General features: G+C 41.2%; 2 protein-coding genes across 4 annotated transcripts in view; both read right to left on the bottom strand.

Annotated features, from left to right (window-relative positions):
• The window catches only part of camkk1a (calcium/calmodulin-dependent protein kinase kinase 1, alpha a), a 75164-nt gene extending 38970 nt beyond the window's left edge, over positions 1-36194 (bottom strand). For all 3 annotated transcript variants that reach the window (XM_028596128.1, XM_028596130.1, XM_028596129.1), the window contains exons 1-2: positions 35859-36194; positions 4402-4834 (exon numbers count right to left, since the gene is read on the bottom strand). In XM_028596128.1, the coding sequence (XP_028451929.1) occupies positions 4402-4834; positions 35859-35890 (465 nt within the window). In that variant the 5' untranslated portion in view covers positions 35891-36194. The remainder of the gene's footprint in view (positions 1-4401; positions 4835-35858) is intronic.
• Positions 36195-44397: 8203 nt separating this feature from the next.
• atp2a3 (ATPase sarcoplasmic/endoplasmic reticulum Ca2+ transporting 3) lies at positions 44398-99754 on the bottom strand. The gene is made up of 21 exons (XM_028595012.1): positions 99343-99754; positions 84840-84857; positions 84351-84433; positions 79250-79354; positions 78588-78726; positions 71808-71888; positions 71464-71549; positions 70693-71157; positions 62861-62949; positions 61630-61732; positions 60739-60870; positions 58306-58422; positions 57967-58185; positions 55947-56282; positions 53528-53748; positions 51552-51754; positions 49756-49841; positions 49056-49189; positions 47437-47554; positions 45236-45353; positions 44398-44873 (listed from the first exon to the last, which is right to left on the bottom strand). The coding sequence occupies exons 1-21, from the start codon at positions 99458-99460 to the stop codon at positions 44830-44832; spliced, it is 3015 nt and encodes a 1004-aa protein (XP_028450813.1). The 5' UTR covers positions 99461-99754; the 3' UTR covers positions 44398-44829.
• Positions 99755-144179: the final 44425 nt, after the last annotated feature.

Raw genomic sequence — 144179 nt, 5'->3', positions numbered from 1 at the left:
ATGACCGGGGCCATGTATTGCGAGATTTTGGGGAACAACCTCCTTCCCTCAGTTAGAGCATTGAAGATGGGTCGAGGCTGGGTCTTCCAACATGACAATGAGCCGAAGCACACAGCCAGGATAACCAAGGAGTGGCTCTGTAAGAATCATATCAAGGTTCTGGCGTGGCCTAGCCAGTCTCCAGACCTAAACCCAATAGAGAATCTTTGGAGGGAGCTCAAACTCCGTGTTTCTCAGCGACAGCTCAGAAACCTGACTGATCTAGAGAAGATCTGTGTGGAGGAGTGGGCCAAAATCCCTCCTGCAGTGTGTGCAAACCTGGTGAAAAACTACAGGAAACGTTTGACCTCTGTACTTGCAAAAAAAGGCTACTGTACCAAATATTAACATTGATTTTCTCAGGTGTTCAAATACTTATTTGCAGCTGTATCATACAAATAAATAGTTAAAAAATCATATATTGTGATTTCTGGATCTTTTTTTTAGATTATGTCTCTCACAGTGGACATACACCTACGATGACAATTTCAGACCCCTCCATGATTTCTAAGTGGGAGAACTTGCAAAATAGCAGGGTGTTTAAATACTCATTTTCCTCACTGTATATATATATATATATATATATATATATATATATATATATATATATATATATATATATATTACTCAGCATTAATGATAAGCAATCAACTGTAGATCAACTGTCTCCATAGTTACAGTTTTAAAGTTATAGTTCAACATGTTGGCAAATATGCGTATGCCCCTTCTTGCTAAGAGTAAGAGGATCGATAACTTTCTCAGGTCTATACGACTAAATATGAAGCCACAGCCAGCAGCTTGTTAACTTAGCTTAGCACAAAAGCTAGCCTGGTTCTGTCCAAAGTCCACCTACCAGCATCTCTAAATCTCACTAAACACATTATATTGTGTTTATCACATACAAAAACCCAAAAGTAAAATGATACTTTGCAGTTTTACAGGAGGTTACAGGAGTCCAAACTATGTGCGGGACTATTTCCTGGCCGGGCTCAGTGACTTCCACGAGTCTCCAATGGTTGCCTTGCAACCTCACGGTAAGGTTGTTAATTAGTGAGCTTTAGAGGTGCTGGTTGGTGGATTTTGTATTACCTTTTGAACAGAGGAAGGCTAGCTTGTTCCTTGTTTCCAGTTTTAAACTAAGCTAAGCTATAAGCTAAGCTAAATGTCTCCTGGCTCTACCATAACATTTAGGAAAGCAAACTTCCCAAATTTCAAACAATTCCGTTAGGTGCTACGTTACCTCTAAGTGCTGAGTAACAAAAAATATTTTAGAGAATCTAAAAAGCTAATATCACGCCCGCCGATAGGGGGGGACAAACGGGTCTGTTGTCCCGGGCCCACAGTAGGGGGGGCCCAGAACTGGGCCCTCATTAAATTATGGAATAATTAAAAATCTTTTTTTAAATAGGCCTATTTGTGGAAAAAAATATGTAGCATAATATTTGAATTACATAAAAGCTTTTTATTTGTTTTCTTCCTAATTGTCCTGGAAATGGTGGTCAAGAACCCCACCCCCAACATAAAAATGGTTTGGCCACTGATCAAAATTTGATGTTGTCACTTGATTTGAAGTTCAGTACGCTCAAAATGTTCGGTCAGCACAAGTCCGGAGCTCGGAAAAGGAAAGAAAAGAGAAGAAGAAAATAGAGGCTTTAGAGATTTTCTAAACAAATATTTTAAAAAAAGGTGGTGACGGTGAAGCCTGAACTGTCAACGTAGAGCAAGGTAAGAAACCGCGCAGCCAACGTTTACGAGCCTTGTAACGTAACTTAACAGGCCAGCTCTAATGTTAACGTCCATTAGCTCGTATAAAAGCCTGACACAACACGTTAACTTTGACAGAAACAGTTGAGTTTGGTAGCTCCGTCAGTAAGGATGAGACAGAGAGAGATCCAGATGCAGTCAGGTGACAATGAGAGTGATGCGGGAGGGGCCCGCTGCCCCGCAACGGAGGGACAGAGTCAGGCTACCCGTGAGAGAGAAGAGAGAGAGAGATAGAGAGTGATGCGGGAGGGGCTCGCTGCCCTGTCGGATAGTCTGAGCAGGATGGATCAGAGACTGATTACACACTTAATTTCAGTGAGAGATGTGAGGAGAGGAAGAGCAGGGGAAAAGGAGAGATCTGGCCGCGAGGGGGGGGGGGGCCATCTAAGATCTCGTCCCGGGCCCAGGCAAAACTGGCCTGGCTAATATGATATAATGTAAATCATCACTTACGCAATCATCAGTTACATTAGGACACAAGAAGTGTCAAGTACCTTTAATTGTAGTTGTTAAAATGTATGCTTGATAATACACTGCTAAAATGTATCCACATTAAATGTGTCAAACTTAATTTATATATTTATAAGGACAATGCAAATGAATCAACATCTCTGTAAATGTGCCAGTGTTGGCCAGCTGGTACATTTTTTTTAATGCAGCCCTTTGGCGAGATGTTTGGAAATCAATGAGGTTAGGCTTAACACTGCCTCCAGTGCACCTACACTTTTAATATGGTGTCTATCCCTGGGGGTTGGGGGTGTCAGCTAACTCTTGCCTCCCTGAAACCCTGGAACGAAGGCAATAAAGCAGATTGTCTCTTTAACACCTCTGAAACTCAATCTCCTTATTTACTCAAGGTGCAGTAAAAAAATATCGTAAATGCAACAGGCATGTGAGGCTCCCAGTATAACAGCCAGCGAGAGGTGACCGTGGAACATGTAACCACCTGAACAGCCAAAATCTAAAACTAGTGTGTAAAACACAATAGGAAAGGTATTAGCTGTCACCAAAGTTGTATCAAATGTCTTATCATTTATACAGACAGACATGCGCACACACAGGAAAACAAGCAGAAATGTTCCAAAGGAAATCATTAAATGCTCCCGCCCACCCCCTTACTACTTTAATGGTGTATCCAGCAGCACAATGCCAGCCAGAATGCATTAAATGTCTGATGAGTCAAAAGTGCTCGTCAAAGCTAAAGTCGGAAACAAAATGCTGTCACATGTAAGTGCAACCAACATCTTCTCACAGTGCAGAGCATGTACTGTAGTATTATATAGGCAGGACACCAGTGACAGAAGCAAAGATTATAATGCATTATAAGCTAATACACAGAGGCATGTTTCCACGATGGGTGCTTATGAGAGACTAGTGTGCACACCTTCTCACGCGTCCCTCTTCCAGTCATGATGTCCACTGGCCTTCTGCTCCTCTTTCTTTGGTGATAATTTAATATTGAGCTATACGGCGCTCCTATTTAGTTATGATGTATAACGGCTCTCATCAGCTCAATGGAGCCGTTTGTTCTCAGTTTGTGTTACACTTCCTGCTATCATACCACATGTCACACCCAACTGCAGAGAATCAGCATATGTGCAAATCAGAGGACATCATATGTTGGATCATTAAAGAGGGTATAGGTGTTTTGATATAGGTGGACGATTGAAGCTTTTTGATTGTTATTGGATTTGTCTGCACTCCCCTTCCCAGGTGTGGCCATTATTTGCCTTGATAGCTATTTATCACAAATGTAATGTTGCTTCTGCAAACAGCTTAACAGCGACAGCCCACTTTTTGAACGACTCTGGTTCCGGAAGGGATTTTCCCCATTCAATTGCTCCATCAACGTTTCGGAAAATGCTTTTGTTTGAGTTTTAAGTCTGGACTCAAGCCAACCAGCTATGAGGTAAATTGTGACCATAAAACATTTGATTCGGCGCAAAAGAACATTTTGAAAAAGGGCAAAAAATGCAAAGGAACAAGACTGTGTATAAAAAACCATCACACTGTAGACTTCAATGGTAGCAGGTCACTACCCGTTCACAGGTGTGATAAACATTTCCATGGCAACCATTCAGAGACGTCGCTGTTACGCCTAAGATTGTTATTGTAGTACTTCTCATGACATATTGAATAAGAGTGTTTTTCTCAAAACAAGGTTGATTTTGGTGCCCGGATAGCTCAGTTGTTAGAGTGGGGGCCCATTTATAGAGGTTTACTCCTCGACGCAGCGGGCCCGGGTTCGACTCCGACCTTTGGCCATTTGCTGCATGTCATTCTCTCTCTCTCTCTCTCTCTCTCTCTCTCTCTCTCTCTCTCTCATGTCTTCTGCTGTCCTATTGAAATAAAGGTTGAAAAATGCCCCAAAAAATAATCTTAAAAAGATTTGGCTTTACAGGGGCATAAACCATTTCTCAATCACTATCTCGTAGCTCGTAATAAGACTACCTCGCATGGTGTAGACATCATGGCTGATAATCAAAACCCTTACGGAGTAAATTAATGGGATATTTACTTTCCGGAACCACACTGTTGCGCTCTAGAACTATAATTTAATGATTATTAATTCATAAAAAATGTAAATCACTTCCTCACCTGATCATCTGAGATGGACACACGCTTAGACTCCACGGTGGGCCTGCGAGCCACACGAGGGGATGTGTGCGTATATCCTCCCCCAGAGCCTGACAGGTAAGTGCCTCGCTCCTGCAGCGACAACTTCCTCCCAGTCAGGTGAGGCCGCAGCGCACGAGTCTTCTTGGCCTGAGCCGCGTCCTGCTGAGCCCCGCCATTCCTCACGCCGTTGGACGCAGAGCCGCTGGAGTCCTCCGTTGTCAAGGCAGTCATTTTGTCTGCGAGACTGCTGGTCCGTTTGTCAGAGTCGGGGTCCAGCATCTCACGGCCAGGGTCACTGCTCATAGCCATGGTGGGCGGGGAGGCAGGAGCAGGTTGCAGGGAGAGTACTGGGGAGCGCCCACCAGCATCAACGGGAGCTGGGCCAGCCTCCGGTCGCAGCGTTCCACCACAGCTGGAAGAGAAAGGAGGAGAGGCTGTGAGCGGAGTCAGCTGCAGTAGGAAGAGTTGATCTACACTCTATCCACATTTGGATCAAGAGAAAAAAACAGTTCTCTACGTACCATGTACTGTAGTGCCATCATCAAGTCAAAAACTTCTATTCGTCAATACCTGTAAAACCAACGACATCCCCATCAACCTCGGCTGTACTTGTGCTAATAAGCAAATGTTAGCATGCTAACACACTGATTTAAGGAAAACCTAATACCTGCTGAACATCAGCGTGTAAGCATTTGCACAACTTAACACAAAATACAGCTAAGACTGCTGGGAATGTCATTAAATGTGCAGGTATGTGGTCATAACTCAAAGTAATCAATCAATTAAAACCTGATGATAGTGCTTTATGAAACGTTAAAGGGATCACCAAAGTTTTTACAATTCATCCTAAAAGGGGAACATGATTACTACTACCACCAGTAGTTATAGGGACATATATTAACACACAAAAGCCACTGGATATAAACAATGACATGAAAACCAAGAGAAAAAATGGTTCTCTTTATTTTGAATGCTTGTTAAATAAACTGGACTGGATTGGCAGGTGGCTCTAACTAAATGCTAATTACTGCATGCTAACATGGTCACAATGACAATGTTAATATGCTAATGTTTAACAGGTGTAGTGTTTAACATGTTCGCCATCTTAGTTTAGCGTGCTAACTAGGGCTGTCAAATGATTATTTATTTTTTGTAATCGCGATTAATCGCATGTTTTATCACATGATTAACATTCTATTATTTTGCATTTCAGAACTGTTTTTAAGTACATATTAACAATGGAAAGCAATTCTTACCAGTGTATCTTGATTGGGAATCAAATGAATGCAAAGAAAGTTACTTTATGAACTTGATTTTAAGATTTGTATTTGTTTATTTTTTATTTACTGTAAACAAAAGAAAAATGTGTGAATCTGTCATAATTGCACAATTCCTCCGAGTATCTAACTAAAAAACTAAAAATCCCTATCCTTACCAGAGTCAATATAGTGTGCAGTAACTTCTAAATCATTTGGATTACTCACTGACATCCAGTGATCACCAGTTAATGAGACAGCGTTTGCACTTTGCAGCAGTTCCAGCTGCTTTCTCCGTGTCGTACAGGCTGCGTATGCGTGCGTGAAACTGCTGTCCTCCTCGATGGCAATGTATAAGATGGGTCAGAACATGCCAACCGTAGGACTTCTTTAAAGACCCAAGTCTTCTACAATGCTGACAGGTCTGCAGTTAGTTGCCACCCATTTCGCAAGAGCAGTAGTAATTTTTGGGGATTTGGTTTCATCAACAGGTCGGCAAGTAGCACTCTCCAAAATAGTGCTTTGCCTGAGCCCGCTAGCATCAACATGAGTCACGTTAACTGAACTACGCTTAGCTCGTAGGTGGTAGCTCAAGCTTGACGTGCGTCGGTGATATTTTAATTTAGCATTTCGACTTGTCTACGAGCCTTCCGGGAGTTTTGGAAAATAAAAAGCACCATTCAGAATCGTGTTGCGGCTGCATTTTTCCATCATGCCTGCAGCAGCAGGATGTGTTTCGAGGAAGTATGGCAGCTTGATGATAAGTAAAGGTGCGGATAGGGTCAAAATAGTAGCCCATTAGGCATGACGCAAAGCAGAGAGAAGTGTGAAATAAATTAATAAATGGCGGCATGCGCTTAAAGCGATTAAAAAAAATTAACGCGTTATGCTCGGCCCTTAATCGCATCGCGATTAACGCGTTAATGCTGACAGCCCTAGTGTTAACATTTACTCATTAGCACTAACACAAGGCAAACAACAGGACAAATTGAGACCCGTTTTTAGCGCTAAATGACTAGGTCAGAGGATCTCCAAAGTTATTACAATTCAGTCATTGGGGAACATAAATGTCTGTACTAGTAATGGGCGATGTAATGTCAACGACACAAAATTGGGATTTTAATTATATTGCATGTTGACACAATCTACCTGCGAAATTTAGAGCCACGACCTGCAACAGGCTGCAACGCATCATTGTCATTTTGAGTAAACATGTCTGAAAGCGAAAAGGAGGAGCTCGTGAAAAAGAATGGTGCAACATCCATTATTTGGACCCTACAACCGACCTGTGGTCGAGCCGTACCATGGAGCCTTTCATCAGCCTGACCATTCACTATATAAAACGGACCATTGGAATCTTGGCAGCCGGTGATTGCAGACACACGCAGACACACGCAGACACACGCAGACACACGCAGACACACACACACACACACACACACACACACACACACACACACACACACACACACACACACACACACACACACACACACACACACACGTGTCTGTTTTGCACTTTTTACTGTCTGTGGCATGGCACTACTGTAAAGAAACTTTTATACTATACATTTAAGAACCAAGGACTTAAACTAAGTGTAGTGCCTTTTAGAATGGTTTGCACTAAAGGAAAGTCTCTGGAACTAGTGTACTTAAATTTTATTTATCTGCAACATTATGTTGTATAATTACAGTTTTGCACAATAAGTGTTCTCAAAACTACATACTATGTTTCTTTCTCTTTAAAAAAAAATACATTTAGCAGTTAGTCTTTTCTTAGGGTCTATGTAACCTGTTCTGAAATGGTTCTATTATAATTTATATATCGTGATATATATCGTTATCACAAGAGGCTGCAATGTATATCGCAATATAGATTTTAGGCCATATCGCCCATCCCTAGTCTGTACCAAATTTCAATACTTACAATACAAGCACAATGTCCTCCAGCTGGTGGAGCCAGAGGGAAAAGCAAAGGGATCACCAAAGTCATAAGGGTACATCGTCTGGAAAACATGACAGTCTTTACAAAATGTCATGGCAATCCATCTAATAGTTGTTAACATTTTTCAGTCTGAAAGTGGAGGCACTGCCATCCCAAGAGCTACACCACTAGAAAAATTTTGCTCGTTTATTTGGTATAACATAATAGATAGCATAATGGATATATTTATTGTACACCTGCTCTCATGATTTAGCTTAAACGTTGTCTTTGTGTGGTGTTAGTTACGTGAGTTCATTTTTCTCAATAGCATTTGCCTTATCGTGTTCTTGGTCATCCTATCCACATTACAATCAGTTTCTTTTCGCAGAATTGTCTCGAGTCTAAAAGCTGCTTGTCAGCCACAAAAAATTATCACTTTAGAATATCGTATGTGTGGTCAAATATATTGCAAAATCTGATATTGTCCATATTATCAGCCCAAATGTATGTGGGAAATTACACTTCCATTACATGTAAATTATAACCTTTGCATTCTATCACGGATGTTTGGTTGGCCACATCTTGCAGCAAAGATCACCTGTGAGACAGACTTTTAATCAACCAGTCTGATAAAAGAGAAAATGCCATCTCTCTTTGTGTGGGTGGTCTGGTGGCTCAAGTTACTTACAGTAGACATGCGTTCATAAATTGAAATAAATGTCCCCCTGATACGACCCAACCCAAATGCTGCAAAGCTAATTATGCTTTATGCCTTTGCTCATGGCACCCTGTATGCCCATGACATGCTCGTGGGTGGACTAACACACACACACAGAAATGCACACATGAAAACCACAGAAGGTATTGTGTGCATACAGTATGCGTCCATATAACCAGACATTTAGGCAGACTTTGTTTATTGTGCTTTTTCATCTTTCATATTTAATCAAAATCAAGTCAGCAGCACATTACCTCAGACAGGGAATATCAAAGCTCTTTAGTACATCTGGTTTAGGTTTTGGGTGGAAGAACACAGACATACAAAGTGAGCCTATTCCCAGCCATCCAAGGAAAAGGACCAGCACTCAAAACAGTATTCATCTATGTAACAGCGGGAATCAAGAGGAAAAGTGTGTTTTTTTTTCTGCCAAATTCAAAGTCAGTTCTGCTCTGTGGGTATTAGACAAGAAATGGTCAGTAAATGGGCCATGTTATGCTATTCCTGAAGTCTGTCAGGAAGGTAGAGCTTCAAATTAAAAAATAACAGTGTTCCATTTTGTCCAGGTGGGTCAAACTCATTTATTCATTCATTCATTTGCACAGCCACAGCTCCAACCAACTGCAGTGTATCACATTTACTGCCATACTAGCATGGCTCCAGGGATGGCACATACCAGTTTGGTCCAGACTGAAATATCTTAACAACTATTGGATGGACTGTGATTACATTTTTTTACAGACATTCAGGTCTCCCAGAGGATGAAACCTAATTATTTGGGTGAACCGCTGACTTGTCTTTTAGCGCCACCACAAGGTCCACATTTGTGGTTTTAAGTGAAATCTCTCAACAACTAATGGATGGATTGCAGTGAATTTTATGACCTCTCCAAACCTCTCAGCTACTGTAGTGCCATCATCAAGTCAACACTTCTATCTGTCCAGTACTTTGGTAATTACCTGTAAAACCAACGACATCCCCATCAACCTCGGCTGTACTTTGTGTTCTGTGCCAATTAGCAAATGTCAGCATGCTAACACGCTGAAGGAAAAACATAATACCTGCTGAACATCAGCGTGTAAGCATTTGCACAACTTAACACAAAATACAGCTAAGACTGTTGGGAATTTCATTAAATGTGCAGGTATTTGGTCATAAATCAAAGTATTGAATAAATTAAAACCTGATGATAGCGCTATATGAAATGTAGTCTCGCATTGCCAGACCTTTCTCCACAGCGCTGTGGAGGAGGGTGCGGCTAGTCCACACAGCATTCCTGGATAGGAGAAAAACGTGCTCTGGTTTATTGGCATTCCTTTAAACCAATCACAATTGTCTTGGGCGGCGCAAAGAGCCGGACGCAGGTTCGGTGCCTCTGAAAAATAGCCTCGGGAAGGAACTTGTTTTGGTGAAACGTGTTCATAGGCAGACAAGCTCTGGAATTAAAATGGCTGTCGAGTATGTGTTGAGTATTTTACTAAAAAAAAAAGATAAATATAATTTGATTATCAGTTGTAGCTTCTAGGGACACCGGGCGGTACCTCCGGTGGCACCGGAGCAATCCCCTAAATGAGATGTTGTCAATATAGACGAAATAAAACGTTAAGGGATCACCTAAGTTATTACAATTCATCCTGAGGGGAACATGACTACTGCTGTACTACTAGTAGTAGTTGTAATAGTGGTAGTAATATTTTGGATACAGGGTTGTAGTGGGCTGGCACATATATTAACAAACAAAAGTCATCAGATATAAACTATGACATGAAGAACGCTGCACAAAAACTGAACTTCATCAGAGAGTAGGGGGATCTGCAGGCATTAAAAAAGGAGCACAGACATGTCACCTGTAATATAGTCTCGCTTTGTCAGACCTTCCTCCACAGCGCTGCGGAGGACGGTCTGGCTAGTCCACACAGCATTCTGGGATGGGAGAAAAACGTGCTCTGGTTTATTGGCATTTCTTTAAACCAATCACAATCGTCATGGGCGGCGCTAAGCTCCGCACGGAGCTGCTGCAAAACAGCATTGGGAAGGAACTTGTTTTGGTGGAACATGGGTACATTCAAAAGTGGTTTTAGTCGTGCAACAGAAAACTCAGACTGGACAGATAGACGAAAAGACATGCATCCGGCGGAATTTCCTGTGGCACCGGAGCAATCCCGGAAGTGGAACGTCTTGGATATAGACTACCTGTAATATAAATACTAAAAATAAAGATAGTAATTAAATGGTAGGTGACATTTATTACAGTTTGATTACAAAAATATATCAATGAGCTGCATCTGTGTCAGGGCACACACACACACACAGACACACTTTACATTATTCAATCTATGTAAAGTGTGAGTGCAGGAATAAAAAACCTTTTAACTGTCAGCAGCGAGAGGGATTGCACTGTTGGACTCCTGACTCATTTGAGCAAAAGCATAATTCCTATCACAACTAGTGATTATCGACCATTCAGCCCGCTGCAGGTGTGAGCAATATCGTGGTAGGCTCCAGAGGCTGGTGGGAGGCGGAGGAGCAGCAGTGGTCTGTTTTGTAATTTCAGACTTTTATAAACTATTGTTTTTGTTTTTAGAAGCAGTTTCATTATGAAGGAAAACTTTTATTTTTAAATGTCACTGCATGCATCCATCCATTTTGTCAAATGAGTAAGACAAAATCAAACACTTTTACCCTATGTTACACAGCTGAGAAACATTGTGACTGAAACACTGTTAGAATAGGGTTAAACTGTTAAATGTCTTTTTATAATAGCTGCAAAATATTATTTGAAGTTGTTACACATTTTGGTGAATTTTCAGTCTTGTTATATTTTATAACTGCATATATTATTGGAGCTAAGGAGGCGGTGTAATGGAGATTTTATTCCAGCCCTGATATCCACCACCACTAAATTCACACACATCATATCATTTTTCACATTTAGGCAGAGTACCATCTTCAAGCAATGCTCCAATACTCTACTCATTCAGTCAATCTTTATAGTTATATTATTTAGTCATCTTAATTTTTGCAATTATCGGGAACTGAATAAATCAAAGCGCTTGATGTCTTATCTGCATGATAAAACTGCGTTTACAGAGGAACACAGCCAGTTTTACAGACAAAAGTTTAACACAGTAAGCAACTTCCTAACTGCAATTCCAATTTTATCATGTATACACATTGTGTGGGCGATTTTATGTAGGACACGCATAAAGAAGATAAGAAGGCCATCCGCTCAGTGAACCCTAGTTATCCTTTGGCCAGTGGCAGTGAGGCGGGCCGGGGGGGGAATAAAAAGAGCACCAGCTACATGCGGTAGGGCCAGTTTTTTAGCCTATGGAGCATGACAATGCATCACGTTTTCTCCAATACAAGGGCAAACTGGGGGTAACAATGTGGGAGTGCAATGCTAAATTTGAGTACTCAACCAAAGTCAGTGAAGTCACACCTAATGTTTGGGCGTGGTGACAGACTAAAGAGACTATTACAAAAGGAAAACTTTTTTGGATTTGTAAGCTGAATGCCGCTGTATATCCTGGCCTCTCGGAAGATTTGTCACCTTTTTATGGAATTAATCCTATTATTGTACGCTGACGATACAGTAATTTATGCATCAGCTAGGACACCAAATGAAGCAGCAGAGACCCTGACCCTGAAGGAAATGGAGGGTATATCCCAGTGGCTTAAAGACAACCATCTGACCCTCAACGTCAAAAAGACTGTATCTATGTGCTTTTCTATAAGAGGGAAAGCCAAGTGTACTAACAAAATAGACCAAGAGGCCATAGAGGAAGTTGAGGAATTTAAATATTTAGGTACTAATCTGGATTCCAAACTCAAATTCAATAAACACATTAACAAACTCTATAAGACTGTCCAGACGAATCTGAACTGTTTCAGAATGATGAAGGAATCACAAACCTGTCAAGTCAGCTTTACTGTTTTTTCATGCCATGATACTCTCTCACTTATCCTACTGTGTTACTGTATTGGGCCAAGCCTCACAGACAACAATCAAACCCATTATATTATTATTCAAACAGGCACTGAAAATAATGGATCAGAAACCAACAATGTGGCACCACTGATTGTACAGAAATACAAGCTTTTAAATTTTGATAGCTTTATTAAGTTCTCTTTTCTTAAACTGACTTAAAATTTGCAAATAATGTAGATCCCGCCGTACTCTGTCCTTTTGTGACAAAAACAAATACAAGGAGAGTGGCCACAAGGGGAGCAGTGGGTGGCAACTGCATAGCAGAGGGGGACGCAAAACCACTTTCGGCCAGTCATGTTTTTCAGTGATAGGGACCCATTTTTGGAATGATATACTAACTGAAATAAAAATACAAACCGAACTGAAAACATTTAATAGAAAAGGTGAAACACTGGCTGAAAGAAAACCAAACATGTAGCCACTGAGTCAGGTCCATAAATGCAGGAGCACACACACACACACACACACACACACACACACACACACACACACACACACACACACACACACACACACACACACACACACACACACACACACACACACACACACACACACACACACACACACACGAGCGGGTGCGAGCAGCTGGGTGCTTGGGGTATAGTGTTGTTACGTGATGTGCTGTTTTGTGATGTTTGTTATGTCAAAAAAAATAAAAAATGCATATAGTGCGCTGCTCATGTAATGTGGTCATGAATCTGTGACATGTTGACGTAATATATTAGCATACAATGTATCTGCTGCATGACAATTATATTTGGATTATCTTTTTAGAAAGGCCTGACCAAGGACTGGGGTTGCAAATTAGCCTATTGGCTAGAAACCTTTTATGCAACACATCTACACATATCGTTATGGCTTTTACTGTGATAATTATGTATGTAATAAGTGCGCTAGATGTCGCTGTGAAAATTCTCATGTGTGCCACTGAAGCTTCATTCACTCGTATGAATGAGGCCACTAGGGCTGCCCGTTAATGTACCTTAAATATCTAATCACGATTATTTTGACTGATCTTGCGATATGATTCACGATATTGGAAGGAATGATTGTTTTTGTATTATTCTCATTTTTAATCATAAAATATTAAAATAAAAAAAAAATTAAAATGATTATAGTGCGATTTCTTTTTTGCGAGGATCTGTACCACACAAAGATTTTTTTCTTTAGTCTGGAGGATAAGATGTGTAGGCCAGGAAGTCTCTGCTCGGTTTGACACATTGTTTGCCTTTGACAAATACTGCGTCCCCCCCTTGCAATTTGGATATTGCACTAGTCCATATTGCGATTTTGATAAAATTGCGATTAATTGTGCAGCCCTAGTAGCCACTATAATAAAGACTTTCATACCTTGATGAAGCCAACACTGACTGAGAAAAACAACTGAGCTACACAAAAGGAACAAGGTGAATGGCTCTGTATTCTGCTGTTAATGGAAGATTAATTAGGAAGATTGATGCTTTCTCTCAACAAAATGTGGTTTCAAATATCAATATTTCAAGCTCATATAATTGTGCAAAATATTCCTTTAATTAAGTAAACAAACTGAGGGGGTGGGGGGTGGAATGGATTGATTTAACCAGAGAGAACCACATCTGAATATGAAGTGTTTTCAATAGCTGCCATCTTTCAACTAGTAGATGGAGAAGCTTCAGCAGAGCCAATTACAGTAAGAGGAGAGAGGGCTGTAGAGGGTGAACAAATGATTCCATTAGAAAACCACTTTCACCCCTAACCTGGCTTTTTTTGTTGTGTGCAGACAGCAAACAGAGACATCCATGGCTAAAACCAATTATTTGCTGGCAAGAAACGCAGAGAAACGTGGAGCCTTAAGCGAGCGGCATACTCGCCCTTCCCGACCTATCGCCTGACAGTGTGACGTCATGGGAGCGCCGTAACCATTTATATTCGCGCATGGTGGTCGCGACACTAGTTGCAGTCTTCTCCTGAACAGAGGTGTTGCAACTGAGGAAAGGCTATAGCGACTTTGCCATTTCTACAGACTAGAAGAAGGAGAAAAAGGTAAACAAGGGCAGAACTGGCAGCAGCATTGACGTCAATGTCAACAGTTAAGCTAAGATGATATTGGAGTCAATGGATGAGGAAGAACAGCTGCTTTTGAGCCTGCTTGCAAAGAAACAAAGAAAAAGAAGGTGGAATGTTCGTCCTTTGAATAACGCCAGACATAAATATGGTGAGCTCAATATCCTCGTGAAACAAATGAGGATGATAAACGAAGAGAAGCACTTTGAATACTTCAGAATGTCTGCCCAACGATTCGATGACCTACTTCGTCGGATCAAGCCTTTCATTCACCATAAAAGAACTCATCTTAACCCAGTAAGTTTACAAGAGAGACTTGCAGTCACTCTAGTCCTGGCACCCGGTACCAATCAGAATGCAGTTTCTATTGGCGCACTTGCTCGCAAAGCTTGCCCTCGAACTCGTCCATGCTTCCCCTTTCCGCTTTGTCGGAACTTTAAATCCTGGCGCGCCAGCGAGATCTACGTCATTTTGACGTCACATTGACACGCGACAGGTCGGGAACGGCGACTGTAAAGAGGCCTTAACGCACCCAAAGAAAATCCTTCATCAACTTGTTGTTCATTTATATTGGTCCTGCGTATTTTGAGGTTTTTCTTGACTTCCTCTGGGGTCCTTGACAGAGTGCAAAGAGCAGGCCCAGCAGCTACAGCCAGTATTTAACTGTGAACTGAACGCCTCCTAGTTCAGCCAATAGAAGTGCCTAACCTTTCAGACCTGCTGTGATTTATGTTCTGAAAAATACAGTGTTTATCTGTGTGACTGCAGTGTGGAGACCTGTTGAGAGCAGAGGGCATGGCTGTGTGTAGAAAAGCATAGAAAAATGAAATGAAAAAAAAAATATGTATGATGCGACAACCCTGTGGTTTGGTTAGGCTAAGGGAAAATATCCTCCTTTGGCTTGAAATGACTGTTAGGGGACTCTTAGTTTCACATTGCCAGACTTTCCTCCACAGGGCGGCAAAGGAGGGTCTGGCTAATCCATACAGCATTCCGGGATGGGAGAAAAACGTGCTCTGGTTTATTGGCATTTCCTTAAACCAATCACAATCGTCTTGGACACATAAACGGTGCCTCTGCAAAATAGCCTCGGAAAGGAACTTGTTTTGGTCGAACATGTGTACGTTCAAAGGTTGTTTTATTCGAGAACTCAGATTGGACAGATAGTCTAGCTAGCTGTCTGGATTTACCCTGCAGAGATCTGAGGATCAGTTAACCATAGTCCTCAGAAATCCACCGGATTTTAGAACGCCAACACAAAGGAAGTGTGGTGTATGTAGTATTGATGGTGTAATGCTGTATGGAGAGGCAAAAGCCGAAGGCAAGGGACGTCTGGCAGAATTTCCAGCAGAAAAAAAAAAGTGTTCTCCTGTCTTAAAGGATTCTTTCTTGCATTCATTTTGCATCAAGAGCTGCAAGTGTTTGGATGTTCTACGAAATGCATGCGGAACAGAAAGACTGCTGACCTGCAAAGTGCATCGCTATTATACACAGACCTGGAAAACATACTGAAAGGTAATCTAACCGCACTGAGTAAATGTCAGCTGATCAAAACAGGTTACAGCACGTCTTATCTGAGCTTTGATCCCTCCTATGCTTTACAGAGAGGGCCAAATAATGAATGTTTACAGTCCTGCTCATGCTCAGGCAGTGTGCATACACCAGACTGTTGGATCTGTGTGTCTTGTGTGTACGCTTGGGACTCAGATGGGTGCCATTTGTATCTTGGTTCTGATCAAAAGATTGATTTCAGGGCCAGAAGGACCATTAGGGTAGACTTCAACACCAGGCTGCACTGCAGTGGCTGTACACAGCTTTATCGCCACTGTTCGCAGCATTAGAAAACATGCAGAGCTTATTAAAAGGACAAATGTCAGGAACAATTGTGTCTAATTAAAGGGCACTATTATCAAATTAACTTCATTTTCACTAGAAAATCGACTAAAGCACATTATAGCCCGATCAGTTTGACCAGTGTAGATTTTTAAGTGAGACCATCAGAACGGATGCTATCATGTCAAAAAAACCTGAGAACATATATTTGCTGGTCTTAATTTGTGACCATTTAAGTCAATTGCAAAATAACAAGGATTCAGTGATCTCCATCCAGTACTCACAGTCTTGGCCTGGGGGAAGTCAAGCGATAATAAAAATCCTAACTAATAAAATTATTTTTTTGGCAGAGAGCCTTTTGTTCATCTCCAATAAAGACAACACAATTTTACCGCAGGCTTTTACAGACTACAGACACCATTCTCACCAGCCTTTATTCCGTTTTAATTACAGGCCACAGTCAGCCCAAACCAATACATGGCTTTTTGATATCAAATCAGAGCTCTCTCACACTAAAGAGGTTTTTCCTTCCTGCTGCTCCACTCTCCCTGGACCCACAGGTAGATCAGGTCCTATCTCCTGTCGCCCTCCCCTGTCACATTTCATCTAACTCAAACAAAGCACAGGTCACATTAACTGCAGAGTGGGTGTGTGTGGGGGGGGGGGTGGAAATCCCAGCAGGAACTGGCTGTTCCTGCTGGATGATACAGAGAGCCTAGGGAACTGCTTGGACAGACCGGACTAGACAGACCGACAGACACATCTCACCAGCAGTCGCAGAGAGCAGACTACAGTCGCCAGGGCACAATAGACCTTTTTCACGGCAGACATGTTGACATGTCATAGTAGGAAAAGCACAGGTGTATTCAAAACCATTAATGCTGGCTGCATTCCACTCAGGAGAGGCCCTGGTATTGTGCATGCTGGCTCACTGATATAGCTTACTGGGACACTTAATGGAATTGAGCCATCGTTAAGGTTATCAATTTCAGCTGTGCTTTTCCTGCTATGACAAGTCAATATGTCTGCTGTGAAAAAGATCCATCGGTATCCCCTCTAATAAAAACCTAACGCTGTGTTTGAGCTATGTTACTGGTTGCACAGCGTTCGTGGTTTGACTGCTCATGATGGTTTTCCAAGATGGCGTCCGAATGTAAACACGAACGCTACAGTCTTTATAATCTATCTTTTTAATTAACGGTTTGTACACTTACAAAGTTGTCAATGCTTCGGTTTGCATGTAGGGACCCTCATTATGCTACCGTTTAAGTGTGGTGCTATTTTGAGCCTTGTTAGTGGTATAGAAATAGTGATTTACCAAGTGCCCTGAAAGCTAGCGTTAGCAGGTAACCACCGGTTTTACCGTGGCTTGTTAAAAGCTAGCTATCCACAGGACTATATATTGTAACTAATGAAGCAGTTTAATGAAGGGTATTAAGTGTATTTGGCAAAACGTGGATGCTTCACACACATCTTCAACCCGGCAGCACAAAAGAGCTACACAATCACCACAGTTTGAAGATTAGTGTCACCAATTCAGTCAGTACCCAACCAAATGTCTCCCCTTCATTATGACGTCACAGTGACATTGACCTTTGGGATATAAAATGTCATAATTACCGTAGGAATTCTTAAGTTACGACCCCAAAAATGTTTTGTGAGCTCACAGTGATCTTTTACCACCAAAATCAAAATCGGTTTTAATCCTCGAGTCCACGTGCACGTTTGTGCGAAATTTGAAGAGATTCCCTCCCCCAGGGGGTCCTGAGATATCACGTTCACAAAAATGGGACGGACGGATGGACAACCTGAAAACACAATGCTTTTGGCCACGCTGGCACAGAGGTATAAAAAAGTCAGTATGTACACAAGAACACAATGAGCATATGTGAAATCAACAACCACTGCTATGGTTTAAGTGCTAAATAAGCAAAGCAAATACAGCCCAGGTCCTGGCTCACACAAAGAGTCCACTCTTCATATTACTGATGATAAACAATTCCAACTGACAGCACAGGAAGTTCATGTCTGTCAGCAAAATGTAGCTTTAAATACACAAACAAACACCATAGCTGCAGTCCTTACCAGTAGAAACCCCTTTAATGTGTGTTCACCTATCACAGACTAATCCCTGGAACTCTTTAATTCAATCGTGAGGATTAACACGCCACTGTACGAGACACAACCTGTTAAATCCATTCTTGTATAACCAATCAATGCAATGTGATTGAGAGAACAGGCTCCCCAGGCTAGACACTGGACACAGGATCCATGAGGGGCGATCAATCTGACTGGACAGAAATACACTCTGGGACAATCCCAACCAAATCCAGGGCCACCCTCTCTGAGGTGGGCTGCCTCGGGCTATATTAAAACCCAGGATTACACAGGATATAGGAGTGCAAACTGGCAAGTTGGGTAAGCCAATTATTTTTCCTGTACTCACACATAGACAATGAGTCTGCAGCTTCCAGCATGGCTGACCTTTCTGGAATTCTAGAAATGTCGCATGACAAGGGTCCCTCTACCAAGACCGACCCGACCCTGATTGCCCCTCCCTCCAGACAACAGACATGAAAAGTGATCTGCAGATTTGTGGTGTAGAAGACTATTTTTTCAGGTGGGGAAAGAACAAATCTGAATCACAAATATTCTGATAAATATTGAAATCACAATTATTTAACACCATTACTCATTGACTTTTGGAAAGATGTCACACTTGTTGAACTTACAAAACAGTGAAACAGTTAAACATCAAAAGTGAAAACACCTTGCACTGTGAATTTTCTTTTTTTGCAAAAAAAACGTAATGTGCAAAATAATTGTTTTTCCTCGATAACATTGTCTTTGTGACCGTTAGGAGCCAAAATCGAAATCACGATCAAAATTTGATTAATTGCACAGCCCTAGCTCCTAGTTAATCTTCCATTTTAGAAAGCGTTAGTAGCACTGGGCTGTGTCCCGGATAGGGTTGGCAAGAAAGGCTGAAAGAGTTTCTCTAATACAGATAAAAAACACAGTGCAGCCCATCTTTAAATTCCCATTCAAAGCATACAATATCATGATGCTGGAAACCTGTGATGACGTGAACCTGCAGAGGATTAATCTCTTGCTGCTGAAAATGAGAAGCCTTTTATCTTTTCCATTGGGAGTGATACTGCGTGCCCTCTAAATCCCAGTGATCTCTATCACTTCTAGAAACCTGCTGCAGCTTACTCTCAGATACAGACTCAATAAATATACATACGTTATGAGAAAGGGCTAAACCTAATTCATATGCACACATGGTATAGGTTTTAATCTGCTTAAAAAAAGGAGATAAGATCCACATATGGATTAGTGTGTCCATTAGCTGACCAAGATTTAAGGGAGTACTCAGTAGTCAGATTTTCCGAGGTCCAAGTCGGAAACACGCTCCCTTGACCTCGGATATCCAAGCTCGGAACTCCACACACACACGACACGACAACAACGACAACCACAGAATACCTTGAGTTCAGAAATCCAACATGGCTGCCCCGTGCATCAACAGTTGTTAAAGCTTTAGTAACATGCAGTTATCAGCACTGCTGTCTTATTTGTGTCTCACTAAATCACATTTTAACAACATTTCCCGGTAAACTCAAAAGACGTACGTGTTTCCAGTATTTACAATCTTACATTTGTTGTTGGTTTTATACATTTGCATACCCACACACACTGTCAGGATGATCTACAGTGACACACTAATGTCATCATCACACAGCGCATACTGTACACAGGGGTTTTCCCCTCCGTGTGCCGTTATACGTGCGTGTGCGTGTGTGTGTGTGTGTGTGTGTGTTCTAACAGGTGTTACCCGACTGTGTGTGAAGCCGTGCAGGTGCAGATTATAGCAACACGATGTTCCCAGCCTCACACTAATAGGTTAGGCACATAATTACACTTGCTGTATTAAAATACACTTGCTTATGGCCATATATTTTAAGTTATCAAAGACTGTAGTCAATAGTAATCTGAATTATTTCCTCTTTGACTTAAGTTTGATTCTGAGGTTAGTCACAAGTAAACACCACTACTTTCTGTACAGGCTGAACTGTATTTCAGAGAATCATCACTACAAAAGAGGATGAACAGCACTTTACTCTGGCTTATCTGCCTCTCACAGCATTTAAAACATCAAAACAAAAAGTTACATTTTTTTAGCTCGTTATCTCTATGGAACAGGTTTCTAAATGTGCTTTGGGTGGTTTAATTCTTAAAACATAAAAATTCAGACTTGAGGCTTAGTTTGGGGAAAGGTCACAAACTGAATTCTATGGAGGCATTAGCAAGCTGCTGGGATCACAGATGGAGCAAATGTTTAGCCCAGCAGCCCGAGCATTATTTAAGGATAATTTGATTAAACATCCTCATCTACATTTCTTATGAGTTGTTGCGACACAGTTGTGGCACAATGTGAAGTTTACAAGTCAAAGACAAAGCTCTGATCATTACATCATCTTCTAGAGCTGCCACCATTAGCCGATTAATTCATCAGTTGGTCGTCAGAAGAAAAATAAAAATCTAGAATTTTTATACAAATTATTTGCACGTGGTACTGCATCGGCAACTTCATTACTTATTGATTTTTATCTCTTTTTTTCAAGCAAAAATGCCCCAGAAATGCTGTTTTCAGCCCCTCAAAGATGAAGATGTTCTGCTTTTCTCAGTTTCATATAATTGTAAACTAAATATCTTTGGGTTTTAGACCGTTGGTTCGACAGAACAAGACATTTGAAGGTATCTTCCTGGATGGATATTCTTCACCAATGTCTGACATTTTATAGACTAAATCGATTAATCGAGAAATAAAATCTGAAAATGATTCAATAATGAAATTCGTTAGTTGCAGGCATATGTAAGTAAAATCAGCTCTGATACAGATTGCAAAGGACCAGAGAGAACATAACTGTACAGCAGGTTGAGATGATTTTTTTTAAAGATTCACTTATTTTTGCTGGTTTTTTTCCCCCCCAGACAACAGGAAAGTTGTTTTGGGATTTTACTAGCTAGTTTTCATTCTGCAAACTTACACAGTAAAAATGACTTGTTTTTTTTTCGCACACAATACTCAATTTCTCCATTTTACAAGCTGGGATTTTACTTTAACTAATAGCAATAACTGCCTGATGTGAGCAGCTTTTTACCTAGCCCTCATCTCATGTGCCAGTTGCGTTTTAGAGGGACAGATTCTTCTTGAGAAATCCAACAATTTCAGGCCTCTGAGCAGTGAGCCTCTTTCTCCCTTCATCAATAATGCGAGCGGCAGCATTGAAGAATCTCCTATTCTCCACGCTGGTGCAAGCTACAAAGAGAAATTTAGACGCAGGAGCCAGGAGAGGGGAGACGAGGTTGGTCGATTCTCCAGAAGTGGATTGGATGTGAGGAACGGTTTGCTCACTAAAATAAGTTGCTTTCTCAAAAGAAGACCACTAGTGTCCTGGCCTAGGGTCAGATTCTGCTTCTCACTCCTCCAGGATTTCATCAAGAAGACTACCAGCTCTGCTCTTTCATGCAATACCTTCATCCACACAGAGGGATATTTCTAGGGGCCTGAGCAGAAAGGAGACCCGAGCAGAATTTGCCAAGCATAAAGACACAGAAGAGGGGAGTACTGTCAGCACAGATCTTGGTGGAGGTTTAAGCTTCTTCTCTTTAGCTGGCAGAAGTTGAAAATAGAATTAATACTTATGTATTCTTATATATATTGTTGTTTAATTAATGGTAATTTACAGTTTAGTTCTATTGCTTTAACAATTTTACAGTTTCTGTCTTCAGCACAAATGTGTAAACTAGTAGAAACTAGATAAGGATGCTACATTACTCTCAGACTGAACTAAACCTTCTTTGCGCAAAGTAAAATACATACTTAAAAGAATTTGTTGGGCAGGCCTTTAGGTCTGGAAAGTTTAAACAAAGATAATATAATAAGATGTACGCAAAAGATTGTATTGTCCTTCGGACCACTTAAAGTATGTGAAACAGGCAGATGGTACAAAGGGGGGGTGCGGGAGTGATAGATAAAAGGAAGTACGTCGAAAATATGATCGGGCTGAGATGCACGCAATGTTCTGTACCGCGATTATTTCTCAGAAAAGAAGTATGGGAATGTCTAAGTAGCTATGCAGGAGTCTGAGAATGTTTTAGTATCTATGCAAACGTCACATGAGGAGAGCAAAGTGGAGTCAGATCAGCCCAATGAGATGTGGACACATCTGGTCTGCAACGCCAACGGGAGAGGACGACGCCCTGTGAGACTAGCAATATGAGCAGAGACATTTGTAGGAGCTGGACAGCTAACTGCTTTATCGTGGTCTGTTGAGTACTTGCATTTGTGCTCTGCTTTGCAAAGTATATTATGTACTTGTAGTTTAATCTTTTGTCATCCAGTTCTGATGATTAAATACTTTTTTTATAACTTTTTGAATTCGGCTATTTTGTTGACAGACCTTTCCTAGTAGTGAGGATAAGTTAAAACCTAACAAAGTCACTAAAATCACAAACCTGTCTTTGGAGTCTCCAGAGCTGATTCCTCCTCCATCAACGCTGTCACTGCTAAGCATTAGTAGACAATCTGCCAGAGCCCCCCCCACCACCACCACCACTGCACACATCAGTTATAGAAGTAGAAGAAAAAAATTTTTTTTAAATGTATTAATTTGTGATTTTTATGTTGTCCCGGCAGGGACCACTGAAGAAAAATATAGAATAAATTAACGCTAAACCTTGCCAGCTACTGACAGAGAACAATATATATTGAGTGACATCGATTGCCGATGCCAAAGAATGGATGGGGGGCCTGGGCTGGGCCCAGCAGCCTCCGACATGTCACCAACCTTCCGTGATGGAGTACTCCAGTCCTGGACTCAAGTTGCTATTCTCTGGACTTGCGACTCGACTTGGGACTCCAGGATTTATGAGCCAGCCAGACCAACCAACAGACGGACATTGCCATCCCAAGAGCCTGCCTCCAGCATGGCTAGCAAAAAATAATTTTGTTAAAATATGTGACCATGGGACATGATTTTCTATAGCCATGTTTTTTGCCTTTTCCAGAAAACTGCCTACCCCAGCTTTAATGACTTATGCGATTCATTTTATCAGGCTTTTTCAGGCAACATACGAGGCATTACTATACTGCCCTGTGTTTATGTTGTTTTTGTTTCATCTTTTAAAGTGTAGCACTTTGTCAATATCGGCTCTGTAAACTAAATCATTAATAATCTTTCGGATGTTTATCAATAATGATGAAGACATCACCATTGATGATGGTTTATAGATACACGTGATGCTACAAATAGCCACAGCCATGCATAGTGGTCATCCCTAGAGCCATGCCGATAGCATGACTTAGAACGACTTGAAACCATGAACAAACAACTACAATACTACAGAATTAAAATGCATATAACAATTGCAATACATATGGGTCAGCAGCACCTTACAAATAAATACACTGTTATCTTAGGAAGTCCTTGCTGAAAGTTAACACCTTCAGCTACTTGGAACTATAAACTACAGTGTGCCGCACACCCCTTATTGTGTGCAACACACCCCTGGTGTACCACACAAGTAAGTCCACCCTCAAAATCAGATGTAAAGAAAAATAGACAACAAAGAAAATACCATCTGTTATTGCCGCATTACTACTGTGGCTGCCACATAAGGGTTGGGTGGCCAACTATAACAGCTTCTATGAGTGTTTGGAAAGGAAATGATGCAGAACAGAAGGTAACCTGGAGAGGAGTCAGGACTTTGGCTGTCTACAGTAAACCCAGAGGAGTCCACTGTGACAAGTGGCCACAGAGGAATAGTTTTAATATCCATGTGGACGCTGACAATGATAGCCTTAGTACTGCTTTCAACTCATTACTGGATTCAATCGGTTTCAGTCAGAGTGTGCACAAGGCGACGCACTGTTTTAACCACACCCTCGACCTTGTGCTGGTATATGGTATTGAAATTGAGGATTTAATAATATTTCCGCAGAATTCGGTATTAACAGATCATTCTTTAATCACTTTCGAATTCTTACTACCTGACTATATTAAATTAGATAAAAGCTTCTACACCAGATGCCTATCTGACAGTGCTATTGCTAAATTTAAAGAAGATATTCCAACAGCATTCGACTCTATGTCATGCCTTAACATAACAGAGGACCTCTATGTTAACCTCAGTCCCTCTCAAATTGATACATCTGTAGACGGTGCTACAACTTGCCTACGGACAACCTTAGACTCCGTTGCTCCCCTGAAAAAGAAGATGATGAAGCAAAGAAAATTAGCACCTTGGTATAACTCCCAAACTCGCAAATTAAAACAAATCTCGCGAAACCTCGAATGTAAGTGGCGTTCCACAAAAGTGGAAGAATCCCGTTTGGATTGGCAAGAAAGTCTCAAAACTTATAGGAAGGCCCTAAGAAAGGCCAGATCAGACTATTACTTATCACTAATAGAAGAAAACAAGAACAACCCGTTTCTTTTCAGCACTGTAGCCAGGCTGACAGATAACCACAGCTCTACTGAGCCATCTATTCCTCTAGCTCTGAGTAGTGATGACTTCATGAGCTTCTTTAATGATAAAATTATAACTATTAGAGATAAAATTCATCACCTTTTGCCCTCAACTTCTAACGGTTCACCTTTAAACGCAGAGTCGCTAGAAATAACGACTAGTCTTGACATATACTTAGACTGCTTTTATCCTATAGACCTTCAACAATTAATGTTAAAGATATCCTCAGCTAAGCCATCTACCTGTCTCTTAGACCCCATCCCAATGAGATTACTCAAAGAAGCGTTACCCGTGGTAAACACTTCATTACTAGATATGATCAATATGTCCTTATTAACAAGTTATGTACCGCAGTCATTTAAAGTAGCTGTGATAAAACCTCTTCTGAAAAAACCCCCCCTCGATCCTGAGGTCTTAGCAAACTATAGACCTATATCTAACCTTCCCTTTCTCTCCAAGATCCTTGAGAAGGTGGTTGCTAATCAGTTATGTGATTTTCTACATAGCAGTAGTTTATTTGATGAATTTCAATCAGGATTTAGAAAGCATCATAGCACAGAGACGGCACTGGTGAAAATTACTAACGACCTTTTAACTGCTGCAGACAAAGGACTTGTCTCCATTCTTGTTTTACTAGATCTTAGTGCTGCATTTGACACTATTGACCATTCAATCCTGTTACAGAGATTGGAACACTTGGTTGGCATTAAAGGAATTGCTCTAAGCTGGTTTAAGTCCTATTTCTCTGATCAATCTCAATTTGTTAATGTTAATGATAAATTGATGACCAATTCTATTCTCCTTATATATGCTTCCTGTAGGCAATATTATTAGGAAACACTCAATTAACTTTCACTGTTATGCGGATGACACCCAATTATACTTGTCAATCAAACCAGACGAAACCAGTCAGCTAGCTAAATTTCAAGCGTGCATTAAAGATATAAAATCCTGGATGACCTATAATTTTCTGATGTTAAACCCTAACAAAACTGAAGTTATTGTACTGGGACCTAAACACCTCAGAACCTCATTATCTAAAGACATAGCTACTCTGGATGGTATTGCCCTGGCCTCCAGCACTACTGTCAGAAATTTAGGAGTTATTTTTGATCAGGCCACATGGGTGGCAGTGAAGGTCAGGGGCCTCGACGGACCAGACCCGGGCAGCAGACGCTGGCTCTGGGGACGTGGAACGTCTCTCTGTGGGGGAAGGAGCCGGAACTGGTGCGGGAGGTGGAGCGCTACCGGTTAGATCTGGTGGGGCTAACCTCTACGCACAGTCTCAGTTCTGGAACCATACTCCTGGATAGGGGTTGGACTCTTTTCTTCTCCGGAGTTGCCCAGGGTGTGAGGCGCCGGGCGGGGGTGGGGATACTCACAATCCCCCGGCTGAGCACCGCTACGTTGGAGTTTACCCCGGTGGACGAGAGGGTCGCCTCCCTACGCCTGCGGGTTGTGGGGGGGAAAACTCTGACTGTTGTTTGTGCATATGCACCAAACAGGAGTTCGGAGTATTCGGCCTTCTTGGAGACCTTGAGTGGAGTCCTACATGGGGCGCCAGTGGGGGACTCCATTGTTCTGCTGGGGGGACTTCAACGCCAAGACGTGGGCAATGATGGAGACACCTGGAGAGGCGTGATTGGGAGGAACGGCCTCCCTGATCTAAACCAGAGTGGTTGTTTGTTGTTGGACTTCTGTGCTAGTCATGGATTGTCTATAACAAACACCATGTTCGAACATAGGGATGCTCATAAGTGTACCTGGTACCAGAGCACCCTAGGCCGAAGGTCAATGATCGAGGCTGGGGGCATTGAACCCGAGTGGACAATGTTTAAAGTTTCCATTGCTGAAGCTGCGGCGAGGAGCTGTGGTCTTAGGGTCTTAGGTGCCTCAAGGGGCGGTAACCCACGAACACCGTGGTGGACACCGGTGGTCAGGGAAGCCGTCCGACTGAAGAAGGAGTCTTTCCGGGATATGTTATCCCAGAGGACTCCGGAGGCAGTTGCAGGGTACCGAAGGGCCCGAAGGGCTGCAGCCTTCTGCCGTGAAAGAGGCAAAGCAGCGGGTGTGGGAGAAGTTTGGAGAAGACATGGAGAAGGACTTTCGGTCGGCACCAAAGTGCTTCTGGAAAACGGTTCGCCACCTCAGGAGGGGGAAGCGGGGAACCTTCCAAGCTGTGTACAGTAAGGATGGGACACTGTTGACCTCAACTGAGGAGGTAATAGGGCGGTGGAAGGAGCACTTTGAGGAACTCCTGAATCCGACTAATCGCCCTCTATGTTAGAGGCAGAGCTGGAGGATAACGGGGATTGTCGTCGATTTCCCAGGCGGAAGTCACTGATGTAGTCAAACAACTCCACAGTGGCAAAGCCCCGGGGATTGATGAGATCCGTCCAGAAATGCTCAAGGCTCTGGGGGTGGAGGGGCTGTCCTGGTTGACACGCCTCTTCAACATTGCGTGGAAGTCTGGGACGGTGCCAAAGGAGTGGCAGACTGGGGTGGTGGTTCCCCTTTTTAAAAAGGGGGACCAGAGGGTGTGTGCCAATTACAGGGGTATCACACTTCTCAGCCTCCCTGGTAAAGTCTACTCCAAGGTGCTGGAAAGGAGGGTTTGGCCAATAGTCAAACCTTGGGTTGAGGAGGAACAATGCGGATTCCGTCCTGGTCGTGGAACAACGGACCAGCTCTTCACTCTCGCAAAGATCCTGGAGGGTGCCTGGGAGTATGCCCAACCGGTCTACATGTGTTTTGTGGATTTGGAGAAGGTGTATGACCGGGTCCCCCGGGAGATACTGTGGGTGGTGCTGCGGGAGTACGCAGGGCCATCCAATCTCTGCACGACCAAAGTGAGAGCTGTGTCCGGGTTCTCGGCAGTAAGTCGGACTCTTTTCAGGTGAGGGTTGGCCTCCGCCAGGGCTGCACTTTGTCACCAATCCTGTTTGTAATATTTAATACTGCTCTTTGCAGATGATGTGGTCCTGATGGCATCATCGGCCTCTAAATCAGCACCTCTAAATCGGAGGCCATGGTTCTCAGCAGGAAACCGATGGAATGCCTTCTCCAGGTAGGGAATAAGTCCTTACCCCAGATGGATGGATGGATGGATTTTTGATCAGGATATATCCTTTAATGCCAATCTAAAACAAACCTCAAGAACAGCCTTTTTTCATCTTCGTAACATTGCTAAAATTAGGAATATCCTGTCTCAAAACGTTGCTGAAAAACTAGTCCATGCATTTGTTACGTCCAGGCTGGACTATTGTAATTCCCTACTGTCAGGTTGCTCAAATAAGTCCCTTAAGACTCTCCAGCTGATCCAGAATGCTGCAGCGCGTGTTCTCACAAGAACTAAGAAAAGAGATCATATTTCTCCTGTATTAGCTTCTCTGCACTGGCTTCCTGTTGAATCCAGGATTGAGTTTAAAATCCTTCTCTTGACCTATAAAGCTCTAAATGGTCTAGCACCATCATATCTAGAAGAGCTCCTAATACCCTATTGTCCCACTAGAGCACTGCGCTCCCAGAATGCAGAGTTACTGGTGGTACCTAGAGTCTCTAAAAGTAGAATGGGAGCCAGAGCCTTCAGTTATCAGGCTCCTCTCCTATGGAACCAGCTCCCGATCTGAGTTCGGGGGGCAGAAACTGTAATTGCTTTCAAGAATGAACTTAAAACTCTATTTGATAAAGCTTATAGTTAGGCCGTGAGGAGTTGCAGTGTTCACCTAACTGGCCCACCTGCTTCTCTTCATAATTGTTAAATTAATAATACATAACAAAGTAGAGGGAGGCAGGCCAGCCAAGCCCGATCCGGCAGGGGGAGAGTTCTAAGCCCGAAAAAGCTACCTCTCCTTATGACCTATCTCTCTTAGTTACGCTGTTATAGTTACGCTGTTATAGTTCTAGACTGCCGGGGGACTTCCTTCCTTCCTTTGACACACTGAGCTGCTCTCTCCTCTCCCTTTCTATTACTATTACTATTTGTGTGTATCCCGTCCCAGAAATGCTTGTTACTAATCCTAGCTTCTGGGGAGTTTACTCCCCGGAGTCCTTATGTTTTTTCCCCCAGCGTATTTCCTTGGAGAACGTTGGCACCAAGATCCTGGTTCCAGCTGTCGCCATGGTCCTGCTGCACTCCCTGCTGAGCTCAGCGGTGCCCTGCAATGTCATGCTGCTTCCTGCTGAACCCTGCAGCTTCCCGCTACATCCAGTCACTGTTCCATTATTAATGTGACTACTATTGCCACTGTTCATCACACCCCCAACCTACCAAGAGCCTGGGTCTGTCCAAGGTTTCTTCCCAAGAGGGAGTTTTTCCTTGCCACTGTCGCACTGCTTGATCTTGAGGGAATTACTGTAATTGTTGGAATTGTTGGGGCTTTGTAAATTACAGAGTGTGGTCTAGACCTACTCTATATGTAAAGTGTCTCGAGATAACCTATTTGATACTATAAATAAAATTGAATTGAATTAAATTGAAACGGTGTCAGGAACTGTAAAAGAGTTTTGGACAGCACACAGACAAGAGGAAAGACACAAACTCAACCGGCCAATTATTTCAGTTAGCTCACCGGCCATATGGATAGTACAGCAGGGCTCTGGGGACACACAGCCCACCATAACATCTTGAGCTACCAGGGCATTTAAATAACACATTCAGATACAACATTTTAAGAGAATTTAAGATTTACTTGGAACTATGAGATAGTCAACGTTGAGGCAACAAGTAGGGCTGGGCAACGTATCAATATTATATTGTGATATGAAACTAGATATTGCCTTAGATTTTGGATATTGTAATATCGTAATATGGATTAAGTTTTGTAGTATTTTTCCTGGTTTAAAAGGCTCATGTTAGAATGCTTTTCTATTATTTGCCTTTACCCACTCAGTCATTATATCCACATTATTGATGATAATTTATCTAAAATTTAATTGTGAAGATAGAAGCACCAATTGTCAACCTTACAATATTGTCGCAATAACGACATTGAGGCATTTGGTCAAGAATATCATATCTGATTTTCTCCATATTGATCAGCTCTAGCGACGAGGCAAGAGAATTTGACAAAGCTGCAGCAGAGTCACTTTTACTCATATATTCACTGCCTGATAATGCTGTTAACATTGTCTCTTTTGTCAAACTGAGCTACTTAAACAAATTATTGTTTATACAAAACACAAAATCTGTCCAATTGGCAGCAGGTTGGTTGAACAACATGTTAATGGATTCTTTGTTTTCGTCATCATTGCTAAATTATTTTGGTTTGACTTCAACCTTCTTAGAACTGATGTGCTGATTAAAGAACTCAACTAGTGTAGGTTCCCAGTGGGTGTCTCATTCATGCTGATGCCTCTCTCACACACACACACACGCTAATGAGAATGGGAGAGAAGTGCTTGGATGAGGTTAACTAAAAAATGTGAGAACCCCCAGAGTCCTTACTGGTCGTGCTCTGAATAATGAAGGCTAATATGCAGATGGGGTGGTGCGCCTGGCAAAGTACTAACTAATGAGGACCTGGAAATGTATTTATGTATTCACGCTCACACACAAAAAAAAACCTCAAAACATTTGTAACTGACTTGTCTCTCTTCAAGTTTCACAATTACGTTTCTTTTAATGTAGCTGACATTTGAATCATATTCGGAATGGGATGCAAATATGCAAGAGTGGAAGGTACCATTCAATTAAAGCAGGGTGCCCATTTTCTTTTCCAATTAAAAGGCCTTTTATTTATTAACCTTGAGTGCCTGAATAAGTTTTTTATGACTTTTTTGGTCATAGCTCTTCCTCCTCTCTGTGCCGTTTTGTTTCGGTTTTCATTATTGATGCATTCTGTTCACAACAAGGTACAGTACAGGCCAAAAGTTTGGACACACCGTCTTATTCAATGTTTTTCTTTATTTTCATGACTATTTACATTGTAGATTCTCACTGAAGGCATCAAAACTATGAATGAACACATATGGAATTATGTAGGTATTATGCTTTTTTTGATAACTGCAAACCCTTGGTGTTCTCTCAATGAGCTTCATGAGGTAGTCACCTGAATTGGTTTTCACTTCACAGGTGTGCCTTGTCAGGGTTAATTAGTGGAAGTTTTTCCCTTATTAATAAAAATGCAAAGGGTGGCTACTTTGAAGAATCTAAAATATAAGACATGTTTTGAGTTTTTTCACACTTTTTTGTTAAGTACATAATTCCATAGGTGTTCATTCATAGTTTTGATGCCTTCAGTGAAAATCTACCATGTAAATAGTCATGAAAATAAAAAGGAAACGCATTGAATGAGAAGGTGTGTCCAAACTTTTGGCCTGTACTGTGTGTGTGTGTGTGTGTGTGTGTATATATGTGTATATATATATATATATATATATATATATATATATGGCTTCCCTCCATAGCCCCAGTGCACGGAGTTCAGTGCAGCCAAGGTCTGCCGAGATATGCAAGATCCACTTGATCTCAGCAGACCTCCATGACGAGTTTCACGGCATTTGGCGGATATTAGCAGACATTGGCTGCTCCTAAATCCGTGCAACGGAGGAAAGCCACACAGCGTTCATCTGCACACACTGCCCACACAAAGATAACTGCTACCATGGAAAACGCCACTGAGAGGCTTGAAGTTGAGAGGCAGTTTTTTTAAATTTCAGAGGGCACTTCGACATGTGACAGGAGGAGCCAGGGATCATTCAAAGATCTGACAGATGCATACTGTATTCCCATGCATTTATCGGCTCTTGTCGAACAAAACAATCACGAGGTCACAGATCACAAAGTGATCGAGTTTTGTCAACTCCTCTTTGGCTACTTTTTGGACCAGTCAGGGTAACGGGGGCTTATATTTTACAGAACATACTACTGTAATCCTGGTTAATTTTGCACCCCTTCCTTAAAATCCCTTCATTGCCATTCTAAAATATGGGTATAGGAATCAAAATTAATAAGACCAATAACATTATAGTAAAAGTGTAATTTACTTTATTTTAAATATGATGCAAAAATATTGAAAAATGAGTTGTGGTGGTGAGGTAGTGAAGACAGAGATCTTATTGTCTGATTGACAACAAAAGATGAAAATATGAAAATCAGTGCACAGACTAAGTCCATAGCAGCATTGACAACCAGTATCAATAGTGTCAACAGCACTGCTTATATTGTGCATACTTCCTCCTGATTGGGCAGATTGTTTCCTGGAAGCAGCCTCAGTGGAGTCATTAGTGAAATTATTTGATGCATGTTTGTGAGCTCTTATGGCAGCCCCTCACTACACAGAAATTACATTTTGAACTTCATGTGGATATTTGTCTTAATTTATCAACGTTAAACTCAACGTCTAGCTGTTTTTAATTTTGTGTACGATTTCTTAGTTGTACAGTATGCACCGAATACTGAAGAATCAATACAGCATGTGTTGTTTAAGTGAAGGCCTGATTTGTGTCCACGGTAACAATATTTGCTGCCTCAGAGCTGGGAAGCAAGGAAGAGTTGGCGAGAGACTCTGGCACAATCAGAAACCTCAATTTAAAGGGGTACTCCAGCAATAAAGTATTATACATGCATAAAGTTAGGAGACTTGAGAGAGGCAGAATAAAAAGACTAACGCTGCGTTTACACACTGATACAATGTAGGCAGTCTCTGGCCTCTCAGAAATCTGTAGCTCTGTGTGTCTGTTGCTTTAATTCACATACTCTGCTCTAGGGCTGTGTTAAAATAATTGATTCTCCTGGGCGCCCGGAGAGCTCGGTTGGTGGAGCGGGCGCCCATGTGTAGAGGTTTACCCCTTGACGCAGCGGGCCTGGGTTCGACTCCGACATGCGCCCCTTTGCTGCATGTCTTTCCCCCCCTCTCTCCCCTTTTACATATTCTGCTGTCCAGTCAAAATAAAGGCTGAAAATGCCCCAAAAAAAATCTTAAAATAAATAATTGATTCTCCAATTAATCAATTTCTCTTAAATTAATAAAATCCCGAAATTGATATTTTAATATATGCCCTTTTGCCATGGATGTGGTTAATTGACCCCCTTTTTGTGGGTCAAATCTTTTTGGGGGTCACTTCACATTTCTCCCATCTAGCGTTGAGATCATATATCGCAATCACCTCTCTCGCACCGCGCAGTTCAAAGTACGTATTACAGCTACGGTAGCCTTCAAGCTTCAAAAAGCCGGTCTCTGGCTCTTTTCAATCTCCTTTTTCTGTTTCTGGGCGAAGAAGAAGAAGACTCCTGTTCCTGAAATTTGGATTTTGAATAAGTGTGGTCCTCCATGTTTCCTTCTTCAAACTTGCCGGGGCCGGGAAGCTACGATACCCATTAGCAGCATTAGCAATACCTGTGAGTTTATCATGTGACAGCGAAAACGCGAAAGGCGGAGCGGTATGTCCTGTATGTCCCTTACCGGCTAACGTATTTCAAGATGGCGCATGAATATGGAGCGTCTACCCCAGTTCATGCGAATGGAAATATAAAATTTCAAGCCAATAGGAATACTTGGAATTGATGGTGGCGGTAAATATTCATGAAAAAAGGACAAGTTTGTGAACGGGCAACACAGATTTTGATAATGAACAACTAAACACGTTGTACACTGGACCTTTAATGTAAACATTAACCTGGTGCATTATAAAAATATATTTGAGGGTTGTTTCTTGCTTGTACAATTTACAGCATAAGTTCTCAGATAATATCTTTTGTATCTAAACAAAATTGGTATTGTAACTGAACCTTCCCAAACCTAACTGATACTGAATCAGAAATGTAATCGAATCGGGACCATGTGAATCAAAATTGAATCAGGAAATCATTGGCGATACCCAGCACTACTCTGCTCCGACTAGACCGACTGGATAGTTGTTTTCTGATGTTAACACCAGGGGAAAAAAAGCCATGGCTAATTTTAATTCACCGTTGTCCAGATTGTTTCCCCGAGTACAGAATACCTGTAACAATGACACCTGAGCTGGCAAGACCGATAAGCATGACAATAAAAAAAAGTTGGAACAAAATTTCAAGTCAATTCATCTAATATTTAAGATATTTCAGTCTGGACCAAAGTGCTATGCTGACATCAATGCACTGCTAGCATGGCTAGTATGAGTCTTTTAATTATAGGCTGTCTTTAAGTACACTCATACCTTTAATGGATATACGCCAAACCCTACTAATGCCTAGGTCATGAAAGGATTTTGTTATCTGAGTGGTTCACACACACACACACACACACACACACACACACACACACACACACACACACACACACACACACACACACACACAGGATACATCAAGAAATTACACACTGAACGAATATAAAAGGTGTTTTGGACTTCCTGCAGATTGTATGTACTATACAGTGATTTCTGATTTAGTGATCATGATGGCCGACAATTGTTGCAATAAGAGAAGCATTAGGGTACAGCAGTGTTCACAACCAGCACAGACCACTGAAAGAGCAGAAACGCTTCTGTTTATTCTCCGATTCTCAGAGTTTAGCTGAGCTTGACATAATATGGGTGAATGATGTCCAGGCCTCCGTTCACGACACTGATATAGTAATACTAATGCACATTAACCGGCATACATTAACACAGGGATACACACACACACACACACACACACACACACACACACAATGCTGATTTTGTTCCCACCCCCTGCCTGACTAAAGTGATTTCCCAAAGGGGCTAAAGGAGTTGTTGACATGTCCTTTTTTTTTTATTTGTTAGAGCTAGTTAGAGCCGTCAGCACATTCAGCAATACAAGAAACAGAAGTGACATTGGACTTGCTAAATAAACCAAGAAAACCACATAAAATATGCAAGCACAAGTCAAAATGACGCAAGGCATTACACCACTGTAAACCTTGTTCTTTTCAATCAGAATACACCTCCTTCCTCAAAGGAAAACCCATCCAGACAAAAAATCCATAGTGAAAAGAACAGCTATTGGCACATTTCTGGGAACATTTTGTTGTCTATTTTCTGTTCACCATATACACATGTCCCATACAAACCACAATTTTGCGGCAAGATTCAACAATTGCACAGGTACAACAGGACAAAATGCAAGGCAGCCACATGATCCTGGGGTTTTTTGGATTGGAAAAAGCATTTAATCTTGCTCTTAGGCCTGATACAAGCATGTTGGCCATTTAATGCTCATAAAGTTGCATACAAAACGTAATATGAATGCACAAGAGGAAAGAACTGCTCCATCTGCAGCCTCCAGCCAATTCAGCAGAGCTCATTCCAAATATTGGCCTGGGAAGATCAACATAGTGTCAAAGTAAACCAACCATAAGTGAAACCGGTTCTCTCTTTGACAAGACATTGAATAATCCTTATTATCCTTATTATTTTGTCAAACTTACTGTCCACATCCCAAAAGATATCTAATTTACAATATAAACAACAGAAAAAAATGATACATATCCTCACATTTGAGAAGCTGGATGGATGTTGGATGTTGACAAATGGCCTCAATAATGTTGTTGCTGATTAATTGTCTGTCTGTTGACTAATCAATACATAATTTCAGTTCTTCATATCAGGAACCTTAGATACACACACGGACTCCTCTGAGGATGGGTCAGAGGGGGGAAGCCTGTAGCTGTGATCAAAGCAGAGATCCCTGTCTGACGAAATCCTCTAATTGTTAGGGACCTCTTTGGTCGCCTTGATAGGTCCCTGGTGCCCCCCCCCGGACCCCAGTTTATAACAGCTAAATGTCCTATGTAAGAGGTGTGAGGATACAGCATTTTACGACAGGTGCATGACCCAGATCAATTGGCACATAAATGGCGTGCAAGTCAGTGCGGCTTTCAATTTCACGGCGCAAAAGTGCGTGCCCGCGCGCGCGTCTGTAAAGTGGTTCAAATCCAGCGCAACTGCAGAGCAGTCAATATAGCCTTAAGTGCCCGACAGTGAACAATTCAATGACTGAACAACAATAAAACGCGGCGGGGAACACACACATACACACACACGTGCAGTGTGCTCCATCTGCAATGCACGCAAGCGGATTTACTTCCCCATATTTAACACAGCAGCGACCTGCCGTGTCCCTGCCACTAAACAGGAATGAAATGAGACAGAAATGAGACGATCTTAAAAAGTTTCACTTACCCAAAGGAGTAGTCGGGCGTGTTTGAGTCCATTTACGCGTTCAAGTCAAAAGGGAGAGGGATGTCCCGTTTGGATGCACGGTGCCTGTTTGATTCACTCCACTCACAGCCGATCGTTGACACAGAGCATCCGTACAGGCTTCTGTGCGATAAGTGTTTCTGAGGATCAGCTGTGGCTGACCTGAGACGTGTGTGTTTGTGTGTGTGTGTGTGTGTCCCATGTGTCACACCCTCTCTTCCGGAAACCACGGACAGACCTCCCTCACTAGAGCCAGAGTGCAGACACCCAGCGGCCGAACGGACGCACTGCCGGTCCGCAGCTGGCTATTGTTGCGCCACTGCAAACGTGCACACAGCAGAGGAAGGGCCGCTCTCACACACACTTTTGAGACTGCTTTGAAGCACGTCGACAGCACACAGATAACCCCAACTTTTATTATTCGACAAGAAAATGAATCCACGGGTCCTAAGATCCGCTCTGTTCCCAAAGCATGGCCAATACCCGTGCCATTATTCCCTGCACTATATTATAGGCTACTATAATATCACCATTTCGGATTTGCATAACAACATGTATCATTACGAGTGCATGACAACTAGATTTTACGTTTTGGTAACCACAGATGCCACATGTGTGAATATTCTCTACTACTCCTCCATTAAATATTGGATTTAACTAACAGTGGATTTACTGAGCTAAATGGCAGCTAGCGCCTCTACTGGCCATGTTTCTATTTCATTTCCCAATTGAGAGAATTCAAATAAACAAACGTCTGAGTAATTAGTGAAGATAAGCAGAACTGCTTTGTGACTGCAGAGGGTAACAATCTAATTAACTGACTCCACTGTAGCCTACGGAGCATGTTGTAGGCAGTAAATTCATCAACGATGGCCATCACAATCAATTACATACATTACCTGAAGACACATTTAACCTCTCCCCCCCATTGAGTAAGTACTTTTTCTGAAGTACTGTACACATGTGAGGTACTTGTAATTTACTAGTCTTTTCTTTTCATGCCACTTTCTACTTCTACTCCGCTACATTTCAGACAGAAATATTGTACTTTCTACATTTTTCTGACAGCTTTAGTTACTAGTTACTTTACACATTAAGATTTTTGCATGAAAAAAAACACATGTACTTTATAGAATACAATGTTTTATTATAAATTAAGCTACTCAACAATATACAGGCCTACAACTCCAGCTGATGATTAGCCGATTAATCACTGTCAGTGGATTGACAGAAATGTTTGGATAGTTTCAGTTTCTAAAATGTGAGGATTTTTCTGCATTGAGTACTTTCACTTTTAGTACTTTAAGTACTCTTTCTGATGATACTTACATACTTTTACTTAAGTAACATTTTCAATGCAGGACTTTTACTTGTAACGGAGTGTCTTTACAGTGTGGCATTAGTGCTTTTACTTAAGTAAAGGATCTGAATACTTCTTCCACCACTACTGGCTTTAGCCTCCAGTCACTGTAAACACTGCACAGTATATTAGACTATTTCTCAGCTGGTTGACCAAACAGACAGGGTGGATACTTTCCCTTCCGCTGTCGGGGCCTGGAGATAAGTTCATTGCAAGTTCACGTATTTTCTTGGCAGCTTGAGCCTCACGGTCCAACGCTGGCTGACACCATGGGGTAAGGGGCAGAAGGTCTTCCCTCACAGCACAATTACCCCTCAAATGTAAAGTATTTTTCAGCCTTTACTGTCCCCAGGGGCTTTTTCTGGATGAGTGTCTTCACGGAGCTCGCCACACAGAGAGCAGCCTCCGCTTGTTTTCATATGAGTCATAGTGCAAATCAGCCAGCAGCACACAGCCTTGTATGTGCATATAAGATCGGCCACATCAAGCTAGTCTAATGTAGGCATGGTGTATGACCAAAGATCTGTGGCTCCTGCTTCTGTTAGAACTTCGTCCTGGTTTAAAAGTAGAGACATTTTATACTATAGATAATTTCTGTAGGATTCTATAATGAAACCAACTAAGTTTGACTCTATATTGTTTTTTTTTAACAATTCATAATCAATAGAAGCAGTAGCCTGTTTCAGAAAAACAACAAAGTGTGTATGTGTGTGTGTGCGTGTGTGTGTGGTGTCATTTTAAGTCCCCAGGGTCTTGTTATTTCACCTGCACAAGGGCATCAAGGTTTTTTTCTTGAGTTGTATCAGTGTTTCATCAACATGTTTAATCAATTCATTTCGGTGTTTTATCTCAGCATAAATATAGAAAAAAGCTATTGCAATAGTAACCCTGATCACTTTCTATGCTTTGATCTTTTGGTGCACCATAACTGTCCTGACATGTTGCTGTGACTTTAGCAGAGCACCTGATTCAGTCAGAAGAAGTTTTGCACATCATTAAAACAGGCACATTTAGACCAAAATAATCTATTCCATCCCAACACCTTTTTCCCTGTGTGTGACCTTTCCTTCTTTTCTCTATCATTGTGCGTTTCATTGTGTGTGCGTGTGTGTGTTTGTATGTGTTTCTCACTGGGACAGTGCCCCTGCTGACTTTCCCTATCCTGCATCCCTCTGAGGCTCTCAGGGTGGAAATAATAACTAATGAGATCCTCTTCTATTTTCCCTGCAGCTCTTGGGATCCCACTTTCATCCTCAGGAACTTCCCCTGGAGAGGCTGTGTGTGTGTGTGTGTGTGTGTGTGTGTGTGTGTGTGTGTGTGTGTGTGTGTGTGTGTCATTCTCACATGTGAGATTCGAGGAAGCGCGGCAAAATAGGCGTGGCTGCGTGGCAACTGGTAGTCAGACAGGCAGATGTACTGTAGGTGCATGTCAAATGATGGTGTTTATGCAGACAGTTGAAACATCTAAAGGCTCTCTGTTTCGTAGAAAGTCTCTCTGATTGTCCTGTTGAAGTGGGATTGATCCGTCTGCGTTGACATTGTGTGCTCAAGAAGACACGAGCATCAAAGACTGCTGGGATTGGTCTTCAATATACAACAAAACCAGCTTGCTGCTTGCCAAAGATGGATACATATAAAACATCCTGACATGACTTTACAGCTTTCTACATACAGGCCAGGTGGTGTAACATCCCCCCCTGCTGGTTCAACCGCCACAATGCACATACGCCATTGGTTTAATGCACTTGATGATGACATGATGACAGTGGTAGGGTTGGTAACAAGATGAGATGAATCCTACTCTGTACTAATGTACTCTGTTTTAAATCGGAGCGCTTTAAAACAACTCCAACCTTATTGCATTTAAAGGCATATCATTTTCAGCTTATCATATATATTCATGGTATTTATATTATATATTATAATTCATGCATTGTGTATTTTAATGTTCTTTTTTAATCTTTCCTTTCTTGCTTTGTCTGCCATGAAGCACTTTGAAAACTAACGTTTTTAAAAGTGCTATCTATATAAGTTAAGTTATTATGGTTTTATTATTAGTAAGATGTGTGTCCTGTGGCACTATGAGCTCACCAAGGCAAATAAAGTTAACTCCAATCAAACCCACTTAAAGTGTCTGAGCAGGCAGGATGTTGGTGGTCTGATGTAAATTAAAGCAGTAAACAGACAGCCTCAAATATTTTTGTTAATTTTATTTTCATTTCATTTATTTAAATGCCATTGTGTTGACTGCATGAATAGTTTTGAATTAATACAAATGTTGGCTCATTGCTAGTTTGTGTTTTGGTCATTTAAACCCTTTTTGGAAAAAGTTATAGTTTTATTTTAGACTTTTCTATGGACTTGTGTCTATGATCATTGGTTCCTTTTTGGATGATTTATGTGATTCATTTGACATTTTACCGAATCAATTAAAGGTGCCCTGCCACACGTATTTCATTACTTTGTGGTAATGTCTGAAGTTCTACCATGGACTCTGTAACATTTTTTGTGGAAAAAATGCCTTGGTTACCTTGTTTCAAGCCATTCTAGCGTGGTATAGAAAGCCTACAGGAAGACTCAGCTCGATTTGTGCCAGTTCTCATTAATAGTCAACGAGATAAGCTGCTTGACTCTGATTGGCTAACAGCTAGCCAATGAGAGCCTGGCTGTCAGAATCCTTTACCCAGCCCAACTGGGCGAGCTCATGAATAGTAATGAGCTCAGGCAACATGATGTCAGACTGACCAGCTTTTGTTATTGGCCTGATTTCTCTGCTTATTTCTTTTCAGTGGCTAGAGCTGACAGAGGTGGTAGCAGTTCATTTTCACATTCACCACATAACACAAACACATATGGACCTTACATATTTCAAAAAATACAAGTAAAAACGGTTTTGCTTTAAAAATATGTAATATGTTCATATATATATATAATATATATATATATATATATATATATATATATATATATATATATATATATATACAGTATATATTCTTTTCACAGATGGAAAGGTTATGTTATGTCCTACCTATATAGAGTATTAGTATACATCTGATTGCTTCAGTCCAAGAGTGATTGACTCTTAATCATGCAGATATCACAAGCACCTGAGTAATGGAAGATGTGTAGTGTCTATATATCGCTTGTTCTGATGTGTGATGATTATTTGACGATGCCTGACAAAGATCTCAGTTAGATTGAAATGTTGCTCTGTTGAGTGTAATTGTCTGGGATCTATCAGTGCAGCGTGCAGATCTTTTGTCTGCCGTTTGCTTTCTGATCCAGCACTTGTTTGGATGTGCACACTCTAAACTCTATCATGAGAAGTTCTTGTGACATCTTTTGGAACATGTGCTTGCTGTTTTGCAAATGGAATCCATTTTGGTGTCTGTACCACCTATTCCAGGCCTTATGTTTCTAACACTGCATCAAAATAATGAAGAAAAACTGTAACTTGTAAAATACATTTTGACCGAGATCTTTCTACTTTTGTGATCGCTCACCCCGGGAAAAGGATTACAACTTTTTGTCCCACACTTCCCCTTGTGGTATAAACATTATAGCCATGTAACATCTCTGTATGGAATTTAGTTTGGGATCCGTAAGGCATTGAAAAATGACATGGACCATTTAGGTTAATCCAAAAAACCTCCCTGCCAACAGTTTCCTTTGGAACTATTTCTACCAAAGAAGTAGTTCCACAGAAAACTGTTGACAGGAGGTTTTGTGGAAAACTCTTTCATATTCTCATATCTCACATTTAAAACAGTTTATAAAGAAGAACACACCCTCTGAATAAATAACAAGATAAATTATCTTTATTTCCACGTGTTTGTCATTTATAAAATTATGTGTCCACAATTAATATTAACAAGGCAATACAGAGAATCCTTTTAATTTCTCAGAGGTGGAACTCGGCCTCTAGAGACTGTTTACTCGTCTATACAGACAGAAAAAGGGAACGGTTGTTCAGATGTTATTCATATGAACCTGATCACTCCTTCACGGTTAGTAAAGGTTATTCTTTTACAGATGGTCGAGGACTTTGAGTACTATGCTAGAAGAGTTGTCAGACCCAAAGGGATTGTCGGGGGGGGTCTCTAGAGCCTGCATCCACACCAAGCCCTTCAATGTACAGTCATAAAACTTCATAACCCAGGATTCATCACCGCTTATCGCTCAGTGTAAACCAGACACAGATCATTCACAATCTCTGGAACATTCTCGCCCCGGATAACCATCCCCGAAATGATCAGCGTCATCGTCTTTAATCAGCGTAAGTATGATTCTTGTCTATCTTAAACAGGATAACGTTGTATTCTTTTCCCTACAGTAAAAGACACAAAACCCCAGCAACTGTAAAAACCAAATGGGAACAATGACGAAACAACCTTTCTATTCTACAAAACAAAAACGAAAAAAAAGGAGATCCTTAGATATCATGTGCTCAAAGAAAAATAAAAAATAAATGTTTTCTCGCAAGTCTGTGTTGTCGGTAAGTAGGTTTCGTTGATGCAAGTTATCAAAAAATTAAATATTATATACTGTATAGGTTATTATTACAGTTATAACAAGGTTTCATGCGATCATATTCTCATCTTCTGTACAGAGTTGAGGATTCAGTAGTAAATAACAAGGCTATACAGACCTATAGTGCCTGGTGGCCAGAGTGCTGGCGCATGTTACAGAGCCATGGAGACCTGGGACAGGGACAGAGGGGCCATATTCTCAAAAACTCAACATAACGGCTGCTTTATGTCAAAATTAGAGCTGCAAAGATGAATCCATTAATCGATAAGTTGTCAACTATTATATTAATCTCCAACTATTTTGATATACACAATTCATTGGAGAATCACTGACTGATGAGGCATTTCAGATACCGGCTTGTCGTTCTGCATCGGTTTTTGCCTCCTAAGAATAATAATATTTATCAACATAGGCCATAGTGTGTGTGTGTGTGTGTGTGTGTGTGTGTGTGTGTGTGTGTGTGTGTTGCAAAGATTTATCGATTTATCAATTAGTTGTCAGCTATTAAATGAATCGCCCACTCTTTTGATAATCGATTAATTGGTTGGAGTTATTTTTCATGAAAGAAAAGATAGAAATTCTCGGATACCAGCTTCTTAAATGTGAATAGTGTTTGGTTTCTTCTCCCCTCTGTGACAGTCAACGGAGTATCTTTGAGTTGTGGACAAAACACAGACATTTGAGGAAAACACTGATCGACATTTTTCACCATTTTCTGACATTTTATAGACCAAACAACTAATCCATTAAATCGATTCATAAATATTCAACATATTCATTGACAATGAAAATAAGGGTCAGTTGCAGTCCTAGTCAAATGGAATCGGCATCAAGCCGTTATTTACTAGACACAAAATCCAGCTTCTGGTATAAAACTAGAAGGAATATTCCACCCTTAAATCTTCTTTGATGTTCATAGTTTTGTGTGCCTGGTGATGTCTTTTAGTGTGCTTTCTCTCAATTTGCTTCATCAACTTCTACTAAAGGGAGTTGTTGCTGTCTGCTGTATATTTCCAACAACGACCCCAGAGAGCATGTAGGACTGGAAATATCTGACTGGATGATGTCATGCCATCTAAGTTTGGCTAGTTATCCACCGGGAGTAAGAAAAGAAGAAAAAAAACCACCACCAAGCAACAAAATAGATGAATACAAACACACACACAGTCCTCTAAGCATTAGCAGATTGGTCACTAATGTTGGAAGTGTTTAAGGATGGAGTTCCCTTTAGATTCTAAACCATGCTTGATGCCACACGGCAGAAAACCAGTCCTGCTTGTTGAAATCAGGTCTGGAAGCAAGAAAAAAGGAGGGAAAAAGAAGAAAGATATGCACATTGTCGATAGCTAATTCATTTCAATTAAAATGTAGTTGCCTTTAGTTGCCTTGATTAAATTGATTGAAGATCTGTGTATTAGAATGATTAAATTCATTGACATTTTTGAATTTATTTTATTCCAGCAGTTTTTTTTTGTTTTATTTTTTAATGTGCACGCTCTACTCTGCCCTATGTGGAAGCAACAAGAGACCAAAAACACCACTGACCCAGTCCACAGAGCACCAGGGCCCAACACAAAACCCATCATTAAGACTTAAAGACACAATCCAAACGGCGTGGGTTCGTTCAGTCGAATACATTACTATTTAGTCATTATAAAACAATACCAAAGTGAGTCGCTAAAGCACAGAGAGCAGGAGGAGCTGAGGGAGCAGCGCACTAAGCACAACTAAAACGGCTTTCCTATTAAACATGCCTCAGACCAGGTGGACATTCAGTCTGTAAGACCACAGGCGATCAGAGTGAACTGTTAGGGCACGTTTGGGCGAGGGCGGGGGCATGGGCTGATTAAAGGCTAGCAGAAACACATTCATTTGGACCACATATTCAATGTGGAGGTACAGTGGGCTGTATAAGGCATGGATGTTACAGCAAATGTGCTTAATATATAAATGATTCATGACCAAGTGAGACAATCAAGCAGTTTACTTGCCATTTCTTAACTTACTTTAACTACATCATCCGTGCCATTCAATCACCCAAAAGCCTGTCAAGTCAAATCAGACAAATTAATTCAAGTAAGGCTATATGCACACACACACACGTCAGCACTAGTGCGGGGTTAGAAATAACTGAAGAAATGAAAAGGAAGATGGTGCTCCAAGACAATTATTATGTACAAAATGTCACGGAGCTTTATCCTCTTGCTCAGATCTGCCTTTAATTTAGATATTTGACAGCCAAAACTCCAATGGCAGCACAGCAGATGGACATTAAAATGAGGCTTAACAGGACCAGCTGGGTGGACTGGCTGACGACTACTGTACTGATATGCTGGTTTGACATTTTTATTTATTTAGGTATTTTTATTAAGTTTGCCAAGTCTGACCTCAGCTCCTCAAAATTAAGAGCCAAGGAAGCGGTCAAGCGGCGTAAAGCTATTCACACCTGTGGGTGGAGCGACATCTCCACGACCTAACTCAAGAGCACGATTAACACCGCGACACCCCCCCCCTCACCCCTCACCCCCCCGGGAACACAGCTGCCTCTCACTCTCTCTTTCGGTCTCAGTGCTAATTTCAAAATTGTCCTCCCCCACCCCTCCCCTTCCCTTCCCTTCCCACCCAGTATTCTAAACCTCCGTTCCCCTGTTCTCCCTCTCCTTACCTCCCCCAGTTACTGCACCACTATGTTTGTACTGTATACAGTCAGAACCTCAATGAGCAGAAATCTTTAAAAAGCAGAGCCCTGGGCAGTTATATCTTCTTTTCTGCAGTTGTTTCTTGCTCTTGCAACTACAAAGACATATCTGCATTTGCCTGTTCACATGCACACACATCATTCACTCACACAATCGTACAAAGCCATGCTTGCAGGAGACACGCATGCTCTCTTTCTTGCACACTCGTTCTCATGCAAGTCCCCCGCTCATTTCTAGTGGTGGTTTGTTGGACATGCAGGAGAGGGGGAATGAGGACAGGGGAGAGAGAAAAGGTTCCTAGCTTGTAAAGGGAAAAGGGTAGGCGTGTGTGTAAGTGTGTGAGTGTGTTGAGGGAGAGGTCTTAGTCCTGTCGCCATCTCCTCCGATATTTCTTGTCCTCATCACCTGTCGGGGATAAAAAAAAACAACAACAACACGACATTTAGAATACATGGTAACTAGTACGATAAGTCTATAGTGGTTTCTATTTGGAAAGAGAGAAGAAGGCATGAGAAGGTTGGTAAAAGAGTACCTTTTCACAGAAGGTGAGATAAAAAAAAAAAAAAAAAAAAAGGTTAGGCTGAATTAGAAATGCAGGAGAGAAAAGAGCAGAAGAGACTTGTCAGTATAGGATTAGAGTAAAGTAGGATTTTTAACATTCACTGACTTTTATTAAACTTCATCCACTATAAATCTTTCAGACTCATTACACCCACATTCTTATGGGACGATTCGTTAGGAAAGTGGACCAAAAATGCTCAACATACCTTCTAGATGGTTCCTGGAGATATATTTCAGTGCCTCGTCCAGGAGGATAACCGGGAAGGAAATCTTCAGGACCACGATCCACTGGGACAAGCGCAGTGGGGTCACCAGGAAGATCAGCTGAAGACAGAGGTCATCGAAACGTCAGAAGCTCTTTAACAAGGCGTGGTAGACACCGAGTAGTCTCGCGTCGCCAGACCTTCCTCCACAGCGCTGCGGAGGAGGGTCTGGCTAGTCCACACAGCATTCCGGGATACTCTGGTTTATTGGCATTTCTTTAAACCAATCACAATCCGCATGGGCGGTGCTAAGCGCTGGACAGAGCCACGGCGCCGCTGCGAAATAGCCTTGGGAAGGAACTTGTTTTGGTGGAACGTGTGTACGTTCGAAAGTTGTTTTAGTCGTGCGAGAGAAAACTCAGATTGGACAGATAGTCTAGCTAGCTGTCTGGATTTACCCTGCAGAGATCTGAGGAGCAGTTAACCATAGTCCTCAGAAATCCACCGGAGGTTAGAACGCCAACACAAAGAAAGCGGAAGGTGACGGTCGAAAAGAGGGACATTATAACACCTTGTTAATGTTAATGAATACGTTGTAAAGCCTCTATAAACATTAAATAGCTATTATCCATGCACAAATAATCAAATAATGATCTCTTTTTATAGATCTCCAAAAAAGATTTAAATGAGGCCAAGTGAATGTTGCTTGATGCTTTATAAACCACTTATTTATCATTAGCTAATTATTATAACCGTTATAATATAAATCCAAATAAACTTTATAGATGGTTTACAAAACAATTATAAACCATTGACAAAGTATTAACTATCTTTCTAAATGTATAAACTAATTATTTTACATGACTAAATTAAAATATAAATTATAAAATCACTAACAATTAGTAAACATTATTAATAATTTCTTCATTTTTTCTTCAACAGTAGAATAAACATTAACTTACGTTTCATTAACTATCAATTTACTGCTTATTAGTTATGGTTTTAAAGTATAAGCACATATGGCCATGCATTTTTTTAAACCATGATATGTATTATTATCAGTATGCACTCTTCACAACACTACATTACAGATCAGTTATCTGATGATGAGGATATATACAGGCTGCGTTGCATATTATATGCCCAAGCTAACATGTTGGTAAGAAAATTCAACATGAGCACGGACGACGTCAAAATTAGTTTAAAGGTGCCCTGCCACACATATTTCATTACTTTGTGGTAATGTCTGAAGTTCTACCATGGACTCTGTAACATTTTTTGTGGAAAAAATGCCTTGGTTACCTTGTTTCAAGCCATTCTAGCATATAGCGTATAGAAAGCCTACAGGAAGACTCAGCTCGATTTCTGCCAGTTCTCATTAATATTCAACAAGGTAAGCTGTTTGAATCTGATTGGCTAACAGCTAGCCAATGAGAGCCTGGCTGTCAGAGTCCTTTACCCAGCACAACTGGGCGAGCTCATGAATAGTAATGAGCTCAGGCAATATGATGTCAGACTGACCAGCTTTTGTTATTGGCCTGATTTCTCTGCTTATTTCTTTTCAGTGGCTAGAGCTGACAGAGGAGGTAGCAGTTCATTTTCACATTCACAACATAACACAAACACATATGGACCTAACATATTTTTAAAAAATTCAAGTAAAAACGGTTTTGTATGGTAGGGCACTTTTAAAGAATATTGCCCTCCTTTGTATACTGCTCCCTTATGGACTAAGTTTAAAAAGGCAAGCATGCAGAAGCTTAAGTTTGCTTATAATGACTGTATGAGGATACTGCTCAACAAACCGAGGTGCTCTAGTGCAAGTGACCCGTTCTGTAATGAAGGGGTCAGCACCTTCCAGGCATTATTGAGGAGTCTTACCTACAAATTCATTTGTCGCCTGAACGTCTCAGCATTGTTATGCTGCTGGCAAATCCTAGGTTCAGTGTCATACAATACCAATCATCACTATGGAAACACTGGTGTAAGTGTCTTATACAGAAATGCAGAATTGTTGTTTCTTTGGTTTTTATTTTTCTGTATATGTTAATCTTTATCTTTTTAATGTATGTTGTATGTCACGTCTGTGTCTTCTTAATGGACCTCGAGTCCGGCAATAAAGTTGAGTATGATGATGACAACAGCCCATAGATCCAAAGTACCACTGGCAGAGTGTCCAAGTTTTCTGGTGGACGAATACTTACGGGCAGTGGCTCCACATAGAGGATCAGGAAGTGGAGAGAGAGGGACAGGATGATGGCTCCCAGCAGCCATACATTGACCCAGGGCGGCATCCTGATCAGGGATTGGTTCTCAGACAAACTGGCGGGTAGAAGTTTTAATAGATGAAGACATGGTGACAACTTAGCGGCTCCACTTGACATTAAGGACTTCCACGGAAGCTGTTCTATCACGTTGCAAAGGTAAAAATGAGAACAACTCTGGCATGCACACAAGGTTTCATTGTAGGAAAATTACAACCACGAAACGATTCAGGAAATAAGCTGACGTTTAATTAGAATGCCTTTGCAATTAATCAAATGTAGCACTACAGTAAATGCATCCTAACAACATGGATGATTGATTATTCTTTATGTCTGTGTCATTCACACAAAGTGCCCGACCCTCACGTGTTTATGAGGCACCAAATTGTCAGTTGGAGTGTTCGAACATTTCACAAAATTATAGGTTATTTTATAGCTCGTTGTTTAGAACAGAAAATACTTTGCACATCTATAAGGCGATACAGGTGCGTCAGAGGGGGGCGAGTATGTCAAAAAAAAAACTAAATGTTTTATATTCAAATTAGTTCATTAGGATAAACCCCCTTGAGATGTATCATCTCGTTTTTGAGGGGTCCCGACATATAATACAATCATTACATAACAGCAGAGGAGTGAGAGACATTAACTAAAAATACATTTAGCAATACGACAACGTACATACAACAGGCAAAAAATAAATAAATGCAACAACAACACATGCACACTTTCATCAATCCATTTCAACCACTAAATGGCCAAGATGGCCAATAATAAGTCAACAGTAGAGTGTGAGTGGATCACTAACTACAGTCAAATATAGACAGTAGGTATAAACAGTAGGCATAAGGATTGACTGCGTTATTGATAACAATGGCATTCCAGTGTTTGAACTGCAACTGACATTTTGGGGTCTTACAAACCCATAAGGGTTACTAGAACTAGTACCGAAACGTTGGACTTCATTCTCAATTTCAGCTAGCTCGCATAATAACCAAGTCTGCCTCCTTATATGGGTGATAGTAACCATGTAAACATGTGTCGCCTCTGTCAGTTTTTCTGACTGTCTTGGTTAGGAATAACATTTTCATTGGTCAGGCAGCTCTTTATTTTAACCTTCCCTTTCTCAGATTCTTTCCTAAATGAGCCATTAGCATTTGTTTCTTTAGGGAGCTAAAGACAGACTTGCTCCATGAGCAATCCTGGCAAAAACACGGGGAGTTTTCCCTTCATACCACTGTTCCTTTCATTTTCTTCCTCCCCAAATAAGCAATATTCCATTTTGCTTATTTTTACCGAATGAAGAATCTTAAAGAAATATGTATAGGCGTTATAAACCGCAACATTTCACTGCTGAAGGGCTTAAAGAGTTGTTGTTTGTGATGGATGTGTTTTTATTGACATGGAAACTATGCCGTTATCCCTCAGACGGCTGGGTAATTCTTTCCCAAAGGGCAGGGAGTGCTGCCTGTGGGATGACAGTGTCTTCTTTTTAATAAATATCTCACAGCTGTGACATTTAAGGAGTGTTTACCCTGACATCACAACAGAAGATGACTGACCTGTTGAGCGCGTTGAACATTTCAATAGTGACCAGCACAGACAGGGCCATGGTTGTGGGGTAGCGGGATTCAAACACGTCACAGTCTATGCCCTGGAACATGGGGTTGTCCTCAGTGCACTGCATGAAGTGTCTCTGTAGAGGGAGACAGACAGCAGTTAGTGAATATAATAGAATATGTGTTATTGTTCCACAGGGGAAATCTGTCTTGGGCATAACGATCTGTTGCTTCACAACAAACATGTAACAGGAAAACCATTCTTAAATAGACATAAAATCAACATAAAAACAACATAAGATTAACAAAGCATCTTAGAACATGAAGGATGGACACATATGACTGCCACAGACAATACGACAAGTGTAATCATTAAAATGTGAAGTGCAAAAAGTGCTGGTGTATGTATTGCACTTTGCTCTTGAAGTTCAGCAGCTTGATAGAGTTTGGGATAAACTATAACTTAAGTCTGCTTGTTTGCGACCTGATTCGATGGAGCATAGGTCTGATGGGGGGACAGCTGCAGAACCTTGGCCTCGCCCTGTGTGCAATCAAACCGCATCTGTTTCTGTACACCCCTGGGATCACCAAACATGACTGTGTCCAACAGCGGGGAATGTAAAAAAAACTGGAAGGGGATACATATCAAAATATAGCAGAAACAAAACCCTATATGAGGACGCAACAATGTTTTGCAACTCACCAGCTGGTAGAAAGACACTTGTGGGCCTTCTTCATCAAACAGGTACCACCATGTGGCAGCACTCACTGTTCCAAGACCCACATATCCTACAGGAAAAACAGTCGGTTCAAGGTTAAAGGCAGGGTTGGGTAATTGTTTCCAATATACACTTTTATATACATATATGTGGTGGTAAATATTCATGAAAAAGGACAGGTTTGTGAACGGGCAACACAGATTTAGATAATGAACAACTAAACCCATTACACACTGGGCCTTTAAGTCTACAATTACTATAGATCTACGGTGTCACCCAGACTACGGATGAGTTTCTGAACGACGTCACTTTGAGATACACATGGGGGGGCCACAACACAAACCAGGATGACTTATGTAGAGATTAACATGAGAAGTTATGTGTACGTTAAATACAAATCACTAAAGTAATGGGTGGAAAACGTTTAATACCCTAAGCAGGAAACCTCCCAGTTAGCTCAGAATGCCGAATTAGCTATTTGCATATAGCAATCTGGGCAGAGAAATTTCCAACGTAACAAAATGCAATTCAAAGTGCTGAACAAGTATTGAAAAAACGGCAGACAAAAAAAGCAGGGATAAAGTCAATGGATTTGGATGTTAAGAGTTTCAGCGTGCGACTTGGTGACAGCCGATAGAGATGGCAGACTGATAAGTTGATAAGCTTATAATTTTTTAGAGTAAAAAGAAAATCCCAAACAGGTGTGCAGTATCTTTTCATGATCCTGTGTGGCTGACAAATAATACTTATTAAATCCTGTATTATCTCATAAGACTGCAGAACTCGTAAGCTATGAGCTTGTCACTTTACCTCTAAACCGTCACTTTATCTGCAAACACTTTACTTAAGAACTGTTTGCACCTCTGTATATACACACACACTCTATAGGTTTACTTCTCATTATGCATTAATACATTACTCCATTTCTTTTTGAATTCAGTCTCATTTATTTGCAATACTGTCTATACAAATTGCATGATATAATTATATTACTTGATTCATATTTTATTGTCTACATTTTAGCCCTATATCTTAACTTGCACTATTTTTTGTCGGAGATTCAGATTTTGTTTGTGTGTGTTTGTGTGTGTGTGTGTGTGTGTGTGTGTGTGTGTGTGTGTGTGTGTTTTTTAGTTATTTCATGAGCATTGTTGGAGGTGCCTGAGGCCTAAGACTACTTCTGTTATTGTTATGCAGATAACAAATAAAGATTCTTGAACCTTGTATTGACACAGTTTGAGTTACACGTGCTAACATAAGACATCTGGCACAGTGTCTGGTATATTTTGATAGTATACAGCAGAAATCTATTTCATACATGCTAATATTTAGAAGGAGGCGCTTCTGTGTTTTTCAACTGCGGTGTCTATTCACTTCAAGAGACTTTGTCTAGTCTCAGTTAGCATTATTACTGCTAGCAGCTGCAGTTTGTCGCTGGAAATCTATAGGTCATGTTAGCTAGTCGACAGATGTCCATCAACGTATGGGTGTAGTCAAAAAAAGTTTGAAAAGCAAGGCGTGCTGCATAAAAAAAATAAATAAATCACCTCTAAAAAGTAATTATACTGGTCTCTTTTTTCTTCTAAATATCGAAAACGTCATATATTAATCATCATCACTTTTGAAGGAAAAAAAACTTTTTTTTAATGTGACAAATGAAAATTGGTTAATTGATTTTGTTCAAATCCTTTGCCTCAATTGTAAACTGCAAACCCGTCTCTGCTCTGACCCAGTCCCACATTGGTCCACAGCAGTTTGTTCAGGTCAGAGCCAATCCTACCTCCAATGGCCAGATATCTGAAGAAGAGCCAGCCAGAGATGAGAGGCTCCTTGGGGTTGCGGGGGGGTTTGTCCATGATGTCCAGGTCTGGGGGGTTAAAGCCCAGGGCGGTGGCAGGCAGGCCATCGGTCACCAGATTCACCCACAGCAGCTGGACTGGAATCAGAGCCTCAGGGAGACCCAGGATGGCCGTCAGGAAGATGCTGGAGACAGAGCGGGAGGAGGAACACAAAACATCAGCCCAGCACGTCATGACTGAAGGGGAAGATATTAGGGCTGCACAATATATCGCTTTTTTTTCCCCAACATTTTTTTAACAACGACTGGCATTACTAATGGAATTTAGAATGATATATACACAAACCAATTCCCAAAGACCAAACAAACATGACACATAAGATGCTGCAGGCTCTGCATATAGTAAGAAACTGAAGCAGGTAAAAAGCAAGAGTCGATTCTAGGGATAGACCGATTATGGGGCCGTTTTTTGGCAGTTTGCAGATTATCTGTATCAGCGTTTTATTTGCCTGATAACCGATAAAGTTAATGAGTTAAAAAAAACTACTACAACTTTGGCTCGGCTAAAGCTCTGTGTCTGTCCCTCTGCTTCGGTTTCACTCCCAAATGAGTCTGACTTAGACTTAGTAGTCTGACTTCATGTCCCGCCCACAGCTCTATCTGACTCTCTCTTACTGGGGGTTGTGTTTAAGTTTTGTGTTGGAGTTAGTAACATTCCAAAATCTTAATTTTGACTTGCATATCGGTTCCAAACATTGGTTATTGGTTTCATTGGTTACATTTCACTTGAAGGTCTCTACATAAAAGAGTGACACGACACTGTCATGAATGTGTCATAAACATTATAAACAAGTCATAAACGTTTATGACGTAACGCTTCTGTCAGTAAGTGTCATTTGGTTTTTGTCATGACAAGTTAGGGTTAGGGTTAGGGTTAGAGTTCATGTGTTCATGACAGTGTCATGTGTTCATGACAGTGTCATGTCACTCTTATGTAGATACCTTCAAGTAAAGTGTTACCGTTTCATTAACTACTAATAATCAGCATCGGCCTTGAAAAAACAGTATTGGTCAATCCCTAGTCAATTCTGAAAGAGATTCTACAGTATATATCAAAAAGGATAATGATAGTCATAAATATATCAGTTTTTTTTCGTCTTCGCGATATCAACGGGCGCAATAAACGCATCTCGAAAGGCTGCGACATGTCGCAAAAGAAACTCAGATTTTTTTGTTACTTGTAAGAAAATATCAGTAGAAAATGGCACTTTATATTGTAACTGCCAATCTTTTTTTAGTGGTGCCCTTTGTATTTAATTCAATGTTGATGAATGAATTTGTTCAAAGAAAGTTGTTGAAAATGATTTCCTTTCATTTGATTTAAATTCAACAAGCAATCTGTTGTACAGAATACTGAAAGCAGCAGAAAGGCAGAACTGAGTAAACTTTCAGTGTTTCCTCTATGTTGATTTTGTAGTGGCGGCCCCCCACGGAATTAGAAATAGGGCTGCATTGTTAGAGTGCATGTCGGAGAACGTTTGCATTTTAGGTGCATTATTTATATGCTGAAGTAGTTACACTGCATAATACACTGATAATATAATTAATAGTGGGTTTATTGTTATTTGCTACAGAATGCTTAGCATATATGTCGAGATCAAAGTTGGCCTATATAGTAACTCTCAAAATACAGTCCAATCCCAATTGAAAATATGCCTCATTGTGTGTGTGAATAGAGGTGAATAGATATACTTGTTTGTGTTGCAGCGAAGTGTCAGTTCCATTTCAAGCCCCCACTGCTAAAAAAAAAATCCTAAAAGGAAACACTGACTTTAATATGTTTATTTATTGCAGGTAATATCGTTATCTTTCATATTCAGCGACGTTATCGTAGGTTTCCCTCATATCGTGCGGCCCTAGAAGATCTGCATCCGAGTGTGTGGGTTTGTGTTCCTCACCAGACCACCTCTCCCACGTTGGAGGAGATGAGGTATCTAATGAACTGCTTCATGTTGTTGTAGATGGCTCGGCCCTCCTCCACGGCAGCCACTATGGTGGAGAAGTTATCATCAGACAGCACCATCTCGGATGCTGACTTGGCCACTGCAGTGCCAGAGCCCATGGCGATGCCGATCTCGGCTTTCTTCAGGGCCGGGGCGTCGTTCACACCATCTCCTGTCTGGGACCAGAAAATACTGCTTGTGTCGTTAATGCATCAGAAAACCTGACTCACAGGAACAGCTTTGAATTCCTGATAATGTGAAAAATCCCAAAGCATTAGCTATATATTGGGGCTGCCCAATATATTGTTTTATTTTTTAAATCGTCATCGTGATATCAACTGGTGCAATGAACACATCGCGAAAGGCTGCGACATATCGCGGAAAACACTCAGTTTTCTAGTGTCAGTTGAAAGAAAATATCAGTAGAAAACTGCACTTAAAAATGAAACTGACATTCTTTTTTAGTGCTGCCTTTTATGTTCAGTTCAATGTTCAATGTGTTCGAAAAAAGAATGTTATAAACTATTTCTTCTCATTTGTTTTTAATTCAACAAGCAATTTGTTGTATTTTAGCAGAATACTGAAAGCAGCAGAACTGAGTACACGTTAATATCCGTTTATTTATCGCAGGTAACATTGTTATCGCAATATTCAAGAATGTTATCACATATTGCATATTTTCCTCATATCCACAGCCCTACTGTAGATGCATAAAAGACTCATGAAGACCAATCTTTTCAATAAGATTTTTTTTTTTGCCCCTAGGCTGCAACATTACTTGTTAACAGAGGCACTTAGAACAGAGGAATATGTTTGGATCAAAAAGCGGAATAAACACCTTTGAAGGATAAAAGTTGAACTACTAAACTCAACTCAACTTGTTCATTCTAAATAATATTGAGCCTACATCACATCTTTAAACAGAGATGGGTCTAACAGACTAACGGTAGTTGAAAGCAAGCCACTGTCTCATTATGCGAAGCCTCATTACCGTTTCAGATCCAGACACGATGAAGCTAAAGCTGAGCAAGTGAGATATATCAATCTGTCATGGCAGGGCCTGAAGCGGCTTTAGACTTGGGTTGAATGCTGGAGTTAGCCTGACAGGCAAATTGTGATATTGTTGTTTCCCTCTCTCTCCCATCTTCCCCTCGGATCATCCCCTCTTCTGAGACGTGTGTCAGATAGGAAGCAGCGGAGCGGGCCCGAGATGACAGCTTCTGATAGCATAGTGTCTGAGAGAGCAGCCGCAGAGAGACCTCAAGCATGTCACTCCTCAGCGGCTTCTTCTCATGCATTTATCAACCAGTCATTCACATAACGCACAGTCAAAAGGAAGGAGAAGATGCATGTTTTGCCTTGCAACAGACATAAAGAGACATATGGAAAAAGGGAAATGCACATGTGTAGCTGTGCAGAAAGCAGAGGAAGGTATGAAGGTTGAAGGGGGTGGGTGCAAGTGTAGAGCGGAGAAGAAGAAGTAGATATATACACTATAGGGCTGCACAATATATGTTTTTTTTAGTGTCATCGAGATATCAACATTTAACACATTGTGAAAGGTCGCGACATATCGCTAAAGACGCTCAGAATTCATTTTGATTTAATTGAAATAACACATCAGTAGAAAACTGCACTTTAAAATGCAACTATCATTCTTTTTTTAGTGGTGCCCTTTATATTCAATTCAATGTAAGTAGCTTGTTCAATAAAACAATGTTGGAAATGATATCTTTTCATTTGTTTTAAATTCAACAAGCAATGTTGTATGGTAGCAGAATACTGAAAGCAGCAGAAAGGCAGAAATGAGTACACTTTAATATCGGTTTGTTTATCGCAGGTAATCTCATTATCCCGATATTTAACAACAATATCGCATATTTTCCTCATATGCAGCCCTGATAATATCTAATCGTATGACTCGTTAGAGCCGTGCAAGTTGCATCATCTGTCGTAAAAAAATGATGGTACTCTCTTATAATATAAACTGAGTGGTTTTGCAATATAATCTGTATAATTCTCTCACTCACACACACACACACACACACACACACACACACACACACACACACACACACACACACACACACACACACACACACACACACACACACACACACACACACACACACACACACACACACACACACACACACACACACACACACACACAAAGGCCAAAAGCCTTTTTACATCCGACTCTGCCTGGCTCCTGTGGATTTTTCTAAGACTGTTTGGGACTTTATGAAATTTCAACAAGACACAGCAAAAAGTGTTTGACAGAGGAATGTATGTTGTGTGGAAGATTCGAGCCATCAACCTGGCCCCTAGGCGTCAAACTCTTTTTCAAACACAGCACATCCCTTCTCCTCACCATGGCAGTGATCTCATCGAACGACTGCAAGTATCCCACGATCTTAGACTTATGAGCTGGCTCGACGCGGGCGAAGCACCGCGCCTGTTTGACGGCTTCTCTCTGGGCTTCCAGCGGGAGGTCGTCGAACTCGCGGCCTGTGTAGGCCTTTCCTGTCACATCCTCGTCTTCGCCGAAGATGCCAATCCGTCTGCAGATGGCCACAGCTGTGCCCTTGTTGTCTCCTGTGATCATGATAACACGTATACCTGCCTCGTTGCACAGCTTCACTGAACCAATCACCTCCTTCCTGGGCGGGTCCAGCATGCCCACACAGCCAACAAACGTGAGACCCAACTGAATGGAGAGAAAGAGAGAGAAAATAAAAGAAAGAGAGAGGGAGGATTAGGTTGCACAACTATATCTGAAAACCACAGAAAATGAAATTCACCTCTTTTGATTTTAAGATTATGAGATTACGAGATTACTGGAGTTTCTACGCAACAAGGACTTTCAGGGAAGGAGGAGCGAGTGTGCTTTCAGTGGATAAAGAATGAATCACTACTGGGATTCAAACTAAAGACAGGCACCAGCAGAGACCACTTTAAAGGAATAGTTTGACATCTTGCTGAGAGTTAGAAGAGACAATCGATACATCTCCCATGTCGCTCCGTTAAATGTGAAGTTACGTGGGCGGGTTGGTTCAGTGGGTAGAGCAGGCGCACATATACTGAGAGGCTTATGCCACAACGCAGAGTTCCAGGGTTAGAGTCCGACCTGTGACAATTTCCTGCATATCTTCCCCCTTTCTTGACTAGCTGTTCTATCCATTAAAGGCGGAAAAGCCCCAAAAATAATCTTAAAAAAAAAAAAGATTGTTTTGTTGGGCATTTCAGGCCTTTATTGTCAAAAGAACATCTTAGGCTTGAAAAAGGGAGAGAGAGGGGGAATGAGTGACATTCAGCAAAGGGCTGCAGGTCGGAGTTGAACCCGCAGGTGCTGCGTCGAGGACCCTCTTTATATGGGCGCGCGCTTTACCAGGTGAGCTAACCATGCGCCTGAAGCTACAACAGTTAACAATTAAAATCCCGCCCCCCCCTTGGACGCCTGGGTAGCTCACCTGGTAGAGCAGGCGCCCACATGTTTACTTAACGCAGCGGCCGCAGGTTCGACTCCGACCTGCGGCCCTTTACTGCATGTCTTTCCCCCCTCTGTCTCCCCTTTCATGTCTTCAGCTGTCCTATGAAAATTAAGGCCTAAAATGCCCCAAAAAATTATCTAAAAAAAATAAATGAAATCCAGAGATGGTTACTGTCATTTTAGCTAGTTATTATCATGTTTGCTCAAGTGTTAATTTTTCTGATAAGTTTGGTTTTCATTATTTATTGGATGCCATAAAAACAGGGTGAAACCTCATGATTGACAGCTGGGATTGACTCGCGATTGGTTGGTCGGTTGTACGGGCGGGACTTTACAACATGGCGGCACCCCCATGTGGAATATTTCGGCTTCACTTGTGTACAGTGGGAGGAAGTGGAGACATGTCATCCATCTTTATATACAGTCTATGATTAACACTGAGCCCAGGTGACACCGTAGCATCCCAGTTCTGTTGCAGAAGTTAGAAAACCTCAATCATAATCACATTTGTAATAATGCAAATAAGTAAAAATCCAGTCTTGGAACATGTGTGTTTCACTTCATTTGACCTGAATACAGTATAAGCTTATTTGAACAACTTGGATTCCTGAGATAAACATCAGATGAAGTGCTGCAACGAACGATTATTTTCATAGTCGATTAATCGGTCAATTATTTTCTCTATTAATCAATTAGTTGTTTGGTCTATAAAATGTCGGAGAATGTTGAAAAATGAAAATTTGTGTTTTCCAAAGCCCAAGATGACGGCAAAAATATTCACATTTAAAACCTGGAATCAGAGAATTTTCTTTTAGACATTAATCGATTATCAAAATAGTTGGCAACTAATCGATTAATCGCTGCAGCTCGAATCAGATGTTACCACGGTCCTCCGCTGTACCTCATACTCTGCAAACTTGTTGGAGTTGCCCAAGTCCATGTCCTCTTTGCGCGGGGGGGTGTCGTGCGTGGCCAGGGCCAGGCAGCGCAGTGTGTCTCTGCCTGTCCCCCAGTCCCTGATCTTAGACAGCAGCTGGTCGCGTAGGGCTGGGGTCAACGCCACCTTCCCCGTTCCCACCCGCAGGTACTGACAGCGCTCAATCACGCTCTCCGGAGCACCCTGGGAGGGGGGAAATCCAACCAGACGAGAAGAAGAACATCAAGCAACCATGCCAAGAAAGGATGAAGTGATGAAAAGTACGTCTGTTTGTGCATTTGTGATGGTATTATTGGTTCATGCCTTGACAAACATCTTGCTCTGGGAGCCCGGCTTGACGGGGGTGCAGTAGACGGACATGGACTTGCGGTCCCGAGAGAACTCCAGGGTGAACTCCTTCTTCATCAGCTGCTTGATCACCTGATGGGTGAAAAGAGCAGAAATGGCAGAGAGAGGGAGGAGAAGAAGAAGAAGAAGAAGAAGAAAAAGAAGAAGAAGAAAGCCCTGTGAGTATAACCAGGGGACCTCTTATGAAATAACATATCAATCACTGACATATGCAGTTGCTTTTGCACATCATCATTTTCCAGCTAAATATTTGTATGGTTTCTCCCTCCCCATGTTCCTCTCGGTATACGTGTTTACTGTCTGTCTGCGTTGTATTTCATGTCATTTAAACTGTATGTATTTCTAATTAGTTTTATTTTCTGGGCCTTCCTCCCTTTCCCTAAGTTGCTTTACCACTCGTCAGGCCGCCACTGTAAATAAGAACCTGTTCCTAATGACTTGCCTGAAAAAATAAAGGTGAAATAAAAATTAAATAAAAAATAGAAATGACCCCCTTAAGTCTATGTTGCGGCGCATTCACAGGGTGTAAGCAAGGACTGTATTTTACTTGAATTTACTGACATTATCCCCCGTGTAAGATTTCAAGGCTCTGTCAAAACTTTCATTTTTTATTGCCAATGCAGCCAATACGGCCACAAATCACCGAGCTGCCGATTCGCACGGGACTAATATTATCATATGATCTCTGTATGTGGTGGGTAATTTGTAGTGGAATTTTTACATGAGAAATTACGGACATGGCAAATTCTTACAGGATTAAGATCACAGGCGACCTCCACAATTATTACAACTTACTAGAGGTCCCCAGGTGATACTAGTCCTGTGCCAACAGCCAGAGCTTGAGCTAAGCAGCTGTATTAGTGTGCAGCTGTCAGGCTGGCAGTCAGCGAGCTACTGACAGCTGAAGGATGATACTTCAGACCAAGCACTCGGCTACCTTGTCTGAATGTCTGATGCCGCCTCAGATGTCTGTGTGCAACAGCACACAATGATAATGTGGACCTGGCTGAGGACGGTTAGCGATAACAACTGGAAATTTATGGAAAATGATAGCAAAATGCTAACAAGAAGGAAAACCAAAATACTAGGAACACAAAACTTAGCGCAAAAGCATCCCTATTCCTTACATACTGTATACAGAGGCCTATATGGCCCTTTTGCACGCCTACACCAGGTGCCGAGCTCTCAGGTCCTCCGCTCAGTGTTTTTTAAGAGTACCTCCTACACATTTAAGGACTCGGGGAGGCCGTGCCTTTCAGTCGGTAGCTTCTAAGCTGTGGAATACTCTTCCAATAAGCTAAAGGTTGTTGGACTCTGTTAAAAAGCAGCTAAAAGCCCATCTGTCCAGACAGGCATTTAGGTAGCATGTGTTTTAAACTATGTCTGTTCTCTTTGTAGATTTGATCTGGTGTTTTATTTGTTGTCCTTGGATATTTTTATCTGGTGTTTATCTTTGCTTTATTTACTTGACTAGATTAGATTAGATTTTATTATTTTGACTGTGAAGCACTTTGTGGCTGGTGTCTGTGAAAGGTGCTACATAAATAAACGTTGCTTGCTTGCTGTATTAACTGCATATGTTTGGCACAGTTTTGTCCTACCAGTAGGTGTCTCTCTAGTTTAGAGTCTGTGCTGATCCCATTACACATGGAAGGGTGTACGGTTAACACTGATGCTGCTCTCTGTCCAGCTATATGACAGAGATGCACACACTCTGTCAGGGAACTTCAAACATCTGATGTATGTCCTGAAATCTGCCAATGTGACAAACCTCTCCTCTCTATCAAACAGAGAGAGCGATGAGGAGTTTGTCTCAGCAAGGCATGCTGGGAAATTATACTGCCCCTCTTCCCTTAGTTTTCTAGCTGTGCGCACCCCAGCAGAGATTTGGAAGAGTTAAGGCAATCTCATCTACAATTACACATGTGAAATTTGCTGCGGCTGCATGTTATTGCTAAGCAGAAAACACTCGATTAGGGCTGCACAATATGAGGAAAATATGCAATATATGAAACAAACAACAGCTTGTTGAAAATCGCAATAACGATATTTCTTAAATGTAAAAATTAAAATGATGGAGCCACTAGCTTAAAGCAGAGATGACAGGTCTAACTTCTTTTTAACTCCACGCCCTCAGATTTCTCTCGTTTTCAGCCCCAACTAGCGCTGACTCACGTGACATCACTTGAGGCAATGTATCAGATTTTGTACAGCTCCCTCTGGAGCCACAAAAGGCTTTATACAACGTTTACACGTATGCAGTAGTACTCCCCAACACCTGTGTTTAGTCTTTGCTGTGTAAAGTCAGCGGGGTTCCTTTCTAATACAGACATCCCAGGGCAGGGTCACACACACACACACACACACACATCTCCACATGTAGCTTACCGCATTGCAGGCACCGGCCCGTTCCACCTTGCTGAGTGCGGACAGGTCAGTCTTGAAGACGTTCATCTTCTCCACCAAGGTGGTGAGAGCCGTCTCTGTGGCTTCACCCACCTTCTCGTAAACCCCTTTGGCCTACGAGAGAACAGAAACACATGAAAACATGCTGCCGAACAGTTTTATAGATGCCGGGTGATACAGTCAGAATGTGTCGATCATTCATCTCTGCCTCCGTAAACTTTGAGTCAGACATGCAGAGTGTTTTTAAATGGAGGTGAGATGAACCAGTAATGGCGTTCCACACATCATTTGTTTGTCTCAGCAATAAAACACCTAGCTCGCCTCCAGCACTCGACTGCTCTACCCCCCCCTTCTGGTTAATGCACACTTTGATCTCACACTCAGATCTTTTCTTCTTTTTTTCAGAAATGTACAAAATTGGTGGCAAAACAACCATTTACGAGAACAGAAACAAGTTAGTCTGGGAGGATGCATGGGAGTTGAGAAGTGCCTTATCACTGGCCTCGCTCCTCAGCACGGTTACCATGATACCATGGTGATGAGAAAAGAGGTGAGAAAAGCAATCCAAACCAGAGAAAAAGATCATACGTCAGAGTAAAATTAGCTCCACTGAAGGAGAGAAGAAGAGAAGGCTTTATGTAGTGTGTGTGTTCCAATTCTACCTTTTATGGAGTTATTGCACACACTGTCAATGCATGAGGACATTTGCATAGAAAACTAACCTACACAATGCTGTATGTGTAACAGATGGGTTTAGTTTGCATAGAAACTTGAAATTATGTCAGGTATAGAGGAAGAAACAAATTATACCTGTACAATTATCTTTATATATATATATATATGTGTGTGTGTGTGTGTGTTTATGAGAATGACCTCATTGTAGTCCAGTGAAGAGTCATTGCACATAGAGCACACAGTGGCCAACTCCAAAAGTCCATCAAAGTCTCCACACTGGACGTGCCTGTCTCCTTTCAGTCTAGAGGGACACACACACACACACACACACACACACACACACACACACACACACACACACACACACACACACACACACACACACACACACACACACACACACACACACACACACACACACACACACACACACACACACACACACACACACACACACACACACACACACACACACACACACACACACACACACACGTCACTCACAACAGCAAAGCGCAAGGGAAGAACACTTCACAGTTCGCTACACTTCAGACACAATAACCTAATCAATATTTATGAGTGGGGGAAGACATTCAGTTGTTTAGCATTCCAAAGTCGACTGAAGAAACAGTGGTTGTACAATCGTAAACAGTGTACTGTATGTGTGTGTGTGTGTGTGTGCGTTCCTGACAAGCAGTGCTGATCGCATGACAACCGTGGATCCCTTCCCAGCTGAGACTGCAACCGTTTCTAGCGAAGCTCCCACACAATAACCCACACTCTGCTGTTATGAAATCGACAGGTTCATGCAGGGTCAGAATGCTGTACTCACCAAACTGCAAAATAATCAGCATGCATAAACAATGAAGTGTCGAATCCTTCTCCTACCTAATGACTAGCCACCTACCTATATTCCTCCACAGATGCACATTTACTAAGATTTAAAAACACAGTCCGATATGGCAGAGATCAAAATGACCGAACACAATTGGAATCTGACACCTAAATACTGTTAAAAACCCTTTGCTACTTGTCATTGTTACCATTTTCCTTCAAGTAATAAGCACACATAACAACATCCAAGATTACTAACTATTTCCCTGGTTATCACAGAAATTGCCATAGCAACACATAAAGCACCGCTAGAATTTTTTTTTTTTTTGGGAATCATTAGCACTGATGTAACAGAACTTGGACCACAGAGCACATCACAGTTTGCTTGTCTACTTCTATATTATATCTTGTTTTGAAAAAAAAGCAATTCAGAATTTCATTAGAGCCAGAGTGAGGGGCGCCGTTTGAGTTCAGCATAAATTGCTTTGGTAAAATTTGAAAAGCACACCGACATTTTTCATATAATGAGGTATTAGGGTGGGCAGACCTTTCCCAATAAGAGTAGTACAGAACAGGTTTAAACTGTGACACTCACATTTGTCCCTCGGGGGCATATGTAGAACCAGATATAGAGAACTCATGAAGGCTGCAGTTTGAATCTTCCACCTTGTCTGCAACGAACATCTGGGGAGGAGAAAAGGCAAACACAAACAGAGGTTTAGTTTAGCGATTTGTTTAGTCAATTAGTCAAAACTGCAGCGTAGGTGGTCACAATGACTACAGCAAATATTTATTGTAAAAAAAGAAACCATTCCATTATTTTCTAAAAAACCCTACTGGACGTTCCAGTTGATTCGCCAATAAAGCACATCACTTGCAAGCATTGTTCAGATTCAGACAAATACATGTTTTCTAGTCTAATTCTTCCATTATGTATGTATATAGTGTATCTGCAGTTTAAATGGTCTAATATTATAGATTAGGCCTTTACATGTGGGAAAATGGGTATATAGGACATCTGGAATATTTACACTACAACTACAAACTCATGACAATGGGAGTTTAATATCTTACTCATTAAGCCACATTAGTGGGCATTTTCATTTTCGTCTACATTAACTGCTCAAAGAGAGACTATGTGACTTTTGCACAATGGTCACTGTGGCCACAAGTAACAATTTTGGAAAAATAGTAAATGCTAAGACAGTTTAACAGTAGCAAAAGTAGAGGAGCAGCAGCAATATCTATCTAAAGTTCTGTGATGTTAGCCAACATTAGCCACCAGAAGCTACTCATAGAGGACCGGCTGCAGCAGGAAAACCCTGAGTATTGAATTGAGCAAGGGTGTGTAATTCTGCTTATACATTTTCCTTTAGAAGCTAGAATGTGTTTATGTGCATATGTGTCGTGATTAGGATTGGGAATCGAGAGCCGGTTCCAACTTGGATTTGTTTCAAAAATTACGATTCCAATGGAACCTTTTTTTGTACTGGAATCGTTTTTGGAAATGTGATTTAGAATCTGATCATCAGTTCCAAATTTAACCCGCTAAAGTGTGGCTTTATGTTATGTTGAAAAAGCCCGGTAAAAAAAAACCACTATTGGATCAAAATAACATTTTCCTTTTATCTGTAAAATAAGCATGCGACCCGTTTCAACTCCACCCCTCAAAGAATCGAGAATCGATAAGAACTGGAATCGAAAGGCAGAATCAGATTTGGAATCAGAATTGTTAAAATCAAAACAATGCCCAACCATAGCGATGGTAAATCATCAAGCTTTTCATTTTATGAAAACTGTTGTTGTGGTGGGCAGCTCTGAGGTGTGGGTCTTGAGTTGTATGTGCCCATAGAGTTAATTAATAAAAGCGCTGTTGACCCACTATGCCACTTTGGAATTGTAGTGGTGATGTTAGTACATCTCAAGCAGTCATCACACATAGCCCCATCGTGTCATAAACAGCTGGGGCTGCATTCTGTGTAAATACTAAGAAGCAGGAGGCTGCTTACAAAATAGAAATTATTCTTGCCCTACTTCTCTGGATAAATAAAAGGTTGTGCCCTGCTGGGTGCCCGGATAGCTCAGTTTGTTAGCGCGGGCGCCCATATATAGAGTTTTACTCCTCAAGGCAGAGGGCCTGGGTTCGACTCCGACCTGCAGACCCCTTTGTTGCATGTCTCTCTCTCTCCCCTTTTATGTATTCAGCTGTCCTATCAAAAATAAAGGCCGAAAATGCCCAGAACATAATCAAAGCATTATGATAATCAAATAGTGGCTGTAAACAGGAAGTACTCTGCAGGCTGGAAAAATGGGGTCACTGTTGAGGTTAAGATCAAAGTGCAACTAATGACTCAAAGAAAATCTGGAGTGATTCAGAGTCAAGACTGAAGGCTTTCCTGGCAGTGACTGTTTTGTCACGTCTTTTGACAATTCTTTAGTGTTTCTAAACGCTAAGACGATATCTAGTCTCACATCACGATATCGATTAAATATCGATATATTGCCCAGCTCTCCAAGGTTTTGCTTTGTTGGTCTGCATTGTTGGCAAATCTTTTTCCTGAACTTCCCCAAGGAAGGAGATAACTAATATATATGTACAGTATATAATATATCGATAAAAACAAGGAGTTGCGGCTGGTGGTTTAAAAGAATTAGCTAAACCACAGTCCCTCTAAACACCTTATCAGAATGGCACCCATTCATTCACAATAGGCTAAAAGAAAATTAATATTTAGTTTAGCACAGACACAGACACACACACACACACACACACACACACACACACACACACACACACACACACACACACACACACACACACACACACACACACACACACACACACACACACACACACACACACACACACACGGAAAACATCCCTATGACCTAGCTTAACTCTGTTTGAGAAAAATTAGTGAAGCAGCTATTTGGTTAAACTTGGTTTCCTCCGTCAGTGGTGTGTGTGCCTGTGTCACTGACTTACCAGCCTCCACCAATTTAAAAAGGAACACAAAATCGATGGCAGACTTCAGATGAGAGCTAGCGGTCATCCCTCTTGCCCATGAGCCTAAAATGTACGTTTCAGCCTTTTAATGGAGTAATTATTCCTTAACAACTCTCTGCGGCAACAGGGTTACTGCATTTAGCCTACTGATGGAGTGTAGTCTGGACAACATGAAAGTCAGTTACTGTATAAATAACTGTCAAACTGAATCATGATTATAGCCTCCGTAAGATTATAGCTTTTATAAAAATATGCAATTTTGCATTTGTAATTTTGTTGTTAATTCAGTGTTTACATTTTCTTCTGTTACTGCAGTAAACAGTGGCACTATTGAAATTGGGGCTTAATACATTTCAAAAGCCAGCAATGGATTTCCATTCTGCAATTACCCCTTTATAAAGCTTCCATGCTACATAAATAAGCCAGACAGAGTTGTCCCTCATCTGGCGATAGAAACCCTGCTTTCCCCGTTCTGTTGGCTCAGAGCTCCACAGCCGTAGTCCACAGGTACAAATTAGTTTTGCACCAAATGTATCGCCAAAAGTCAAGGCGCACAGATTCGCCACTTCGTGATGCGAGAGAGCACATACGGGAAGTTGCAGTGACAGATTCGAGAGGATCTCGAACCAGAGTAAAAAGAAAAGTATACGAGTGCTATTATTAAGTTTGCAGCTGTCATTGTGTTTATGTAAATATCAATCTACACATTTGTGAATATTTTTTTCTGCAACTACACATTCAGAATACAGATGTGTGAACATTTTCTACGAGTGCAAATGTCAACTTAATAGTTCAGATTTTTTTTTTTTTTTCAAGCTCTATTGTTTTTTTTTTCTTTGTGTGACTTCACATTCAGATCACATGTGTGTGAATATGTTTTAGAAGTGCAAATTTTGACATACAAGTTCAGATTTTTTGTTACGCAAGTTCTCACAACGTATTCTACAAGCTCTCCCATTTCGCACCATATTTACCTTCATAAAGGAGCTGCAGCAATAGGCAGTATGAGAAACATAATGTTTTTTGAACATTAAAGCATGTAAACCCATGATAGTAGGGTACAAATATCATGCTGAAAAGGAGTAGAATTGAAGCTCTTTAAGGCAATTCCTGCATATATATATATATATATATATATATATATATATATATATATATATATATATATATATATATATATATATATATATATATATATATATATATACACACTTTAGCTACAGTAATCTTGTGACCCGTGTCAAACCCAAGTTACCTTGATTATTTCCATTGATATCGTGCTTACATAATGCATATCTTCTTAAATATGTGCTTAATCAACTTCTAACCAAACTAACGTTGGGATTGCAGCAGGCACAATAGGGGACCACAGCTCACTTTTCCCCCTGCTAGGTTACATTAGAAACATTCAACCGGTGAAACATGGGTTGGCTTACATTGTGAAGCAGTTCAAACGTAATGCATTTGTCATTGGGGTTAGTGCTCAGCAAGGTAACTACATTTACTGTGACCTGCTGGAAAACTACCCAAACATGCATGGCATCATGGAAAAAAGCCAATTATTGCCTGACTTCTTTATCAAAGCAATGTGTGTTTGTTTGTCTGCACTGTTAACAGATGCACCAGCTGTTTTTCTGTTGTATTGCTGAGTGTGTACGCTGAGTTGTCTGTGTTGTTGTTTTTTCTTCGGATGCACGCATGTAGGCGTGGGTGTAGAGAGAAAAAAAAAAACACAATATAAACATAGAATTGAATTGAAGAGATCGACCCCATTGTCAAGATACCTGATCTGAGCTGTTTGGGTCAGTACCGGCCCAATATTGGATATCAGTATCGGATCGTTGCATCCCTGACTGATATGTGGGCCTAAACAGCATTGGTATACCCCATTATTCCCTATATTTTTGTTCATGATGTACTTTCCCTTCAAGAAACTTTTAAATAGCTTCACCCTCTGCTCGATTCTTAATTTCACAAAAGGTCATCAGGCTCGGTACTCTCTCGCTCTAAAACAGATCAACAATGGCTGCTCAGGGCTCCAACAACTTTCACTAAAGCGCACACACACAGCACACAAAAAGCAAGGCCTCTGGAATAAAATGAGGTTGTTCTTTCATCTGTGGTCCGTTTTCCCTCATGTCTTTGATCCGCTGTGGGCTCCAAGGAAACAAGGCACAGCGTGACTCAGTGGTAGTGGCACAAGTTCATATTCTTATGCTCACTTCCTCTGAGCTTGTGTGGGGATAAATGGAAAGTAACCCTTTGTATGTGTGCACGTGTGGTTTCTCTTCATGCGTGTGAAAAGGAAAAGGGAAGTCTGGATACGAGGGGGAATCCCTGGAAGTCCCGCGGATATGGGGATAGCCCCCCACAGGCAAGGGAGACACATGGTGCATTATGGGCCACTGCCTGGACACCAGTCCAAGAATAAGCACAGATGGATAAGCCTGGGCAAACACTTATGTGGGCATTTAAACCTGGATGCACAAAAACCATAAAATGAGAGCAAACACAGCGGTCCAAGCATAGAACGAACGTGTAGAGGGACAAGTTAAGCAACACCAAAAATGACTATCTCCAGGAAACACCATGATGAAAGAAACTGCAAAGCGGAAGTTTGATTTGTCTTTGTGCGAACATGAGTGTGTATGTGCCCCCTTATCTCCCACCAGAGAGCAACAGGCCAGGCAGTTCACGTGGAAGCAGGAGGTCAATATTTACCAGCGTCGGCCTGCCTCGCTCTTTTTCTGCCTGAGAGGGTTTTGGAGTTGTGGTGAGATCGTTCTTCCGTGTCCCTCCTGCTAGAGGGAACTCCCTGTCGCTACGCATTAATCACACCGATACGCCACGTCATCTCGGGGAGCAAGGGGAGGGAGGGGCGTTTATACCACAAGAGGGCCTGCCGTACAGGAAATGCCAACTCCATTTTGAAAAACGGCAAGAAAATAAAATGGATACACAGAGACAAAGAAGATCATATAGAAGTCAAAACACTTTCTTTCTCCTTGCTTTTTCTGACTGGAGTAAGTCAGGTCCAAACACAGTCCACTACATGCATTCTGCAGGAGAATCATCTCCTGCATTAAAGGTCCCATATTAGCCAAATATTTAGGTTCATGTTTACATGTTTTGATGTTTAAAAGGTCCCATGGCATAAAAATTTCACTTTATGGAGTTTTTTTAACATTAATATGAGTTCCCCCAGCCTGCCTATGGTCCCCCAGTGGCTAGAAATGGTGATAGGTGTAAACCGAGCCCTGGGTATCCTGCTCTGCCTTTGAGAAAATCAAAGCTCAGATGGGCCGATCTGGAATCTTCTCCTTATGAGGTCATAAGGTGCAAGGTTATTTCCTCTTTCTCGGCTTTGCCCGCCCAGAGAATTTGGCCCACCCATGAGAGAGAGAGAGACATCATGGCTTTCAAACCAGCAAAGTGGCATCTCCTCCTCAATAGCTAAAGACACAGAAATGGCACATCCTCCATTCCAAGGAAAGCTGATTGTGGGACTGGCTCTATTGGCTATAATTCTGCACCGAAGCTGAATTTCGGGAAAGAGACTTCAGATACAGTATTAAGGGACCACTAAGGTCTATATAAAAGAGACTTCAGATACAGTATTAGGGGACCACTAAGGCCTATATAAAAGAGACTTCAGATACAGTATTAGGGGACCACTAAGGCCTATATAAAAGAGACTTCAGATACAGTATTAGAGGACCACTAAGGTCTATATAAAAGAGACTTCAGATACAGTATTAGGGGACCACTAAGGCCTATATAAAAGAGACTTCAGATACAGTATTAGGGGACCACTAAGGCCTATATAAAAGAGACTTCAGATACAGTATTAGAGGACCACTAAGGTCTATATAAAAAGAGACTTCAGATACAGTATTAGGGGACCACTAAGGTCTATATCAAAGAGACTTCAGATACAGTATTAGGGGACCATAAAAGGCCTATATAAAAGAGACTTCAGATACAGTATTAGGGGACCATAAAAGGCCTATATAAAAAGAGACTTCAAATACAGTATTAGGGGATCATAAAAGGCCTATATAAAAGCATCCAAAGAGCACAATGTCATGGGACCTTTAAAAAAATAAAAAAAAATAAACTTGATTTTTCTCATACTGTCTGTCTAAATATACCTGTATTCACCCTCCGTCTGAAACGCCTCGTTTTAGCGCCTGTCTCTTTAAGCCCGAAAGCCTAAATAAAGCCCAGTCTGCTCTGATTGGTCAGCTTTTCTGGGTGTCACTAGTTTTGTATGACATGGCTGTAATGCTGCCCTACTAGCCAGTACCTAGTCATAAGCTGAAGTGAGATGGGGGATGTAAGGACAAGGGGTGTAAACTGAGATTAGGTGTGTGTCTGTGTGTAGAGCTAGAGCCCTGAACAGGAGCCAAGACAAACTGAAGCGCTGGCATTTACCGCACACACACACACACACACACACACACACACACACACACACACACACACAAAGGAAAGGGTGAGGCTATGTGCAAGAGAACTGCTTGTGAATAGTCATGGATAAGACCTTTCAGTGTTTGTCGTCTAATGTAATTATATATACACTATTTACACACTGAAACCTACAGGCACTTCAGGATACGTTTCCCTGTATTGTGTTTATTCAGGCGATGTGACATTTTGGAAAACCTTTACTGTGAATGTGTGAACTGATCAGGTGATAAACTGTAGCTGCTGGGTCATGTCAGCCTGTGCTACTCCACCAGCACTTCTTACATCTCAAAGCTGACAAATGGAGGTAAACACTGTAATGCCACAAGGATTTTCCAGCCATCAAAAAAAAAACACAAATGGGGGAGAAATGGATGAGAGATTGGGATCAATAATGAACACCAAACCATTGTAGAATTCACTTTGATAGCACTTTTTCAAATGAACATTCTTTCATTAAGTGCCAATCAAAAGGGATTCCATTTCTGCTCTGAACCAATTCAGCTGTTCAGTAAAGAAATGCAGTTAGAGCTGCAATGATTAATCGACCAATGGAATAGTTGTTAACTTTTACAATATTTGGCAACTTTTATAATCAATTAATGGGCTTGAGTCTATTTTTATGAAAAAAAAATTCTCTGATTCCAGCTTCCAAGTTGTGAATATTTTCTAGTTTCTTGACTCCTCTATGAGAGTAAAGTGATTACCTTTGAGTTGTGGACAAAGTAAGATATTTGAGGACGTCATCTTGGGCTTTGGAAAACAATGACCAACGTTTTTTACCATTTCCTGACATTTTATCAACCAAACAACTAATCATTGATCGAGAAAACGATCAAGAGATTATTGACAATGAAAACAATAGTTAGTTGCAGCCCTATATGCAATGATACGTTGGTCTCTAGGCAAAAATAGAAGACTAGCAGTCAAAAAACAAAAGCAGTGCCACTTACTCGGCAGACGGACATCTGGTTGGTGGTGAGGGTGCCCGTCTTGTCGGAGCAGATAACCGAGGTACAGCCCAGGGTCTCTACGGAGGGCAGGCTTCGAATGATGGCGTTCTTCTTGGCCATGCGACGCGTGCCGAGGGCCAGGCAGGTGGTGACGACAGCAGGCAGGCCCTCGGGGATGGCGGCCACGGCCAGGGCCACGGCGATCTTAAAGTAATAGATAGCCCCTCTGACCCAAGAGCCCCCGTGGACGGGGTCTCCGAAGTGGCCAATGTTGATGACCCACACAGCCACGCAGATCAGGGAGATGACCTTAGAGAGCTGTTGCCCGAACTCGTCCAGCTTCTGCTGCAGCGGCGTCTTCTCTTGTTCCGTGGCTGCCATCTGATTACGGATCTTACCGATCTCTGTGGCAACGCCGGTAGCAACGACCACACCTATGGCACGGCCTGCTGCAATGTTTGTGCCCTGAGAAAAAGAAAGAGAGAGAAATGAGTGCGGGGAAGTGAAGCGGAAATAATCGGTCTAAATAATTTTGCCAAACATAAGAGAAGAGAGTTTCCATCCACTGTCAATGGCTCAAATATACAGACATTAAGCTGCCTTTAGATCACTACAGAAGTGATATAACCTTTCTGAGAATAGCAGCAACTACGTTCAACTATGTGACTGTAAATGTAAAAAGTTGCATAGTTTTGCACATAATGACATAAATCTCTGATATGAGGGCAGAAGATAAACACAACTCAGCGAGCTGCAGGGGCATGTGCTTACAGAAAACAGCATATTCTTTTTGTCTTGGTTGACAGCTCTGGGGTCAGGAACAGGGTCAGTGTGTTTGATGATGGACACCGACTCCCCTAAAGAAAAGATTGCACGAGACAATTGTCCAGGGTTAGATCTGTAACTGCAACAGGTGATTATTAGAACAACAATGCGATGGATCCAAACAAAGTTACACACAGCCTAAAAGGGTTAGAAAGTACTATCATAGACACTAAAATAACATTTGGTCTCCTACGTCCATGCAATAAAGGTGCAAGGGAGCATACTCGATCTGAATTATGTAAAAGCCTTGAAGAAGCAGTGTTTGGTGTCTGATGATAGATGGGACATACCTGTGAGGATGGACTGGTCCACCCGCAGGGTGGTGGACTTTATAGAGGTCACTCTGATGTCAGCAGGCACCTTGTCACCAACTAAGAGAAAATAAATAAAACCACAAACAAAATTAAATCAACAAGCTAGAGTTATCAAAACATATAATATTAAAATCAGGCTAGTCTGTTTAAGTTCAACAAGAGCCTGGAAACACTATTGGAATATCAAAACTAAGAGTGTACAGCCATGCTAGCAGCTCTCTGAGGCCGTGTTTAGACACAGTGGTGCTTCGAGCTGAATGCTAAAATCAGCACTGTATGCTAACATGTCCACATGACAATGCTGGCACGCTGGTTTAGCAGGTAGTATGTTTACCATGTTTTTATCCGGTGCTGTGTCTCAACACTTGCTGTTCTGAGTGCATATGTGCATTCACACTGTATGGCAATGTGCAGCGCACAAAAGTACACTTTTTGACCATTGTGAGTACCCGGAAAGTTGAGTGTGGAAAGCTGGACACTTCTCACCCTCATTGGTTGTCACCATTCCTACATATTAGAAGGAACCGTGCCAACAAACTTGTGATTATTGCAGCAGAGGAAGCTGCAGCGTTCACAACGGTATTGTCATTAGTTTTGCAGAAGTTAGGCAATCGTAACCACAAAGGTCAACCTGCTTGCGGCACTAGAGGAAAGGTCAGGGGATCATAGAAGTAAGTAGACTTTATTCTCTGTGTACCAGGATTTTATGTACAGAATTTCATGGGATTCCCATACCTTAACCTGGCAGCAATGGGCCAGCTCACTTCTTGAATTTCTTTCTATGGAGTGGTCCGTGGCCCGAATGCATGGCGCCAGCATTAAAACAGTGGTGGGCAGTGGTGACCTAAAGGTTAGCGACGCAAGCTTGTGACCGGGAGGTCGTCGGTTCAATCCCCAGACCGACAGGATAAACATCTGGGTGGGGAAAGTGAAAGAGCAGCGCTTGTCCCTCCCTCATTACCACCACTGAGGTGCCCTTGAGCAAGGCACTTAACCTCCAACCGCTCCAGAGGAGCTGCTCAGTGGCCAACAGATCAGACTGTGGTTGTGCCGGGCAGCTTCCAGGTATGAATGTGGAACTGTGTGAATGTGATCAGGGCGTTCCTGCAAAAGAGAGGCTGCCTCTCAGTCAACCTTCCCTGAATAAATAAAGTTTAAAAAAATATCTGGGCATGGGATGAAACATACACTTTAATAAAAGAAAGGGTGCAGCGTAATCGACTCTAGTCTTTTGGTTTATTTGTTTTTGGGGGGGGAAGAGATCCATGCTGGGGTGTTGGTCGCCATTGTGTGGGCGGGTGTATACACTGGTTGGTTTTCGTTTTGGAATGTTTTACTTTGTATGTGTGTTAAAAAAAAAGAAGAAAAAAGGGGCAAAGCATATGATGTGTAATGCTGTTAACCGTGTACCTTTCTCAAAAAATATTGATTTGAAAATAATTTCATCCGTGGCCGGGGTAGCTCAGTTGGTAGAGCAGCCGCACATATATAGAGGTTTACTCCTGCATGTCATTCCCCCTCTTTCTCCCCTTTCATGTCTTCATCTGTCCTGTGGATTAAAAAATTATAATTTCATCCAATTTCATGGGATTCCATGCAATAGGTGTTGAGATATTTCAGTCTGTGGAAGACTGACTGACATTGTAATCTTTAGAGCCATGCTGCTAGCATGGCTAAAAATGACCAGAAGACCATCCTACCAGAGGTGTTGAAATTAATCAAATAATCGATGCATCGCATCGTGGACATGGACGATGCTGCCTCGATAATAGGCAATTTCTGTTGACAATTTAATGTAGGCCTAACAACATTTCTGTTTTCATATTCTGTTATGTTTTGCACATTCAGGAAGTGCCATGTGCTCAGTGCTGTAGTTTTAGGTATCCAATTCATTTAGTATTAGAGCACTGCAGAATGTTTTGTTTTTGAAGCTTGAAAAGCTATGAATAAAATATCCTACATGGCTTTAATAGAAACTTATTTGACGCATCATGATGCATCGAGATATCAAATCGAATTGAATCGCTGACATGATAATCGTAATCGAATCGGGAGACCAGTGAAGATTCACACCTCTACATCCTACAGGAGCTAACCGTGGTATAAAGAGGACAAGATGTCAAGACAAGAGGACAGGAGGTTTGCCGTCACAACGATTAGCTTCAAGAAAGTCCCCCTGTGCTTGCAAATGTAGCTGCAGGTGAACGCTCAGTTACACCCAATACATGTCCTAATCAAACAATAAATCCTTGAGCAAAGAAACATTGGCGGGCTCAGTCCAAGCTCAAGCTGCCTCCGCAGGTAAACAACAGCTCCATGCAACCTTGATGGAGTCCCGTCGCCGTATTAAAATGACTGACCCCTTTGTTCTCTCTTCACTCTCTGCAACTCTTATCTGTTCCTCAGATTAACCACTTCCTTACATATGTCACACTACAGATGAAGCCTGCATTAAATCTACAAAATGAATTTCATCTTCTCCAGTTAAATCTTACCGTCTTCTTATTAAGCCTGCATATTAAACTCGTATTTCATAGCCAGATCATTAAAAGTATCTAATGCCCCAAAACAAATTGGTTATTGCATCCTCTTTGTCAGAGCCCGAAAATAAACGGTTAATGGAAATATTTTCATAACAGCCGGACAGAGCTAGCTTGTGAGAAATGGATGGTCTGATTAATTGACAATGATCTCAGAGCAGAGGAGTGGGTAATTGCTCCAAACACACCAGACGGTTGTAATATTCTTCACTTTCCTTCCAGGATGACAAACAAGGAAAAGACCCGATCTTTACTTTGTGTATTAAGTGTCTCGTTGATGCAAATAAGCCATCGGGGCTTCTCAGCAGCGAATCTAAAGTACCATGGCTTTTCAGAATCAGAATCAGAAAGGGTTTTTATTGCCAAGTACATTTTTTAACACATACAAGGAATTTGTTTTGGTGTTGTTGGTGCACAGCATGAATGCGGTTGGACGTCTTGTTGAATTTCTGCTTTTCCTCGCTCACGCACTTCTTTTGTACAAGCACACTTAACAGGGAAAACTCTCCGTTTCTCTCGGAGCTTCGTCATCTCCTCTTGACATTTGCTCAATGTTCTCAGACCACGAGAAGAATCTTTTTGCGGTCTTTAACCTGACGGGGCAGAGATGGAGGGATGGAGAGAGAGACAGAAGGGCAAAAGAGGCCGCACTGTGTGTAGCTGTGAATAGCCTGTACTTCCATTGTTATATTTCTGTACCTTTCTCAGTCTGCACTCATGGGTTGTCAGAGAAAGCGGGTGGGAGAGGTGCAGGGGGATGAGAAGTGTGTGTTGTGTTTGTGTGGGAGATGGTTGGGGGCTACAGGTTCGCTGTAGCAGGACAGGCCGAGGGCTTTTCAAACGCCTACCTACAGACTCCTGCTTTCCTATCCACTTTCTGCCACGGCCTCCCACAGACACCATCTGCTAGAAGAGAAATTCACTCTAATACAGCCACGGTGACGAGTCTTTTGAATATCGGAAAGACGTCAGATTTGTCGGACTATAATTTGTAGTGTTTTGAGTATCAAAAAGCAAAAAATAATTAGCATCTACCTCAGAATTTAATGAATAAACTGGAACGTCGCACATGCAAATTTGATGAAAACAAACGAGGAGGTCAAGCTGGTTTGATAAAACTGGACCCCAAATAAAATCTCTTGCATAATATACTGGCAAAGAGCTCTTCATTCCTGCGCAGTCTAACCGTGACTTGTTAGTGGGAATGGCTCTGTGCAGGTTTCCATCTCTTCAGGTCCTGTGTAAACCCTGTAGGAGTTCCTGACAACCTGACCGCTGCAGTCACTCCAGTTAAAAAACCCCGGAAAGTTCCAGTGGATGTGCAAATCAGAACCGTGTTGTAACCGTGGCTGGCATCGCCGGTACACAAGTATTTTCCGATACCTCCATGCAGCTTATTTTACCCCCTGGCATCCAGTTCCCATGGAATAACCACAGGCTAATCTGTAGTACAGGAAAGCCTGGGAAATCAATGGAGGAAAGGAAAATATTCATTGGTTTTCTTTGTCGTTTGAGTCAGTGTGCATGAAGATGTGACACACATTTTCTAAGTGAGAAGAGTGCGCGGTGCGTTTCCTACCTCAGCTGTTTACCCCGGTTTAAAACTGCTTAGCAACAAGAACAAAGCACTTAATATATGACTGCGTGTGTGTTGTACAAAAATGCAGCACTGGGCATAACACCACTATCACACCTCTTCTTAAAGTAAACTTTGACAGTAAATGCATTCTGCACTAAAAACAAGCTGGAATAGCTTCTACTGCTGCCTCGTCTTCAACAGAGAGTTTTACACTTCAGGTTCAGGCCCTCTCTACTGGCTGCAAAAGCAAATATTCTCACCTTCCATGCCATATATGGTATACCAACAACAGAGACCCATCGGGAAAAAAGCAATGTAAATGTGTAATTCATACAACCAGTTTAGATTTCACTTGTTTGACTTTATTTATTTGATTTCAATTGATGAACTTTTTCTTTCTATTTATTTAGTTATTTTGATATGACATTTGTTTTGAAAATCCAAATATTATTTATTATTAGATGTTTAAGATAAAATACAATTCTTTTGATAAGAGGAAACATCTGTTTTGCAGTTTATATATATATATATATATATATATATATATATATATATATATATATATATATATATATATACACACAATAAAGGAATATTTATCAGTCATTAGTCTCAGCTTATTCTGTTAAAGAAACCCTGAGAAAATGGTATCGTCAGCTTAAAATTGTGAATCGAAAATCTTGAGTTGAGTGTATCGTTGCATCCCTAATGTCTCACAATATAGACTATATGGCAGAGTAATTAGGTACGCTTCTAAGTAACTCCTCTAAATGTACAGTATTTTATTATTTTACCATATTTATTTGCCAAGGACAATGCTCATTTATCAACAGAAAAAGAGCTATCCTTGAAATCTAATTCCCACCCATTGACCATGGTTCTTAAAAAGGATAAAATAACACTGAACATAAAAAGTAGTCAATGTTGAGTACCCTCCTCTTCCTCAACAATGGGACAACCACCATGGATCCACTAGCAGCTGCTGACAGCCAGCAATAACATAACAATATCCCTTATTCAAACAGCAGATGGTTCACCTGAAGTCATATCTGTTCACAGGTGTTGGTAAAACCTCAACCCCCTGTAAACGTCAGCGTCACCGAGATGAGCCGAAACGGGGCACGGAGAGTTGTCATGGTGACACTGTTAGGTGTTGACAGTGACGGTAGTGGTGGTAGGTGGGACTTGAGTAGTAATTTTGGGTGCTTGCTACCTGTGTGGGCTTGTTTGCGTCTGGCTGTGTGCGCACGCATTTGTGATGGAGGACACCAGCTGTAACAAGCCCAAATTCCAAAGAAATGCCAGACACACACCCACCCACACCCACCCACACACACCCACACACCCACACACACCCACACACCACACACACCCACACACACACACACACCACACACACACACACACACACACACACACACACACACACACACACACACACACACACACACACACACACACACACACACACACACACACACACACACACACACACACACACACACACACACACACACACACACACACACACACACACACACACTTACTGAAGTAATGTAAACTAGACTCTCTGTAAATGTAAGTAAATGTGAAGGGGGCTTGTGTGAGAAGCCCCTCAGTGGTAATTACTTGGATGGATGATTTCATTTTTAAACCTTGTGCTGAAATCAAATAGCGCCAAGGCTTCACTGTAACCAACACAGCATGTATAATCCGTCTCCTTGCCTCTGCGTGCTGTGATTATGAATGAACGCTGAGATCTCTCACATCCTGAGCTCTTCCTCCTTTCCCACACATCACTCCGAGCAGTCTGAGACCAATCACAAGCCATGCAAGGCCGAGGATTACACTCTCAAAAAGCGGTCATGTTGATGGTGAAGTGATCTCCTTGGCACTGCATGTGTGTGCATGCGTGTGTGTGTGTGTGTGTGTGTGTGTGTGTGTGTTGGCACATTAACTCTGGCATACACAGATGTTCTGGAACCAGAGTGACAACAAGAATATTTTTAGACGAGGCTGCCCACACAGGGGCGAGTTAACAGCGGGGGAATGGTGTGTATGTGCATGTAACATGGGGGGAGCGTGAGTGAGGAGCTGACAAACATCCAGCAGCGTCCAGGTGGTGAGACTGAGAGCATGGAAAGCAAAGGGAAAAGGGGGAACGCTGTGGAAAATTAAACTGGGCCTTAAATACAAGGGGTGACCACACACACACACACACACACACACACACACACACACACACACACACACACACACACACACACACACACACACACACACACACACACACACACACACACACACACACACACACACACACACACACACACACACACACACACACACACACACACACACACACACACACACACACACACACACACACACACACACACACACACACACACACACACACACACACACACACACACACACAATAGCAGCCCTGGCACCTGCACATCCAGAGGAAAAGACTGTTATGTAATCTAGTTTGAGATATTCCAAAAGTGTTTCCAGACTCATGAATGGGTGGCGAAGGCTGTGTGAGTGTGTGCATGTCGGTGGCAGCAGTGAGAGTCCACCGGAGGTAGACAAAGCGTAAATTGGTCTCAGTGAGTGACAGTAAGAGTTTACCTGCCACCTCCACTATGTCTCCTGGGACGATGTCTCTGGCTTTGATCCTTTGGACAGCCTTACGGTTCATGCGGTACACCTTCCCCATCTCTGGCTCGTACTCTTTCAGAGCCTCAATGGCACTCTCAGCTTTGCGCTCCTGTGCAGAGAGATGTGGAAAAGAGAAAGTCACACCAAATAGACGTTTTGCACTTAATATTGTTCAAGCTCTCGCATCTCGCAAGCTCGAGTTACGGTATTGTGAAAAACATGCAAGGCAAACACAGCAAAAGTTGTTTTGGTTTTAGAAGATTAAACTAATGTGTCCGGTTCCACTGTGCCCTAGACGCCTAAACAGGATGGGCACCTTTGCATCAGCACCCCTGGTTTGTTTCATGTTTAGGTTGAAGCACGGACTCGACTGCTCCAGTGTCGACAGCCTCATCCCATTACAGATGTTAGCACATGATGTCAGTTTGAATAGAGCGCACGGATAAAGAGACGCCAAAGGTGAATCCCTGCATCCTGCAACAGCTGCTGTACAGGATAGAAATGTTTGGACTTTATTGTCTTGTTAGCCATTGTTAGCCTTTGTAACCATGCGAACACCCTGCAGAGAGAAACGTTACTCATGTGTGCATATACGCTTTAGACAGAGACACAGGATGAAGAGTGTATCTCACCTGCCAGACCCCGATAACAGCGTTGGCGATGAGGATGAGAAGAATAACAAAAGGCTCAACAAAGGCGGTGGTTGTGTCCTCTCCTTCCTCAAACAGAGCCAACACCTAGAGGCACATACAGTAAGTACATGTGAAAACACTAGCAGACATTTTATATTGCAACTCAAGTCCCATGCTGCCTCCATTATATACATTTTCAGGGAGGGCATGCTTGCACTGAAACATATTTGGGAGAAAAAAATGCTTAAATGTTGTGGCAGGAAAACCAAACTGGAAATGTTTTTTGGACAGAGGAGATGCAGCTCTGTTCCAGTAACATAGACATGTTACCTTTAGCAGAGGTTCCCAAATGATGCACCCCACAGCCCGATCGTCGACACCACCCATCATGTTCCAAATGTGCTCATGTGAATTGATTTTAAACTGGATGTTTAATGTTTATTTTCAATTCCAATTAAAGTGGCTTTGTTGGCATGTACAATACGATGTTGCCAAAGCATGTTAATACAAACTACACAATTATACAAAATGGCAGGGAAAACAACAGGGCTATAGGCCATGTCTTTTTTTTTAGGCACTCGTCATTGCAACAGCTTGTGTTCCGGTGTTTAAGCTGACTCAATATGTAGATTTTCTTTTTTAAATCAAATCTTAATTTCAATTTCTTTTTTTTTTTAATATAGGTTTAGCTGAGCTACGATCTTCCTACGTACCCCTGGCACCTGCATAAGTACTGAATTCCCTGGTTATGAATCAAATCAGGTGATAAAGTGTGGCTGAAATAACCCATTCACAATCCTGGCACTCGAAAGAGAAAGGCTGGGAAATGGCCAGAAGGTCCAAGCTGCATTTAATACAGTTGGAGGCTGCAAATATTTCAGACCAGATGACTGCAAGAGCAAGATGCAGCAGAGCACAGTCACAACACAAGAAAAGCTAACATTTCTCACATCCAGCCGGAAACACACAAAAAGATGATTTGGGCATTTAAAAAAAATACAATTGAATGATGAGGTTCTAATTAAGTTTCATACTCATTTCTCTATACACTCAGCAGACAAGTTCAAATCAAACTGAATTAAAACAAAAGAAGGGTACGATTTAAAAATATTCAGAATAAATTCTCCAATAAAAAAGGTAGGTAGCGGAGCAGCAAGGCAATGGCTAAAATGAAAAAGAGCAATAAAAATAAATTAAATCCTGCAGGAAACTTGATCATTGGGGAAATAAAATCAGTGGAGGAACTGAGATTATTTTAAACGCTGCCATTCTGATGAAGCCCAGTTTTGCAGGAGCCTAATTTTGTTGCACAGTTTGAGATCGGTACACCAAAGCTCTTGGATGGTAGGAAAATCACACCCAAATGCACATAAGGATTTTGTGAGCTCTACTTCTTTCTGTGTCATTTCGGGTGACTGTGTACCAGAACATAAAGGCTTGAGTGGTTGAAGGACAAGACCGTCAACAACTAAAATAGTGAAACTGAAATTTGCTGTAAACAGGAAACTAAAGCGTTCATTCATTTCGTCTAGAATCTTCTCATTTAAGTTGATATGAAATGTTGCCTATATACACATCCAGCAGACATAGACATTTGCATTCATTTGGAGTCATGTTTCTGGCCGTGTGATGAAGGCATGTACAAATATCCTTTTGTAGCTCTGTTATCTTAAATATCTGGCTCTTTAGCTGCTAAATGCTCCCCCATGTCCACTAGGTAGTCTCTAACTTTACCTGTCTGTTGTTGTTAGTTGCTGGGCAGCTTTAAGAGATTTTTCTGATGAAAACAGCTGCTTGCTGCGATTAAAAAGAGCAGTGAGAGCAACCCCCTTTAGTTATTGGTAGTCATTTGATTCCTTGTTAAAGGTCCCTTGGCATAAAAATTTCACTTTATGAGGTTTTTTAACATTAATATGCGTTCCCCCAGCCTGCCTATGGTCCCCCAGTGTCTAGAAATGGCGATAGGTGTAAACCGAGCCCTGGGTATCCTGCTCTGCCTTTGAGAAAATGAAAGCTCAGATGGGCCGATCTGGAATCTTCTCCTTATGAGGTCATAAGGAGAAAGGTTACCTCCCCTCTCTGTTTTGCCGGCCCAGAGAATTTGGCCCACCCATGAGAGAGAGAGAGACGTCATGGCTTTCAAACGAGCAAAGTGGCAGTTGGTCAAGGCCACACCCCCACCCTCCACCTTGCCCCCCCTCTCTCCTCCTCAATATCTACAGACACAGAAATAGCACATACTAAGGAAAGGAGACTTTCAGGAAAGAGACTTCAGATACAGTATTAGAGGACCACTAAGGTCTATATAAAAGAGACTTCAGATACAGTATTAGGGGACCACTAAGGTCTATATAAAAGAGACTTCAGATACAGTATTAGGGGACCACTAAGGTCTATATAAAAGAGACTTCAGATACAGTATTAGGGGACCACTCAGGTCTATATAAAAGAGACTTCAGATACAGTATTAGGGGACCACTAAGGCCTATATAAAAGCATCCAAAGAGCACCATGTCATGGGACCTTTAATGTAATAATATAATAATATATACTACTGCTGCCTAAAAGTCATGCCTCAGAGCTAGGTGTCAAGTCAAACTATCATACATAGGAAGTTTACAGTAAAACTTTAAATTAATGTTAATGGGCTGGCTCCAATAACATCTCCACAGAGACAACAAATATACTATGCAATCACTCTTACTGTATGTTACTATACTTTACCAATGTCTCTATAGCCAGATATAGTGTGATGGCAGCTGAATACTAATGGGTTTTGCAAAGGTGTCAGACATGGCAGATACTCTATATTAACTGTTGTAATAGGCAACAAAGTACATGTTTAGGAGATCATAACAGAAAAAGCATCACTGCAACACAGAAATGACTTCACGCCTACCGTTTGGTTTTTGTTATTTTGTCAATGGCGAATATTGAAACTAAAACGAGTCCACAACTAAAGGAGCCGAGAGAGAGATGGAGAGATGAAGGGGGTCTACTTTTCCATGATCTGATGGTGCTTATCAAATGATAAAAGAGTATATTCTCCCCAGTGTATTGAGCAGCAGAGTGTACGTCAAGGCCGGCCTGAGCCCGGTCGATAGCTCATCATTCCCCATCATTTGGGACGGTAAATCTCCCCTCTGACTGAGCGGAGATTTGAGGGCAACAATGGCAGTCCTCTCAGCAAAAGACCCTTCACACACAATCAGAGAGGGCTTTGAATACCTAACGGCTACTTTCACGCTGAATAGGAGTTCAAATGGAGAGAGAGGTAGGATTTCTCTTGGGTCTTAGAACTCGTTGAGGGTATCTGGTGGGAATTTAACTGCTCACAACAATCTGAAACAACATTAATTAAATAGATTTAACGTTGGGTTTTGAAAATTAAAGCTTCATTACCAAAATAAATCTCTCCTTACAGCTTTAAAATGTGCACTCTTCACACCACACATGCATAACTGCACGCTGAGACTCATGCCAACAGATGGCCAATTATAGCAAAACGTTTTCCAGAGTTTTGGAATATTGCACAGTGCTCAGCAAAATAGAAAAACTAAATGTATTCATATCAAATTGGTTAGAAAAAAAACAAACCCACTTAAGGTCAAAGGAGGCTTGAAATCCAATTGTTACTTGACCTTTTAATGTCCTTTCCTATACTCTCTTGACCCCCAACACTAACTCAACGTCATGGAGTGACTAGAAAACCAAATACAAAAGACAAAGGGAGGAAGTGCACGGATCGTGTGGCTTTCTGTGGGGCTCTGCTCTATTAAACCCAGACCAGGGATATGGCTAACCAGCTGTTACCCTCAACAAAATGTAAAAAGATCAATTGTGAGAGGAAATTTTGAAATGGCTTGATAAATTGAGGCATATTTAATGATATAGCTCCCTGAATTGTTCGTAAATTCCCCATTGCTGTAAATTGGTTGTCATATACACAGAATATATTTGATAGTGTAGCGGCTACACTATCAAATATATTCTGTGTATATGACAACAAATTTACAGGCCAGGTTAGGCTACACTGTAGCCTAACCTGGCCTGTTTTGTCTGCTAATAAGCTTCACTTGTGTGTCACGCAAAGGAGGCAGGAGAATCTAATCAACTCAATTTGAATATATTCAAAATAACAGCAAAATGAGCCCTAGGCTAAGGTTTAACTATAACTCTAGTTCACTCTACTTCAGCCACTCCCTGATCACAGTGGTTGCATGACAGTGAGCAAATAAAAAAGTTGAAAAGTTAAAGAGGACTACAGGAATATCAAGAGAAAAGCATTGGAAATGTGTGTGACTAAGAAAACCTGCTCTGGAGTGTAATATATTTGTGATTTTGAGTCAGATCTGGTTACAAAGAACCTAATTTTAGTTACTTAGCTGAAAGCACTCCAGGCAACGATGACATTGTAAAGCATTGGGGTCTCTGCGGCAATGGAACAGGGGCCCTGTTCCAGTATAAACAACCTTTTTAAAGAAAGAAAGGCCTGATTTACATGAGGAAAAATGAGCCCACACTCCAAAGTCCTGCAGTTACAGCCCACGCCTGCTCTCCGATCCTCTCGCTAACGCGACAACAGTAAGAGAAAGATATATTGTGTCATACACATTTTTAGAGCAACTTTCCTACTTTCAGAAATAGCAATAAGCAATTCCATCCCGTCCCGAGACACCGGGGACGTGCTGTAATAGATGGAAAAACAGTTATTATGCAGTCAGGATTCCCCCACTCCATCCCTCTCCGACTTTCACCACTCTCGGACTGCAAGCAGGGTCAGAGTTTGACGCGCTGCAGCAGAGAGCCTTTTGATAGATAGTTTTGTTTCCAGTTCAGCAGGAGAGCTCGGTCTGTTTCCCTCACTGAAACCATATCAACACTGGGTGGAAAAGCCTGTCATACACAGGTTTCCACATGAAAATGGAACACAAACCATGTTGTGTTCTAATAGAGGAATAAAGCTGCCCAAAGCTAATGGAGCTAGTCTATTAGTTGGCCAATTTGGGTCTCAAATCCAATAGGGGGACACTAGAGAATCAAGATCAAGAACAAATAAGATAAAGGCCACTGGCATTTTAATTAGCTGGGTCGTACTTACAAAGGAGACACAGGCAGCTAGCAGCAGGATCCTGACCATGATTTCTTCAAACTGCTCCAACACCAGTTCCCACAGGGACTTGCCTGAAATATGCATAGACAAATACATATCACACACTTTTTTTGCATCACACTCACACACACACAATTACATGTTTTAGGCTTCCACTGTAAGGACTGAAAGTGTACCCTTATACTAAAGGATGGAAAATATCTGTAAGATGTATTGACATTAGATTCTTAGTACTGACATTGAAGAAGATAATCCCTGTATTTACAGAGAAGTTGTGGTGTGTGTGTGTGCGTGCGTCTGTGTGCGTCTGTGTGTGTGTGTGTGCGTCTGTGTGTGTCCATTGGTGGAAAGTTGCATTAGAGTACACTCCCAAAGTTAAGCAGTTGGTCGACAGAAAAGAAAAGATCCTGGCTCAAGACGCTTTATCAGGTAGTAAAGAGAGGAGGATCACAGTGCACTGGACAAATCAATATTTACCTTCTTCAGCTGGGAGCTCTGTGGATGTCAAACCAAGCCGGTTGTAAAGGAATCAAATTGGCCGGGCCGGAGAAAGTGGAGGGGGTGGGGGTGGAGGGTGGAGGAGAAAGACAAAGAACAGTTAATACAATTGATTAACTCAGCCTGACTTGGAGATGCATGCACACGTTCAGATCGCCCTGAAGAATCATTCTGCTTGGTTATGATGAGAAAATGCTCGATGCAGAACTGATTATAATCTGCTGTTGTATTATTATCACGGACTTGAAATACCAATCCAAGCCTAGGATATGCAATTGAGACAAACGATTTCTTATGGATTCTCAACTCAGGATGTTTGAAATGTCATCTTCAGTAGCTGTAGTGTAGCATCAGGCCTACTGTATCAACTCAGCTGCATCATGACTCTCAGGACATATTTTCAACTCAGATACTGTAATAACAAACAGCTTCATAAAGCCTTATGGGCAGTTTGTGATTAGACTAAATAAAATTGACTTACAAGGCCTTTGATAGCTGTATAATTGCTCATCTTCTGCTCTTGTAAAGGTTAACTGAAATTACTGATGGTCTGTCAGCCCATGAATGGTTTCAAATCACCTATAAGATGGGACTTGATATATCTTGGTTGAAGAGGATGTGTCCTCGCGAAAAATGAAAGTCTCAGTGGTCAAAACAATGTCAGATCATATTTCTTTGTAATACAAATGCTATTTTCTATGCATGTCCACCCTTACTCTTGTATGCTTTTATAAATCTTTTAGGGCTTCAAGTAATTATTTTCATTATTGATTTACCCATTATTTTCTCACTGTTTGGTCAATAAAGTAGTTGAAAGAAATGTCCATCGTGTACTTCCAATTACTACTTGCGGTTGCATGCCTCCACCAGCCAGTGTATTTGTTACAGTTTACATTGTATGTCTGTCCAGACTTTATATAACATAAGTAGTAAATAAATGGTATTTAGTGTATTTTTTTGGCCAAAACGTGGATGCTTCAGACAACATCTTCAACCCGGCAGCACAGAAGATCTATACCATCACCACAGTTTCAAGATAAGTGTCACTAATTCAGAACGAAATGTCTCCCCTTCTGTTCCTGAGTTATGCCGTTGACTAATGACCAGACGTGTGTTTTTGCAGAACATTAAGATGTCACAGTTAAGTTGACCTTTGACCTTTTTGGATATCAAATGTCATCGCTGTGTCATTTTATACTATTAGAAATGTGTGTGAAATGTCACAATTAGCCTAGGAATTCTTAACTTATGACTACAAACGTGTTTTTTGAGGTCACACTTCATCCTTGAATCCAAGTTGACATTTATTCCAAATTTGAAGAAATGCCCTTAAGAGGTTCCTGAGATATTGCAATCACAAGAATGGGACGGACGTATAGACGTACGGACAACCCGAAAACATCCGCCGGTGCAGAGGCATTAAAATGAACACTGAAAATAATCAATAGTTGGAGCCCTATCTGAAATGGCTTTCAGAATAAAGCTAACCTTTCTTAGATTGTCCAGGCAACACTTTTCCTTAATCTGAAGTGTGGTGATGTCATTGACACTCATGCCGCAGCCTCAGTCTGCAGTCAAATTGTTGGAGTTTATTTCTCAGTCACAGCGATCAGTGCTAAACCCCCCCTTTTTTTTGCATTAGTATGTGTATGTATGTACAGTATGTGTGTAAGCTCCCACAAAAACAAACCCAAGAATCAAAAACGCTTGGCTCTTTTCTTTCCCCATCATCCCTGTCATTTTTCATCTGTCATTTGAAAAGAAAAGCTGTATTTTTTGGGAGCATTTTGGAGGCAAGCTGAGCATCTCATCCGATTTGACACCCACCACCACACGTATGAGTCACTGATGTAGAAAACACATCAGTCATATTCTACAACAAAAAAAACATTCCAATTGACAAGTACTGTTGATCAGTGTCACCAATGACACAGGCGTGCTTAGTCACTGCGTTTGTCAGATCCTCATCAAGTCCAACGCAAAGCTACGACCAAACAGGCCCCATGTAACAAACAACATCAATCACACCTGAAGAACTTGATGACTGATGATTACGTACATCCGATCGATACATTTCAAAAAACTTGATTTTGTGCAAAGCCTTTGTTTTGTCATCATTTCTTTCCGGAAAAGTAACTTATTTCCTTTCAACAGTGGGAACCTCGTGTTTCTGTGCATGTTTCGACCAGACCGCGCAACACGAGTATGGAGTACTTTCATGGAGAGAAGGGGCTGGTAAGAGGAAGGGCCATGACTTGAGCCTGCAGCCTCCTTACCAAAAAAAAACAGCCTTGCACCCCCTCACATTACACATGCCACTGGTGGAAAGAGAAATGACATGACTTCTGGAATGGTTCCACTGCTTCAAAATGAGCTTTTTCTGTGTTAAGAAGACGGCGAAAGCAATCTGGGAATTTTGCCCAAGGAGACGAAAAAGTTGTTTGATAATTTCAGGTGGAATAACTTTCCTAATAGGGCTTGTATTAAAACCAGGGAGATCGAAACGGAATGCTGCAGTACAAACAAGCTATTGAAAAACAGAGAAGTTCATGAATAGTCATTAAAGCCCAGAACTCCTGTCTCCAGTCAAACCTGCATAGTCTATTAGAGAACAACCTGCTTGGGAAGACTGATCCTTGTGCAGAGGTTGTCTCTCGGCTCTGTGAGTGACCTCAGCCTGTGTAATAATGGCTGATGAGTCATTGTAACAAGTTTTTCAAACTTGCTGTCTGGAGGCTTTTCAGAGTTCAGGTTGGACACGCTTGAACTCACGGGGGACTTTTGGCTGCACTCTGCCAGCAGCAGCAACAGCAGAAATGTGGAGAAGTGGGATTGCTGTTTTCCATGCTCCACCAGTCTGACATAAGCCTGTTTCCCCATTACTGTGCCTTCCTGGTTGTATAATGTTTTTATGGCAGACAGACTGGCTGCAACTCAAGTGCTGGAGACAAAGATGGACTGATTGAAAGGACAATACAGACGAAAATGGAAAGAGAGAGAGAGAGAGGGAGGGAGGGAAAGGGCTGGATGTGTTGAACGGGGTTCCCCCGGCTTCCCTCTGCCAAGGATTCCCTCACAGTCATCTGGGCTGTGTCGACCCGAGGCTTGCCCAGGCACATTCCTGAATACTGACTTCACCTCTCTCTCTCTCTCTCTGTCCCCACAGCACCTCCCCACCCCTCCTCCCTCCCGGCCCAGACAATGAATAAAAGAGCTTGTTTACTCGCAGCAGAAAAGCGAGCAGCGCCGAGCAGAGGGGAGACACTTCCTGGAGACAGTTGCCAACAACAGCAGGGAGCTGGTTTTCTGTGTCCAGAGAGTCAGGAAGAAAAGCAGGAAACTGGCCATGTATCTATCTACGCTGAAAACAATCGGCTGAGAGAAAGGAGCTTTCACTGCGAGCTCCGCTTACTGTACGCTTCTCTTTCTAGTCTGACTAAGTGCATTAACAAATTACGGGGCCAGATTATTAGGACCCCCGAGCAAACATCACATCTAAATTGTGGGTCAGCAGTGTTAGCGAGCCAGAGTTCAGGCCCCTATGTGTGTAAACTACAAACATGAGAAAGTTTGCAGCAGTTACCATGGCGACTTGGCTCATGAAGGCTCATTGAAAACAAGCGTTTCACGAAATAGTGTCTGTCAAACATTTACCGAGAATAACGGTTACGCAATCAACAGGGCCTTGATACAGCACGCTCTGACTGCAGGAATGAAGAAAGCACACACATTCTGATGGGAACAGGCTCCTTTCTAGCCTCCGCAGGCTGCTAATACGCAGGTAGCATGAGTGGTAGCATGCAGGCAAGCAGACACACCTCCAGATAAACAGCTAGCAGCCAGCAGGTTGAGTGAAAGCAGGGAGGTAGAGTGGGTGCAGTAGTAAAACTTGTGCTGCTTCAGTAAGTCAGCCTAAGGCTGGGCAATATATCGATATTGATACAATAGGCCAGATATCGTCTTAAATTTTGGATATTGTAATATTGTGATACGACACAAGTGCTGTCTTTTCCTGGTTTTGAAGGCTGTATTACAAGTGATGTCATTTTCTGAACTTACCAGACTGCTCTAGCTGGTCTATTGTTTGACTTTACCCACTAAGATATTGTGTATCCACATTACTGATGATCAGTTATCACAAATGTCATCATGTAAATATTTTGTGAAAGCACACATTGTCAACCCTAGAATATCGCCGTAACAATATCCATATTGAGGTATTTGGTCAAAAATATTGTGACATTTTTATTTTTTTTTTTTAAGTGAGCCCCAGCTCCAGGATCCCGCTCCATCCACTAACCACTAGAGTGTAAAACGGGCCTATAAATGTCATGATGGTAAGTCCTAATGACATACAGTCTACTATAGGTTCCTATATCCGCTCACTCGCCTAATGTATTCTCCCACCGGAAAAGCTTGTGCAAATGCATTAACCGTATCAAATGTGAATTATAAATGTACCCCATTCTCCTCCCTAACCGTATTATCCCTGCTACACAGGAGGCATCACAGGTAACTGCAGAAGAGACGTCTGCAGTCTGACAGAGTCAATGTTTCCTCCATTAACATAAATGTCAATGGAGGGCTTCCCTTTCCTTCCTTCCCCTGAGGAAGTGATACGCAGCCATGTCAAGTGGGTGAATGTCAGCAGTAATCTTGTGGAGGCCTGCCGACCTGTGAACAGCCACCCTGGGGATCAGAATGGGAGCAGACGAGGAAGTGGCACTAAGTCACTAATCACTCCTCTGCAGCATAATGACACGCAGCCTCTCTGCACTCTTTATAGGGAAGCTCTCATACTGGATTAAAGCTGCTGCAGTCAAACACAAGGATCAAACTAAACAAGACTAAGAGTTTATAGCTTTGCCGCTGCCGTCGTAGGACGGACATCTGACCCGTTCTGACCTTAAAAGACTCGTAGAAAAAGACAGACTTGTGTGCAACTTTTGTGACGCTTTTGGAAATAAATGCCAAACTAAGCAACATGGAATAACGTTTTATAGATGGAAAAAGTGTTTTACGATATTTTACTGGTACAAACGTGTTGAAGTTATTATCATTAAGGTCACTTAAGGGTTTCTTAAGTAATAAATCAGTAAGATGTTGAAAATGATGTTTGTCATGTTTGTTATTAAAGCGGCAGCTCCAGGGCTGGACTGCAGTTCCTCGAGTCAATCCCCATAGACCCCCATGCTATTCTTATCCTATGGAGTCCTTAAAGTAGGCCTAGATCAGCATAGTTGATGAAGTTGATGTACTTTCTTGTGCTTTTTGGGGGTGTACCCACATGGTTGAATGTACTTGTTATTAGTCGGTTTGGATAAAATGTCATGTAATTCCATTAGCTCTTATAATCCCTTAGCTGTGGAGATATTTCACTAAAAACAAAAAAACATTTAACCTCATGACGGCAAAGTCATTAGGCTACTGTTTCCTCTGGGGGCCATGCATGTCTGTGCAAAATGTTGTGCCAATCCATCCTATATGTTAATATATTTCACAGGTAAGTAAAGTCTTATCAGTAGTAAAAATGATCACTCGGTGGTGCTAAAAGAGGAGTTGGAATCACCAAAGTCATTCATCCTCTGTGGACCATGAATACAACATTTCATGGCGATTCATCCAATAGTTGTACTGTATATATTTCAGTTTGTACTAAACTGCTCGACTAACCGACATTGCCATCCCTGGAGCCACATGGTGAAAACAAGTTACAAGGACTTTGAACTACTACAACTGCTTTGCCAGCACTTCTGAGGAGCTGTTAATAGCTTTTTAAATGGCTAAAAGTAATGGTTTTTAAAGGTTTTTGGGGCAGTTTTATGTTGTGGTTGTATTAATAGTCACCTTATAATGCTCTGTATGTGTAAGGAATGTATATTTCATTAAAAGCACAGGACAGTTTATAACTAGCTATTATTTATTAGAAGTATAGGTATATTATATTATATATTTTCTTTGTTGCATTTGGAGCTACTTTACAAATATTGCACTGTATCTGTATTTCTGGTCTATTCCATTTGTATTTAGTTTCATTTCATATTTTTGATTTTGTCTATTTTTTTTAAGATCTAATTTTATTATATCTTAATTGATTTGATTGTGCATTTTATTGCTTATTGTTTTTAAATGTGATTCTAATCATTTCCTTTGCCTATGTAAAACAATTGCCTCAGTGTCTTAAATGTGCTTTAAAATAAAGCTGCCTTGTCTACAATGTTGAGTTCTTTTGTTACTAATTTTGTAGTCTATATTCTTCACGTTCCACTTCCGGGATTGCTCCTGTGCCGCAGGAAATTCCGCCGGATGCATGTCTTTTCCGTTTCCTTCCGCTTTCTTTGTGTTGTTATTCTAAACTCTGGTGAATTTATGGAGGACTATGGCTAACTGCTCCTCAGATCTCTGCAGGGTAAATCCAGACAGCTAGCTAGACTATCTGTCCAATCAGAGTTTTCTTTCACACGACTATTTTGCAGCGGCTCTGTGCGGAGCTTAGAGCCTCCCATGTCGTGTGATTGGTTTAAAGAAATGCCAATAAACCAGAGCACGTTTTCCTCCAATCCCGGAATGCTGTGTGGACTAGCCAGACCCTCCTTCGGGGCACTTTGGACGAGGGTTTGGTGAAGCGAGAATACTAATTTTGTAATACCAGTCACATAACAGTGAACTTTTTTTTTCTGAATGGGCAAAGATGAAATATTGTTTTAAACCCCAGTAGATTTTCTCATTAACTGCAACAGGATGGGCCTCAAGCTGCAGTTACATTAGTCAAACATTTCAAACCTGCTGAAACATCCAGACCCCCAAGCTGAGATGACTTTGATTTTAATATAGTGTTGCATACTCCTGACAAAGACAGGAAATAATGGTTTTATTTCAGTGATAAGCAAATAATTACATAACCATGCACAGGGGGAAAATACACAAGTGGAGAGGAATGATACAATACAATTATTTCAACCAGTAATTCTCTCTCCATGCTGGGGACACATGAGGAAACACCATCAACTGTCAGAGCTGCACTGAGATCCGCTTTGTGAGGCTCATCTCTGAAAGACTGTCATGTCAGAAAAGGAAGAATTAGTTTCAAAGTGGAGATTTTATCTTTTCTTGCCAATTAAGAAAGGAAAAGAAATGAGATTTAGCTCAATGGATGCTGCGGCTGCCCATTGGCTGGGCTGTCTCTGACGTCATCAAGCTGTGGTCAGGGAAAAAAAAAAAAGAGACTGGATTTTTCCTCGTGATGTTGCACATTCAACAGCAGCATCACTCTCACGTTCGCCCTGTGAGAGAATCTAAGACCTGTGCATGGGAGTAATGTGCGTATCTTACTGAAAAGCCTTTTGTTAACTACTTCATCTCGAAATTTCAACATATTTCAGTGAATCTGATTGGGGGAATTTCATTTGCCACAAACATTGGAGGCCACAGATGATCTGAGTCGTGACAGAGTGTAACCTCCGAGATTACCAAAGATAGGACATCTGTGTTTACGCATTTACTGCAGACATCTGGTCTCTAACTGCACACTCTTGTTGCACGCTAGATTCAGGTTTAACTAAACCCTCTGAAGGACCCCAAATTAAGCGTCTTGTTCCACATTTGAGCAGTCACAGTATGATGAGTTGTGCTGGCGAGTTACAGAGGAAAAGGAAAAGGGCCTGTCAACTGAGAAGGACATGCATGAGGTGATTAGCACAGAGCTCATATCTCGTCAGGGCTCAAAGCTTCCTCTTTAAGGTCACAGCTGCACAAAGAACCATTTTGTAAACATCCCAACAGGCTAGCAAGGAGGATGGCACGCAACCACCCAGTAGCCAATTGGAGAAGCTGAATGCTGAGAAAAATAATCAACAATCCCCCAAAAGGCAGACTGAAATATCTGTGTTAACACCATGCTATTTATAGAGTTTTTTCTAGGTTTATAAACCAGAGCAACACTTCTATCCAATCAAATGTCTGGAACAGTACAACTTTACTGATCCCTGCTGCAATAGAGGCCATCCATGTAGTGAAAATTTCAAACTGTGGAATTATTTTTGAAATGGTTAAAAAAAAAAAAACTAACACATACACCCACTAACACTAGATGCACAAATTGTGTGACTTTCAAAACCTACACTTTTAGCATGCACATACCGGATTAAATTCCTCTTGGATGTGCCAAAATCATATTAAAGGATACGTCTGGTGTAAATATATTCTACATTTTCTATGAAAAGACCAAAACCTTGAACTCATCCAACCAACAAGCATTATTTGTGTAGCTAAAGCGTGATATATATCTTATCCCTCTGTGTCATAGAGCTCCAAAAAACTATTAAAAACACATCAGTGAGCCACACTGTTGCCCTGGGTGATGTGTTCCATTATTACGACGTTTATTTTAAGTCACTGCCACATACACTATCCTGCAACTGTAAATGTTCACTAAAGCACCAAATCCGCAGCTGAAAATAGTCCCCGAGAAATGCACTGTTTACTCCTGCTGGAGTAACGTGCTAAAAACTACAGTGCCCAGTTGTTTAATTAAATTATTATTTAAAGTATATATTTATGACTGGTTTTGAAAGCTTTACATCTTCAATAGGGACAAATAAATGGGTGCTTGGGGCTGAGTTTAGAGAACTGTGAAATACAAACTTTACTTCTGATGTTTTTATGGAATTTGTTGACACAAATTCTTAACAAATCTTAAGAAAGTTTGATATTTTTGCCATGTTGGCCTAAAAAGTGAACTCACTCTGTAATTCTATCATAAATGATGTGTTATCAGACGTAAATTATATAAATAATATTGCCTTTAATTATTATTTCATTTTCACAATTTAAATGATGTGTTATCAGACGTAAATTATATAAATAATATTGCCTTTAATTATTATTTCATTTTCACAATTTCTATTTAAAATGTTAATGGTGTCTTTGAATCAAGAGGAGGGACTGGTCCTGTTGAGTTGTACAAACAAGGTGTCACTATCATGGTGGAGTACAAAAATGTGTGATGGGAAAACAAACATCCTGAAGTAAAAAATAGAAAATAATGTGGCTAAAAAAACAAATATGAAAAAAAAGATTTGCATTATTACAAGTTAAAGTGTTGAAATAATCAATGAAATAGCATCATAAGAAAACAATGTTCGTGTCTCTTCATGTCTTGACCTTTTCTGTTTTGACACTGTGGTTCATTGGAACTTGTTTACTGTTGGCCAAACCAGTCCCAGTGAAGTGGAACAGGTTTACACATCAGCTCCATCCTACTTTTCCAGACACATTTTACTTTACATGCAGCTCGTCATACTGTACACACAGCTCAGATCTCTCGGAATGCTTTTAGATGACTTCATGTTACACTTGGTGGTATGCCCTGAGGTCCCCGACACACACTGTACAAGATATGCTCATTGTACACACAGCCCACTCCTTAAAGACAGACTTTGATTGAGTTACTGATTGATTGAAAACGTTATTGAACATCAACAAATGGACTGTTCTTATACACATACATCTTATACAAGAGGTGTTCAAAAGACAATAAAAAACACAATAAAGCCCAAAGGCTTGTTTCCATTGTGGTCCTTTGGGCAGGAGTCTACAACGTTTTTTAACCCCAGAACTAGGCCTGTGACAATTATTACATAATTGTCTAATCGCAATATATTTACATAATCGCGGTTTCTTTGTTTAACCGTAATTAATTGCTTACATTAGCTAAGGTCATAAGGGATATGGCTATTGATAGTTAATGTTGATTCTATTTGGATATGTAAAATTGTAATTATATATGGGTTATTTGCTCAGACTGTTGAGGCAAAGCTATGTTTTTTGTTAGTTGTTGGCAACTAAAATGACTAAATAAATAAATAAAAAAGTAATAAATAAATATTTTAAAAAATGTGTCTGAAAGAGACAATTATATTGCTAATTGCAATTATTTCTGAGACAATCAACTGTACAGCAACATTTGGAATTGTTACAGCTCTACCAAGGACCCCTTAACTGAAAGAGAGACGGAGCATAGAATTCTAAGCTATTGAAATAATAATTGTTGGCATGATTTTATTTATCGTGCCATGTGGCCGAGGGGAATGCTAAAGATGAACTATATTTGTGGATGGCTACCTTAGTGACTACCTTACCAATAGGCCAGTGAGCCTATCATCAGTGTTGGTTTGTTTTGCACTCATGGTCACATTGCACTCATGTTAAAAAGATTGTTGATCTTTGAACTCAGCTGCCAGCAAATACAACACCCCCCCCGCTTCAGAAGCTCCGGCCACCAGATTCACAGTTAGATAAATACTGTCCAGGCAGCCACATGCTGCCTCCACCCTCCCCGCCACCCCCACCATCAACTGTCGCCGTCTGTTGCCGATTGGCCGCAATAGCGTTTTATTCTGAGGACCCCCGTTAAAGATCTCTGCCTTTGAGTACACCTCTCCTCAGCAGAAGGCAGTGGCAGATCGCTGTTAGCCGGTGACTCAACATCATCTTACCATCAGCGCATGATGGTGACTGACAGATGCAGAGGTGGGAGGGAAGGAGGCAAGACAAGTGACAAACTAGAACAGGATCACAGCTCCTTTGAAGGCAGCTGGGCAGGCACACACCGAGCCCACTGGAACAAGGAAGTGACTCAACACCCCAAGGACTTCAAATGACTTTTCTACAACTTCAACTCTCCGGTTTTCAGCCCACACAGCTCCAACACTGTAACCACAATTTAACTCTCAACTGGACAATTTTCTGAAAAAGAAGGGACAGTAAAGTGGAGGCCGACAGCCGCTGATTGAGGAGTGTGCTGCAATGTGCAACTTGTGTGTGTTGCGTGGAGGAGGAGGAGGAGGAGGAGGGGGGAGGGGGGGGGGGGGGAGAGGAGCAGGAAACGCCACAAGATCTCTCATATTTCAAACGCAGTAGAGAGTAAGTCAGGCTGCTTTCATGTCGAGTTGCAGAACAGGAAGAGAAACAACACTGAGTGAGATCCCACTAGAGGAATTATTATTTGTGACAGAAGCCCGAGTGAGGAAAGTGCAGGTACGCTGCATAAATTCCCAACGATGGTATCACCTAATAAGTACGAGGCTGCAACCTCAGACAACCTTGGGATTGCTTCAGTGACAGAAGAACACATTTTTATTGTTGCCAGGGGGTATTGCATTTCCACTTTTGGAAAACAAGCTCTGATAATCAAAACAAACAATTAAAAGGACTTCATGTGTATGAGATAAACTCAAAAGCTCAGAGGAGCTTGTGTGCAGAGTGCACTAACGAACAGATAAAGAGGCGGAAATATAGGTTTGTTTTTACTGCCACCAGTGGATGTTGGTCAGATCGTCTTTGATATTGCTGAAAGCTTTTGTATCATAATCTGTCTGAGAGCAAACGTATACGTATTGAACATTGGACTTTCAATCATGACGAAGACGTGCACGGCTAGGTTGTTTAACCTGAATATGTTGTGCAATTGTACTCGTCTCCTGGAGTGGGAATCAAGGGAGTGTCAAAGGACACTGTTACATCCTAGACTAATGTTGAAGGCTCTATAAAGCTGAAAGTGATTTATTATATATTATTAAACGTGCTTTGATTAATAATGCCTCTTAATTAAAAATATCTTAATTAAACTATACTTTTTTATTTTAAAGTATGAAGAAGCTTTGACAGTGTCTGTGTGAGATTATAAAGCAACGTAGACTGTATGTTAAGAAAGAAGAGGAATCAATGCACTAACAGGCCGCTGTGAGAAGAGCCATCTTCCTCGGACACTCCCGGCCTCACCTGCGCCTTGCACCTTGAAAACTGCTGCGGAGGTCAACCCTCAAAGCCTCATGATTGCTCATGAGGCCAATATGACCTTTCTGAAAATGAATGGCCTGCGCTTTTGAAATTGGGGTTTTGAGTGCACAGGACACAATGATCACACACCGCAAGCTGTGACAGCACAAACATTCTTGGTGCACCCACACACACAGAGAGTGTGTGAGTGTGGGTGTAAGAGAGAGAGAGAGAGCAAGAGAGAAAGAGAGAGAGACAGAGGCCTGTGACTTCCTCTACTACATCAGAGCCAACAATTTTACAATCAAAGTGATAAACTGTCTTGTCAATTGAAGTGTGTGTGTGTGTGTGTGTGTGTGTGTGTGTGTGTGTGTGTGTGTGTGTGTGTGTGTGTGTGTGTGTGTGTGTGTGTGTGTGTATAAAGTTGTCTGCTTGTGGACCATAAATGAAAGGTGTGAATAAAAGGTCAGCTGCCTCCTTTCTGCAGCACTGTAAGTGTAAGCAGTGTAGTAAAGACTGTCCAGATGTGGCAGCTACGCTAATTTTCAAACATCTCAGAAAGGGATCAGAAACTCTGACACTGCTCAGTGAGGCTTTACTGTCACAGACTCAGCACGTGAAAGTGCCGACATAAAGCCAGGAAGCCGCTCACCTGTCTTTACTTATACATTGTGCCAAAAAAAGAATCATAATAAGAGGAATAATCGATATATACACACCATAAAAAACAAGGTCAAATCAATAATCGCTTTTTCTAATGAACAAGAGTGCAAGAACTTGAGCCAAGCGGCCATTAAAGACAAATGAATGAGACAGCTTAGCTTGGAGTTTGAATTGATGATGCCATGTATAGTAAGATATGGAAAAAAAAGCAAAGAACCAGGCCAAAACATCTGACCTCACCACATTTTCCACTTCCAAAGTTATCTATAGAAGCAATGAGGCAAAACACGCTCATCATGTTTTAATTGTGGGGTTGAGGGAAACAGCTAACAGCTAACAGACACTTCTTTGGTGAGAAGTGAGGTTTAACTCCCTCATCCATCCCGGTGTGTTAAATCCCTGCAGTCCCACGGAGGATTGCATTGTACGAGCCAAACGTGTTATATCGTCCTCCCTGCATGTCACTGCCGTCTCCTACGGACACTTGGAGCAGTGCGATCAAATCACACCAGATGATGTTAATCTCACCTCTTAGTATTTGCCTCACCGTGTCCAAACTAAGACGTACACTGACTGTGTGCAGCCCGTTTGTGGACGTGTTGATTTAGGTTAATGATTCTGCTGACATTGAGATCCAATTGTGCATGCACGTGTCAGTGGTAGTGAAGGTAAGCGCATACCACCCGTAAAGAGCTCACACAGAGTGCTTGCAGTCAACTACAAGGTCTGCGGTTTGTGAGCAGAGGGGGAAGGAGCCGTTGCACAGCCGTACATCACTCCGCAATGACAATAGTAAACAAACCCAAGCCAATTTAATGCAGTTTCTTCCCTTTTTTTTGGCTCGGGCAGAAGCAAGATAGAGTGGATAACCCCTATAGAGTCAGCCCTGTAAAAAAGGTATTCCCTCCCTCCAGCATGAATCTGTAATGCGCTCGCACAAGGCAGGAAGTTCACAGCTAAAAGCGAGAGATGTTATCTGTGGCAAGACGTTGCTTTTTTTCCATGAAGTCATCACAGGCCCCTGCAGGGTAGAGTGGCTGGTTGCAACAAAAGGGCTACTGTTTGACTGGCACAATGTGCCGCTCTGCTCCACAGCCTGGCCACACATGCAAATGACAGGCCAGGAGGGGCAAAGGTGTGGCGATGTCAGGTCCGAGCTCTCCACGACAACACTCAGCAAACACCAGTGTAAAAGATGATCGGGACTTCAGGGGGGGGGGGGGGGGGGGGAGTGCAAATGAGCTGTTGCATGACCCACACTGCTCAAGAGAAGCTATATTTCCAACTGATAAAACAGTAACTTTGCTTCCAAAAGGACACTATTTGGGCAGTATAGGTTATTACTTTGGGATCTTTATCACTCGAAAATCTGAAATGGCTTTACATATCCACTTCACTCTGTTATCTTGAAATTGCAACTCGAAAGTATACACCATGTGGAGAACAACTGTTGAAAGTGAAAACGGGTTGTACAAGATTTTCTGTTTCATTATGTCCACCACCTCATCCTACTCCACTCGAGTAGCCTGAGCCTGCTCTGCACTTCCTGGTCCCTGCATGTCAGCCAGGGATGTCACATTAGCGTGTGGTCATTGGTCAAAGGGTGGTGGGGGGTCTGCAGGTTCGTGCACGAGGACAAACTACTGTATATGCCGTTTACTTAGTTTTACCGAGAGCTGACATGAGGCGACCTTAGGATACGAGCTGGATAAAAATGTGGGCTTAATTAGGCTTGATTTGGAATAAATTAGTGAATTTGCATTGATGTCTCCCATGTCCAGATGTGTCTGGTGTGCTATGCAATGAATGGTTTCAATTACAAGCATGCGCATCAATGAATGTGCCACTTACATTTCCACTGACTGTGCGCCAGAGGGAATAGGATTGTTTTTTTTTACGCGCACGACTTGCAACAGCCTGGCGTATAACAGCAGCAGTTGGATTTCCTGGCAAACCAATCGATGTGGGCTGTAATACGCACCAGCTATGGACTCAAAATCAAGAGAAAAAAAAAAAAATATATATATATAAAACTACTCACCGTTCGGTCCATATTTCCCCACATTGACTTTGACTTGCTCCAGAGTCAGCCCAGTGTTTTCGTTCACACCGAAGTTGTCTAAAACTTCAGTCGCAGATTTAGTGTGCGCATATTCCATCTTGGCGGACTGGGCTTACAGGATCAGATCGAAATGCATGTAGTTGAGTAACATCTATTGTGGCAATCGGAGGGTGTTCTGCTCGGGAGGGGGTGGGGGGGTTGGGGGATGAGTGAAACAGCAGTAATTTCCACCGATGCACGTTGAGGCGGCTGAGTGTCGGTCGCACGGTCGGTCCGCTCTGTCACCTGTCCCCCCTGAAGGAAGGAAACCTCCGGATCCGCTGCTGTTGCTCTGTGGATCGACTGCTGCTGCTGCTGCTGCTGCTGCTGCTACTTCATCTCCGTCTGAAGGTGTGCTGAGAGAGTGCCGGGGCGGACCGCCTCTCCGCTGCTGAGCACTCCCTCCTGCGCTCCCATTGGCTGCGCCTACCTGAGCGGAGGCTTTCCGCTCCGCTGCCTCATCATGCGACCACTTCAAACGTCTAGCTTTAAAACAGGATGCATGCAGCTCTGTCGGTCCTCATGTTGGTTATAGTGCAGGTTGTTAACTTGTTGGTGTCATGTGTCGTCATTGTATTGCTCTTTATGGGGACATTCTTTTTTTCTTTTCTTTTTGCGGACAAAAAGAAGCCACACTTTCTGGAGCTGGCTGCCAGTTTTGCCAATATTAAGCAGTACATCTGTTTCCATATCTACATGTGCAAACAAAAAAATGCTGTTAAATCATATGACCTCTGTAAGCTTTACAAAATAAAGTATTTTCTTTCTTTTTTGCTTTTGTTTTGCTTATCTTTTCTTTTTGGTAACCCTTTGACCTCCCTGGCTTGTTTGTTATTGTAGACTCAAAAGATGTGTAAATCCTTGTCTGTGAATAAAGATTGATACAATTTGACAAAAACAAATCTTTTTGCATATAGATATTTTAAAAAGTAAAAACTCAGCGCCCCTGGAGCTAAAGGGGACAAAGTGCCTTGCTCAAGGACCCCATTAAAGTGGTTTTCAAGCCCTCAGCACTCAGACTAGACCAGTGTCGGCAGGCATAGCCTACTGCACGCAACAGTGTGAGCTGAGTTCTAAATGCAGCCCTGAGGACAGTTGCATAAAGATTAGGTTAATCTAGCCAATTAGGCCATTCAGATAAAATAAGACTTACTCATTTTAAGCTTACAGAGATAGCAACTTTGTAAGCCAGGCTATTTATTTATTTATCTGACTCAGTGCGTGCTGAAAGATCAACAACTCAAAAAACCCACACTCGGGCGGCCTCTAGCTCACCCAGTAAGAGCTTTCGCCCCATGTTGGCTGAGTCCTGCAGCGGTGCAGGGTTTGAATCCGACCTGCTGCCCTTTGCTGCGTGTAATTCCCCCATCTCTCTCCCCCTTTCATATATATCCACTTTCTAATAAAGGGAAAAAGCCCCCAAAAAATAACCTTAAAAAAACAACACTCAACTCGTCTGAGGTAAATAACTACAGACCCGTCTCCCTTTTCTTCCATTTCTATCCAAAACTTTTGAGCATGCCATTTATAATCAACTCTCAACTTATCTCCACCTGAACAAACTTCTTGATCCCCACCAGTCTGGCTTCAAGGCTGGCCACTCAACAGAAACTGCCCTCCTTGCTGTCACTGAGCAGCTTCACAATCGCTAGAGCAACCTCTCTCTCTTCGGTCGTCATCCTTCTGGACCTTTCTGCTGCGTTTGACACAGTGAACCACCAGATCCTCATTTCAACACTCCAGGATCTGGGTGTGTCAGACTCTGCACTCTCTTTGCTCATATCTTACCTCACAGACCGAACCTACCGGGTAACTTGGAGAGGATCTACCTCAGAACCTTGCCCACTCAAAACTGGGGTTCCTCAGGGATCAGTCCTGGGTCCCCTCCTCTTCCCTCTGTATACCAACTCTCTCGGGTCTGTCATTCACTCACACAGCTTTTCTTATCATAGCTACGCAGATGACACCCAAGTAATTCTCTCCTTTACAGAGTCTGAAACTCAAGTAGCAGCACGTATCTTGTTGTGTCTGACTGACATTTCTTCTTGGATGTCCACACACCATCTGAAACTCAACCTTGACAAGACTAAGCTCCTTTTCCTTCCAGGGAAGGGCTCTCCTACCCAGGACCTGACTATAACAATTGACAACTCTGTGGTAGTCCCCACCCAGACTGCTAGAAACCTGGGTGTGACACTTGACGACAAACTCTCCTTCACTGCCAACATCGCTGCAACTACCCGATCGTGTAGATACATGCTGCATAACATCAGAAGGATATGTCCCCTTCTAACGCAGAAGGCGGCTCAGGTTCTGGTTCAGGCTCTAGTCATCTCACGTCTAGACTGATGCAACTCCCTCCTGATTGGCCTGCCTGTATGTGCCATTCGGCCCCTGCAGCTCATTCAGAACGTAGCAGCTCAACTTGTCTTCAACCTCCCCAAGTTCTCTCACACTACACCGCTCCTCCACTCTCTTCACTGGTTACCAATTGTTTCCCGCATCCGCTTCAAGACACTAGTACTATAGGCCGCAAAGGGATCAGCCCCAGCATATATCCAGTATATGGTCAAACCCTATACCCCAACCCACCCACTCCACTCTGCATCAGCCAACCTGCTTGCTGCCCCCTCACAGCGAGGGACAACTAATCGATCAACAAAATCCTGACTGTTTGCTTTCCTGGCTCCTAAATGGTGGAATGAGCTCCCCATCGACATCAGGATGGCTGAAAGCCTACGCATCTTCGCCGAAGGCTAAAAACACATTTCTTCCGACTACTCGGATAAACATAATATATAAAAATAAAAATATAGTATATATATATATATATATATATATATGCAGTACAGGCCAAAAGTTTGCACACACCTTCTCATTCAATGCGTTTCCTTTTTATTTTCATGACTATTTACATTGTAGATTCTCACTGAAGGCATCAAAACTATGAATGAACACATATGGAATTATGTACTTAACAAAAAAGTGTGAAATAACTGAATAATGTCTTATATTTTAAATTCCTCAAAGTAGCCACCCTTTGCTTTTTTATTAATAAGGGAAAAACTTCCACTAATTAACCCTGACAAAGCACATCTGTGAAGTGAAAACCATTTCAGGTGAACACCAAGGGTTTGAGTTATCAAAAAAAGCAAAGGGTGGCTAATAATTCCATATGTGTTCATTCATAGTTTTGATGCCTTCAGTGAGAATCTACAATGTAAATAATCATGAAAATAAAGGAAATGCATTGAATGAGAAGGTGTGTCCAAACTTTTGGCCTGTACTGTATAAAAATACTGTAAAAATAAAAAATAAATAAATATATATATATATATATATATATATATATATATATATAATTTATTTATTTTTTATTTTTCTTGAAACTGTACTTTCATATGGCTCTTTGTAGTTTTTCTTAATTAAAGCTAATGTACTTGCACTTACTACTTGTTGTCTGGAGTTTGCAGGGTTGAAAGCACTTCATTGGAAGTCGCTTTGGATAAAAGCATCAGCTAAATGACATAATGTAATGTATTTGCCACTGTGAAGTTGTCACACTAACAAAAAAAGAGGAAACATGGCTTAAAATGTGTGGTTTGTAGTAGAGTCAGCGAAGAAAGTGTTCCTGCAAATAACCTGTAATTATTAATATGTATTTTTGAATGTATGTATTCACACATCAACAAATTCTTCAATAAATGGTTCAGTTTTGTGCTCAAGAGAAGAGAGGAGAGCAGCTTGAACTAAAAGCTTTGTCAGTGTGTTTTTAGTTTGAAAATGAAGTTATGTGCACTGAAATGCACCTAAGATAGTGAGGAGTTAGACAGCTGTGTACAGTCTGAGAATTTACTGTGACTACTGTGTGAAAATAATGATTGTTGATATTAAACATGTGGCACAGTGAATGCTTAAGATTAACTATATCTGCACATGGAAGGAAGGATGGCTGAGTTTCTGTTCTGTTTTGTAGGTTTGATTTTTCGGATTTCTTATCAATAACAAACATGCATAACATAAACATAACATTCAAGAACTCAAATTTTGACTGCGGTTTCATTTTGTTCATATACAGCAAATCAGGAAAATATAATTACTACAATGATATATACATTGATACAGTGACGGTGGTGCCATCCTGTCCCTGGTGAAACGAGTTGGACATTTAGAACTGCACAATAGCAGCAAGGCAGAATGTCTCAAACTCTGACAGCTGTGTTCTCTGTCCTTGCAATCATGCCAGACTGTTCTCTCAAGGAGACTTGGCATGAACAAGTCCATTCTTGGCTGTCCTGGTATTGAGAAACAGCCTCCGAGTCCTCAGGACCAAGGTTGAATACCGCTGCTTCGGAGGATGTTTGCCGCCACAGGAAGTCCAGTGAGAAGACAGTTCATTTTAAGTAAAAATGGAATAGAACCTGACATTCCACCATATCAATTCCCCATATAATATCACACGTCAATTCCCAGGAAGTAATTGTTAATTTGAGATTAAATTACAGGTATATTCACGTGTACAGTTATTCAAATTTAACAAATAAATAAAAAATATTGTACAGTTATTATTTTCTTGCAACACCCATTACGTAACCACAAAGTATATGTCATGTGTGTTTTGCTTGCAAGTCAAAAAGTTTTGCGAGTTAAAAATGGCTTAGATAAGAGTTTTTATTGGTGGGTTTGACTGCGCATGGCCACACCCACATTCAAGCGCTGCAGCCAGTAGATACATGGCTTGACCTCCCGGCCGTGTTGGAGCTTTTCGGAGAATGTTTTATGAAGATATCCAACACATGATGTGGCGTGCTGCATGTTTAATTGTGCTAACAGACCCTCCAAGAAGTCTACGCTCCAGTTCTTCCGGTGCGTGAAATATTTTTTTTTTTTAATTTACGTTATACGTTTTCATTATTAGCATGTTAACTAGGCTTATTAGCTTTAGAGCAAGACGCCCAGCTAATGGGAGCCAAGTTAGCCACAGTTAGTAACGTTAAACTGGCATGCACAGATGTCAAAACGTAACTTAGACACACATAGACAAGTGATTAAATGTAGCGTGATAATAGTTGTTAAACAAAAGGTGTGTGTAAGGCATTCCTCAGATGATGAAGTGATGACTTCCATGGGAAGTTCACTGCACAGACGAGATGTCTTGTTAGAAGACCTGTCTTCTCATGTTGAGCAACTGGTCCAGCCTGTCTGGAAACAATACAAACAGGTAAATGAATGAATAATTGATAATGATTATTAATGCAATAAGTGGCACCACATTGAAAAACAAGACATTCCTGAGGAGAGGGCTGTAAACGTGCAGAGTTTAAGTGCATCTTATAACATCAATAACCAACTCCAGCCCAATCAATAACATATTGCAACATAAAGTTATTATTTTTAGGTTACACACTTTAACTTCACACAGCTCACCAAGTCTAGCGTGGCATTAAGGTTACATTGCCCATATAAAGTCGAATATCAGAGCCTGCTGTCTGTAACATCCATGGCTATCACAGCGTAACCACCTCTTCAAGGGCTCTGAGCTTATCGTTCTAGGAAAGTCGGAGGCTCCGGTGCAAGCGGTGAGCTCCACGGGCAGCACGTTCCCAAATAACGTGGCAAACCTTTATTTTCCAACCTCACACAAACACCTTTTGTTCAACAGTATTATCACGCAATATTTAAGCACTTGTCTAGCTATGTGTTACGTTTTGACTTCGGTGCATGCCGGTTTAACGTTACCAGAGTGATAGAGAAAGATAGAGTGGCAACACTCCTACTTCCGGGGTATGCAGTCTTGCATACTTCCAAAAATCCATTCTACGGCGTTGGACATCATTCATTTCCATTGCTGGCCGTCGAGGAACTTCTGAGGTAAGTTGATTAAATAGCTACCTCTTTTGAATTGTCAACTGTCTATATTTTATCAGAGGCCCTTTATGATGCATCTACTGATCTTTATTTGTATGTGCACAGCGTAATTATATATATTTTTATCTTGGTAGACGACCGATTGCCTGCTAGTTTGTTAGCTCATTAGCTAATTTGTTAGCTCGACTTCGCCAGCTGTGAAGGAATCTCCAGGGGTAAATTGATAAAATAGCTACCTCTTTTGAATTGTCAACTCTCTATATAATATCAGAGGCACTTTATGATGCATTTACTTATCTTTATTTGTATGTGCACAGCGTAATTATATATATTTTTATCTTAGTAGACGACCGATTGCCTGCTAGTTTGTTAACTCATTAGCTAATTTGTTAGGCTCATTAGCTGATTTGTTAGCTCGACTTCGCCAGCTGTGAAGGAATCTCCAGGGGTAAATTGATTAAATAGCTACCTCTTTTGAATTGTCAACTCTCTATATAATATCAGAGGCACTTTATGATGCATTTACTTATCTTTATTTGTATGTGCACAGCTGAACCTGACAGTGTTAGCTAGTCAGCTGAGTACTGTTTGTCTGATGCAAGTAGAAATAAGGTTGCGTTTGTTTAATTATACCCTGACAAGAAAATATCTCGGGCTGCGGAAAGACTCAGACTGATGATCAATCACCTTGATCGATCATCTGCCACGATTGTATCCTTGTGTTCTGGATTCGGGGCTGCACAGAGCGCAACAGGCTAAGACGTTATCTGACTGCTGGGCACCTAATGGCGGACCTCTGGTGGGATAGACCGGGTTCCAGCGGTGTACTACAGGCCTCCGGGAAAATAAGGAGCAATACAGGAGTCATTTAATGCTAACTATTAGTGTTTAGTTAAAGGTTATCTTGAAAGGGCTGCTGGATTACATGTATGAATACAAATTATTCCACACAAAAAATATCATAAGCCATAATGAGCTTTAAAATGTTTATTACACAGACAGTAGTGTGTCTAATTTTTTCCCCAATTTAATTTAAACAATAATTTGGTCTCTGTTAAACATTTGTGTGAACTTCTGGTTAACTAAATTGTTCCTCTTTCTTAGCGCCAAATTAATTCTTTTTTGTCTCCTTTCCCCACGGTATTGCTCTCTTCTTAACACTTATACTGTATATACACAATATTCATCCGTGTTCCTTCACTTTGTTCTTGTTTTTCCAGTTAGACATACACACACACACACACACACACACACACACACACACACACACACACACACACACACACACACACACACACACACACACACTCTTGTTGTCTCACTCATTGTTTAATAAATACTATTTCATTCATTCATCCAAGTGTAATGAGTTGTTAGTCTTTAATATATTTGATACTTTGTGTATGGCTTAGTCTTAAAATGATCATGGTTGTGTGGTCCACTCCTGCCTCATCAGAAGAAGTGGGCTCCATTTATTAACTGTATATAATATTTATAGTTTGACTTAAGATGGAAAATAAGCAGCTTGTGTTTTTTTTTATTTGATCACATTTTAAGATAAAGCCCTGTTTTGACTTTGGCTATCTGTTCTAGTGTACATCTGTATATAAAAAGACCTGACAATCACTCTGGAAGTAAAAGAAGGTTTTTATTCTTACGTTTTAAACTTGTTGGGTGATTATTGATTACATTAATGACAGATTACGCCTTTGAGAAAACAAGTTTTGTATTACAGACCAGTATTATACTACAGATATATTATCTGTAGTGGGTTCTCATTTTTAATTGTCCTTTTATAGTGTTTTTATAGTGAATGTTGTAGTAAAACTCTTTCAGTTGTCACCCTACCACTCCAAATGTAAAACTGACATTTACAAATATGCAATAATGCAACAACAGTCAAAAAAGTATTTGGGTATGTGTTTTCATTCATATTTACCATTCAATATATATATATATATATATTATATATTTATTATAAAGACACTAAAATAACCCCCAACACATTTTCCTTTTCCAGAGATATGATTGCAACCTGGTGGACTGAAATCCTATATTTTTATGACAGATGATTTATGCACAAATTCACTTTCCTTGTTTATCATAGTCTAACTCTGGCCCATTCCAACAACCTGTTTCAAGTAGAAACACTTAGTAGAAACACTTGAAAGTACAGCAGCAACATATCACAATGTTCTTTCCATATGTCTTAAAGCACCCTGGTTGCTCATATTCTGCCAAAATTGGTGGCTGATAGCACAACCAAAAACAAGTATACATTCAGTGTACACAAAAACATTGTTTTGCATATCATTTACTAAGAGCCCATTGGGACTTGAACTTCCTGGAGAACTGTCACTTCCTGGAAAACAGTAACGGTGACCTCATGCAACATGAATAGTAGGCATAATCTAAACTTCCAACCAATTAAACCATCACACATTTGCAATCCCGCCCTCTTTGCCTATGATCAAATCACACTCCTTTTCTCCCTCTATCTAATATCCTATTGGTTTAAACGTGTAAATGCTACCTCACTTTGCTTGGCTGCTTCCTCCTTGGGGTTACATGATGGTCCACAACACCTGCCTCAATCTATTATAAACCTGTACTGTTTATTAAAGAAACAGCACTATTTAAAATGCTTTATAAGTGGGAAGACAACATGTCGAGCTGTCCTTTAAAGTGGCCATATTATGCTCATTTTCAGGTTCATAATTGTATTTTGAGGTTGTACCATAATAGGTTTACTAGTTTAATTTTCAAGAAACACCACATTTTTGTTGTACTGCACATTGCTGCAGGTCCTCTTTTCACCCTGTGTGTTCAGGTCTCTGTTTTAGCTACAGAGTGAGGCATCGCACTTCTATACCATCTTTGTTGGGAGTCGCACATGCTCAGCAGCTAGGTAAGGATCACATCATAGCATCTAGGCGCACTTCCAACTTTGCATGGAATACCTGCAGAACAGGGACATGTAAGTAGTTCTTTTGTAGATTATGGTGAACTAGTATGTGTTGTAGCAGTGTTATGAGCTAGCATGCTAGCGCTAGCATGCTACAGTTAGCCACCTTGTTCCGGCTAGTGGCGTAGAAAGCCCTGCCGATTTTGAACAGCTCACCCGGAGACTGAAGACAGAAGACATTCAGAAACCAGTATCTCACTCAAAGCAGCATGGATGTTTTTTTTTTTCAAGTTTGTATGCGTGTGGAAGCACTGGAGACACAAAATAACACCCCAAATCCCAGAAAAAGTAATATTTTCATAATATGGGCACTTTAAGGTAGGAAAATAAGCACTTTATTCAGCAGTCATCACTGACTTGAGACACTCTCAATGTAAGTTGGCAAACCAGTGTTCCAGATTTCCCTTCCATCACTTTATGCAGAGTGTAAGGTTATTGCAGCACAATCTCCCCACAGTATGCAGACACTGAAATGGGTCCACTGTCGGAGATCACAGGCACTGGAATGGGACCTCGTTGGGCACAAAATATAAAAGGAACAAGGTGCTCCAATTCTGTCCTCACTCACAGCTGGCCTCTTCTCTCACAGCAGAAAAGAAAAAAAAAAGTGTATTTATTTCTGGAGCTTACATAACTTCCAGAACTGCTGTCTTGAGGATGGTAGCTGGCTATGTGAAGTTCTTGGATGCTAAGGGCCTACAAGTTCCCTCTCACTTGCTTTAGAGGTTCTGCTTTTGCCTCTACGTCAATATTCATCATGAACTTTTTTTCCAGACTCAAGGACCATTCAAAAGACACAGACGTGACATACAACATACCTTACAAGGAAAAATTCAAATCCAAATAATTTCAGTTTTCAAAATCCGACCTCACTACAGCTATCCACAGATCCCCAGCAGACACTCGGGCTACAACCACAGGTTCCACTGATTCTGCTCGCTGCCCACTCACACACAGTCAGCGATATTATCGTTAGTCATCATCAGTAGGCTATCGATTTATGGTTTGAAGTTCTCTTTAATCATGTGTGTGTTAGCTACAGCCTTTTGCAGCAGCCCTCGCGGTGACATCAATTTGGAGAGAACCCCTTCGATGCCATAGCTCTCATGAAAAGGAAATCCCCCCCCCCTCTATGGCTCACTCCCTCTTTCCCTACAGTGGCACACACTGGGGGACTGTGCTCGTCTCAGCGCCAGTCACACAACATTTTCCACACAGCACTGTCAGCCTTCCAATAGCATTTGCCTTCCCCTTTGGCTTGCAGCTTTCATTTGCATGAGGGAAATGAGTCGTGGCCTCCCAAGCGTATAAAAAAAAGAAAGAAAGAAAGAAAAGAAAATGCATCTCAAACCTACTGTACCTCCGTTTAAGACAAAACATGACATTCTCTGTGCACCTGGACCTGAATTCAAGTTTTCACATTTGATATGACAACAAGTTTATTTTGAATTTGACTCTAAAAAACATTTGAAAATCTCTCTGCTGCCTGTACAAAAAAGATTGTTGGGGACAAACAGCTGCCGCTGCCATTGACTTTGAATCAAGGAGAAGTGAGTCAGAAAAAAAACTGTCTGGAGCAGCTGTACCTGACAAGCAGCCCAAGCGGCAAGTCGACCCCACCCACCAGCCTGGCCATCAATAAACCTCTCCCCTCTTTCCCCCTCTCTCCATCCCCTCTTCCCTCGTTTGGGGGCTCTGCACATCTGTGCGAAAATCATCATTTCAGTCTGACGCAGCAGGATCCCACGCAGCCTGTCAGCCCCAGGAAAGGAAGGGAAAAGTTTTATGTCAGGGGGAGAACTGCCAGCTTTTATGCTGTCTTAATACAAACTCAATATTTAAAATACAGTTCTTGAATGGTGCTTGAAATAGCAGTACACGCCTTCGATATCTAGTATTTTGGAGGTACCTTTTTAAGCATCAGAGAGAATAAGCAACATACAAGATATCTGTGTAATTTACCCATTTTACATGGAGTGATAGATGGATAAGATTACCCTTCATATTTTGTACTATCTGCCCATGCAGAAAGCTGGAAAAATAACCCCAATCTTCCATTTAGTGCCATAAAGAAATCAAAGCTGTTTTCCAAAATCTGAGCCTTTGGGTGCTGCAGAAGCATGTAGAGAGAGTTTATGCAACTAAGGAGTTACTTTAATTATCTTAATGTCGCACCGAAGCAATTATTTTTCATGTGAAAGATTTTGATGTGATATATCACCTTTAATTAGATCTTATTTACAAGGAAAGTTGTCTCATTACTTGCAGTGGTGTGAAAAGAATCAGTAGCAGATGGAGTCTTTTTCACTGAAAATACAGAGCTACTACTACAGAGCTATAGCACTACAGAGCTATACTACTACAGAGCTATACTACTACAGAGTTATACTACTACAGTGCTTTTATGCTTTCCATTTTTTTTTGTAGGTCAGGTTTCCACCATTATGGGTGCCAGTCAATACGCTTAAGGCTCCATCTTGAGGTTGGTTTGAGTTTGGGTGTTCCCTGTTTGCACAGTGTACTAAATGAATAGTCTATAGCCTTAGGGTTAGTTCTGACTCACCAAAGCCACACAATAACACAAACAAAGTAACCGATCAAGACAGCAGTAGAACAGCAACTAACTGATTGAGGCAGCGGTAGAACAGCAACTCCCGTGTTTTGCAAGGAAAAATCATTGTTTTTGTCAATGGAGTCTGGATGTTTTCAAGAGAGCAGGCTTCAGTTCCCCATTGGAAAGGGCTGTCTGACGGCAAGGTAAAGCCTTGCGGTGAAAATATTCTAAATATGGCTCTGTGTCATGGCAGTGTGTGCAGATGAACGGCTTCCCTCCAGCTATCTACCAGCTATTAGCTCATTGGCCACTTACATATAGGCTACAGCGTAGAGCCTACGTACGACTATGAATCAGTCTTTAGTCCAACTTTTTTCTCAGACACATAGTGATTGTTATTGTGCAAAGGAATGAGACGTCATAGCCGTTGTATATGGTTATTATAACACAAGAACCAATCACATTGCTTGATTTGAGCTACCCGTTTTTTAAAATGATTGGTTTGAAGTTGGAACTAAAGTTTTTTTTAAAGGGGAACTCAACTAATTTCACATATCAAGTCTCTTTACAGATCCTTCAGGAGTATGTCTATATATTAACAAATTATACAAAGCCTTTCATAGCTCCATGAGGTGCTGTGTGATGTTTGACAAATTAGTAGCACAAGCTGAGAAGACTCAGTAAGTGACTCAATCATGTCAGTTACAGAGTATCTCACAATATCTGACTAAAGTTTGCTAACATTAGCCACCATAAGCTAATGGTCATACCAGTACAATTGACAGTACAATGTAGTTTACTTTAATTCAACTGCATTGCATTTAACCCATCCTAAGCAGTGGACAGCCACATACAGCATCCAGGGTTCAGTGTCTTGCTCAAGGACACTTTGACATGTGGACGGAGGAGCCTGGGTTCAAACCGACAATCTTGCGGTTGAGGGCCGACCACTCTATCTCCGAGTCACAACCACCCATAATAATAGTATATAACAATTATATATATATATATATATATATATATATATATATATATATATATATATATATATATATATATATATATATATATATATATATATAAAAAATATAAAAAATAAACTATAAAAATAGACTATAACAAAGGATGTGTTTTATAAATTATAAGCTACTTCTTTTTGAGACTATGAATGTATTAATTCTTCTTTCAAAAGTAACATTGTCTCTTTTTAACTGCCAATGCCAGGCTCCTGTGGATAATTTCCCCCCAAATGACACAATTATTTGAAACAAATAAATCAGACTTGTTTGGTTAAGTTTACCTTTATGTCAGAATCCTTTGGTGGTACTAGCTGGTATTACAGAACATTCGACTCAAAGTGTATATTAACATCTGGGGCGACCTCTAGCTCACCCAGTAAGAGCGTGCGCCCCATGTAGGCTGAGTCCTTTGCAGCGGCCCGGGTTCAAACCTGACCCGTGGCCCTTTGGTGCATGTCATCCCCCATCTCTCTCCCACCTTTCCTGTCTGTCCACTGTCCCTCACTCTGAAATAAAGGGAAAAAAGCCCCAAAAATAATAATAATAATAAAAAAATAAGTGTATATTAACATCAGTGGTTTGAAAAGAACTGTTTAAGTGAACCTGATTAGTCTGCCTGTGTTTCTTTCTCCCTCCAAAATAGCTCAAATAAACCATTTCAGTTATTCTATTGCTCTTGATTCATGTAGATAATTGTTTGTGATGTGAATAAACTGCACAACCTTTGACAGCCCACTTTCAACACTATTCATTTCCCCTTCTCCCCCTTCAATTCTGAATAGGTTAGCCAGGCTCCAACACACACACACACACACACACACACACACACACACACACACACACACACACACACACACACACACACACACACACACATATCGCCATCATCGCCACATCCAGGCACACTGTTCGCTATCTGCTACTCAATCATTTTTGGGCAGGATGAGTAACAGTGCGATGACCGGGGTCACCCTGTCAATCAGTCCATCTGCAATGGAATCAAACGCTGCATCTGAAGCCATTACCCAAGTCACTGATGATGTGTGTACAATAGGCAGCCCATTGCAGGCCTGGTGAGTTTTCAAGCACCTCAAGCCCCTCAAAAATGCGATTCATTTTCTGAGAATAATAATAAAAATAGCAATTTTCGAAAGGGCTTTCGCCGACCGGCTGCTGCCCTGGCCCTAATAAAAAATCGAACATAAGCACATTCTTCTTTTATACCTAATAAAGCATGCTTTAAGTTTGTCGACCTCTAACATTTTAACGCTTTGGCAACATTTTAGTTTCTTCCTCCTCAAGCAGTGGGACAGACATCTGCATCATCATTTCTGTATCTGTGCCTCAGAGCTCAACCCACTATCCAGTCATCCCTCAATCAAATCACTGGTCTGTGAAGCAGCCTGTGCCTTGTCAAATCCCTGCCCAGCCGCCCTGAAAGACTTTGTAGGTTAGTAAACATGCTGCATGCATTTTGAATTAAAAAGAGAGAAAAGGGGGGATTTGTATATATTGTAATCGTCTCACCTTAGTCAAAGCTCTCACTGAATACTTGAAACATTACAGAAATGAACTGGGACCAAACAGATGAATAAATAACTATGGTAATAGCTATGAATCTGAGCAGCTTATGCTTTTAGTAAGAAGCCCAACATTTTCTTATGCCACAAAGATGTACAGCTTTGAACTCATCCCGGTCATGACAAATGGGAAGATGACTTTGTGCATACAGAGCACATTAACATTGAAATGCACTTGATTATTTATAGCAGTAATAAACAATGTAAAACAAAAAGATATGTAGCCATACTGTATCACTGCAAAATCTCCCAGTCACCTTTTCAATCCGTTTGAACTCCTTGTCAAAATCATAAAGCTGTAAATCAGCATTAGAAGAGATTAAGAAGCAGAACAAAAGGACATCTGGAGACAGCGGTTCACAAATACAAAATGTTGAGTGCTGCATAATAAATGTCGGTGCTATTCCCCTTGAATTTTGCATTTCAGGATTTGCTCTTTTAGGCCTACTAGGGCTATTAATAGCAGTGATGATCACCCTCTGAAGGCTCCTTCTATCTCCTCCTGTGCTCCTCAGCGTTTGCCAGAGACTGCTGCTTTGACAGGTCATCTACACCAATTAACTCTGGCATGAAACGCTGTCAACAAGTGCAGAGGTTTCACAACGTTGGGCTTTGGCGATGGCACTACAGCTACTGTTAGAAAGATCCAGACAGAGCAAGTGGTAATTGCATTCACAAGTGGGGCTGCATGCGTGCTTTGAAAGATGTCATTGTTTCAGTTGTAGAAGTATTCAAAGTCAAACATGGTGAGAATTCCCACCTCTGATTTAAAAAATAGAGTAAGACATTACAAATTAAAGAAGCGATGGTTTGAAGAATTGCAGCCTCTTCATGCAATAATAATTGTTTCCGGAAAGTCACTTCTGCTCTAGTGTGGGTCCCCTGCCTCTTCTAATCATTTCTCCACATTGATCATCACCGAGGACAGACTGGGCCATTAAAGAGGATCAAGTGCCGGGTCCTCCATTCCTCCAAGGGCGTTTATGTAAATAAGCAATGAACACGCTTCTCCACATCACAACAGACAGAGCACAACAACAACAACAACAGAGGCTGTCTGCTTCCTGTCGGACAGCTCCAATTACCAATCAGTGACCTGGGAAATAGACGGCGTGGCAGAGGGAGGAGGGAGAGAGCAGCAAAGCAATAATGTCAGATCCGAATGAAGGAGAGCCCAGGGATTTAATCTAAGTCTGTAGCCAATGCAGGATGCAAATCAAACACTTGCTCCTGTAAGACAGAACCCAGGGCCTTTTGACAAGCCTCCTGACATGCACTGCTCAAACTTCCTAACAAGGAAGCAACTCGTATTAGTCAAAAGGGCAATGGCAGACAGGGAGTCATCCTTGATCCCAGGGGAAACCTTTCTCTCACAGTGTGTGTGTGTGTGTGTGTGTGTGTGTGTGTGTGTGTGTGTGTGTGTGTGTGTGTTCTTGTTTAACTACATTTGTGGTGTCCAAAAAACGGGAATACACTATACTTGTAGGGTCCGGACAGCTTTGTGGGGCCAAAATGCTGGACCCCACAACTTTAAAGGGCTGTTTGAGGGTTAAGACTTGGTTTTAGGATTAGGGCTAGAATTAGGTTATGGTTAGGGTGAGGGTAAGGGTTAAGGTTAGGCATTTAGTTGTGATGGTTAAGGTTAGGGTAAGGGGCTAGGGAATGCATTATGTCAATGGCGGGTCCCCACAAAGATAGTGAAACACACTGTGTGTGTGTGTGTGTGTGTGTGTGTGTGTGTGTGTGTGTGTGTGTGTGTGTGTGCGTGCGTGCGTGCGTCTCTGTCAGCACCTCTTCCATTCCTCATCCCTTCATCTGTCTACAGCATAGTAACGCAAAGCAGAGCAATGGCGGCTTAATGACATAAGCTCTGGTGGCAAAGTGCATGGCCATTCATATAGGCACTTCCCTCCCCAGTGAAAGTAAAGGGGCGTCGTTTAGTGTGTACTCAGAGATCAAAAGCCTTTCAGGACTCATGCAACATGAAACACACTGTCAGATGGAACAGATGGGCGAGGACAGTAACTTCTCAGTTTGAATATCAACACTTCCCCTTTTAGAATAAATGTGTGACCTTATTCAAACGAGCTGAGAGAGACACGCTTCCTCTCTTTGAGTCCTGCCTCCCTGTCAACGGACTGGGGCTGAACGAGCAGGGCAGGACTGGTTTTATTCCAAACGCCAGTAACACCAGATCATATGACTGAGTTTCCCAGGCTCTGATTACATAGTATGTGAGACACTGTAAGAACAAGTTTCTCCTGCCAGTTTACCCCATGGATATCCATGAAATATTAGACGCAGAGAATGTGCTGTGCACCCACAGAGGAGGGAAAGTGTACATTTCATTATTTCTATGAAATCTTAGAAATTTGACTACTGACATAAACCACATCTGGTGTTTTAAGCTGTCGGAGATAATCTGCCTATGAGGCCACTATGAGAGCAGTGAGAGTGAACCAAAAGACTACAGTTGACTGTTGAGCTGAGGGGTTCATTACCACGAGCTTACCACCTTTCACATTACACATTTCATCAATAGAAAAAATATTGATTAAGGACACTTTGATTCAACTCAATTTTATTTATAGTGTCAATTCCTACCAGACATCTCGAGACCCTTTACAGGTAGAGCAGGTCTACACCGAACTCCATAATTTACAGAGAGCCAACAACTCCCCCAGGAGCAAGCAGAAAGGAAAAACTTCCTTCTTCAAATACAGTCAAAATACAAAGTAGTAATTTTCCTTTAAATGGCTAAGTTACCATTCGCCCAAGCTAGACTATCTATATTCTAGTCATTCAAATTACTGCTTATAAAAAACTAGACAAGAAGACACTGTGCAGCACAGCAGATGTCGTGAGTTTTCACCACGCTTGTGTTGTTTCTGTGCTGCGTGTCACGGCGAGAGAGTTTCACAGTAAAGGGGAGAATAACAGGAAGGGGAGGAACGGGACTTGAAGGCGGGTGAGTCCAAGATGCTGTCAGAAACTGTTCAACTCACACAGTACAGAGGAAAATAGCTACTGTTGACAGCACAGACCGGTCTGCTGTGGTCAGGCCCAATGTCTGGACTCTTATAATCAGCAGTCAGAAAAAGTGGATGAGATAACATTTGCTTCAAAGGATGTCTAACTTATGACTGTGTGTAAAGAAAATGGTTTATCTGCTTGTCAAAGATACAACCGCTTAGAAAAACTCAACATTGAAGGCATACCAAATGATTGACAGAGAGGAAACCTCACTGCTTTGGGAAAGTGTAAGCCAGCGGTTTTATGCTGAAACTGATCAAATGTGCCAAATACATTTTAGGAGAGAGTTGATATTTTAGAAAATATCCAAAGTGAATTGCTTGGAGAGGCAGCCTCTTTTTGGAAATCCATTCCTCTTCCACTGTTGCAGCAAATAAACTTCTGTCTCTTTTCACCAGCAGCATCTTGAATGCATTATTCATATTTCCCTCTAACTGTTTGGATGATATTCTGGACTCCTCTCATTCAGATCATTTGTACTTCTGTCCATGTATCTTGTATAAATAAATGATTAGCCGCTGCAGATGTTTGTCTTCCCCATTAAGTATTCCCATAAGTATTTCCATTCTGTGGAATGAAAATTTTAATCACTTTGAAATGTTCCTCTGTTACTGTTTGCAAATTGTTTTCAATGCACACTGATGTACACTCTGGAGCCGCTTCATAAACACTTTGCCGGAATAATTCAGCTGTGAATCAAAAAGTCATTACTTCATAGTGCACATCTAACCAGAAAATACAACCGTTTTTTTTTACACATAAAATCATTTAGAGTGCTTTTTCAGTCATCTTTTCCATCGGTTCTTTATGGAGCCGCATAGCAAAGTGAAATAATACTCAATGGTGGACAAACGTCTTACTCCCTTGCTTTGTTTTGGCTGTAGAGACGCCAGTGCATGCTCAGTCATGAATGGGAGTTTGTAGCCCCACTTTGCTTCTTGATCGCGCCTGTCTGGTCATGCTCAGCTCAGGGATGTTTCGACTCATCAGAGGCGTCGCACCACACAGTGAATATTAACAGAGAAAGAGGGGGACGGAGCAGATTATGCAGCCTTGTAACGTTTAATGAGCTGTCACACAGTCAGACTCCGACAGATAATTAACCTCCATGATTTGTCATGTCATAATATCGCTGGAAGATTCTTCTGTGTGCATCGGGATGGACTTTTTAATCTGTGTGTGCTCTGCATGTTTACTGGCTGCAGGTAGTGGTGGAATGTAACTAAGTACATTTACTCAAGTACTGTACTTAAGTATAAATTTGAGGTACTTGCACTTTGCTTGAGTCTTTTCTTTTCATGCCAATTTCTGCTTCTACTTCGCTACATTTCAGAGAGAAATATTCTACTTTTTACTCCACTACATTCATCTGACAGCTGTAGTTACTAGTTACTTTACAGATTAGGATTTTTGCACACAAAACACATGTAGTTTATAAAATATGATGTTTTATTATAAATGTAACAACTCAGCAATAACAGACAATACCCTACCCTACAAGTCCAGCTGAAATGATCAGCTGATTAAACACAGTGACAGAAATGTTTGGATCGTTTCCAGTTTCTAAAATGTTGAGTACTTTCACTTTGAACACTTTAAGTACATTTTCCTGATGATACTTACATACTTTTACGTAGGTAACATTTTCAATAGAGGACTTTTACTTGTAATAGAGTATTTTTAAAGTGTGGTATTACTATTTTTACTTAAGTTAAGGATGTGAATACTTCTTCCACCACTGGCTGTAGGTACGAGGAGACGGAGGAGAGGAAAAAGAGAGGAGTGCTTGTGATGGAGGTCAGAGATTAGGCCAGCGGATGTTGATTCCTCGGGGAGTGCCGGTCCTCTGGGAAGTCTCAGTCTTTTTATACTCTCCGTAGTCAGGCTGGAGATCCCACACAGCCCACATGACACCTCATTTCTTTTCTTATTTCATCTCTCTCTCTCTCTCTCTCTCTCTCTCTATCCATCTCAGAGCCAACATAAAGCTAAGGTTTGTATCGAAAGTGCTGTGCTCTCCCCAGGACGTTTCCCTCATAGTGGCCAGGAAGGTTGTTCAAATAAACACTACACATGTAGACTCTCACTCGCTGTTCCACTCCCTGGAGGAGGCAGCTTGGGAGACCTACAGTGTGTTTTGCTGTTATCGGGCAGAAATGGCATTCGTGACGCATCACTCGAGATTTATGCGGCAAAGAACATATCAAGAGATATGCAGGCGCCAGTTATGTAAAGAAATTCACAAATGGGATGTGAGAAAAAGCAGCAACACATACAGAAGCACCCGCATGGACTGTGTGTGTGTGTGTGTGTGTGTGTTTCAAATTTGTTTCTTAGGATAAACCCCTTGAGATGTATCATCTCGTTTTCGAGGGGGTCCCAACCATATCAAATATAACACAATCATTACGTACAACCGGCATAAAAAAAAAAAAAAAAAAGTGTGCATGTGTGCATACTGTACACAGGCAGAGCGTCACACACTCAATGAGAACAGTGAGAAGCTGCATCTTGTCTGTGGGTGGGACCAGATGAGCAGACAGTCCAGTTTACCAAAGTGTGAGCTGAGAACCGGCTATATTTTCGTATGGCTCACCTCCTGCATCTCTATCAATCTTATTCTCTGTCACACGCGCAAACACATCTATAAACACAGTAGTTTTCGATCAAATCCAATGACATCCTCCACTAATATTTTGGTTAGTTACACATCCCCAAATTGGGACTTTTATCGCCAGGACTCAGAAGGCATGTACAGTGCACACTGCTTGTAGTCGGTCTTGTTTTTTGCCTTCTGCAAGCTCCTCTAGTCTGGTAAGTACAGGTACCACCATATCATTTAGTAAGCCAGAAAAAAATGTAGTTTGTCCCAATCAAGGATATTGTGGTTTTATTTTAGTTTTGACTTTTAGATTTCATTTCAGTTTAGTTTTCAGAGTGTGTTTGCTAGTTTTAGTTCAATTTCAGTTTTTCAGAAAGATTTAGTTTTTATATATTGCGTTTTAGTTTCACAGTAGTTTTTGTTAGAGCCAGGTATACTGTCTCAGAAGAATGTAGCTACATATACATACAACATGCATGGTTCAAGAACTTTAGGAATGGCCTTGATGTTAAATGCTTCATCTTGGCGCTTCTTCAGTTTCCGATGTTGTCGATGTCAATGTCAAATTAAAATTGAAATGATTTGCTATCAGTTTATTTATTTTTTAACCTGGCAATATAATTTCAGTTTGGTTTTAGTTTTTATTTAGTTTATGTTTACTAAAACTATTTTTCACTACTAATGTTTCACTTAATTTAGCTTTAGTAACAATTCCTTGCACAGCATATATTAGCAAGAAGAAATAAGTTCAAGATGCAATTTTATGATGAAGTAGTATGACCAATTGTATGCATACTGCATGCAGCAGTACATCCTTTGTAAGAGCAGTTGCAGTACGTATTAAAAAGTAAAAAGAATCTATGTTCTCACGTAAAGTACTTAAGTACAGTTCTGAGGCACCTGCACTTTGCTTGAGTATATCCATTTAGTGTTACTTTCTACTTCTACTCCGCTACATTTCAGATGAAATATTGTACACTACATTAATCTGACAGTTTTAGTTACTAGTTACTTTGCTAATTTAGATTTTTGCACACAAAACACATGTAGTTTATAAAATACAATGTTTTATTATAAATTAAACTACCCAACAATATACATACTAATACTCATACATAATACTTTTTATTCCACTACATTTATCTGACAGCTAATAGTTATTAGCTAATTTTGCATGTTAAGATTTTACATACAAATCTTGTACGGATTTGATAAAATATGATGCATTGCTATATGGATTATATACCACTTGGGATCGACAGAGACAAAAGGGGGCTGTGGGCCACAACATTTAAATCTTGCTTACGGATAAGTAATTATATTAAAAACAGTATTTATTATCATCATTTTATTTAGATAATGATATCAATATAATAATCCAGTAATAAAATATGAGATTATAGCCTTGACAGAATGCATTCTGCTGTATAATGAATACTTTTACTGATAATTCTTTCAGCACAGTATGTTTTACATTGTGGTATTGCTATTTTTACTTCATTAAAAGATCTGAATACTTCTTCCACCAGTTCTGTTATTGAAGCCTTAGTTTGACTAGTGTCCTTATGTGGTGGCTAGTGCTCTCCTGTATGCTGTTGCATGCTGGGGCAGCAGACTAGTGGCAGATGCCAACAGACTCAACTAACTGATTCACAAGGCCAGTGATGTTGTCCTTAAGAGACAGCGACAGAGAGGAGGAAGCTGTCCAAAATACACTCCGTCCTGGACAACTCCTCCCACCCACTCCACAACACACTGGTCAGTCTGAGGAGCACCTTCAGCGAGAGACTCCGACTCCCACGATGCACCACAGAGCGCCACAGGAGGTCATTCCTGCCTGTGACCATCAAACTATATAACTCCTCCCTCTGAGTGTTACACGCTTAGTGTCAAAACTGGATTCACAGCAGGTATCTCTACACATCACATCTCAATATTCTTGGACAATTATGTACAATAATTTATCAGATACATGCGCAAGGTGTTATTTATTCACTGCTGCTACTTATATCCACACTGTACTTATTTTTTTTTTGTTATTTATGTCGACACTGCACTGTATTTGTACAATCCATTTGAAACAATCATTTTAACCTAATGCTACTTGTAAGCTAATCTCACTTACTTCTACTTATGTTTTTATTTATTTCTTACTGTAGCTATGTTACTTTATACACTTTTTGACTTCTTACTCTTATTTTACCTTGAATTTGACTGTGAGCAACTGCAACTAAATCATTTCCCTGAGGGGATCAATAAAGTACTGTATTCTGATTCTGAAGCCTTAGTTTGACTAGTGTCCTTATAGAAGCCTTAGTTTGACTATAGTCCTTATTGAAGCCTTAGTTTGACTAATGTCCTTATAGAAGCCTTAGTTTGACTAGTGTCCTTATAGAAGCCTTAGTTTGACTAATGTCCTTATAGAAGCCTTAGTTTGACTAGTGTCCTTATAGAAGCCTTAGTTTGACTAGTGTCCTTATTGAAGCCTTAGTTTGACTAGTGTCCTTATAGAAGCCTTAGTTTGACTAGTGTCCTAATAGAAGCCTTAGTTTGACTAGTGTCCTTATAGAAGCCTTAGTTTGACTAGTGTCCTTATAGAAGCCTTAGTTTGACTAGTGTCCTTATTGAAGTCTTAGTTTGACTTGTGTCCTTATAGAAGCCTTAGTTTGACTAGTGTCCTTATTGAAGCCTTAGTTTGACTAGTGTCCTTATAGAAGCCTTAGTTTGACTAGTGTCCTTATAGAAGCCTTAGTTTGACTAGTGTCCTTACAGAAGCCTTAGTTTGACTAGTGTCCTTATTGAAGCCTTAGTTTGACTAGTGTCCTTATAGAAGCCTTAGTATAACTAGTGTCCTTATAGAAGCCTTAGTTTGACTAGTGTCCTTATTGAAGCCTTAGTTTGACTAGTGTCCGTATTGAAGCCTTAGTTTGACTAGTGTCCTTATAGAAGCCTTAGTTTGACTAGTGTCCTTATTGAAGCCTTAGTTTGACTAGTGTCCTTATAGAAGCCTTAGTTTGACTAGTGTCCTTATAGAAGCCTTAGTTTGACTAGTGTCCTTATAGAAGCCTTAGTTTGACTAGTGTCCTTATTAAGGGTGTGACGAGATCTCGTTTTACGAGATCTCGCGAGATTAAAACGTGACGAGACTTCTCGTCGAGGTGAAAAGTTGTCTCGTGAGGCGATGTGATGTCAGCGTGATGGAGCGTGAAATTACTATTGAAGATCCCCCTGCCACTTTTAAATCATTTGTGTGCAAACATTTTGGTTTTCCTGCGGAAATAATAAACGGCGAAAGAGTGACAGACAAGACGAACACAATGTGTAAATATTGTAAGAAAAAAATGCCGTATACCGCGGCTAACACGAGCACTATGCAAAAACACTTACAGCACCACCACAGCTCTCTACTAACTACAGCACCCGCGACGAAAACATTAAAAGGCCAAACAACTCTAAAAGCCTTTGCATCTCTGCCACCGGTAAGTGCAAGAGCCACGGCAATAACGAGGACATAGGCGTTTTCATTGCAGCTGATATGAGGCCATTTTCTGTGGTGGAAAATGTCGGATTTCGGCAACTCCTAAATATCCTTTGCTGTCTCCACTTGCCAAAGCATACCTTTCCATCCCTGCTACCTCAGTTCCAAGTGAGTGTGTTTTTTCTACTGCAGGAGACATAGTTACTGCCCAAAGGTCTCAACTGCTGCCAGAAATAGTCGACATGCTTATATTCTTGAAAAATAACATGAACATATCTTAGGCTGTTCTGTGTAGTTTATCTTATAGAAAAAAATTGTTTCTGTTTGCACTTGTAGTTTTGAGAGAGCAGTACTTTGGTTATTGATACACTTACTGTTTGCATTTAAACATTTTCTGTTGTTTACACATTTATTTTATTTATACTGTTTATTTTTTTATGTTCGATTTGTGGAAAGGAGTTAGATTTCACAGGGCAGAAGCCAGTTGGTAGATTTTATACAAAACATTTTGCAGTGTTTGCATGTCCTTTACTGCATATGATTCATTAAAATAGTAAAAAAAAAGTTAAATAACATTCATCATTAATAGTTGATTTCAAAAGGCACCTAAATTGTTTTGCATTTTGTGATTTTTCAGTTGAATAAAAAAACTATTTTCCATTCATATATTTCATCATTGAGGATTTCTTTAAAAAAAAATTTAAAATCTCGTCTCGTCTCGTCTCGTTCTCGTGAACCCAATCTCGTGATGTGTCTCGTCTCGTGGAGTAAGCGTCTCGTCACACCCCTAGTCCTTATAGAAGCCTTAGTTTGACTAGTGTCCTTATAGAAGCCTTAGTTTGACTAGTGTCCTTATAGAAGCCTTAGTTTGACTAGTGTCCTTATAGAAGCCTTAGTATAACTACTGTCCTTATAGAAGCCTTAGTTTGACTAGTGTCCTTATAGAAGCCTTAGTTTGACTAGTGTCCTTATAGAAGCCTTAGTATAACTACTGTCCTTATAGAAGCCTTAGTTTGACTAGTGTCCTTATTGAAGCCTTAGTTTGACTAGTGTCCTTATAGAAGCCTTAGTTTGACTAGTGTCCTTATTGAAGCCTTAGTTTGACTAGTGTCCTTATAGAAGCCTTAGTTTGACTAGTGTCCTTATAGAAGCCTTAGTTTGATTAGTGTCCTTATAGAAGCCTTAGTATAACTACTGTCCTTATAGAAGCCTTAGTTTGACTAGTGTCCTTATAGAAGCCTTAGTTTGACTAGTGTCCTTATTGAAGCCTTAGTTTGACTAGTGTCCGTATAGAAGCCTTAGTATAACTACTGTCCTTATAGAAGCCTTAGTTTGACTAGTGTCCTTATTGAAGCCTTAGTTTGACTAGTGTCCTTATAGAAGCCTTAGTTTGACTAGTGTCCTTATTGAAGCCTTAGTTTGACTAGTGTCCTTATAGAAGCCTTAGTATAACTACTGTCCTTATAGAAGCCTTAGTTTGACTAGTGTCCTTATTGAAGCCTTAGTTTGACTAGTGTCCTTATAGAAGCCTTAGTTTGACTAGTGTCCTTATTGAAGCCTTAGTTTGACTAGTGTCCTTATAGAAGCCTTAGTTTGACTAGTGTCCTTATAGAAGCCTTAGTTTGACTAGTGTCCTTATAGAAGCCTTAGTTTGACTAGTGTCCTTATAGAAGCCTTAGTATAACTACTGTCCTTATAGAAGCCTTAGTTTGACTAGTGTCCTTACAGAAGCCTTAGTTTGACTAGTGTCCTTATTGAAGCCTTAGTTTGACTAGTGTCCTTATAGAAGCCTTAGTTTGACTAGTGTCCTTATTGAAGCCTTAGTTTGACTAGTGTCCTTATTGAAGCCTTAGTTTGACTAGTGTCCTTATAGAAGCCTTAGTTTGACTAGTGTCCTTATAGAAGCCTTAGTTTGATTAGTGTCCTTATAGAAGCCTTAGTATAACTACTGTCCTAATAGAAGCCTTAGTTTGACTAGTGTCCTTATAGAAGCCTTAGTTTGACTAGTGTCCTTATTGAAGCCTTAGTTTGACTAGTGTCCTTATAGAAGCCTTAGTTTGACTAGTGTCCTTATTGAAGCCTTAGTTTGACTAGTGTCCTTATAGAAGCCTTAGTTTGACTAGTGTCCTTATTGAAGCCTTAATTTGACTAGTATCCATTGTGGATTGTATGAGAGCAATCTCACTGGCCACCAAAGGCATTCGCCATCATCACATCAGAACGTTGGCGCTCAATGTTGACAAAATGGGCTGAGCCGCAGAATTTAGATAAGACTCAATAAACACGTCCAGCTCTGTGTTAACAGTGCTGAAAGATAAAGGCCAGGACAAAGATACCTCTATACATTTAATACAGGTGGACTGGGACCTTCCTCCACAGCGCTACAGAGGAGGGTCTGGCTAGTCCACACAGCATTCCTGGATGGGAGGAAAACGAGCTCTGGTTTAGTAAGTAAGTAAAGTTTAATTCTATAGCACATTTAAAAACAGCTCGCGCTGACCAAAGTGCTGCACATAGCGCATTAGCCACAGGGTGATAAAATAAAAATAAAAATAAAACACACGTACAAATCAGTGATTTAGGCTAAAAAGTACATTGAAAGACAAACACTTCATTACAAACATAGCAGGATAAGACAATTAAGATGCCGGGAAGGCCGATGTAAAAAGATGAGTTTTGAGCCTGGCTTTGAATATCACAATTGAAGGGGCATTTCTGATGTCAGGTGGCAGTCGGTTCCACAGCTGAGGGCCAGCAACAGAAAAGGCTCGGTCACCTTTTTGCTTAAGCCGGGACCGTGGGACATGGATCTGAGGGACCTGGGGGCTACGTGAAGATGAATGATATCAGCTAAGTAGCTGGGGACCAGGACGTGAAGAGCTTTAAAAAGCATCAACAGTATTTTAAATTGTATCCTAGACTGGACTGGAAGCCAGTGCAAGGAGGCTAGGACAGGTGTATTGTGTTCACGCTTTTTTGTATTCGTGAGCAGCCTAGCCGCTGCATTTTGGACCATCTGAAGCCAAAGTTTATTGGCATTTCTTTAAATCAATCACAATCGTCATGGGCAGCGCTAAGCACTGGACACAATGATGAAAGTCTCTGCAAAATAGTCTTCGGGAAGGAACTTGTTTTGGTGGAACATGTGTACGTTAAAAAGTTGTTTTAGTCGTGCAACAGAAAACTCAGATTGGACAGATAGTCTAGCTAGCTGTCTGGATTTACCCTGCAGAGGTCTGAGGAGCAGTTAACCATAGTCCTCAGAAATCCACCGGAGTTTAAAATTCCTACACAAAGAAAGCGGAAGGTAACGGACGTGCGGCTGAAAATTAGGGACATCCGGCGGAATTTCCGGCTCACCGGAACAACCCCGGAAATGAAGTGTTGTCTACATAGACTATGTTCCTGTAGACCGTAAACTGTTTGCTACCTAGTTTCCAAACTTGGTGATTACCTTCTCTATAAAGGTCATTTCTCGACATGCTTTAATACTGTGCACATCAAAATAGTGTTTTAATGATAATTGAAATGAAAAGTTTAATTAACTACTTAAAAATCCATAATATTACATCTACTCCAGCCTCATTGATGTATCCAAAATCTATGAAGCAGAGAAATGTGGTGTTCCAGCGAGGTCCTCTATGCGATTGTATGCCATACAGAAGCTTTTTAATCCATCATGGAATTACAGTGTCTTTGTAAAATAAAGAAATATTTATGAATCCAAAACTCAAGTCATGTAATCTCCGATATATTTTCTCATCTCTTTAAACTAGACTTGTTCTGTGTTTTAGCTTGATAGCTAATACCAGGGCCTTTCCAAGGAGGGCTTCGGTGCCTTCGTAGCCCTTCCAGAAGCTTAGTTATCTGGCCTGGAACTTCAGTGACTTTTCAGATATCTGGTCTGGAACTTCAGTGACTTTTCGGATACTTTGCACAATAATTTTAGAACGATACATCCACAACAGAACGGCTATTTGTTCATCTTTTCATATGAAAAGCATTCTTTTACTGTTGGGCCAACTGCCATTTTGACTGCTGACAGTCTTGACTGATGGCTGTGTTGACCAATCACGTGAAGTCATGTCAGGAGACAGGGAGCTTGCTCAGCCAATAGATAACCTTAACCTGATAACAATCAGGAAGGCCTTGTATGTAGTGTGTGTGTGTGTATTGCAGTCAGACACAGGCAGGTCAGATGCAGCCCTGGTTGTGGAAATGAGTGTGAAGTGGCCTCCTTATGTCTAATAGCATACAGGAAATGTAGCGGAGATGACCCAGCAAAATTTTGGATAAAAGAGTGTGGCCTCTTCTGGGGAAAAACTCTAAATAGTTTTATATTTGTGTCAGTTACAGTGTTTAAAGTAAAGTGATTCATGCTTTTTTCGACCCGTTTGGACTACTGCAATGCACTTTACATTGGCGTGAACCAAACTTCCCTTTCATGCCTACAGTTAGTCCAAAATGTAGCTGCTCGTCTGCTAAGAGGAACCCGGAAACACAAACGCATTACTCCCATCTTTGCCTCACTCCACTGGCTCCCTGTATATTTTAGAATACATTTCAAGATTTTATTGTTTGTTTTTAAGTCGCTAAATGGGTTGGCACTTCAGTACATTTCTGAGCTCCTGCCCATTTATACCCCGTCATGGGGATTTAAGTAGGACAGAACATTTTGTGTGGTCTTTGCTGGGAGAAGTCAAGTTCTTGAGGATACTACTTACCACTGATACTGAGGCCTGGTCCACACATACAGGGGTATTTTGTTTAAACCTACATTGTGTCATTTTTTTGAGTTGATTCTTAGCAAAAAAAACATTGTTCTTTCCCAAATATGTACTCATTCATGTGTAATTACTTCATCCAACTTATCTAAGTATTCTCGTAAGCGTAGAATCTGACATTCAGAATCATTCAGAATACAGTACAGGCCAAAAGTTTGGACACACCTTCTCATTCAATGCGTTTCCTTTTTATTTTCATGACTATTTACATTGTAGATTCTCATTGAAGGCATCAAAACTATGAATGAACCCATATGGAATTATGTACTTAACAAAAAAGTGTGAAATAACTGAAAACATGTCTTATATTTTAGATTCTTCAAAGTAGCCACCCTTTGCTTTTTTATTAATAAGGGAAAAACTTCCACTAATTAACCCTGACAAAGCACATCTGTGAAGTGAAAACCATTTCAGGTGACTACCTCATGAAGCTCATTGAGAGAACACCAAGGGTTTGCAGAGTTATCAAAAAAAGCAAAGGGTGGCTACTTTGAAGAATCTAAAATATAAGACATGTTTTCAGTTATTTCACACTTTTTTGTTAAGTACATAATTCCATATGTGTTCATTCAAAGTTTTGATGCCTTCAGTGAGAATCTACAATGTAAATAGTCATGAAAATAAAGAAACACATTGAATGAGAAGGTGTGTCCAAACTTTTGGCCTGTACTGTACATATGGGGGAGTCGCTCGAATGATGGCAGCCATGTAGCGCCTCCATCTTTAAAATGCTTTAGCCAAAGAGGGACATACCTCCGCTTTTCGCACTTCTAGACTCAGTGGCACCGTGACGAATGCCAGCTGGGAGGGAAAAAGCAAAGACAGGCAAAGCAACAAGACCAAAGTTAATATTGGAGTGGCTGCAACAGCTGCGTGTAAACGATGGAGATACTAAGAGCTAATTTCGGGTTTGGCCACCGTAGGAGTTAAAACACGCTCGGAATGGGAAGGGCTAGAAAGTAATATTCAGTTGGTTGTCATATACAATTTCACCGCTAGATGGGAGAAATTCTTACCCAATGTAGCTTTAAACAGTGACGGGAATAACGGCGTTATAAATAACGTTGTTACTAACGGCGTTACTTTTTTCAGTAACGAGTAATCTAAGTGATTACTCTTCCCATCCTAATAACGCCGTTACCGTTACTGCCAAAACATCCGGCGCGTTACTATAATTGAAGCTTTTTTTTTCATCAGACCAACTAGATCTCTGAGCCGAGAGGTAAAAGACTTTTTTTTTTACTGTTCTTCCTCGGTTAGTGGGCATTGCACGAGACAAGCGCATAAATGCTGACAATTGGCTGAGGTTGAGTAAAATTTCATGGTAAGCCAATCAGAGGTAGAGTTGGGCGGGTGTTTGAAAGCACGCATAGTCGGACACACAATGAACAACACAAGCGAGTCAGTCAACGAGAGACAGGTATGGCGAGCCCAAATAATCCAAAAGTAGCCTTCTCTAAATGGAAGCACGCATAGTCGGACATGTGTACATTGTTTCTGTTAATAATGTATTGTATTAAAGGTCCAATATGTAATATTTGTACTGTAATAAATCCAAAAATGACACCAATGCCTCATCAGATATTAAGGAAACATGTTAAACTGATATACACTATCTTTTCTGACAACAATGCTAATTTCAGTATTTCTTCTTTTTGAAATTTACATTCCGTGACGGAATTTATGTTTATGTTTTGATCTGTGTGTTGTTATCAACGGCCCAGTTTGACAGCCAGGCCGGGTTGCCAGATATACCTGTAAAAACGTAAACCCAGCGCGCTACAGCTGTAACGGTAGTACAGCCATGAAAGCAGCAAACAAACGAACAGGATCAACGGTGATAGATTCTACATGACATAAAAAAAGAAAACAGCATGTTTCTAACAGTTGCGTGACCAGAGACGTAACAACCCCCTGGTAAATATTGGAGTTGTATTTGAAAGATGGAGACAGCTTAGAGCCCAAAAGGACGCAGAGTTGGCTTATTTTCTCCTGAACAGGTAAGCATTAGCTTCAGGCTAATTTATCACAGCTACTAGGGATGGGCATTTTTTGTCATTTCAACATTTGTGTACTCACATTGAATTAAATAGCTAGAGTAACCGAGTTGGTTACTCGCAAAAACAATTGAGAAATAGCCAGTAAAGTGATCCCGACTGGTCCTGGCTAACGCCGCCATGCTAACCCTGCTAACTGTTAACGTTACCGGGAGGACCAGGCATGCAGCCCATGGCTGTTTACAACGTGTAGTTCAGCGGCTGGAGCCGACAACGGTGAGTTATTTTAAACCATGAGAGGGGGGCTGTAAATCAGAAAGAGGAGACTATGAGTTTGCAGTGTGTTTAGCGATTGTTGCCGTAATTCTAAGCCAATGAAGTGTGTTCCGTCGGCAAGGTAGTGGTATTTTTAGCGTTTCGTATTGTAATTCTAATCCGAGGAAGTGTGCCTAACTGGCGTGTGGAGAGGACAGTGAGGTTGTTTTTAGCGGTTCATACTGTAATTAACATACTGTAATACTGTAAAAAGTGTGTCTGTTAGTTGGTTACAGAGCTCCGCGTGAGCACGGGCTTTTATGACTGTCAATAATAGCCAGCATCTAACGTTAGCTACTCGGCTGTGCTGTGGAGTAATGTCTGGCTATGTGAGACTAGCATCTAACGTTAGCTACTCGGCTGTGCTGTGGAGTAATGTCTGGCTATGTGAGACTAGCATCTACCGTTAGCTACTCCGCTGTGCTGTGGAGTAATGTCTGGCTATGTGAGACTAGCATCTACCGTTAGCTACTCCGCTGTGCTGTGGAGTAATGTCTGGCTATGTGAGACTAGCATCTACCGTTAGCTACTCCGCTGTGCTGTGGAGTAATGTCTGGCTATGTGAGAAAAGCGTCTAGCAATATTGTTGTGAATGGTGCGGTCTCAGCCTGGCAACCCCCGTGAACTTCGAGTCTGGGCAGGAGGGGGCGGGGGAGACGACTCTCCAGTATTTTGAATTGGTAGTGCAGTAACTATTTTAACCGCTAGCTGCCAGTATTACATACAATATTACATATTGCACCTTTAAGTGTCCATTTCATTATAATATTCAGATTTATCATAAATAATTGAACATGCACGTTTTACGTTCCGTTAAAGAGGGGTGGAGTTAATGCCTGCGTTTTCATTCCAGTAAGTACAAAGAACGGGGTGAAAATGGACAGCAGCACATAAGTATGATGGTGGCACACAGTATTTTGTAGTCTCACATTTGAGCATTTAAAAATCTACTTGAAAGTAACGCAATAGCTACTTTCTGAAGTAACTAGTTACTTTTATAATTTGTAACTGAGTAACTAATTTAGTTACTTTTTGGAAGAAGTAACTAGTAATTGTAACTAATTACTTTTTAAAAGTAACTTGCCCAACACTGGCTTTAAACATATATTTCTCTATGCGTTTTGGCCTTTCATCCATATACAAACGCCGTTTAAGGTCACTGTAGATTTTGGAAAACCCCGGCCCGGGTGAACGCCAATTGTTTTTTTTTTCAGATAAAAAGGGAATGAGATAAAACCACTTAACCGTTGACACATACACACAGCACAAGTATGCACACTAAAGCGCATACTTTATATATATACTTTATATTTATGCTTCTGCGTTAAATCTACGCTGTGGGAACGTACGTAGTACGTACTTAGAGATACCGACTTAGAGATACCGACCCTACGCCGTAGCCTGACGTGCACCTCTCCAAAAATGTAACTACACGTCGCGGCAACGCACATCGCTCGGCCATTTCCTGGTTCTCCTTCTCCCTAAACAAGGTGAAATCAAGGAGAGGGTTAACTTTTCCTGCTCCAGATTTCCCACCGTGGTCAGAAAGCAAAGGGTAGACACTTTGTTTCTCTCACTATGACTCTAGAGTCGTCACTCTCTCACTCGCTCTACCCCACACACACAAACTCATACACATGCCGGCCCATCGACGCACACACCAACACACAAGTACCGTATAAACTGCAGGCCACTTAACGCTCTGCATGGAGCCTCTGCAGAAACATAAATCACACTTAAGACAAAAAGGTATCCTGTGAGAACAAGGTAAGCCCTGTATTACTATTGATCTCCGCTGGAACAATCTGAATGGACGGACAAAGAAAATAATGAAACCGTTTCTCAACATGGTGCGTCCTCGCCCAGGAGTTCTGCATGTGTGTTCTGTATTAATCTTTTTTACTTTTCTATGTCAAGTAAAGTTCCAAGCAAATGATTTTCAGTGGAAAAGGAAATGTGAAAAACACAGGAACCAAAAGAAAGGTTCAGTTAACCAAATGGAACTGAAGAAAAAAAAAGGATGTATTTAATAGGCATGCTAATGTTTTTCTTAAAACCATGCCCTGTAGCAAAAACAGGCAATTCAAATGAGAAGCACACATTTTCTTCTATTATTTGTGGTGTATTGATGCATCAACAGCACAGTAAACTAGGAGGAATATCACAAATGTGTTGGACACTTCTCTTTAGCTATAGCTGGTAAAATCAGCTCTGTAAAATCCGTGCAGGCGTAGCGTGGAGAACGACCTGGCAGTCTCACGCGAGGCCAGCATGTCGCTGAAGACAGCCTTAATAAGCAGATCACCAGCAGGTTTATTTCTCCAGATGGGAAGTAGCTCAGGAAGCAGAGGTGTGTCTCATTAGGGGAGAAATGACTCATCGGCAGACCTGACAGTCATCTGGTGTCTAGGGCAGATTCACCCTCCACTTGCTCTACGAGTGTTGAAAAGATAATCCTCTGAAGCATGAATAAGCCTTCTACCTTACATTTTAAATTCCATTCATTTTCAATCTCTTTATGCTCTACTTACATTTTTATTTCCTTGTTTACAGTGCAGGCGTAGGCCCTAGTTGACAACTTATGTAACACCATAGCAATACAACTTTAAAGTGCTCATATTGTGCTTTTTGGCTTTTTCCCTTAACTTTGTTGTGTTATATATCTTTTTGTGCACGTTATAGGTTTAAAAAGTGAAAAAGCCCAAAGTCCCCCCAAAGGGACTTACCATGCCCAACAGAACACTGTTCACAAACTGCTCCAAACAGCTCTGTTGTAGTCCAGCCTTGACTTCAGAGACAAACGTGGTCACTCTGTAACACACGTTATAATACTCGCCTAGCTTCTGACTGGCTAGTAGTCCTTACCTAGGTACTGTCAGGGCACGCCCTCATACTCTGCTTCTGACTGGCTAGTAGTCCTTACCTAGGTACTGTCAGGGCATGCCCTCATACTCTGCTTCTGACTGGCTAGTAGTCCTTACCTAGGTACTGTCAGGGCATGCCCTCATACTCTGCTTCTGACTGGCTAGTAGTCCTTACCTAGCTACTGAGCATGTGCAACTCCCAACAAAGACATGGTACAGAAGTGAGATGTCTCACTCTGCAGCTAAAACAGAGAGCTCAACACACAGGGTGAAAAGAGGAGCTGCAGCAATGTGCAGTACAACAAATACATGGTGTTTTCTGAAAATTAAACCACATAAACCTATTCTGGTAACAACTAAATACAATTATGAACCTCAAAATGAGCATAATATGAGCAAAATCCTTAGCAAAATGCTGTGTAATCACATTTCCCAGGTAACCTCTCAAGAAAGAGACTTTATGTGAATGCAGCTTTTCCTTTTTCCTTCCTCACATATTATCCTTTAAACCTCTCCCATGTACCTCTTCCTGCTCCTTCTGTTTTATACCTGTGTGGTCAACAGCTCTGGGGATGTGTGAGGCTGGAAACTAGAGGCTCCACAAAGTCTTCCAACACCTTTACAAGTCTGGCACAAGGGAGCTACTGCCATGTTGATATTTGTGTCCGTGTGTTTCATTTATGTGGAACTGCACACTACATGGACACTTAAAAAAATAAAAAACACCTCCCTTACTCTCAGTGAAATGATCCTACATGAACATTTCTGCTAAAACAGTTTTGATTCCTTCAAATTACAGATTTCTGTGTTTCTGTATTTTCCTGTTTTCTTCTCACTGGTTTGAAGTGGGTGGGGCTCTTTTAAAAACACACAATGGCATGTGTTTCTGTACACCAATCAACATTTAGCAATATTTGAAGACAGTTGTGGGGTTACTTTATGTCGTCAGTCATATCTGAGGAAAGCACACCCACACAGTCCTGATGAAGCACTTTTTGGGGGGTTTAACTCATGATAAATAAAACATAAGAATGATTTTTTCCAAACTTTAATTGTTTGCTTTTCTTCTTGTCATGATTATGTACATTTATAGAAAAATAGTCAAAATAATCTGCCAATTACTTGATTTGGTCTATAAAATGGTGAAAAATGTCCATCTCAGTTTCTCAAAGTCCAAGGCGATGTCTTTAACAATAATAATATGATATAAAACAGAAAAGTGCAGGAAATCTCCGTATTTAGATACCGAAAACAGTATTTTCTGCAATTTTCGATTAATCGATTATCAAAATAGTTGGCGACTATTTTTCTTCCGATCGACTAACTGATTAGTCGACAAATCGTTGCAGCTCTAGTGTAACTACATACAGTATACTGATAGGAAAACTTACCAAATAGTTTGTGATAGGCCAGATAGAAACTGATAGAAACGTATAAACACCCCCAATACCCACAACAAATTGTTAGCAAATAGTGTACCCCATCGGCGCCGTGTTGTGGCAGCACAATTCCACTGCACGTCACAGATACAGCGGAGTGGCAGTTGAAAACAGCTGCCTGTGGAAACCCAGCGTAAATGTTGTTCATGTAGTTGCTGCAGTAGCTGGGCCTCAGTCACCTCCTGAAGCACACAAAGAGCTCACGCTAAAGGGACTGACAGAGCTGCTCGCTCCATAAAGGCTCAGACAAAAGCTACTCTTGCATTATGATTACCAAACCTCCCTGTCACGTTTTCACAGGCACATCAGCAAACACACACGGCCTCTGGGCGCGTGACATACACTGGTCCACCCACGTGTTTACAGTACTAATGAAACATACAAAGTCATTGACCTAGCGCATTCAAACACATGGACTTGTATGCAAAACAGATGTCCACCCTGTCTTCCTCCTTTGCTTGAAACATCTCCATCTCTTGCCAATATCTCTATCACTCACAGTGCGTCACAGAAACCATCACGCACTCTGCAGAAAGAGCTGTCCAGCTCCAGATTGCACCAGATTCCAAGTTGGTGGAGAAAAAGGGCTGAGGTGTTAAAAGTTAGTAGGAGGTCTGATCACCTCTATGAGAGCTGTGCTGTGAAGCATCAAAGCCCCTGAGAACTGCTGCTGCCCACGTTACGGTCTTTAAATAAAACGCTGCCCTGATTATACTGCTCTCTTCCAGGCACAGCTCAGCTTCAGACACATGCAGCACAAGGCAGCGTGCCCACATGGCCTAGATGCAAAGCCCAGCCCCGTACAGTAAAGAACACAAGACACGAGCCGGCATGGCGAGGACACCAAAACTCAAAGAGGAGTACGAGCGGTGGGATGACAGCAGAGTGAGCCTCGTGTTGTCAAAGACAGCACCTACACTACAAACATCTGCCATCTGTGAGGTGGTGTCACCTGTTCCCAATGCACAGCAAAGGGTAATTGGAAAAGTTGTTGAAGGAAGCGAATAATCCACTAAAAAAAAATCAAAAAATGCATTACGATTAGGCAAAACCATCCAAATCACTTTCTCTTGATCTCGTTTTGAAATGACACTACACCGATTTTCCACTTGAAGTTCAGTCTACTCATCACAAGGAGAGCTACTCAGACTACACTGTGTGTTCTGCAGCCCTGCTTTAAAGTGACAACTGTGAGAAAATGCACCCTTATGATGTCATCAGGGTTATCTCAGCTTGGCAAGTATGGGAGCACCATGCTTTGGTTTGGTTTCCCCCCCCCCCCCATGTTAGGAAAAAACGCAATGATTCCCAAAACTTTTCACATCAAGGACCCCTAAACTGACACAAATTAAATCATGGACTCCCATCATTTTGTCCCATAGCCCCCCCATCTGATAGGATTTATGCTTTTAGTTGTGTTATTACAGAAACATTCTGTCATTGTGTTGCTTATGGATGGATTATAGAGAAAATAACATATTTGCTGGTATCCCCCTGGAACACCCCCGAGGGCCCCTGGGGGTCCACGGACCCCACTTTTAAACCACTGCTCTAGGGTGCACTTAAGGCAGAGAAAACCCACTTATCCTCAACTTTAGACAAACATATTTTGCATCAACACATATTAGATTTCAAGTCTGGGACAAAAAAAAATTTATCTTCCACAAGGAATACATTCATATGTTGAAAATGCCCTTCAGTGTCACGAAAGGATAAGACGCTTCTTCCCTTGGTTGACAATGGACGTTGACCTCATCTGACACAGCAGATGAGGTCACAGATTAATGCGCAATGCATACTGCAGAAAGTTTTCTAGCATGTAGGGCAGCACACATATGGCACTGCATCACCTCGTCTCAATTTTAAGGCCATACTAGAGGGCACAAAAATAACATATATGAATGAAATGTAAGGTCATTAGAGTGAAGATGACATCATCTCACAGTCAATGTAGCTGAAAGCTCAAAAATAATGTTAAAAAAACAACTTGAGATTATCCTGGGCAGTTGTGTTGAGGTATAACACTAGAGCCCTGTAAGAACACTGCTGTCCCAATTACAAAATGAGTGTACTGCCTCCTCCTGTCCTCTGGAGTTGAACTTGCCAAGTTCAAAGAATGCAAGTCAGAGTTTTTTTTAGGAATCATTTAAGAATCTGTCTATTGCAAGTTGCCACTTGGAAGTGTACTATTACATTGCTGAAGTAGACTGCCCCTTTGAGACAATTTAAAATGAAATAAAGACAAAAACACTTTTTTTATGACTTAAATGGGAAGAATATTAGAAGAAATATTACACCTATTTACTGCTATGGGCTGTGGGACAGGCCGTGGTCTGTAGGGTTTTAGGTTAAGGCTGGTCAACCTGAAGCATGCACAATATTTGCCTAACAAATGATGGCAAGCAGGAATGGACACTGAATGCAAACAAGGCTGACATAATAGAGACCAGGGGCTGTTTTGTGTGTGTCACACACACTGTTAGTGCTTTAAGAAGGTTAAAAAAGGGACAGGCATTATAATTTAGAACAAATAAAAGATCTGTTCAGGGCAGAATCTAAGCAGCACTTCAGTTAATAAAACAAATGCTTCTTTTTGGAGGATATTAATGAGGATTTTGGAGGATATTAATTGTCACAATTTTTACATTTGGCCTTTCAGCCAAAGTGTTCCTATCACACAAACTCATAATAATGTCTCTATAGTTCCGTTTCATACCTCTTCAACCAGCACTTGAAGAAGAGTTTCATAGCATGATTAGTTCTCAGACGAGGCATAGCTGTTGATGTGAAGTTGTCTTATTCTTGGCACGAGGCCACCTTTGCAATCAGGCATACATTCTCCATATTACAACAGGCTGGAGCCCATTAATGTGAAAATGATAACGTGTGTCTAGCGGGAATAGAAAGATGTGTTCACTATTAGAGATGCGTTGAAAGGAAGTTCCCCATCTGCACTAGTTATTTCTGGACTCCATTACAGCATGTGTAATGGAAAAATTTGGTTTTATGTGCGGGCTCTCACTCAGGTGGCAGAGACACCCGACTCTTAAATGCAGTGACAAACCAGCTGCCTCTGACAGAAAGCTGCTTGTTACAATGTGAGTACATTTACTCCATTACACTCTCTCTCTCTCTCTCTGCCTTCCTGCACTCTCAGCAGCAAAAGGTGACCATTTGGAAAAGGGAAATCCCAAAGAAATCATCACCCAGTGCTTTTTTCCTCTCAGTTTTTTTTAGTGATTTGTTTTCCAGAGTCATTCCTGCTGACATTGAAATTTCCAATAATTTCTAGCCCTAAAAGGAACAATAATTGAAGACCTTTTCCTTTGGTCATCTGTAAACAAAAAGGTTTCCTAACAAGTCAAAAAACAAATCATGTTTTTTGGATAAACACACACATATGCTAGCACAAAGAAGACCAGATCAAAACCTAGTATATAGCTGAACCGTGTATGGTCAATGTGCATAATTGTGGCGAATTTGTTTAATCAGTGGTGGTGTCTGTGATGTGAATATAGATGTTAAATGTTCATCTGTAGTGGTCCTAGTAATATTTGTTTATTGCGTACTGAAGTAGCATATCACATAGTCTCACATTGCCAGACCAATCTCCACAGTGCTGTGGAGTAAGGTCTGGCTACACCACACATACATTCTGGGATAGGAGAAAAAAAAACACTCTGGGTTGTTTGCATTACTTTAAACCAATCACAATGGTCTTGGGCGGCGCTGAGTTCCGGACGCAGCGACGGTGGCTCTGCAAAATAGTCTCAGGAAGGAACTTGTTTTGGTGGAACATTTGCACGCCGCAAAAGAAAACGCCACATACAATATTAAATAAAGTGTTCACATAATACAGTAACGTGAGCTATATAAATTAGCCGGATACATGGTTAATTCAATTCAATTTTATTTATAGTATCATATCATAACAAGAGTTATCTCGATATCGATAGACTCTTCATAGGCGGTGTCTGACGGGGCCGGTTGGGGGTGTGATGAACAGTGACAAATAATAGTCACATTAGAGATAATGGAACAGTGACTTCGAAGGTCATCGTTGAAGTTCATGTCATAGCAGGGCACATCGTGTCATACTGTTAAACCTAAGATACTCTGACCGGTGTATCTCCAAGTGTACTTCATCCACAGCAACCGGTCCCAAAACGTCCCAGTTAGATAGTAATTGCAGTAAACATATTCTTTGTAAATCTTTACAATTAGTCGCAGAAAGAACCGAGCAGGCCTGCCTTGCCATGATCCAAATTTTCTTCAAAACGTTTCATTTTCAGACATTTTCAGCGTGTACCAAGTGTGTTGTTGTTTCCCGAAGCGAACAGTTTAAAAACGGCAACACACAGAGAGCGGAAGGGGAATGTAATCATACTATTTCCATCGTTTTTTTTTTTCTTTATTGTTCTGGATTACTTATCTATCTAGCAGTGTCATTGTGTAAAGAATTACTTGGTGACTTTGTTAAACAGACCAGACCTAGGTTTCACCCCATGACAGGTTAGGAACCACAGCCTCAAATGGTGGTGTTGAGGAGCTGCAGCATTTATTAATGGACAAACTGAAACCTACACTGTGCATTTCCTACCACCTCACAACGTTCCTCTTCTCTCTTAATGCACCGTTATTTTCTCAGCCGAACACTGAAAGTGAAACTTGTGTCCCACTGGCACCCTTTACTACTTTCAGATAGTTCTATATTAAAGATGCTTTCTCCTCGTTATTTCTTTCTTAATAACGTTTAGGTGTAACTCCTTTTTGTTATTAGAGTGGCTTATCTTTCATTGGGTTTGTGTCGCGCCAATATGTGGAACATTTTGAAAGGGCAATGGCCAATAAAGAAACACCATCACACACGTCAATCACTCACCCCGACCAATGGTGGAACTTCATCATTCAGTGTCTCAGCAACAAAATTCATGCATGCATACAGGCTCTGCTGCTCCCAGGTCAAGTACTAATAAGAGATGGCCATTAACTATTAACCGGCTCCTATTCATTTACGCTGACGCTTCTTTGTCTGTCAAGGTCATTTGGTGAGAAAGGATACCAAGCCAGGGGGACTCTATAAAAAATGAATTCAAATATCATCTTTCGCAGCTATGACTCCACTGGCCTGTCCACATTCAGTCTGAATGAGTTCTAGTACAGTGAACACGTAAGAAGATCACATTGTGCGGCAGTGCTATGAGTTAATGATAGAGTTACAAGTTGAGCGATGCAGCACATTGCTGTGCATCAAAGTGTGACCTGAATCCAGGCCAAGTGGATGTGGAGCAAGAGAAGCACGAGGTCAGCACGCTGTATATATTATATGTATATTTTTTCAGAAATGTATGAACTGGATACGTCTACAGATTTTAGGGTCCATTTAGGATTCACACGTATCTGACCTTTCCATTTAAATCGAGAGCACATGAGCTAAAATAAGAGACTTGCTGAGGCAGTGAGTAGTCTGGATCAACCAAAGTACGTTTTCCGGATAAAGCCCGTCAGCCTTTGCAGGAAACGACAACAAATTTTGAGCTAGCAAGCTACACGCTGAAAATGGCAAGTTTTGAAGAAAATTTGGATGGTGCAACAAGGCAGGCCTGCTTGTCTTTCGGGGAATGATTGTAAGGATATACAAAGAATATGTTTACGGCATTTACTCTCTAACTGGGACGGTTTGGGACCGATTGGTGGGATTGCTGTGGATGAAGTACACACGCCAATACCTTGGTAAGAGCAAATGACGTTAAACTGGGTATCCAGCTAACAGTGACGGACTGGGATCAAAAACCGGCCCTGGCATGTGCAACACATGGCCCTATTTTTGTCAATAGCTAGCTTGGAGTGAATCTTTCCACCCACCCCACTCAAATACAATTGTGAATATTTGTTGCTGCAAACTAAAAAAAATAACTTCAAAATCAACAAAATCAATCAAAGACAAATTATCAGTAGTGAACCATAGGGGTCCATAGGGAGGCGGCCCTTCTGGCATTTGCCCAAATTCCAGATGGCCAGTCCGTCACTGCCAGCTAATTTAAATAGCTCACGTTACTGTATTGTGTCAACAGCTAACTTTAACAAGTTCCTTCCCGAGACTATTTTGCAGAGCCACCGTCACTGCGTCCAGAACTGTGCGCTGCCAAAGACAATTGTGATTGGTTTAAAGAAATGCAAATAACCCAGAGCGTTGTGTCTCCTGTCCCAGAATGTACAGTATGTGTGGTGTTGCCAGACCTTACTCCACAGCGCTGTGGAGATGGGTCTGGCAATGCGAGACTAGGCACTGGGAGACACACTTATTCATTTTTCATTCAGGGATGGGTTCGGACTTGTGCGCACGTGTTGTATTGTTTTTTTATTGAACACACTTCAGAGACCTAGGCAAGGTTACTGATGACGTGCACAGCTTATTAACATAATTCAGATCCTTACGGTGTTTTTTGTACACGTACATGTGTATGGCTTTAAATCCCAATGACCGCTACGACCTCTCTGCAGAGCAGAGGCTGGGATTCTCTAGTGCATAACGTCCTCTCTGTTCCTTATTACCCAGCATCCCCTCCTCTGTCTGTCTCTCAGTTTTATCTATCATCTTAATAATAAGGAGTATCCAGCCAGACCCTTGTGCTCAGTTGAACATGTTTTATCCCTGCAGGAGGCAGTTCTCTAACAGAACACTCATGTGTGCAGATTTTGTGTTCACGCACTGTAAATGCTGCTGTATATGCAATGAATTTTCAGATGCCTTATGTATTACAATGAAAAATCCTTCATTACAAGTGAAAGTCCTGCATTCAAAAGCCTACTTGAGCAAAAGTACAGCAGTATTATGAGCAAAATGTACTTAAAGTATGAACACTAATAATGCCAAATGACCCCGTTTCATAGTGTCCCATCTATCATAGGGTTATATTTATTAGTACTTTTTAACTTAATTTTGTGTTAGGCTGTTTAACCTCAGAAGAGAAAACCAAGTGTGCACATCCAGGCAAAAATACTCAGGTGCCAGACAAAAACTACTTCACTACAGGGCGCAAAGGAGGTGTGCCCACTGTAAGGCTCCAAATAAATAGTTTATTTCTCTTTTACTTTAAAGCCAATGTTTTGATCTGCAAGACCTTTCAAGGCCTGAAAAAACTATTCATTTGGAGCCTAACAAGTGTCCAGACCTACGAAAGCCCAGACTGGCTGTTAATTTATAAGGGACAAAGGTAAAATATTTTATACTTCTTGTGAATATAACTCAAGTAATCTAATGTCCATTTATGTACATACCTTTTGTTGACACCTTATTTTTAAAACCTGACAGAAAGATATTTCTGTTGAGTCCTAAAAACCGTATGTGGCAGTATGATGAGAATATTTCAACCAAGACAGAGTAAGACAGGTCTGCACTAGAATTATATAAAGTTAAGTTTGCAGTTTAAACAGTTTGAAATTATCCTAAACCACTGCCATTTTACCTTTTATAAGAAAATAGACCTTTAAGGACTCAGTTCTCAGTCTAAACTGACCTAAAAAGAGGGATATGTCTTAACAAAGCAATGCATCATGTTTGTTTTGCATAAAAAACAATTAGACAAAATCTGCAAAGTAACTAGTACTAGTCAAATTCTCAGATATGTATAGTGGAGTAAAAAGTACAAAGTTTCCCTCGGCATAGTTGTGGACTGGCAGTATAAAGTAGAACAAAATATAAATATTTAAGTAAAGTACAAGTTCCTCAAAAGTACAGTACCTGGTTTATGTGCTTAGTTTCTTTCAACCTCTGTGTGTATGTGTAATGTCACAGATGCTATCCCCCTTCTTCCATATACAATTTACCAGTTAAGTATGTATTTACCCTAATGAGATCCTTTGGTCTGAATAACTGGAGACACATGTAGAGGCTTAGTGTAGTAACAGGACCCAAGCAGTGCAGGAGCATTGAGTTGAATGTTTTCCCATGACCAGTATTCAGATCCTTTACTTAAAGGGACACTATGCAGCGTCAGGAGGTACGCGTGATATCAAGTCTTGTGATGTAACGAATTGCTTCACGGCACTGCACACATCAACACATTATCACTCCCGTAAAATACGGACACTTGGTCAGGTGCCTTTGTCGTTGTTATTGACCCTAAAAGTCCCCTTTAGCGTCATATAACGCACTTGGTCGGGACTATTGGCGTCCCTTTTGATGCCGTTAGGTTAAGGAAAAGCTCGTAGGTGGGCTTACGTTTCCGTGACACGCGGGAATAACAGGACGGTTAAAGTCACACATGGGACACAAACCCCCGGCCAGTGAAGGATATTAGAAGCACTTTTCCGGTGAGCGCTAGAGTTACTGCGCAGCCTCCAACTGAGAGAGACAACGTAAATGTGACGTGAGCAACGTGTCTGAAAGTTGTAGTCTTCTGGTAGCTGTGCCAAGAGAAATCTCAATCATTTCCAATCTTACAGAGACGGAGAGCGTAGGTATATGTAAGGAGATAACATAGGCACAGGCTAATTATTGCTAACTAAAATGCTAGTTAACATTAGTAATTAAACTTAAACAGCTAATGTAAGTGGAAACTGCCTGCGAGCTTCTCCTGTACTAAAAGGTAATTCCTCTACTATGCAACAGTAAGTCGCTTGGTTATGACAAAATCGTTAGTCTATTTTTACAAAAACGTCTGCATAACGTGAGGTACAAGGTAATGGAGCCTTTTGTACATTGTAGTGTTTCTTTAGAAATAAACAATGGACAAATAGGCTTTAAACGTTTCAGATGTAAAGTTATTTGCTGTCAAAGTGACGTCAAAATGAATGGCAGTCAATGGAATGCTAACGGGAGGTGATTGCTTTGTAGCATCAAAATGGCGCCATAGGAGGTTCGAGTTCTGAAGCGAAGTTTACCCCCTTGCATACTACTCACTAAACCCTGTGTAGCTGCTGCTCTCCCCGGTACGTTCTACAAACACGCTGTAGGGCGCATTTTTTGTCGCTTCAGACGCTGACAGTCACTGTCCAAACTATCGTCATGGCTGAGCCGGCTAAAAAGGAGCAGAAAGCTAGGAAAGCATTGTCGGAGGAACAGAGAAAGAGAAAACAGCAGACTGACCGAGCCAGGAGTCAGACACGAGTAAACATAGGAGCTGCCAAATATCTATTCTGAAGCTCGATAGAGAAACCTGCCAGCAAAAAGGGAGAAAACTGCATAGCGCCCCTTTAAGTAAAAGTTACTAATACCACACTGTAAAAATACTCTGTTACAAGTAAAAGTCTTGCATTAAAAATGTTACTTAATTAAAAGTATGTAGGAAAATATAATTAAAGTATTCATAGTTAAAGTACTCAATGGGACCTTCAGCTCACCCAGTAGAGCGTGCGCCCCATGTATCCTTGGCAGTGGCCCGGGTTCAAATCCGACCCGCAGCCCTTTGCTGCATGTCGTCCCCCTCCTCTCCCCCCTTTCCTCTCTTCAAGCTGTCGATTCCAGCTGTTGATTAAAGGACATAAAAGCCCCAAAACAATCTTAAAAAAAAAAGAAATCCTCTCTCCATCCTTTAGAAACTGGAAACAATCCCAACAGTTCTGTCAATCAACTAAGTGATTAATGGTCTAATCATTTCAGCTGGACTTGTAGGCAGTTATATTGTTGGGTAGTTTAATTTATAACAAAATATCATATTTTATAAACTACATGTGTTTTATGTGCAAACATCCTAATTTGTAAAGTAACTAGTAACTACAGCTGTCAGATGAATGCAGTGGAGTAAAAAGCCAAAGTAGAAGTAGAAAGTGGCATGAAAAGAAAAGACTGTAGTAAAGTACAAGTACCTCAAATGTGTACTTAAGTACAGTACTTGAGAAAATGTACTTAGTTACATTCCACCACTGCTAATGGCTTACTGTACACCTGAACACCTTGATGTTTGCAGCTGGACTTGAAGGCTGGCGAGAAGGACAGAATACAGACAAGGGTGAAAAAAGGAGAGGAAGACAGAGAGAGAGAGAGAGAGAGAGAGAGAGAGAGAGAGAGAGAGAGAGATGAGGAAGAGTAGCTGCTGTCCTCCAGGTGTGCAGATTGGTAGGTTCACCTGGCGTGGGCAGCCTTCTCTGCAGCATGGAGACACACAATGAGGACAAATAGAGACTTTATGATTCTCCAGCAACAGTGAAGCAGGGAGAGACTACACAGCTGACGGCCCTTCATCCCGAGGACATTTCTCACTTGTTACAAGCCTTGAGATGATTTCCACCACAGACTTTTTTATTAATAAGGGACAAAATTCCACTAATTAACCCT

This window comes from Perca flavescens, chromosome 13 (genome assembly GCF_004354835.1).
Source record: "Perca flavescens isolate YP-PL-M2 chromosome 13, PFLA_1.0, whole genome shotgun sequence".
Taxonomy (NCBI): Eukaryota; Metazoa; Chordata; class Actinopteri; order Perciformes; family Percidae; genus Perca; species Perca flavescens.
Note: the sequence above shows the minus strand (reverse complement) of the source record. Positions and strands in the feature narration are given on the sequence as shown.

Excerpts from the sequence above, each read along its gene's own strand:
- atp2a3 (XM_028595012.1), bottom strand. The coding sequence starts at position 99,460 with ATGGAATATGCGCACACTAAATCTGCGACTGAAGTTTTAGACAACTTC. Across the intron at positions 79,355-84,350 it reads TAGCTGCCTGTGTCTCCTTT|GTGTTGGCTCTGTTTGAGGA; the intron begins GTAAGTACGACC and ends ATGTGCCTCTAG. Across the intron at positions 71,158-71,463 it reads AAAAGAATATGCTGTTTTCT|GGCACAAACATTGCAGCAGG; the intron begins GTAAGCACATGC and ends TCTTTTTCTCAG.